The sequence below is a fragment of the Prionailurus viverrinus genome, chromosome B4 (assembly GCF_022837055.1).
Source record: "Prionailurus viverrinus isolate Anna chromosome B4, UM_Priviv_1.0, whole genome shotgun sequence".
Taxonomy (NCBI): domain Eukaryota; kingdom Metazoa; phylum Chordata; class Mammalia; order Carnivora; family Felidae; genus Prionailurus; species Prionailurus viverrinus.
The window spans coordinates 81,131,209-81,266,446 of record NC_062567.1 but is presented as its reverse complement, the minus strand read 5'-3'; the positions used below and the strand labels follow the sequence as shown (position 1 = coordinate 81,266,446).

Sequence of the window (135,238 nt, the reverse complement as noted above, 5' to 3'; positions counted from 1 at the left end):
TTTAATGAAAATATTCAAACACATACAAGAGTACAGGAAATAGTTTAACAAACCCCCATCTACCATCACCCAGCTCTAATCGTTCTCTGCACATGGCCAATGTCGCTTCATCAATGCCCCAGACCCTGCTTCCCTCCACTACATGGGATTAAAGCAAATCCCAATCGCCAGAAATCTGTAATTTCTTCTGTATGTGTTCTAAAAGATAAATACTCTTGGGGTTCAGTCAGTCGAGTGTTCAACTTCAGCTCAGGTTATTCACAGTTTGCGAGGCTCGTGAGTTCGAGCCCCACATAGGGCTCTGTGCAGACAGTTCAGAGCCTGGATCCTACTTCAGATTCTATGTCCCCCCCCCCCCCGCCCCTCCCCTACTCATGCTCTCTCTCTCTCTCTCTCTCTGTCAAAAATAAATAAGCATTGGGGCGCCTGGGTGGCGCAGTCGGTTAAGTGTCCGACTTCAGCCAGGTCACGATCTCGCGGTCCGTGAGTTCGGGCCCCGCGTCAGGCTCTGGGCTGATGGCTCGGAGCCTGGAGCCTGTTTCTGATTCTGTGTCTCCCTCTCTCTCTGCCCCTCCCTTGTTCATGCTCTGTCTCTCTCTGTCCCAAAAATAAATAAACGTTGAAAAAAAATTTTTTAAATAAATAAATAAATAAGCATTAACATTTTTTTAATAAAAAAAGGTAAACAATACTTTTTTAACCATAACCACAATACCATTATCACACCTAAAAAATTAATAATTCCTTAACATTATCAAATATCCAGCCATTTACATAATTTCCTTAATGGTCTCTTATTTTTTCCCAGTTGGTTTGTTTGAATCAGAACCCAAACAGGGTCCACACATTCCATGTGGTTCTCCCTCTTTCTCTCTCTTGTCACTTACTAGTTGAAGATTCTGGATCGTCTTTCCTCTGGAATTTCCCAAATTCTAGATTTTACCAATGGTATCCCCCTGCTATCATCTGACATGTTTGTCTTCCTCCTGCATTTCCTGTGAACTGCCTGGATCTGAAACTTCCCTTCTTTGAACAGAAACAGAGAGAGGACAAGGGAGGGGGAAGGTGGCCATTATTTATACACCATCTACTATATGCCAAGCACTGTGTGAATTTTTTTTTTTTTAAATAGGCTCCACATCCAGCATGGAGCCCAACATGGGGCTTGAACCCACGACCCTGAGATCAAGACCGGAGCTGAGATCAAGAGTTGGATGCTTGGGGCACCTGGGTGGCTCAGTCGGCTAAGCATCCAACTTCAGTTCAGGTCATGCTCTCGTGGTTCATGAGTTTGAGCCCCACGTCGGGCTCTGTGCTGACTGCTCAGAGCCTGGAGCCTGCTTTGGATTCCGTGTCTCTTTCTCTATCTGCCTCTTCCCTACTCACACTCTCTCTCGCGCAAATAAATAAACATTAATTTTTTTAACGTTTACTTATTTTTGAGACAGAGAGAGACAGAGCATGAATGGGGGAGGGTCAGAGAGAGGGAGACACAGAATCCGAAATAGGCTCCAGGCTCTGAGCTGTCAGCACAGAGCCCGACGCGGGGCTCAAACTCACAGACCGTGAGATCATGACCTGAGCCGAAGTCAGACGCTTAACCGACCGAGCCACCCAGGCACCCCTCAAACAAATAAACATTAAAAAAAATTTTTTTAAAGAGTTATATGCTTAACTACACCACGCACGCACCCCTGTGTGGATTCTTTATAAAAATTATCTCATCTAATACTCACCACAACTCTTTGATGTGAGTGCTTATTATCACTGTGTTGTCAGATGAGGAAACCAGGATCAAGGAGGTTAGGCAACCTACCCATGTTCACCAAGCCAGAAAATGGTAGAGCTGGGGCTGGAACATGGTTCTGTCTGACCCCAAAGGACCTTCCCTTTCCACTGCTCCACGGAGGAGAAGGGACTTAACCCATGAGGGGTAATGCCAAGAAGGAAGCCTCGCTATTCTGACTCCAGTGACAACTTCACTATTAATAATAGTGGGGCATAATAATTGCGGGGCACCTGGGAGGCTCAGTCGGTTGAGAGCCCCACTTCGGCTCAGGTCATGATCTCACAGTTCGTGGGTTTGAGCCCCACATAGGGCTCTGTGCTGACAGCTCAGAGCCTAGAGCCTGCTTCCGATTCTGTGTCTCCCTCTCTCTCTGCCCCTCCCCTGCTCATGTTCTCTCTCTCTCTCTCTCTCAAATAAATAAACATTAAAAAAAATGTTTTTTAAAGAATAGACGTTGCAACTTCATATGTGGCAGGTACCTTACATACATCACAAGGACAATAAATGATGCCTCATTATCCCCATGTTACAGATGGGGAAACCAAAGTCCCAAAAGGGTAAGCGGTTTGCCCTGGGGACTACAGTTGGTGCACAGAGCTGGGATGTACCCCCAGGTTCGTGTGATGGCAGAGCCCATGCCTTGCACCACTGCCCTCCGTGACCTCTCCTAGTGGATGGCTCCAATCTTCCTGGTGGCCATGGGGGGATGGAATTGGGTACAGAAATGGGAGTTAGCAGGCTGGCTTCTCTGGCTGAAGTCTGGAAAATGAGCTCTCGCTGTTGGCCCAGAGTGGATCTACTTCTTTCTACCACATTCCCCAACCGAAGACTGCATATACTCAGCTCAGAGCAGTGAGATGGTGGAGGAGGGCCAGCCCACGCCCAGCCCCATCAATCTTGGTGGCATGGACTCCCTCCTAGAGCTTTCTCAAGAGGCCACACTCCCTGCTGCCACGGGGCAAGAATCCAGGAGGACCCCACTCAAAGGGGAGACAGAGGCAACGCTCCCCACATTAGGAAGCCCTTCTTCCTCAGAGCCGCGTGGACAATCGCAGAGAAAAACCAGGACATTTCCCCCCTACCAGGATATTTTGTATGCTTTGCACTTGCTGCTGTGTTTCCTTCATCTAAAAGCTCTAAAATTTCAAATAAAAAGGTACAATGAAAGCAGCAGCAGGATAAATAGCCCCAGTGATCTGAGCCGAAACCCTGGAAGCTTTATTCACATCTTTAGAAAAACTCTGAAGGCTCCTAGTAGCAGCTGCAGTACAAAGCCTCACACTTTAATTCTAAGGCTGCCAGAAATAGGTCTGTCAGGCCTGAAATATCACTGCATTTCATTACTCTTAAATGTGCATTACCATCTCTGCCTCATTACCAGCTGGGGGGGGGGGGGGGGTGTATTCTCCAGACCAGCTCCAGAGAGAACCTGGGGCCTGTGGGGAAGGGGAGAGTGCTGAGGTGGGGCCAGAACATGGGGATGGGAGGGGAGACGGGAAAGCTCACCAGGACGGGGACTAGAGGGAGGCCGACAGAAGTGGGGGATCCTGTTATTAGCATGTCCCCAACAGGCAGGCACTCAGGAGAGTCTGATGTCACCAGCTTGGGCGGTGAAGCCAGGAGGAGACGGGGGAAGAGGCAGGACGGCTGAGGTGGCGGTGAGGACAGTCCAGGAGCAAAGAATGGGGCCTGAAGAAGCCGTGGCTAAAGGGCACGGAGGCCTTCATTGCCTGGCGTCAGGTAGGAACCAGTCAAAGGCAAATTAGGCCGGCAAGACCTGGGGAGTCTAGAATCACAGGCACAAAGCAGCCAGTGAAAAATCCTGGAGGGAGCCGGTGCTGGAGGGTTGGAAGTTTGGAGCCCGGAGCAATCTGCATGTTTATAATAAAACTGACACTCAGGGCAGCGCTGAATAATTCAGTAGGCGCTGTGATCTCCTTACAGTGCGTGTCCCTGGGGTACAAAGGGAAGGGGCTGGCTCGCCCAGGCCGGCTGCCTTCGCCTGGCTCTCTGAAAGGGCGTGACAGATGGGCCAGTGCTGGCCACCACCCAGTCACGCTTTGCACGGTGATTGGTTTTCAAAGGAGGACAGGGTTTGTGAATGGAGCCAGCTTGTTGCTTGCTGCCTTCAAATGGACGCTGCTGGGTCGCGTGGCCAGCTTGGGCCCCCTTGTGAATGGGGCATCGCCAGTGGGTGGTGAACAAGCCAGAGGTGACTCCCCATTCCCTCCCCCTGTCAATGCCGAGGCTGAGGCGAGGGGAAGGAGGAAAAGTGCCCCTGACCCTTCTCTCTGCTGACAGGTTTAACCCTCCGTTAAACCATCCTCCTCTGTGCTAGCCCTGTTACCAGTTAGAATCAAATTTGGCTGCATAAACAAAAAAAAAAAAAAAAAAAAAAAATTAAAACAAGATGGAAGTTTATTCTTCTCTCGCCTAAAGAAATCTGAAGATAATCAGCACAGACCTAGTTTGTGGGTTCCAAAACCATCAGAGACCCAGGCCTCTTTCATCTCGCTACTCTGCCATCCTTAGTCCTTACACGCCACTCCTGGCCCAACACGGCTGCTCACACTCCAGCATCATGTCCACATTCCAGCCATCAGGAAAAAAGATGGGAAGAAGGAGCCCGGGGAACATGCCAGCCATCTTTTGCAATTTCCCTGAAGCTGCCACACCAAAGCTCACGCTTAATAGACCATGACTTAGTTAGATGGTTACACCTAGGTGCAAGAGAGGCTGGGAAATGTATCGTTTGCTTTCTATGGCCATGTGTTTGTCGGCAGACTGTTCTCCACGGTTCTATTCCATTTCTTTATGTCTTAGAAGTGAAACACTGACTGTCCTTTGTTCCCGACTATCATTTCCAGGATAGTGAACACCCATAGAAGGTATATAGTGCCTTCCTCCAGAGCAAAGGACAGGCATGCTGCCCATTCTAAAAGATTTCATATCCCCAAGTTTGCCTTCCTCTCCTGAAATGCAACCCACGTGTGTCCAGGCATCACCTGGCCCTCTTTGCGAGGCCCTGTGGGAGTTGAGGCTGACCCTGTTCTACTGCTATTGCTGTGAACAATAACATGTCCTCATCTCTGACCCAGGAGCCTCAGCTCCTGGGTCATATATATGTGGAGATATACATGTATATATATATATATATATATATATATATATATATATATACACACACACACACACACACACACACACACACACCTGCCAGCAGCTATGACATGGGCCAATTTGTTAGCTTATAAATAGGATAAAATTGCAGATATTCATAATTTTTGACAGTCCCCAGCTAAGAATCAAGGTTTCTGCAGGGATGGTTACTAAAACTCTGCCACAAGTCCTTTCCTAGCTACTTGAACTGTCCACATAGGTGCTTGGTTTTGTTTTGTGTTTTAATTATTTATTTAAGTAATCTCTATACCCATTGTGGGGTTTGAACTCACAACCCCGAGACCAGGAGTCACATGCTGCTCTTTACTGAGCCAGCCAAGCACCCCCACAGTGGTGTTTTCAGATGCCTCTGGCCCTTCCACAACCAGAGGGAGCAGTCTTCAGGTGAACTTCAGTCACTTCCAGAATTCCAGCAGCTCCTGAAATGCCCAAAGACAGGGGAGCCGCTGCACCTGCTAACCTCCTCAGCTCTGAGTGTTCGCTCGGGGCCCCGTGGACCACCTGGTCCCATCTAGTCAGTGCCCAGATTAGGGGAGGGTGCTGAGGCCTCCTCTGGCTTCTGAATCTGGAATGACTCGGTTCCCCGAACCAAACCGCTCCCCTTCTCATTCTCCACCCCATCTTCTCCAGACCCTCTCCTCCCCACTCCCCACTTCTCCACCAATGTCTCCCAGGCCAGTTCCCCCTAGAAATACAACCCTCACTTGCCTGTTCTGCAACTGCCTTCCTGCCCTAAGACCATCCTCTGGGTGAGCAGGCTGGGGCCCAGCCACACCACGTGCGCAATACCCATCCTTGCCCCTTCTCAGGATGCTCATGCGTGTGTAGAGAAAACAACTCTAGCTCACTCCACTTCCCCCTCAGTCTCTCTCCTCTTCATCCTCCAAATCAGAACTCCAAAGTCACCCTATCTCCTCTTACCCGTGACCCCACTCCACTATCCAATCACCAGGCCCTGCCTCTGAGTTTCTCTGGTGTCTGTCCCCTCTGCCCCAACCCCACCGCCCTGTTTCAGACCCCATTACTTCTCGCCCGAAGCCCAGGCTCCCCCATCGGCTGAACACAGTTTAAACTCCTTTCTGTGGAACCTAAGACCTGACCAGTCTACTTATCCGGCACCGTCTCCCTCCCGCCATCTCCTGCACGCCCCCAAGTCCCAGCCACACTGGGCCACCCTCCAGTTCCCCTAAATGCTCTGCTCTCAGATGTGCCTGCACTTTCACACCTGGTTTCCCTTCTGCTGGGAGAGCCCTCCTTCTCTCTTCTCCCTGCCCCCTTCCTGGGCACTTACCACTTCCTATCCATCTTTCAAGACCCAACTCAAGCATGACTTCAGGAGCTGTCCCAGTGTTCCTCCACAGCCCAAACAAGCGGGCTCTGCCCCTTTGTGCTGCCACACAAGTGTGTACCCACATTATCTCTATTAAAGGCTGTCCCCTGATTATTCGTTCACATTACCTGCCTCTTCCTCCACACGGTAAGACCTTGGAGAGCAAGGATCAGAATTGTTCGTCTTTGTGACCCAAACAGGCTCAATAAATCCTTGCCAATTGAATAAGCAGGCTGTCCCTTACTTCACTCATCTCCACTCAATCCCAAGGCGAGCTCAATGGTGCGCTGTGAGCAAGTAACATCGCCCGAAATAGAAGTTGCTTCCCTGAGGATTTCAGGTTGGAGGATGATTCCAGAATGGAGTAAACAGAGAGTGAGGCAGGGGAGACGTGAATGGGGTTTGTCCCTTATGAAGATGAAGGAATGGGTGCCAGGTGATGAGGGGCACAGAGAAGAGTCAGGTCCCAAAGGAAATGCAGACCTGGGTCAGATCACCCGCAATGTCATATCCATCCCATTTCCAGTATAGGCATAGTGGGGGTACCAGGGCAGGGAGGGGAGACCCAGTGTCGGCCTCGGGGTCTGGATTCGTACCAGATGCTACCAGAACCAGTGAGCAGACCCAGGAGCGATCCCTTGATATCACTCTCAGGAGATCCAGGGCTCAAGGTGTTTCCCAGGCCCCCAGGACAGGAAGCTCAGTCTAGTGCCAGGGGCACCGCCTCCTGCGTCACTGCCAATGACGGAGACTTTACACAGTGAGATCTGGATTACATACTAAAAGGCTTCCAGCCCTAAATGCAAGGAGATATCCCAGATTGGTCTCGGAACAGAAAAAAAGACACGAGTGGAAAAACAGGAAATCCAAATAAAGGGTGTTGTTTGGTTAATAGTATTGCACCAATGTTAGTTCTCCATTTTGACAAATGTACCACAGTGACGTGACCTAAGATATTAACTTTGGGGGAAGCTGGGTGAGGAGTATGTGGAGACTCTCTATACTGTGTTTTCAACTTTTCTGTAAGTCTAAAATTATTCCAAATTAACTAGAAGAAAACACACAGAGCCTTTAAAACCTTTAGCTCAAGATTTAAAAGGCAGGAAGAGAAGGAAAGCGTAAGTTTAAAAGTAAGGTAAAAGAGCAAGAGGAATTCTTAGGAATCTGAAGACCTTGACTGTGGTCATTCATCCACTTAACAAATATTTATTGAGCATCTATTATGGGCCAAGCATTGTTTTCAGAGCCAAAGATAACCGCAGTAAACAAATGGCCAAATCCCTGCCCTCCTGGAGTTTATATTTTAGTGGGTTGACAGCTTGATATTATCTAATCCCACTCCACCCTCCTGGCCCCAGCACTCAGCTCCTGAGTGGAGCAAGTGCGGCCAGTTCCCGGGGCCCATGAGGGTGCAGGAAGGTCAGGAGACCTGAGGAGGCTCCAGGGAGGGTGCTCCCCGTTGGCCTGACTCCTTCTTGGCTCCTGACTAGACATGGAACTACATGCCTGGGTTTTCCAGTTCCTGAAATAAGGGAAAGAGTAAGAAATCAACTTTATCCCTCCTGAGATACGTTGAAGTACACTAGGCATGAGAGTGTATTTCAAGTGCCTGTATTAATATGATTGCTGTAAATATTTACATTCCGGCCAAGAACTGGGTTAGGAGCTCTCTTCTGTAGTTACTACAAACCCTCCTCCTTCCGCCGTCAAAGAATCCTCAGAAGGTGGAGCAGAAGAACATCGAAGCAAACTTTGCATGCTCACCCCGCGCGGGCCGCCAGACCGGGCGGGCAGCGGGGACCGCCAGCTCCACGATCAAGGCCAGGGTCGGGCCCACTCCCCCACCGGGCCCTCGGGCAATCCGGCCACGGCCGCGGGGAGCTCGGCGCGGCACCCCGGCCTCGCCCCCCGCCCCGCGGCGGCCTCGGCTCCCAGGGCAGGGAGTCGAGGCTGCGCTGCGCCGCGCTGCACTCGCACCCGACCCGCGCGCTTGGGGTGCCGCCGGAGGAACCGAGGCCCGGGCCGCGCCCCTCCTGGCCCCGGCCCAGACGCCCTCGGAGGGAAAGTTGTTGCTCAACCCTGAGGAATGCGGAGCCACAGCGGCGGCGGGAGGAAGCGGCGGGAGATTACGACGACAGCCGCCGGGGACCGCGCCGGGGCGCCGCGCGGCGAACTTCGCCCGAACATAAACAGCGGCCCAGGCCCGGGAAGCGGCGCCGCCCGAGGCCCCCGCGGACCCGCAGCCTGGAGGTGACAACCACGCGGGGAGGGGGGGGGGAAGACGGCCAAAGCCAGCACCCCCCCCCCCCCCCCCCCGCCGGGCCGTTCGGGAATGCGGGGCAGAGGCAGGGCCCAAGGACCAGGCAAGAACCGCCCACCGAAAACTCCCAAGCGGCAGGGATTTTTGTCTTTTCTGTTCACGATTAATCTCCCACGCCAAAGAGTGCCTTGTGAACATAGTAGGCCCTCAACAAACGTTTCCTAAAAGAGTGGACTAACCCCACCCCCACCCCTGGCCTCAGTTTCCTCCCAGGTACAAGGAAAGGTTTGATCTCCGAGGCCCCTGGCAACTCTGAAACTCTAGGATGCTGAGATTAAATCCCATGTGTACTGCTGTGGTTTTGCTTTTAGTTTTTCAGGGACATTTTTAGTGCTACCCTTTATGATGTGCCAGGAGTGAATTTGACACCAGATGGCTTTTTTTTTTTTTTTTTTTAAATAAGAAAGAAGACAAAGGGAGGGAGAAAAATATTTTCCAACTGGCAGTGCTGACAGCATTTTGGAAGAGAATCCAGGGAGGCAAAGAGGAGCTGTTTCAGCTTGATTTTTTCCTCCTCCGGCACACTCTGCCCCCCTGGCCTCCACCATAAATGGGGTAGATCATACTGGAGCTTTTTATAGACAGGCAAAGGGAACGTCATCACAGGAAACTCCACCCCGACTTGGGAGTTGCTTTGTCCTCCCTGGCTCTCAGGGAGGACTGGCCCCAGAGCCACGGGGTTATGGATTCCAGCTATAGGGAGGCTCTGACTAAAGGCGGACTCTGGTGTTAATTAGAAGAACAGACAGACACCTGGCAAATCAAAAGTTAGCGCTCCCTGCCTGGGGAACGTGAGGGAAAAAATAGCCAAAATGGCAGTGTCTTTCCCGGAATTCCTCTTCTCTTGGATCCCAAAGCCCTGTCTTCGCGTTGCTCAGAATGGCCTCTAGCTCAGTTCTTAATGTTGTGGCAAGAAGGGAAATTCCTAGAATAAGCCAATTTGGCAGCGAGCACAATGGCGTCAAGTCGGGATGCTTCAGTCAGACTGCTGGGGTTCACATCTTGGCTGCATCACTTACTAGTTGTTTGACCAGGACAGGTGACTCTACCTCTCTGTAAAGTGGAATAAAGTCCTCACATTGTAGGGCTGTTGTGTGGATATAATCAGATAATACAAGAAAAATGCTAGTGGTCTGCCTCTTCGACATACCGATATGGTAAGCAGTCAACATTTTCCTTATTTGTTCAGCTACAGGACCCCAAAACTAGGACCTTGTGCCGGGTAAGCCCACTGTGGCAATGTCACCTCTAGGCGAAGGAGTCCTAGTCCAGCTGACTGGCCCTCCCTCCTCCTCCTTCACATCCCCAGGAGACTGGAGGAAGGCATCACAGAATGAGCAGAAGTCATGTGTCGGGCTCTAACTTGATGAATTACTCTTAAAGGGGTCTGGGAGGTTCAGTAAGACACAGGCGACCCTTAGCCCTAGGGGAAGAAGGGACCCGTGGGCCAGGAGAGGGCTACTGGTGCTAGGTTGGGAGGTTGTGACCAATGCAGTGACCAATGCAGTGAGAACGGCTTGTAATGGCCACCCATGGTCTCTAACCCTGTGGGGTGTCCTTGGGTTTTTTTGCGGATAATTGTTTCAGATGCAGTACTCTTGAATCCTTGACCAGCAAGCTCCTTGAGGTCGGGTCTTATCTTTGTATCCACCCTACACAAACTCTGAGCAGAAGCCACACAAAAAGCCAACACTCTGGAGGTGCTTACTGATTTGGTTGAGCTGGTTTTTTATGGACCGAATGTGTGTGTCCCCCCAAGATTCGTATGTTGAGATCCTAACCCCCAAGGTGATGGTATTAGGAAGTTGGGCCTTTGGGAGAAGTGATGAGGCCACGAGGCCTCATGAATGGAATGGAATGCTCTTATAAGAGACCCCAGAGCTCTCTTGTTCCTTCTTCCATGTGAGGACATGGCCAGAAGACAGCCATCTATGAACCAGGAAACAAGACCTCACGACACACTGAAGCTGCCAGCACCTTGATCTTGGACTTCCCAGCCTGCAGAACTGTGAGAAATATATTTCTCACCTAGTCTGTGGCATTCTGTTATAGCAGCCCACATCAAGACATGTTAAAACAGGGGAACAGGTTGGAACTCCAGACTGGATGGGCAAGGGGAGACAGGAAGTAGCTGGGCACTCAGACACCAGAGGGTCATCTGCTGGCCCCAAGTGTCTTTCCTTCAACCCACAGGCTCTCCCTCCAAATACTCCATTCAAACTTTTCCAGCCTCTAGAAAGTCAATGACACTTAGCCTGTCCTGCCAGAGGGAGGTCTCCAGCTACTCTGTCACCCCTGGCCTGCCTGAGCCTCCAAGGCCAGCTTTGTTACCACCTCTTTCCCTTTCTGGAATGAGCACTGGACTCCCAGGCAGGACAGAGCCAACTTCTGCCCTGAGACATTTTGGGGGAATCTCCGTGTTGTTATTCACATGGCTGGCTCATTCTCCCTTTGGGTCTCTCAGAGGGGACTTCCTTGACTACCGTCTATCAGAATTAACCACTCCCCTAAAATGACCTTCCATGATCTTACCCTGTTTATTTTGTTACTTGCACGCTCAATGTCTCCCCAACCCAGCCAGACTGAAAGTTCCAGGGAGGAGGGATCTTGTCTTCTGTCATCATTATATCTTCACCCCCTTCACAGTGCCTGGTATACAGCAAGTGTCTACTTAATGAGTGGTGAGCTCCTCCCCGAGTTTTCCCCTTCTCGCTAGCATTTTCAGTCAATTATTATCTATGAGGTAATTCTTGTGTCTCCAAAAGATGCATCAGCCTCCTTTATTTTGAAATCTTATTAATGCTACCCTTTCAGCCGTCAGCTTATTTTCCCCTCCATCGCCCCACCAACCACCCACAGAAGATACTTGGCATTTATGTGATAGTTTCAACCTCTTGGTTGAAAGCAATAGAAAAACCAACTAAATGTGGCTTAAACAATCAGCAAGTATATCATTTTTTTAAATTTTTAAAAATGTGTATTTATTTTTGAGAGAGAGAGAGAGCAGAGGAGAGGCAGAGAGAGAGGGAGACACAGAACCTGAAGCAGACTCCAGACTCTGAGCTGTCAGCACAGAGCCCGACACGGGGCTCGAACCCACAAACCGTGAGATGGTGACCTGAGCTGAAGTCAGAGGCTTAATGGACTGAGCCACCCAGGCGCCCCAGTATATCATTTTTCAGAGGCAAAGAGGGTTAATTCCGCCTTCAATAAAGTCGAGGCTCCACTCAAACTTCCAGGCAGCTTGTGACTGTGTCAGGATCCCTGGCCTAGTGGGCTTCCCCTGTGTCTCATTGGCTAGAGTAGCATCACATGTCTGGGCCTGAACCAGCTGCTGGCCAAGAGGCAGAAACACCCTGACTGGCTGCTTAGACTTATCAGCATTCCTCTCCTGTGGCCTGGATAGAGGACAGGTACTTTCAGGAATAAAATCAAAGCGTACCAGCACAGGACAAAAGGCAGGGAGTGCCGTCGCATCCATGAGCTGTCTGATAACCTTCCAATCAATTGTTTTCCTGCTTAAGTTAGCCAGCGTTAGTTTCTGCGGCCTGTAACCACAGAATTCTGGGGCAGCTGCAGATCTGGGGTTATGCAGTGAGGAGTGACAGGAGCAGCAAGCACGGCTAGGACAGCACATGTCCATGAGATGGAAGATGGGAAACAGCCCTAAAACCCGAGAAAATGTCTGGTGGGTTTTGAAAGCTAGGTCGTCAGAGCTCAGAGTCAGAGGCTGTATGTTTCAGGCGACCTCACTATGACTGTACCCCGAGGCTCTGTGACCTGGGGAAGGTGCTTCAGTACCTTCAGTAGTTCAGTGAAGCACCCTCCCTTTTAAAGTGAGCACCCTCCCTTTTAAAAAACTTTTTTTTTTTTTAATGTTTATTTATTTTCAAGACAGGGAGAGAGACAGAGTGTAAAGCGGGGGAGAGCCAGGGAGAGAGAGGGAGACACAGAATCCGAAGCAGGCTCCAGACTCTGAGCTGTCAGCACAGAGCCCGACGCGGGGGGTCGAACTCACGAACCACGAGATCATGACCTGAGCCAAAGTCGGACGCTCAACCGACTGAGCCACCCAGGCGCCCTGACCACCCTCCCTTTTTAAAATTCTATCCTTCCTTGGTGTGCAGGGGGCCATGCATCTAGATGACCGGCCTCTCCCACCCATTGCCTTCCCTTCAGAAGACTTGAGCGAGCGCACTGCCCTTTCCCCCACCTCCTCTTTCACTCTCTGCGCAGACATGGCGGACCGACATGCTGCTCTGTGCTTCTGTTCTTGAGCAGCAATCCCCCCTCTGGACATAAGACTCCTTCATCACTCAGACCTGCCCCACCCTCCAATCTGAGAGTCAGACCTTCCTGCTGGGACCTTAAAACTCCTTCCCTTCCTCCTGTCCATTCCCTCCTCCCACCGTCCCCACCACTGAGCCTGCTTTGAAGAACTTGGTCCAGTTCCTGGCACACAACCAACATCTGACTAGTGGTTGTCCATCTCGTCTTATCCTCTTCTGCCTCACTGTGAATAGTCTGCCTCAAAGCCAGCCCCTTTGCTGCCCCTTTATCTGCTTCTAGAATGTCCCCCACCCTTCTCACTCTCTTCTTCTGAGCTGAGGCTTACTCCCCACTGCTCACTACCTCCATCCTTGTTCCATGCTGTTCTCACCACTGATTCTCACTGTCTCACCTCAGCTAGACCTCCCTGGGGCCCAGTCATCCTTGTCATCTCTGGGAGGTTTCCAGTCAAGTTCCTGAAGCAGCTCTCCTAAGCTCCTGAACCTCCCCTCCTCTCCCTGCTCGCCCTTCTCCTACAAATAACCCACACCCTCTTTGTCAGCAGGAGCAAGAGTGTTGGGCACAGACATCACTATTATCTACCTCAAGAAGACACTCAGACTTCTGGTCACAAGATGGCGGAGTAAAGCTCTTTCCATCACCTTTTTCCTTCAAAAATCACCCCCTGGGGCACCTGGGTGGCTCAGTTGATTAAGCATCCGACTTCAGCTCAGGTCATGATCTCACGGTTCATGGGTTCGAGCCCTGTGTCAGGCTCTGTGCTGACAGCTCAGAGCCTGGAGCCTGCTTCAGATTCAGTGTTTCCTTCTCTCTGTGCCCCTCCCCTGCTGGCTCTCTCTCTCTCTCCTCTCTCTCTCTCTCTCTCTCTCTCAAAAATAAATAAACATTTAAAAAAAGTTTTAAGTCTTAAAAAAAAAAATCACCCCCCCCCAAATGACAAGGAGAATAAGAAATAGAAATCCAAACTCCATCTTTAACTAAACTAGGAGACATTTAAAATCCTGGACCACATCATATGAAAACAGTAAGTAGATGGGAAAGTGACAAATGACTAAGAAAGGCAGGCCCAAAACATCCAGAGTCGTATACCTATAAGAAGCAAGCCAACTCTTCCCCCAGAACCCTAGAGAAGCTCGGGAATTGGAAGTTGCAGGTAAACTAGACGACAGGGGTCCAAAACCTGGGGGCCTGTTCCAAGATCTATTTAAAGAGCAATTCGATAGTCAGGAAAGTCAGCTGTACCCAACACAACCAAATGACTTATTGTGTCCCCTTCCCCACTCACGCAGGAAACAGGAAAATGGATCCTGGAGATACTGAACTTTCCTGGGGGAGGAGGTGGAGAAGGAGTGGGAACAAACACTGAGCGAAAGTCAGCATTCTGAATTGTGTTCCTCAGCCTGCTCGCCACATGCCGCTCCCCACTTCCAATGCTACACCCAGCTCTAGGACTCCGGGCAGGTGGTGGGCTTCCAGCTGGAGACTAGACTCAAGGACCTTTCCAGAAAAAACCAAGCTTGCGCCATCGATACTGACCTTTGGGGCTCCCCAGTGAAAGAGTCCAGCCAGCCACCTAACTGCCCTACCGTAAGTCCACACGGAGCACTTCCAGATCCATCCAGTGCCTCCTTCTCAAATACGAAAGGATGGCCGAGGCAGACCAGACATCTGTGGAAAGGCTCCAGTGAGATACAAATCAAAACAGCAGAAAATGGGAAGTCAGAGGAAACTGAGACAATAATAGAGAGAAGAACAAATTAATATTCTCGGAGAGAGGGTACTGCACGTATCGAGAGAACCAAGAACAGGAAACCACGCAAAAAAAGAAAAGAAGAGAAAAACCAGGGAACATGAAAGCACTCTTGAGAATTAAAAGAAAAGAAAAGGGTTCGTGACAACATACTTAGTAAATGGATTGGAATATAGCATGGAGGAAATCTCCCAGAAAATAGAAAAAAGAGATGGCCAATAAGAGAGAAATAATAAGAAAATCAGAGGATCAATCCAAGAGGTCCAGTATCCAAATAGCAGGAGTTACAGACATTCCAAAGAAATAACAAAGAAATTCCCAGAACTAAAAGGCCTACCCTGTTAAAACAGAGGTTCTTAAACTTTAATATGCACAAAAATACCTGGAGGGATCGTTAAAACCCAGATTATATATATCACATATCATATATAAGTATATATTAATATATGATACTGATATAAAATATACAAACTATTCAGCCAATTCAACACATAGAGAAGGAAATCTTGCCATTTGTGACAACAGGGATGCACTCTGAGAGCATTATGCTAAGTAAAATAAGTCAGACAGAGAAAGACACACACTGTATGATCTCACTTAGATGTGGAATCTAAACAACAAACAAAACACCAAGCTCAGAGACACAGAGAACAGACTGGTGGTTGCCAGAGGCAGGGGGTGGAGGTGAACAAAGTGGGGAAAGGGAGTCAAGAGAGACAAACTTCCAGTTGTAAAATAAATAAGTAGCAGGGACACAATGTGCAGCATGGTGACTACAGTTAATAATACTGTATTGTATATTCGAAAGCTGCTAAGAGAGTAGATCTTAAGAGTTCACATCATAAGAGGAAAATGTGTAACTATGTAAGGTGGCAAATGTTAACTAGACGTATTGGGGTGATCATTTCGCAGCATATACAAATATCAGATCATTACGTTGTACGCCTGAAACTAATACAATGTTCTAAGTCGGTCATCTCTCAATAAAACAACAACAGCACAGATTGCTGGGACCTAACCAGAGTTTCTATTCACTAGATGGGGGTTGGGGCTCACAAGGTGCATGGCTAACATGTTCCCTCCCACGTGTGATATTGATGCTGCTGGTCTGGGGACCACACTTTGAAAACCACTGTTCCATTAAAAAGGCCTATCAAGTGCCATGAAACATGACCCATGTCAATACATCACGATGTTTTCGTTTTTGTTTTTAAGTTTGTTTGTTTGTTTATTTGGAGGGAGGCAGAAACAGTGTGAGTGGGGGAGGGGCAGAGAAAGAGAGAGAGAGGAAGAGAGAGAATCCCAAGCAGGCTACTCCTGCCAGCACAGAGCCCGAAGTGGGCCCCGAACCCACGAAACCATGAAATCATGACCTAAGCGGAAACCAAGAGCCGGAGGCTTAACCAACTGAGCCACCCAGGTGCCCCTGTGATGTTTTAATGTATCAGGGATACAAGAGAAAATCTGAGAAGGCAGGGTGGGGGAGGGAGATGAATTCAAAGTCTCAGGAATCAAAATAACCTGAGTCTTCTCAAATGCAACATTTTACTGATTTATTTTTTAATTCTTTTTCAACTGCAACATTTAGAAACTGCAAGACAAAGGAGCCAGGCCTTCAAAATTCTGATGGAAAACGATTTTCAACCTAAAATTCTATACCCAGCCAAAAATATTAATCAAAAGTGAGGGTGAGTAAAACCATTTGACGTATGCAAAAGGCTCTAAAATGTTATACCTCCCAGGCACTCTCTCAAGAAGCTACTGGAGGGGCGCCTGGGTGGCGCAGTCGGTTAAGCGTCCGACTTCAGCCAGGTCACGATCTCGCGGTCCGTGAGTTCATAACCCGCGTCGGGCTCTGGGCTGATGGCTCAGAGCCTGGAGCCTGTTTCCGATTCTGTGTCTCCCTCTCTCTCTGCCCCTCCCCCGTTCATGCTCTGTCTCTCTCTGTCCCAAAAATAAATAAACTTTGAAAAAAAAATTAAAAAAAAAAAAAAAAGAAGCTACTGGAATATCTGGAAGATGTGTTTCATCCAAACAAGGAAGTAAACAGAGAAAGAGAAAGACATTGAGTCCCTGAAAGAGGAAAAGGGCAAAGGGAAGTCCGAGGGTGACAGATGTGCCACAGACCTGGAGAGCAATGCATCCAGAGAGAAGCGGAAGGATGGTGTGCCCCAGGACAAATGTCTCCAAGGAAAAACAAAACAGAACCGGTAAGATTATATGACAGCCTTGGCCATATGCAAAATTGTACTGAGAAGGCGTTTCACAGAACTGTTGAAGGGTGTGGGAAGACAGAGCCAGAGATTCAAAGAAAACCACGCGAAGAAAAAAATGAGGCAATTAACTCCAGGAAAAACAAAAAAGTTGTACAAGAAAGGAAATGTAAACACAGCATACAACAAAAAGTGATATTAGAAGAGGAAATGTAACCAGAATACTTGCCTCAAAAGTAAATAATATCTACAAACTCAATAATGAAATCACTGAACATGGATTTGACCATAAATTATGATATAAACATAAAGGGGGTGGGGTGGGAGCAGGGGAAGAGGAGACTTTAAGAGAATCAAAATCCTCATCTACCAAAACAAGAAGTCAACAAATTAGATAGATGAATCCAGAATGGCAGTGAGTATATTATTTAGAAATAAGGAAGGAAATACCAGAAGAAACAGCTGAAACAGTTGACAGTGGTTGCCCCTAGGCGTAGGATAAAGATTGGGAAAAAGGCCAGGGGACTTCTGTTTTCGTTACAGCCCTTTAGAACTATTTGATTTTTAAAGCTATGTGTACGTAGTATCTTGATAAAAATAAATATTGATTTCAGAAAGCAACTATAAAAGGAGGGCGTCACATCCTCCCGTACAGTATTCCTGCAGCACCCTGTGTGGACTCCAAGGACCATCTTCGCGGGTGGCATTATTTACCAGCTCAGCCCTCCTCCTCTCCCAGATGCAATCTCTCCATCTCCTCCTGTTCTGTCAGCCATCACCCAAGTGGCTGGCTGTATGCCAACCCTACTTAACTGGCAATTTCCAGAATGTGCCTCTGGGACTTTGCATGCGCTGTGCCTTCTACCTGGAAGGCTATTCTTTCCTTCCCTACTCTCAGCCCAACAGATTAAGGATGGTTTATACTTCAGGCCTCCGTTTAGATAACACTTTCTCTTTAGGGAGCCTCCTCCCCCACCTAATCTGGGTGAAGTACTCCTCTTCTACACAACCCTGCTCCTATGATGCTCTCAGCTCCAGAGAATGCCCCTCTCTTGCCTGCCTTTCCCACTGGACTGTAAGCTCTATGGGGACAGGAATCCTGTCTTACTCACAGTAGCCCCAGGACGGATTGCTGATTATGCAAGTCAATGATTTTGCAAATGATTGAATACATGACTCACATTTAGTAAGGGCTCAGTAAATAGTTGAATGAGTGAATGAATGATTCAAAAAATGCAGCCCTCTCCCTCCACCCAAAATATGCCTCCCTTCTGCCATGTCCACTCTACCATCTACTCTCCTTCCTACAAGGTCATACGTCTCCAGCAGGTTGGCTGTGGCCAGTGCCTCACCTTCCAACCCACTCACTCCCCTCTCAACCTCAAAAGGAGCCAAGGTGCCTTGGTGTGACCAGGGTCAGCTCCAGTACAGGGCTTTCTATCTGAGTTGGCACGAGAATGGAGTGGACAGTTTAGGGACTATCTGCCCAGCCCATAAGGAAAGCCATCCCCTCTTAGTTTCCCTGTCCCCAGAACCAAAGGACAGCTCTCAGAGATCTGGAACCCAGGCTAACCAGAGGGAACATGGTGAGCTCTTGACTTCGGCCTGCCTAACAAGGATAGAGAGTGTCCTAAACTCGGCGACTGGCTCGACCCAGCCTTCCTGCCTCTCTGTCCACTTTGCAGGCCAAGAGCTGAGACTCTAGCCCTTTGAGCTGGCTTCCCTTGGCGATTGCCTGCTAGTGTCTTCCAGTAGTAAAGGTATGCGGCCAATGCCTGGGGTGCAGGGAGGGCTGGAGGTAAGAAACCTGAGTGCTCAGTGTGGCCCAGACACACAGTACACGCTGGAGGGTAAAAACCCGCCGTGCATCACTCACCGGGCTCTAGAAGCCAAAGCAAATCTGGCCTACGCTAGGTCCAGGGAGAAGGGAACACAATCTGCAGCACTGGAAAGCCTCTAGGTCGCCGGGTTAGGGGCGTCCTGACGCCCCACCCCCACTGCGCCACGTGACCTCAAAGGGCCGCCCGGGGTTTGGAATGTGGCGACCCTAGCTGTGCCCCCAGAGGGGCCGGCCGAGGGGCGGTGGAGGGAGGGGCGGTGGAGGGAGGGGCGGTCCCCCGGCCGGAACGCGTGGAGGGATGGGGGTGGGGCGCAGGAGGGGCCCCTTCTTTCCTTTCCCCACCGCGCCAGGAGGGCCGGGGGGGGGGGGGGGGGGGGGGAGCCGAGTCGGGGGAGCAGCGAGGGAAGGAGGAGGTTTGGCTTCGTCTAGGGAACCTGTAAATGCGGGCCGAGAAACTCGATCTGCTTCAGTCCCTTCCCTATTTAGGAGGTCTGGAGCCAGGAGATCCGTGGTTGCTGGGGGCGCAGGTCACGTGGCCACCTAGGACTGAGTGATGGGGAAGGATGGGGGGAGGCTGTGCTCGGGAGGAACCTGGATTGAAGGAGGCGGGTGTCCAGGCTTGGCCGGCCCGCCCCCACCCCAAAGAGTACCATTTGTCTTTATTTCACACTCTTGCACACTGACCGTGGGGTGGGGAGGCCTAGGGTCTTCCCTGCGGCAGGTCCGCCCACCCAACGAGCCCTTTTCCACTGCCTGGGCCAGGTGTGTCTGTCAGTCTCACCAAGCCTCCAGTTTCCAAAGCCCGGGGCAAATAGGACTCCGAAGTCCTAGGCTCTTGTGCCTGTGCTGGCGGTTAGGCTCCCGGGCTCCACTCCGGGTCCGGGACTCCCACTTCCTGGGTGGTAGAGAAAGCGCCTAGGAGGCTGGCACCCTGCCTCCCCGCCTTCCTGGCTCAGTGCCCCAGGAGATAAGCAGTGCCCAAGGAGGAAGATGCCTACTGGCACTGGTTTGCCACCTAGCTTACTGTGGGCCAGACTCAGTGAGAGTCATTAGGAGTGTAGAGGGAAAAAAAAAGACAGTACCTGCCCTCAAGGAACTTATACTGGAGGGGATGGGGGTGGGGGTGGGGGGACAATCCAGGATACCAGAATGGAAATATAGGAGCACAGAGAAGCATCTAGGACAGAACTGGGAGGATTTGGGGAAGCAAGGCATCTAGGCAGAGAGAGCTACCCATGCAAAGGTATGGGGCAAAAGGTGTCACAAGGGTTTAGTTCCTCTGGACACAAGCACGAGTGGGTGTGTGGAAGGTGTAGAAGATGGGGTAGGAAAGCCACCAGGAGCCAGATCTTGAAGACCATTTGGAAGTGGCTTGTAGACAGGATGAGATTTGCATCTTCTAGCAGTGCTAGGGTTCAAATTTGGAACCGAGAGAGTTTGATTAGGAGCCTGTTGTCGACCACGCTTGAAGTACCAGCAGGGAATGTAAGGAAGGCCTGGGGGGCCTGGTGGCTCAGTCGGTTAAGTGTCGAGCTTCAGCTCAGGTCGTGATCTTATAGTCGGTGGGCTGAAGCCCCGTGTCGGGCTGTGTGCTGACAGCTCAGAACCTGGAGCCTGCTTTGGATTCTGTGTCTCCCTCTCTCTCTGTCAAAAATAAATAAACGTTAAAAAAAAAAAACTTTTTTGGGGCGCCTGGGTGGCTCAGTCGGTTGAGCATCTGACTTCAGCTCAGGTCATGATCTCGCGGTCCATGGGTTCGAGCCCCACGTCGGGTTCTGTGCGGACAGCTCAGAGCCCGGAACCTGCTTTAGATTCTGTCTCCCTCTCTCTCTGCCCCTCCCCTGCTCATGCTCTGTCTCTGTCTCAAGAATAAATAAAAGCATTAAAAAAATTAAAAAAAAAACTTTTTTAATGTTTATTTATTATTGAGAGACAGAGAGAGGCAGAACATGAGCATGGGAGGGGCAGAGAGAGGGGGAGACGCAGAATCCAAAGCAGGCTCCAGGCTCTGAACTGTCAGTACAGAGCCCAATGCGGGGCTCGAACTCACAAAGTGTGAGATCATGACTTGAGCCGAAGTCGGACACTCAACCAACTGAGCCACCCAGGCACCCTAAAAAAATTTTTTAAACGAATCCTGACAAATACTTGGGAAGGGAAGAGTCACTGGTCCTCAGGACTGATTGGCGGGGACATGAATCGGGAGGAAGAGGCGTGGGTGACGTCAGGTTTCTGGCTCGGGGAACTGGGCAGATGCAGAAGGAACAGTTCTGGAGGAAAGGTGGATGATGGTGAGAGTAATATTAAGCACTTCTAGTGTTTCAGGCACTAACACTTCACATATTATCTCATTTAATTTTCACAATGACCTATGAAGTAGGTACTACTGTTAGCCGCATTTTAATATGAGGAAGGTAGTCAAAAGTTTAAGTAACTAGGTGGTAGGGTTGGGATGTGAGCATCCCTGCACCTTGCAGAATTCATCTTCCCAAATCTGAAGCCCCAGTGAGGGGTCCCAGGTTACTTTGCAGAGAAGCTATGCCCACTACCATTAGCTCCTCCCCAGCCCCCAGTACCTGGTACCCCCACCAACTGTTCAGTCACGGTAACTGGTTCTCCTTCCTTCATCCCAACCCACCCCACGTCCCCCTTGGGACTTTGCCCTGAGCAGCCAGGAAAGGACTAAACAAGCCTTGCGACTGACCAGAGGGCACAGGGCTCTCAAACTCTGGTGCCGAGACCCCACCTTCCTAGTTACAACACAAAACGGAACTGAGACTCTGCGGGAACAGAGAAAACAAGAAAATGGATGTGTTCCGTTTGTAATAAAAATAAACATTTTTTTTCAATGGAACATTTCGGTGACATCAGAAGGTCATGAAAGGTCTTCCTTGGCCTAAGCCTGTGTTTATTTTCTGTGGTGAAGGGGGCAGGGTTCTGAAGCAGCAGGCATCTCCCTGAGAGGAGGCCCCTCCAGCTCTGTTTCCCTTTCCCAAACCTTGGCTCAGGAACACCCAGTCCAGGCCACCAGACAGGGACGGACAGGGACAGCCGCTCCTTGGAGCCCCACCCTCACCACGCCACTGTTCTGGCACTTGCTGGTGGTTGGGGGTGGGGGTGCTTCTGTTTTCACACTGCCTCTCACCAGCCCTCCCGGTGAGGTATAGGGATGGGACAGGTAGGTGAGCTTTCTCTTGGGAGAGGTGTGAGGCCCAGAAAGCCCTGGCTTCAACCCTCAACCTTGAACCTAGTTAAACAACCTACCCAAAGTCACATAGTCAGCAACTGGCCTAGAGGCAAGAGGTTATTGAAGAGGCTGTTTTAGGCAGAAGTGGGAATGTCCACTTACCCCTCACTTCCCCCACCCCCTTAACAGAGAGCTTTCTGGAGTGGAGACCTATACTCTGGGGGCAGATCAATAAGAGTCCCATGGCCTATCCGTGTTTGGGGTTCCAGGCTCCAGTAAAGCTGGCACTGCCTTTTAGTTTCTGGAGGCACAAAGGTTCCCAGCAGGCCTCTAGGAGACCTTCCCTCATCTATCCCTTCCCCCTCCTCTGGCTTCTATTTGCACCCTTGTGCCTCTCTCTAGTCTTGGAAGGGTTTCTGTTTTCTTATATATAAACCTTTCCTTGACCTCATAACAATGGCTACCTGAGCACCATATCCTCTGCATCTATTAGGGACAGTTCAACAGTACACAGAGAAGGCATCTACAACAGACAGAAAATGACAGCAGTGTTGTGCCAACCAAAAGTCACAACCTGGTAGTGGGTCATGAAATCAAATTAGTGGGTCACGGACAGCACCTTAAAAACATGAAATAGAATACAATAGAAAACATCACAGTGCACATACACAGCACGGGTAAATACTGTCCCGTGAAAATTGTTTTAGTTATCTTGCAGTATAAAATGTGCTTCTTGCCATGGGTCTCTGAACCCCTGTCCAAAAGAACACGGGTTAAGACATAGAGTAAAGACTCATACAGCAAACACATAAGGCTGCCTGCTCTGTGGCAGGTACTATGCTAGGTACAAGAGACACACTAATAAATAATACATTATTCATTAGTCTCAATTAATCTCAATCCATCTTCTGGTTGGGAAGCCAATAAGCAAACTGCCAGTTGCAAGACAAAATGTTAAGTGCTCGGAGTATGTAGGAAGCTGTAAAACCCTGATGTGAGAGTGGGTATCTGGGAGGACTTCCCAGAGGAGGTGATATAATTAGAGTTCTTAGCAAGAAAAGACAGTGACTAGGTTCTAGTATTTCCTCCATTCTACACATAGGAAATTATAAAAAAAGAAAAAAGAAAAAAAGAGTTTAGAGTTGCCTCCTCCTACTAAGCTTGTGAAAGACCTTGGGTAAGTCAATTAACCTTTCCAGACCCTGTTTCCTCTTCTACAACATGGGCATAAAACTGCTCTGTCAACCTCAAAGACATGAGAGATTAAAAGAGGCAGTGTCTGTGTAAGTACTTTATAAACTATAAATGAGGGAGGGATTGTCTCTACCGATGAGCAAATTGAAGTCTAGAGAGATGTAGTGTCCTGTCCACCACTACAGAGGTGGGGGTAGCAGGTCCCTCTGAATCCTCAATTCTCCCCTCCTCCCTGCACTCTCCCTCCTCCCATCAACCGAACTAACTTGCAAAGGTGTAGGGGGCAGGGCCCAAAAAGGCCCCATCATAACCTGACTAATGAAGATTTACCTTCGAGAATCCTATTGGTTTAGTGATCTTTTAATAATGATGGGAGATAAATACACAAGAACGCCTCCCTTTCCCCTTCCGTTAACAAATTAAGATCTACCCAAACTCAGTTTTTAAAGTTACATAAGCATCATTCAGATCTTCTGTAACAGCTCTCATTTTGGAAAAACAGCATTTCCATTAAAATAGTGTTATATAAAAAGGTTTTGTCAATGTGTGTGTAGGAACAGAAGAAACAGGCCCACACGAGCACTATTAAGGCACACAGGCTGATACACATCACAACCACACCTGTCCTCATGAAGGAGGGACTGTGGGGGTCAGGTATTTGATGGTACCTGGAGAGTTCAGATATGACCTACTTGTCCTCCACCTCCTAGTGAGACCTGGTGTAAGTTGGGCAATGGGAACTGCAGAGGGAAGTCCATCAGCTGCTCCCAGCTATCAGAGACCAGAGAAGTCCTTACCTTCTGGAAGCCCCTTCCTTGGTCGGTGAGTTCCATTAAATCAGGTACTATTAGGGTTCGAATAGCTCATAAGTCACCCAGTGCAATCTCACCCTACATCACTCCTGCCAGTGTTGAATGGTTCCCTTCCTCCCAAGGCAGCCCACATCACCTGTGGACAGATGTAGCTCACTGGGAAGGATCTAATATGGAGTTAAAACTTGCCCTTCTGGAGCCTCTTGGGAACAAGTGTGTGTGTGTGTGTGTGTGTGTGTGTGTGTGTGTGTGTGTCCCTCACCTACAGCCTTGAAAGTCCAGGAGCCATAGCCAAGGGAGGGTGTCTGAGGCCTAAGAGCAAAGAGGGAGGGCAGCATTGAGGTCACTGAGCAAAAGCTCTTCCCTTAGAGACCTCTATCCATCTAAACTGAGGTTGGGATTACCGGGTTGGGGGGGGTGGGGGGAGGAGAGTAAGCCCTGAATGGGAATGAGTGAGGGGCTTTGAGCAAAGCCCTGAAACTCATGTCTCATTTGAAGTGGGGGGGGGGGGGGCTGAGACCGTCCCGAGATCAGTTCCAGTTCTGATATTCTGGGATCCTGAGTCTGCCTCCCCCTCACCGCCCCCCCCCCAACACATCCCTTTCGGGATTCAATGGTTGTACTCTTTTATGTGAAACTGGGGGTTCACGATTCGAGGGCCAAGCAGGAAGTAAGAAAACTGCCCCGAACCCTCCCATCCTGACCCAACCTGGGTTAGGCTTCGCGGTTTGCCCTGGTTACCCGAGAAGAGACGCACAGACGTGAACACACAAGCACCGAGTAGGGAAACGTGAGCTTTGGAGTGTCCTTTTAAGTAGTTGGGAAGGGGGTGTGGCCGAGGAGACTGGGAGGCCGCAGCGGGGCGAGGGGGGGGAGTGGCCCGGGGGCGTGGCCGCAACGACTGGAATGTTGTTGGGTCCTCGCACCGCATAGTAAGGAGGGGCCACGCCCCTTTTCTCCAAGAGGGCCAATTGGAGCGCCGGAGCGGTTTCAAGTCTCCCCCACCAGCCTGCCCGCCCGCCACCCCACCCCCCTCGGGGATTCGCTTTTTCCGTAACAAAATAGCAAAGCTCCGGATGTTCCGCAGCCCCAGCAGCTCACAGGTGAAGGGTCCGGGGGCCTAGGACGGTGCTCCGGAGCGGCAGGCACTGGCCGGCCGTGGAGAGGCCGGGTCCGGAGCCAGGAGGCGCGCGGGGGTGGGCGCTGCAGCCGCGGGTTGTTTATCCGGAGTACGGAGGGGAGGGGGGAGCCTGGAAACCGCCCCGTGTCCCATTTCCTCCTCTTGTTTTCGCTCCGGATTCTCCATGTTGGACCCAAACTGAGGAGCCCGGAGCTGCTGCCGGGGGATCGGGGCCGGGGGCAACCGGGGAGCCGCTGCCCGGGCCGCCCGCCCTCCGTACAGGCCGCCTCCCTTCCCGGCCCAGGGAGGGAACGAGAGCAGGGATGTGAACAGCTGTGGGAGTCCGAGTCTCGGGAGCCGGAGCCGGAGCGGGCCCCCGCCCAGGCCCCCCAGCCCAGCCCAGCCTGCGCGCCCGCCGGTCCTCCCGCCCAGCCAGCCCGGGCCCGCGGGATTGTTAGATGGAACACGGCTCCATCATCACCCAGGCGCGGAGGGAAGACGCCCTGGTGCTCACCAAGCAAGGTAGGGGCAACAACTTCCCAAAACTTTGCGTCGCCCCCGGGCGGGTGGGGGGCTAGCACAAGCCCCGAACCCGAGTCCCGGCCCCTGACCTCCCGGGGATCAGAGCCTTAGATTCCGACCAGACTCGCTAGTCCATCCGCCCCTGCGTCTCTGTCCGCACTCAGACCCCCATGGGGGCGGTGCGGGGCCCGGGCTCCCGGCGCCCGAGGGGGAGGGGCGTCATCCGCGCAGCTGTCACCCCGTCCTGCACCCCCTCCCCCCGTATAGAGAGACTGAGGAGTAGCGCTCGAAGCGCGAGTCACCAGCGTCCGTCCCCTCCTGAGTTGGGAGGTGGGGTCGTCACTTTCCCGCACGACGGCGCGCAGCCGCCCCAGAACGGCGGGGAGAGGGGTGGGAAGGGGGACGGAGGGGTCCCGAGCTGGAATGGAGCCGGAACTGGAGTCCAGCACTTCCCAGCGGCTCCCTAAGGCCGAGGTCGCGGTGGCCGCGGGCGGTGACGGCGTCCTGCGGGACTTGGGACCAAGTTCACCGCCTGGGGGCGGGGGCGGCCGCGGTGGGGGAGGGGCCGAGCCTGCGGGACCTCTTGGCCCGCCCGCGGCCCTGCGCTGGGCCCGGGACCTCGGCGGCGCCGCGCTCCGGCTGGGCTGCCTCCTGCCGCGTTTGCTGAGCCTACGAGCCCGACCCCGAGGCCCGGCCAGAGCCCCTCCCTGCCCCGGTGCGCTTCCCCGGGGCCGCCGCTGCACACACAGAGCCGCGTTTGTTTAGCCCGGGAGCGGTGTCCCTGGTTACATAATTCGCCGGATGGCATCAGACCCGGCGTGTTTCTGAATCGCGCAGCGAAAAAGTGCGAGTTCTCCGTGGGCAGCAGCTCGCGGCCCCCGCCTTCCTGAGGGTCAGGTGCAGACGCGAGGGGGTCGCGGGCCCTCTCTGGGGTGGTCTTGGCGATCGGAGCGGGGTAAGGCCTCGGCCTCTCCCGAGGGCGGGGAAAGGTCGGGCCCGAGGGTGGAATCTCTTAGTTCGGTGACTGGAAGCCCCGAAACTCTTTTTCCCCTCCCCCACGTTCCTCCTGGAGCCTTGAGGAATGTGTCTAAAATAGTGGACAGAATTTCTGCCAGGAGTAAGGACTAGCGTCGGTTTTTTGGGGTGTTTGTTTTTTTGTGGGGTTTTTTTTTGTTTTTGTTTTTTTCTGGAGAACTTCCCGGACTGAGGCCACCTGGCCCTGAGACTGGGGAAAGCACGCTCTTGGTACCAAATCTGAAGCGTTCCTGCCCTTCCTCCGACCCCCCCAGAACAGGACGTGCAGGGCCAGTACTGCAATTGAACGTATCCAGGCCTAGACCCTGGTGGGTGGCCAGCTGTGGTGCCTCGGTGTCGCCCACATCCCCCCTATTTGGAAACATTAGTCAGCAGGTCACTTATTCCTGGGGTTCACAGTCCCAAGGAGCTCCCCTAACTTGCCTAGGGGCAAGGGCTGCTAGTGTCAGCCTTTCCCTATTTCCTGGAGTGGAAGGGATTGGGGAGGGGGCACTGTGTGCTTCCTGAATTTCTGGCCTTCTTTAAATTAAGCTTGCCCTGGGGAGGGGGAGAGCTTTGCCTGTTCAGATCCCAACCCCAGAAAAACCCCTGCCTCCCTCTGCCCTGCTCTCCTGGCTGCATCACTAACTAGGTTGTGTGACCCCAGGGGCAACTTCACCTCTGCTGGCGGCCCAGCTGTGCTGAGGCCTGAAGAGCGGAGGCTTTCTGGGTTGAGAACTTGACTCCTGCCGGGTCCCAGTCTCATCCCAGGAGGTAGCCATAAGTGAAGAGCTTAGGCGTGGAAGGATTCCATAGGAATCCTTCTGTGTTAATGACACTTGGGAAGAACCACCCTGTGCTTCCCTGCTCTGGTCCTTCTCTTGCAGAGGCTCTAGAGGGTGCCTTCCTGGTGAGGGAATCACACCAGGAGTGAGACAGAGCAGGACTGCTGAAGGGGCATCTTACATATCAGCTGGCCGTTTCAGCCACAAGGGCCTGTGTTGGGGAACAGAATAGATGACAGCAGGAAGCGGAGCAGCTGGCTTCTGTACAGTGTTGGGTTGCTGATGTTGGTTGGATTTTCTTGGAGTTACGTTTTTTGTTTTCCTTTTTGTGTGTGGTTTGTCCTTCAGACTTATCCCTGGAGGAATCTGAATTCCCAAGCCAGCAACCATGGGTCTTTCTCCATGTAATTGGACTGCATTCCAGAGAAGACATACTATTTTCCTGGGCTGCCTGGGCACCCAGCAACCAGCAAGCCAACTTTCTGAGTCTCTCCTTATTTACAAATCCTGCATCCTTTTTTTTTTTTAAGTGGGGGTGGGGAGAAGATGTTTTAATTCTCTCCTTTATGAGTTCCTTGCCCCTTTTCTGCCAGCATCCCATCTCTGTGCCCTCCTGCCTCCTTTGAAAAAAAGGGGAGGGGGTGTGATGCAGTTTATTAATAAGTAAATTTCTAGGAGAAAACTAAATTGCTCTCAGCTTGGGTGGCTTTTTAGTGAGGTTGTTTGCCATTACAGGATTTTAGGTGTGTGTGTGTGTGTGTGTGTGTGTGTGTGTGTGTGTGTGTGTGTGTGTTTCCTTTTTAGCATTCTGTTCTTGGAGCTTTAGGGCTGGCTGGGTGTGTTGATGATTCAAAAGTAATTACAGCAAGGGAAGTAGAAAAAAGTTACTGAAAGCATTGATGATAAAAGGACCAAAATTGGATCATCTTCCCAGCCAGATGGGTGAAATGGCTTCCTGGTACAGCAAGGACAGGGTTGTGTGTAACATCAAAAGTAAAAAGGAAAAGTTAATACCAGTTTGGCCAGAGAACAGCCATTTATTACAGCCCCATACGAGAGTGCAGGCCCCGCTGCTGGGAGGTTGTGCCATGGGGTTTTAGAGTTAGATGGGGGAAAAGCCCAGGAAACAGGACCAAACTTGTCACCTCTCTGCGTAAGAGGAGGGAGTGGAGGCAGCCTCTTCCAGGGCTCAAAGTGACCCACAGTTGGGGGGGGGGGGGCAGGGGGGAATCAGGTCCTTTTTTTGTTTTCCATGAGACCTAATGACCCTTCCTCTCAGGGAGAGTGTGGGGATTGTCTTCTCACATGAGAAACTGCACAGGTTCTGGTAGCTGACCATCCCCCAGAATCAGGACGGTGGCACATTTTTCTATCTCCTGCTTTCTCCCCATAAGGAGGAAATTCTGCCCTATTCTCTCATGAAAAAGCTCAAACGCTTCTCATGTCGGAGGCAGGCCCTTCACTTGAAAAGCTCAGAACAAATGTCGTTGGGGCTTTCTTCCTCAGTTTGCTCTTTGTGGGTCCGGGGTGCATGTGTCCCCATCCACTCTCAGTCTTGGCCTCTTTGAGGCTCCCTGCAAGTCTCCTTTGGAGTTTTTCCTCCATCTTGGAGTGGGATAGGGGCCTGTGTGGTGACTTAAAGATTGTGTTTGTTCCCTCTGGAATAGCCCAGGAGAGTGCTGCTAACTCCGCAACCAAGTTTGTAAATTTTTAACATCCTGAGGCTGGGAGTTTGCCATTCTGCTGCTGCTTTTGACTGGCATAGCTCTCTGTGGAGAAGGACTTCGGAATTGCTGTGAAACACCCTTCAGAGATGGCACAGGTGGTGGTGTTTCTGTCTCCTCCCTTCTCCACTATAGGGGTCTTACCGAAACTGGCAGTGGAGATGCTGTTTCGTCCTCTGTGGGAATGGCCACATCTTTTATGCTCGTGGGCTTTGTCAAGATGGTGCATACTGTAGAAGTCATGTTTCTAGCCAAGGTGGATTGATGCTCCCAGCCCCTCGGTGGAGAATTAAATAATAGCAGTATTTATAAAAAAGGAAAAGGAAAGACAGACAATATGCAAAAGTATACATATCTATATGCAAATGTATATCCCTGCCTCTTCCTCGTCAGCTTTCTTCCTGCTAACTTTTGGGTCATTTAGGAATAGTGTCTTTTATTCCCATCTTGGGAAGTTTGCTTGTTGTGTTGGGTGAAATGGGAAGGGGTGGAGGGCAGGGGCAGCAAGGTGTTCATTGTTACTTCAAAGAATTGTTGGGGCGCCTCGGTGGCTCAGTTGGCTAAGCGTCCAACTTCAGTTCAGGTCATGATCTCACAGTTAGTGGGTTTGAGCCCTGCGTTGGGCTCTGTGCTGACAGCTCAGAGCCTGGAGCCTGCTTCAGACTCTGTGTCTGCCTCTCTGTCTGCCCCTCCCCTGCCCTCACACACTCTCTATGTCAAGAATAAACAAACATTTTTTTTTTTTAATTAAAAAAAAAAAATTGTTTCAGAAGCAGAGTTCCTTGCTTCAGGCCTGGGTGCACATCCCTGCTTTTCTTATTCACAGTGAGACTTAACAAATCACTTTAGTGTTCTGAGTGACTTATCTGTGAAATAGGAATATTGATATTTATACTTCTGTAATGCCTAGTACTTAGGAGATGATTGATAAACATTAATGTCCTTCTTTTTTACACAGCCAGACCACTGCTCATTCCTCCTCCCATTCCCCCAAGGACAGAGTGCAAACAGCACAGGGTCATGTGGGTTTTATTGTTAAAGACAGGTGGCTGGGGGTCAGAGGGGACACTGATGTGGGGGCTTGGGCCTTCTGGAAGAATCAACCTCTGAGGCTTGCAAACAGCCTTGCTGCATAGACCCCTTCTTTGTGCCTGTGTGACTTGGAATGGGGTTTTATCTGCACTAATGCGAGTAGCGTGTGCCTTAGGGCATCTGCCGCTCTGCCTGGCGTCTGGGCATCTGGGGATGGGAGGCCAGGGAGCCATGCCCCTCCTGTGAAGAGTTTCTGAAGTCCAAGCCTTCTGAGCAGTTGCTCAGCCTCTCAGAAATGGATATAATCAACACTTAGGACAACTCTGTGCTGCGTTGTAGGAGGGTTAATGGACGCAGTGAGATTCACATTTCTTTTAGGGAATTCTAGTAACAAGGAGAGAAATAAAAACTGGGATTTCGGAAAGAAATAGATCCTCTTAAGCTGTGTCTTTGCTGCTGTGGTTTGGGGGTACAGATTGAGAAAGCACAAAAAGCAGCCTTAAATTGCTTTTCATTCTATCTCAGGCCAGCCTGCTCGCAAAGCACAGAATTAACTCACTTGTCTTGGGGTCATGGGATTGGGTGTGGCCCTGACATAATTCCCTCCCTCTTCTGAAATGGAGGCATAGTTCCCAACTGGGAACTATAGATGAGCTTATTAACGTGCAACTCTTATGAAGGAACCAGTAGAAATCAAAGTGGAGACATTGACTTAGACTAGAAGCCTCTCTGGACCAGAAACCAACTAGAACAGAGTTTCTTTGTCCAGCAAAGGGCCCAGCCCTTTCAGGTCTGTGTGCCTGCATCAGGTCTGTTATTACAGAATGAGTACTCCAGGGAGCACCCAGCCTCCCTCTAGGCAGTAGGTGTGTATGTCCTGTTTTATTGGTCACCTCTTCTAGGGGTCAGCCCTGAACCTGATCTCTGAGTACATCTCCTGACAGTTGCCTTCCCTTTCCAAGTGCCGCTAGTCCTTCTTTTGCCCCCTAAAATTGAGACTTTGCTCATACTCTGTCTTTACTCTATACCTACTCTCGTTTCTTGAGGAACGAATAGCTTTTGCATCCTGTAGAATTTGCTCTTCCCCACCTGCACCGTTCTCAGGGAACAAGTGTAGCCCCATTCCCAGTGAGAGCCAGGCAGATTCATGGGAAGGCTCAAATGGCACAACACAGGCTGTGGGAGTGCCTTCCCAGTGTGGTGAGTCCCAGCTCCTCTGTTTCCATAGCAGAATGGGGAACAGGGGTCTGCAAAAAGAGATAGCAGGCTTTTTGACTCCGTGATAGAGCAAGTACTCCTAGAGAGGAAAACCAGACCCCGCTGGTACAAGTCCTCTGAGATAGCAGAGACACTGAGCCAGTGAGACATGGTGGGAAGAGGGACCAAGGGGCCGCTGGCTGAATCATCCTCCAGTCCTGGAAGGGTTAGTCAAGGACCACTGGCAACCTTTAGGTATTGTCCCTCAGCCAGGGACACACATCAGGATCTCCTGTGACACTTACTAAAAATATAGACCCCACCTGGGTCCTGCCGAATCAGAGCATGAGCAGGTGGGCCAGGCATGTGTGTGTTCCAAATGCTCCCTATGATTCTGACAAGTGTCCCTGGAGAAGAGCCAGGTAAACACAGCAATGGCCCCAACTGCCTGCTTAGCCCTGAGCAGGAAGAGTCCCCCGGAGGGATCCAGTTTGGCTGTTTGTTAAAGATCCGGTGGCTCGTAAAGGGGAATCCTAAAGTTTTCTGAGTGTGAACGGACAGAGTAATGATCCCAGATGAGATTTATAGAGCACTTACCATGGACCAGACACTGTTCCTGGTTTTTTATATCTAGCATCTCATTTAATCCTCACAATGACTTGGGAGATGAGAGATGGGAATTATCTCTACTTCACAGATGAGGAAAACTCCGCTGAGAGCTGAAGCACCTTGTCCAAGGACACACTGCTAGTGAGTGTCAGCCAGGACCCTGACTCCAGAGTCAAGCCTTAACCATGACCCGCACTGCCTCTCATTTATTTGCATTGTGCATTCCACTTTCTAAAAGCACAAGCTTCAGGTAATCTGAAGCCACCTTGTAAGGGACCCTGTAGTGTCGACCTTTTCCCATTGACCTGTGAGGAAACTGAGCCACAGAGAGGTTGCGCCTCAGGCAAGACCACAAAGCTGGTTGAGAAGCCGAAGTGGGGCGGGGTTTCTTGACTTCTAGCTCAGTGCTTTCTCAGTTGGACACACCTATACCGGTTGGCTGATCCCAGGTGAAGCGGAGGGGTGTGGTAGGAGCAGGTGAGTTTCCCTGGAGGCGGACAGACTCCCTGGCAGTCCTTCCCTGGCAGACTCCTTCCAGTCTTTCTGCAGAGGCCAAGCGACTAGAGGAAGGAAGGAACTGGTTGGTCAACCTCAGTGAGTGAGTGAGTGTGTGTGTGTATGTGAGAGAGAGAGAGACTGATTGGTTTTTGTGGAGTCCCCTGGAAGGCCACTTCCCAGGCTTGGCCCTGTCACTACCTCTGTGTGACCTCTGGGATGAGAAGAAATCTCTGTGGTCTGTGTCAGTGGGAACATTTTGAGATCGAGATTAGGATATGAAAGTGCCTTACTCTGAACGACTAGCAGCTGACACTAGAGCCGGGCCACACCCCAGGCTCCTTATAATTCTCACAGCTTGGTGGAATAGGTAGTTAGTTCCCATCTACAGAAGAAGAGACTGAGGCCCAAGGCCACATACCTTATATGTGGTAGAGCCAGGATGTAAACCCAAGTCCGTGGCCCTTTGGGTAACCACTGTCTTTTTCACCCGTCGGAGGAGAGGTGGTTGAGGGTCCCTCGTTTTATCCTGTGCCTTCACTGCTCTTCGTCTCGCTCATGCATATGTCACGGAAAGCGGGCTTACGGAGCTGGGGGGGAAAGAGGCACCGGGTTCTTCGGGGCCTTCCACCAAATCCAGCATTCCAGGAGTCGGCCAGAGAGCCAAGACCAGGGCTGAAACAGCCACCAAGGTGTTTCTGTCCTGCTAGACAGATTTCTCTTAGCTTCCCAGCCTCCCGCAGGGGCCTGCTCAGCACCTCCACGGGGAGAGAGAGGCTCAAGGTGGGCAAAGGTGGTTTCCAGGCCCCCACGATGACATCTCTGCCCTAGTTGGCGTGCGTGGGGCGAGGCCTCCGGCAGAGGCAGGGGCAGAATCCAGCTCTCTGGGTTCTCCCGGATGGTATCTCTTGTCTGTCTCAGCTGCCACTGTGGGCCATCGCTCGCTTGTCCACTGAGAGCCCTCTGGTGTGCGGCTGGGGGCTGAGCCTTCCGCTGACACCTATGTGAGGAAACGGCTTCTTCGGCCCTAGTCCAGGACCTGCTGCTGCCTCTGGGAAGGAACCCCAGCCCCACCCCAGTGTGGTTTTAAAGTATGTTAGAGCTGCCTAGGTGGGTGTCTTGGCCATGACTTGTATAAAGGTTGCTTGATAGAGTATCTTGATCATGTTTGAGAAGTTACCAGGAATCCTCTGCTCCCAGGACGGTCTTTCTTGAGGGAGGTCCCTAAAATTGAGGCCCTGTGTTGAGATCGTTGACCAGATTGTTGGGGGGGAAGAGGCAGGGGGAAGGGCAGGAGGTGAATAGCTAGTGACCTGTGACCCGCACCCTACAGGTGGCATTAAAGACTCGGGACTGAAAAAAGCTCTTCTTTCTTAGAAGAAACGGAGATACAAGGAGCTGTCCCGCTCAGAGAAGGGGACTAACAGAGACACCACATGAATAAATCAGCCTGGATGCGGGAGAGCAGGGAGGGCACCAGCATAGAACATGCTGGTGTGAGCTAAAGAGCCTGGCTAAAACTACTTTTATTTTTTTTTAATTTTTTTTTTAGCCTTTATTTATTTTTGAGACAGAGAGAGACAGAGCATGAACGGGGGAGGGTCAGAGAGAGGGAGACACAGAATCTGAAACAGGCTCCAGGCTCTGAGCTGTCAGCACAGAGCCCGACGCGGGGCTCGAACCCACAGACCGCGAGATCACGACCTGAGCTGAAGTCAGACACTTAACTGACTGAGCCACCCAGGTGCCCCTAAAACTACTTTTAAAAGTCTGTACCATCACAGTCACAGTTGCTCTTTGGAACTTCGGGAGCTGGTGCTGAGCTGCGTGAAGCCCTGCCTGCCTTGTCACCTGCAGAAAACAGTGTCAGCAATTGACATTGTGAAAACTGGTATACCCTCCCCATTGTTTCCAGTCTTTTCTGTGTGGGGGATGTCTAGGCATCTCTCAGCCTCTTGTTCCCCTGCCGACTCACCTGCTGGTCCAAGGAGCCCTTCCGTCCACCTGGCACTTCAGGGCCTATCCCCAGCCAAGGCCCAGGAGCCCCTTGCTGTGGACCTGGGAGGACTCCTCTCCATGGGGAGCCCCAATCAGACGTGTCTTGGCTGCAGGGCCCAGGCAGCTGGCCAAGAAGGGCCGGAAATGCTCCAAATACTCTCCTTCCTCCAATAGCTAAGGGGAGGGAGGCCCCTCAGAGAGGCCATTTTATAGTGATAGCCAGACTAAATCCTTTGCTTATGGGGGGATGGGAAATGGTGGGGAAGGAAGTCCTTCTGAGGGAACCAAGAAAGCATCCTTCTACGTGAATGGGCTTGTTAAAACCCGATTGCCTGAGAGCTTGCCTTCTGCCGACTCCTAGGCGGATGTGTGAGGAGTTCCTTTGCTGGGACACGAAGCTGTGTTGTTGGCAACGGTGATATCTGAACCTGACCTTCAGGAGAGGGTTATAAATAGTGTTGTCCTGGCAAAGCCAGTCTTCATCTGTGTGTGTGTGTGTGTGTGTGCGCGCGCGCGCGTGCGCGTGTGTGTGCGCGCGCGTGTGTGTGCGCAGGCCTGTACATGCACAAGCTTCTTAAGAGGCAGAGGCAAATAGCGTCCCCATCTGGTGCTTCTTGGGGGCAGCGGTGGTAGACAGACGGAGAGAGGGCACTGTTTATTTCAAGTGGAGCAGCCTCACCTGCTTTCCTGTTATTTGTAGAATATTAGCCAGGGTGTTTGCAAGCTGGGATTTGGAAGAAGGTAGGGGCTGTTTAGACTTCGTGAAACCTGCTCACGATCAGAGTCCTTTGGCACCTCGCTCACAAATCTCCTCTGGAGCTTCAGCCACATGCTGGGAGCGGGAGGGCCCCTGGTCCCCTGTTGTCGGTCTCCTGCAGTGAGGTCACAGTGTTGCTCACTAGTGGTCATCTCCCTTTAGATGATTAAAACGAGCACAGCATTGAGTTGTAGAGTTTGCGCGGCACGTTGCCGTGCGAAGGGCAGGTTTTGTTTCTCCCTTCACTCAGGAGGGAGGTCTTGGTGTCATCCCAGGTAGTGGATGAGGAAACCGAGGGTCAAAGAGGCTGTACGTCAGAGTCAGTAACTGGCAGGGTCTGGCCTCCAGCCCAGGCGATACTCAGAGCGGGGGTCCCTGCCATACCCCACCTTCTTTTCACACCCTGCCTTGGCAGGAAGCCTTGCACCAGTGAACTGGAGGAGTGGCTTGGCTTCCCTGTTCTCAGCCACCTGCTCGCTTTCTTCTTAAGCCAGAGGTCCCCTCATTAGGTCTGTGCTGGTCCTCTCCGACGCTCAGGCCCACACCAGATGTTTGGAGCAGGGAGAGCAGATGCGGGTCGGTGGCCGGGCAGGAGAGGAAGGCTGGGTGTCCACAAAGCGGGTAGCAGGAGGAATGAACGAGGGAGAGCAGCTAGTTATGGGGCTCCATGGCACCCCCTGGAATCCTGCCCTCCCTGTTTGGGAGACCGTGTGCAATGAAATCCCCAGGGACCTGGAAGTCCTCTCATGCCCCATGTTCCCGGCCCCGGAAGGGGGTTTAGGGGCCCCTGGCCGTCAGGGGCATAATACTGAGTGCCGGCTGAAAGGCGCCTCTGAAAGACTCTTTGACACAAGTTTCAGATCCCACTCTGATGAGTGTTCCCCCTTACCCTTAAACCCACTGAACAAAGCAGGTCTCGGGCCAGAGGCCCTGTCTCCAGCCCTTACCCTTCTCCCTCCGCCATTGTCCTCTTGATTTCCCAGAGGTATCTGTCAGAGCAGGTGCAGGACTGGGATGGGGGTGAAGCGAGCCCTGGGGTGGAATCCCAGAGCCTTGCACCTTTCATGGCCTGCCCAAGAGGACAGTGAAGGAGGGGGGTGGGCCCCAAACTAATCCTTTACCATCCTAGCCTAGAGAGGAGTAGAACAAACAAGCGTCCCTGCTGTCATATGAATAAATGTACACGATGCCCCCTATCAGGGGCCCTGTGGGGTAGTGGGTAAGAGCTCTGGCTCTGGGTTAGCAGATCTAGGTTCAATGGCTCTGCTCTCATACTACCTGTGTAACCTGGAGTAGTTGCTTAACCTCTCTGCTTCAGTCTTGCTTCTGTAAAACGGGGCATTAGTGCCTACAAATGGGTTTGTAGTGAGGATTAAATGAAGTAATGGTGTCAAGTGTCCTAAGAGAGGGCTGGCACGTCATCAGTTCGTGGTAAACATGACTAAGGCACGGAACGACGAACAGGATTGCCTCAAACAGGATTGCCTCAGGTGCTCCGCTCCTCCAGTGCCTGCCTCACTGTCCTCACATAGAGAATGCTTTTCTGTTTCTAAGTCTTCCGGGTTGTTGCAAACCTGCGAAGGCTTCCACGGGGCCGGGCTCCGTAGTAGTGACACCCAGGGCCCTGGAGTTCCCGCAGTTGTTCGCTGAGCCAGTCACAGTTACTGAGTACCTGCTGTGCAGAGCTCCAGAGGCTGGTGAATGCTCTCGGCCAAGGCCATTACAGGCCCCATCAAGAGGCAGCCATGTTGAGGGGAGGCTAAAGAGGCCCTGATAGATTCTCGGAGGCAGTGTTGGTAAGTATAAGGAGGACAGACAGCCTGGAGAAGGATTGAGGGAAGTAGGGCCCCAACAGAGGGGCATGCGGGGTATTGACCTTGCTGCTGTGGGCCTGGGATACCCTCCCTAGGCGCCACAGCTCTGTGCTCTGCTCCAGGCGCCTGCCCCCGAGGTCAAGGCATTTGTGGTCCCTGAGGCCCAGGGGCTGCCTGGTCACATTGTGTTTTTGAGAAGACCTTCATCCCCTGCTGAGTCCAGATGAAGCTGAGGAGCCCTGCCCCCCACCCCACCAAGCTCTGCGTCTAAGGCCCAAGCGCCTCTGCCTGTTGGGCCTCCCGCAGTGGGCACCGGCCAGGCCTCTCTGTGGCCCCAGCCAGCTGCCCCTTTCACCCCCCTGCCTCTTAAGATTACTCAGCCTTCACATCGTCTGTCACTAAGATGCTGACTGCGTTCTTGACGGCCTCTCTTCAGGAAAGGCTCGGGCTGTGTGGCCTTTTAAGAAAGGCTCCGTGCCCGGGTTAAGCCTCTGAATGTGGTTCTGCGCGAAGAAACCATAAACCAAAGGAAAAGTGATGGTTCAGCTTTGGTCTTGGAGCTTTGTGTCAGCGTCTGCTGGAGTCCCCGGGCTCGGAATTGAATGTGGGCCATACAGGCAGGTGGAGAAGCCGCCCTTGCCCTCTGATTCCTGCATAGATTATTAAGAGTAGGAAAAAGTCCAAGGAGCCGCGCATCCTGCTCTTTAGTACTGGGCTCTGCTCTGAGGTTTGTCTCTTTGATACAGGGGCCTTGGTGGGGGCGTGGTGAGGGGGCCCCAGTGCAACTTCTTCCTTTTATCACAGAATCCCCAGTCCCTGGAAATCTTGCTTTTTCCACTGGGGCCAAGAGCTCAAGAGTGATCCCCGGGTATGTAGGCAAATTGCCAGGGAGGCCTGATCACTTACTGGAAGGTTTCTAATGATCATACCAGTGTCAGGGGGTCTGGCCTCACCCAGGGAGGGAGAACGAGCTCTGAAGGGCAGAGATGCCAGCCTGCACCTGCAGGAAGCCCCTCTGCTTCTGTTGAGTCGGAGGGAGTAGATTGGCCGGGCAGTGCTGGCTGCCACTTGACTGACTGCTGTTCAGCGGCCATTTCCTCACCCTGGGTCATGAGGAATAGAGTTTGGTTTTCTCTCCTCTGCAGGGTTCCAGGCGGCTGCAACTGAATATTAAATGGCTGTCCCACCGCCTCTCTGCAAGGGCCTCTGTGCTCTGACGACTAACCCCTACCTTGCTTTGGGGTGGGCCCCACCTGCTTGCCTCCCCCTTCCCTTCATAAAGGGAACAGCCAGAGGAGGGTTGTCCTTGGTGCCACATTCTGTTTGCCTTTTTAACCCCCCACAAAGACAAGCGTTTCCAGATTCATTTTGTTTCCTGCACTGTAGTTTGCCCCATGCTTTATGGTGAAGTGGGCTGGGTTTAATCCTCAGCCCCTCCCGCCTAGGTGGAGACCTGTGGCTGGGGACCAGTCTGGCAGCAGTTATGTGGCGCCACCTCCTGGCCACAGGACCCACCGTGTCTTCCTACACTTGCTGCACAGTTGCCAGAACAGTTCCTGTAAAAGCAAGAGGCACTGGAAAGATACCCTGAAGTCCATTTCTGGTTGATCCTGTAATGCCCATAGCTTTTTGTATCAGCTTGGCTTTTCTGGGGCTGCCTTGCTGAGCGTCCTGTTAACATGGCTTTGTATGTCCAAAGCCTGAGTTACAAAGGCTAGACTGACGGGGCAGCTCTGGTCTAGAAGCAAGGCCGTTAGCTTAGAACGCGACACCAGGTGTGTTTCCCAGGGGTCAGCGTGCCTGTGCTTACGGATCAGGCCTCATGCCTTTGAGGGGAGAGCAGCAGGGACAGTGGCTGGGGCAGTGAAGGAGGAGCACAGCTTCTTCCTTGGGCTGCAGCTGTTCTGTTTTCTAGCCTGTTGTTTCCAGTCTGGCCTCAGTCCTGCCGCCACTGACCCAGCTTCTAGGGAGGCTGACCCTGAACAGAACCACAGCTCCACTGACTTGCAGGGGCCTAGGTTTCTCCCTCGTGTAGAACGGCTAGTTCTGCGAACTGGGGTTGGTCGAGGAGGATTTTTGCGCTGGTGAATTTTACTTCTGAGGGTTCCTTCAGTGTGCCACTTCCAGAGTGCAGGACACCTGGACTCGATACCTGGTGCCCCTCCCGACCAGAGAGTGAAGACCGAATCCTCTGCAGCTCATTTCCTAAACCAGAGAGTGGGGATTCCTGCTGCCTTTGCTTTAGAGAACCGTCAGAATAAGCGTGTGTGTTTCAGTGTTGACTGTATTTGGTGATCTGCCCAGCACGTGGCTTGTGCCCTGGTGGGGCTTCCGGACTGGAGGGGATACGGGCACAGGGCCACCTGTGGACAGAGTCACCCGGTAGCTAATGCCTCATCATTCCCTCTGCCCTAGGCCTGGTCTCCAAGTCATCTCCTAAGAAACCTCGTGGACGGAACATCTTCAAGGCCTTTTTCTGCTGTTTTCGCGCCCAGCATGTTGGCCAGTCCAGCTCCTCCACTGAGCTCTCCGCATACAAGGAGGAAGCCAACACCATTGCTAAGGTAGCTAGATCAGGGTGGCGGGACGCCAGCAAGGAGGGGACTGCTAGTGGGGGCCCCTGCAGCCGTGGCATGTGGGCAAAGGTAGTCCTCCCTGAAGTCTCAAAGACCTCTGGCTCAGAGGCCCCTCCTCTGGCTTTCCTAGAGTGGCCCATTTTCTTTCTCCTGGCTTCCATTTGCGATGTGGGCCATGCAGATATCCCTGTGGTTTCTGAGAGCCCCTCTGGTCCAGATCCTCCCATGTTCCAGGAACCATACAAGGCGCTTTGCATATACTGTCTCATGTGGTGCAACTGGCAGCCTGGCAGGGAGGGTCACAGGCTCTTCCCACTTACACACCTGGAAACAGAGATCCAGAGGGTCTGTGTAGCCCCTGAAGAGTTAGTGGTTAATAAATAGTAAGTAGTATCAGAGTGCAAGCCCCCATCTCTCTGGCTGTGACACCTGTGTTTGTTGTTGTTGTTTACTATGCAAAGCTGTCTTCCAAGTTACTTGACTTCTTGAAATTCTGCCACACTCCAGCACTCTCACCTGTCTTGGGAGGACATTGGGAAATTTATGGGTGTCTTTGAGCCTCTCAGTGAACAGAAGGTATGTCTGGCATTTCAAGGGTGGGCACAGCCCTGACCAAAAACCCATCTGCCCCCAATGCCATTGGTTACTTCTTTCCAAAATAACCAAGGTCTAGCTGTCCGATTCCTCTCTCAAAACCAGGCTGAAGACATGCATCAGTGCATTACTCAGTAGGCGGAAGTGCACTTAAATAAAGTGCAACGTGACAGTATTACTTAGCAATTGATTCTTACAAAGTTCACAGTAACACGGAAAAAGTATTGAGTCACAACATTAAGTCTAAAAGCAGAATGTGAAATTACATATTATGGGGGGAAGGGCTGCTAAAACAGACTTGAAGGAAATACACTAAAATGCCAACGTGAATTTTTTCTAAATGCTAGGATTTTAATGTTTCCTCAAGGTATCACGTTTTACAGTCATAACAACATCTCTATTATTAGCAAAAGGCCAGGGAAGCCTTTCTGACCTTTCTGTACTCCACCCCCCCTCACGTTTCAGGACCCACAGTGTGGGCTCACGTTGGCATACTTGATGTATCCTAGGGGCTCGGTGCCCTCCCCGCACTGTGTGTCACCCCCAGAAGAGAGTATAGAAAACACATGTTCTCAAAGAGAAGCCTGGGTTCCAGGACTCACAAAGACGCTGAACCACCACAGTGAGGAGTTCCGATTTTGGTTGTCTGATTCCTGTGTCCCTGCATCAGCCACTGAGTTCCCTGTCCCTCGGTTTGTCCAACTGAGACACTGCCTTCTCCATCCTTCATCAGACCTGATGTTGAAAGGCAGCTCTGGCCTTTCCCCTTTCCTGTGCAGCTCTTAAGAAAAGTCACTTTTGGGGCACCTGACTGACTTAGTGGCAGAGCATGTGACTCGACTTCAGGGTCATGAATTCAAGCCCCACGTTGGGTATAGAGCTTACTTTAAAAAAAAAAAAAAAAAGTGCGCCTGGGTGGCTCAGTGGGTCAAGCGTCTGACTCTTAATTTCGGCTCAGGTCATGATCTCACCGTTGGGAGACTGAGCCCCCGGTAGGACTCTGTGCTGGGCGCAGAGTCTGCTTAAGATTCTCTCTCTGCCCCTCCCCCTACTCGTGCACACGCTTGTTCTCTCAGAATAAATGGAAAGGGAAGGAAAGAAAAGTCATTTTTGTTATGCCCTACGTTCCAGGGGGCTGGGAACTTGGGGAGAATTTTACCCACCAGGCCTGAGGCGGAAGCAGTGGGCTTCAGGTAGGACGGCATTGGCCGGTCGGTACTGACTGTTTCCTTTCCTCCCACAGTCGGATCTGCTCCACTGTCTCCAGTACCAGTTTTATCAGGTATGGGAATCTGACAGGTACATGCCCAAAAGCCCCAGACCCTGTGATCACATTGGGTGACGCCCTTATTCCTCAGTGCCTGGCTGGCCCCACCCTGGGAAGCCATTTGTCCCAGATATTTGCTGAGGGCCCACTCTGCAAAGACATTAGCTTTTGGGGGGGACAGCTGACATCCGTCCCACAGCCGCCCTGGCCTGCATCTCAGTGTCCAGATCATTCCATAGTCCGGTGGGAGGCTGGAGCCGACGAGCCGACTCCATCTTTGTGTACTTCTTGGCCTTCAAACGGCACCTCTTCTGGGTCGAACTCGGGGGTCTTCTGCGTTCTCGATGAGCCTGGTTCTTCCCAGAGTTCTGCTGAAGAGAACACTTGGCCTTTCCTGGTGGCAGACCTCGGCAGCCTGGCTCTGGTTTCAGATCCCGGGGACCTGCCTGCTCCCAGAGGTGACAGAGGAAGATCAAGGAAGGATCTGCGTGGTCATCGACTTGGATGAAACCCTTGTGCATAGCTCCTTTAAGGTAACTCCGTATCTGGAGTCCTCCCTACGCCCATCTCGGGCTGTCTTGCCTGTCTAACTGAAGGTGCTCAGAGGCAGCATAAAGTTGATGAGGCAGGGGAGCTGGCTGGGGGATGGGGGCTCTGCCATTTTGGCCACACTGGCATCACACATATTCGGGGGCCACACGGAAGAATGTTGAATAGGAATCCCTGCTCCACCCAGTCACTGCCAACGGGCTTTGTCTGTCACACAGCCCGGAGAACCACCAGGGCTCTGTACAGGGCAGGCCTATATAAGAGGGTTTGAATCAGCCTCGGACCTCGCCCCCCTCCATTTTGTCAGGATGTTCGTTAACTGAAGAAGATCCTGAAATTCTTTCAGCTCTGGTAAAATTGGGGGTGGTGGCAGTAAGGAAAACCTGGAGGGGATACTGTGCGTGCTTCTTAGTAGGGTGGTGGGAGGAGCTTCCTGGAGTCTCTGAGACCTGTTTCTCCCCGCCCCTCCCAGGGGACAGCACAGTGGTGCTGTGGCAGGGACCGTGTGCTCACGCGTGTGGGGGTGTGGCCGAGGCTTTTTGTCTCCTTCGTACCATGCTGACCTCATTAACTTTTCTGCTTTCCAGCCAATCAACAACGCCGATTTCATAGTGCCTGTCGAGATTGAGGGGACCACTCACCAGGTGAGCTGCCTGCCAGGCCACAGCCAGCCTAGAGGCCTCGGGGCCTCCACCCCTCTGGCGTGCTCCGTCACTGGTCCCTCTCCTGCAGCTTCATCCTCCTTTCTGTATCGGAACCTCTCACACTCCAGGCTTTCTGATCTTAAAAAAAAATCCGCTTCTCATCCATCCCCATCCAGCTGTCATCTTTTTTTGCTTTGAAGCCAAGCTGTTTAAAATTAAAGTATCATTTAATAATAGTAATAGCTGTGATCTACTGAATACCACCTCCTGGCCAATGTGGCCAGTGCTATTAAACGAGGATACTTCCTCTAATCCTGAAGAGGTGGTGTCTCTGCCTGTTAACAGGCAAGGAAGCCAGTACTAGCTGTTTCCTGTTCTCCCCGGGCCCACCCACTCCTCCTGGCTAAGGAATTTCTTCCTCCCCAGCCCTGGCTTCTCCACTTCCCTCTGTGAAGCTTTTCTACTCCCCCTCCCCTTGGGTCCCTACACTGGATTCTCTCCCGGTAAATGTTATTCAAAGAGCACTTAAATCCAAGGAAGCTTAGGCTCTGGCCCTGCATAGCCTGCTCAGTCCAGGATCATGAGGTGTTGATAGCGAAAAAGCATTTACTCCAAATGCTTGCCCAGAAGGTCTGCTTGCGCGTCAGGAAGCACCAGGAACAACACCCGGGTTGCCCTGATACCTGCTCACATGGCCTGGTCAAATAGAAGACTTATGTGTAGAGAAGGAGGGGATTGAGGCTTCCCTGCCAAGTCACCGCTGTCCTCTGTCCCCTAGAGGCTTTCATCCCTAATACCATCTCTGCCCTTGGACTGGTCAGCCTCTGCCCAGCTACCCTTTACAGTCCATTTGCACATGTGGAGATGTACAAAACCCACAGAGACCAGACGAAGGCATATTTGCAAACGGGCAGATACGCACTGTGAACTCCTGATTAACAAGGAGCAGCATGAATCGTGAAAAACAGCTGAGATTAAAATTGGCGCGTGGCTACCTGCAAAAGAGGGGTAAGGGGATGCCAGGCTTGATAAACATCCAGGAAGAGGGAGGGACTTGTTGAAGGTTGAAGAAACGGCAAATGCAGGGGAACCTAGTTGTGGCTGCTTGGAGCTGAGGGTTCCTGTGGCAAAGCCACCAGCGGTGTGGTGAGTCAGTGGCCGGTTCGGGCCACCTCCAAGGAGGGAGAGTCATGGCAGGCACGTGCTCGTTGAGCAGGGAGTGCCGTGGATAACAAGAGCATTGAAGGAATGGTTCTGGTAGCATCGAGGCTAGGGGAAAGAGAGATCCCGGAGGCAGGGAAGCGGTAGATGCAGAGCGATGAGGTACATGTGGCCCATGAGCCTTTCAGGCCGAAACGTGCAAGATGATTAAAGGTGGGCATGAGCGTTCGGGGCGGCTGGCTGGAGCAAGCACAGACAGGTGTGGGGCTTGAGCAAGACGCAGAGCATCTGACCTGGTCACTGACAGAGAGAAGTCCCTTCTCCCTGGTGCATTTCAGAGAAGCTGTGTGAGGGCATGTGGTTTCAGCCTTGGTTTCCACCAAGGCTTGCGTGATGGTGACCTGGACAGAGTGTCCCGCCAGAGCCAAGGACAGGAAGCTCCCACAGAGGCTGTGGCTGGATTCAAGTAATCCAGGATAGGCTGTTTCCGTCTGTGAGGCCTATTCTTGATTACTTGTTTCTGGAGGCAGCTGATGGTTCGCCGCCCGAAACAGAGATGGCTTCTGGGACAGAGGCGCGTGCATTTCTTCCTGAGCTGGGTCAAGGTTGGGCCGCTAAGCCCGCAGAAGCCGGGTGAGGAGGTGATACAGTGCCCTTGTGTGTGTGTGTGGGGGGGGGGGGGGGGTTGCAGAAGGTTTCCAGCCAGGTGGCCCCAGAGGTTGGGGCGGAGGGGCCGGACCAGGAATGGTGTGAACCTGCCTGCCGGTCTTTGTGGACGTGGTGACGCTGACGGATGAGCAGTGCTTCACCCTCACGGGGCTGCCTCCAACAAGCCTCTCTGCTTTTCCTCAGGTGTATGTGCTCAAGAGGCCTTACGTGGATGAGTTCCTGAGACGAATGGGGGAGCTCTTTGAATGTGTTCTCTTCACTGCCAGCCTGGCCAAGGTACCTGAGGGCGGGAGGGAAGTCAGGCGCCAAGAGCGGCTGTGGCAGCCGCAGGGCGGGGGTGTCCCGCAGCCCCTTGCTGGGCCACGGGAAGCCACGGTGGTGGGGGCGGGGGGAGCCAGGACTGCATCTGAGCAAAAGCACCTTCTCTTCTAGTATGCCGACCCAGTGACGGACCTGCTGGACAGGTGCGGGGTGTTCCGGGCCCGCCTGTTCCGGGAGTCCTGTGTGTTCCACCAAGGCTGCTATGTCAAGGACCTCAGCCGCCTGGGAAGGGATCTGAGGAAAACCCTCATTCTGGACAATTCTCCTGCTTCTTACATCTTCCACCCAGAAAACGCAGTGAGTGGTCCGGACACAGCCACACCGCAGGGACTGGGGAGCCCCAGTCCCGGGCAGAGGGGAGAGGGAGTGGGCATCGGAAGCCCGGGCTTCTCCAGAGGAGCATGGCACCCAGGTGTACCCAGCCAGCTTCCTGGGGCTTTGGGGCAAGGGAGGGAGGAACTGGCAGGAGATTTATGCTGCCTCTTCCCTGCCCTAGGTGCCCGTGCAGTCTTGGTTTGATGACATGGCAGACACTGAGTTGCTGAACCTAATCCCAATCTTTGAGGAGTTGAGCGGAGCAGAGGATGTCTACACCAGCCTCGGGCAGCTGCGGGCCCCTTAGCCTTCCCTGCTTCCGAGCAATGGCCATCCCAGTAGGGGACTTTCCTACACTGTGCCTTTATGACCAGCCTGACAGAGCGGAAGCTGGAGCATCTCACCAAACGGGGCCTGGGAATAGAAGTGGTTGGAAAGAGCTTTAGGACAGGATAGATGCCAAGCGGGCACATCCCAGACCGACGGCACCTAGAGCTGCCTGCTCCCTGAGTTGGGCTCCCAGATGTGAGTGTGTGTGTGTCTGTGTCTGTGTGTGTCTGTGTGTATATGTGTGTCTCCCCTTGAACTGCGGCCCCGGGATATAAGTGTTTCATGTTGAGGGAGAAACTGAAAGATGAAGACTCCAGAGTTAGTCTGTCTCCTGTCCGGTCACCCTGGGAGCCGCTGAGCTCGTTAGGGATGAAGACGATTGAAGGCTTTTGCTGCCAAACCCAGCACTTTTCCTCAGTGTTGTAAGGCTCGTGCCAAGGAGAAAGGGAGTCCAAGGCTGCCGTCGGGTGTCCCAGGCACACACCTTTCTGAAACCTTTCTCCAGCCAGCTTTCTGCATACAGAAAGACAACGTTTCTGGCAAGATGAAAGCTTGTTTCCAGAACCGGTAGCCCCAGTGGCCATCACGTCCTGTGGTCCGAGGGCTGCGCTCGCCTCCAGCCAAGTGCCTGGCACGGGCCCTTTCTGTGTCTCCCCAAGGCTCGGGCTCCGGGCCTGCCTTCCTCACCACCCAGCCATAGTCTTGAACCTGTGGGGAAGGAGGTCTTCTCCCTGCCCTGGAAGAGGACAGATAACTGATTTCCGTTCTTCTGACTCTGTTTTAAAATTCTCTTTCTAAACATGGAGTGTTGGGCCTGTTTTGTTTCTGACAGAGCTGCAGCCCTGGGCCTGTGATGAATGTGGGAGGCTCTGGGGGTGCAGGGAGGAGGAAGACCCCCCCCCCCAAGCATGAATGTGTGTGTCCCCTTGGCTTGTAGATCAGCTGAGTATGGGACTGCGTCCCTAAGTCTGTGCTTCAGGGATTCTCTGCTGGTGCTGGTGTGAGGGCTTGTGTTCCAAAGTCCGGGAAGGGCGCTCCCCGCCCAGCCCCTCCTACTTCTTGGGCAGGGCTCTTTCCCGTTGTGTCTTCCCCTGGGCCTGGCCTGTGCCTCTCTCCATCTACTCCTGTCTTCCTCCCTCTTGGCTGTTGCTTTTTTTCCTCCGGGGCCTCAGAGGCACTCCTGCTTTCCCTGGGCTGAGGGGAACGGGCGTTGTCGTCATTTCATTTGCCAGCATAATGCACGTGCCGCTTGCTTCTCGCGTCAGGTGTGAGTGAGCCCTTGACACACCTGCACTTTGCTTCCCCCCCCCCCCCCCCCCCCCCCGGCTTTCAGACTTTCTCAGTAGTGAATGCTTTAAAAGACAAAAAATAGCCACAAAATGGATGTTTCCTGAGGATGGAAAACAAAAGGGGAAGGAAGTACTGCTGGAATTGGGAGCACAAGGGGTTCCCCTCAGGAGCTGAGCCCCACCTCAGCATCACTGCCTTAATCACGGCCTCCCCTCCCTTCTCCTTCTAGGGCAGGAGGGAGTTCCTCTCCGCTCCCCAGTTCTGTTTTCCCTGGAGGCAGGTGTCACAGAGCCTTTGTGAGTTGCTTCAGGTGTGAGGACACCACCCCCACCGCCCCCCCCCCCCCCCCCCACTCAGGACTCCTAGCCCTGTTACCCTTTGCAGTGTCCACACTGGATCCACACTGGGTCCGGCCTGAGGAATTGACGAGTTTTGAGCAAAGCGGGCGGTAGGGCAGCAGCTTGGTGTCCTGAGTGGCACTGGGCTGACGAGGGTCTTTCTCCAGCATTGTGTGCTACCACCTCCCCTCCTCGTCCCGAGGCCAAAGGGCCTGGTCTTTCCCTTTGGTGTCACAGAAGTGGAACAGAGGTCCCCAAAGCTCGTGTGGCCCTTTCCGCCAGTATCCTTCTCCGGGGCCCCCGGGGTCCTGCAAGCAGGGGAAGAGGGCTCCGGTGCTAGCCAGGGAGGGGTACCTCCTGAAGGAAGATGGGAGCTTCTGATTCTAAGGCCCTGGCTCGGCCTCTACCCTAATGCCTTGGGGTGTCTCTCCCAAGCCCCACCCTAAGTGTTAGCCCCTGGGCCACATTTGCCATCTGGGCCCAGCCAAGCTTTTCTGACTAAATAAGCAATAAGAGGCTCTAAGCTGATCCAGTTCTTAGGTCCCTCTCTGCCCTCCTTTGGGTCTCCATGTTTCTCCAGGTGAAGGAAGAGCCTGTGCCTCCCCCTTTCCTACCAGGCCTATCCAAATGCCCCGAGTGTGACTCATGACCAGAGCCCCCAGTTAGCTTGGTGAGGGGTGTCCCTGCTGCTTCTATGTGAAGCCCTGCCCACCTGCAGTTCCTCAACAGAAATCCCATATTCCCACTGTCCCCTTTCTCCTGCCGTCTGCAGAGAAGCAGCTCAGCCAAATAAGCCTAAACAGGGTCCGTCCGTGTGGACCAGAGCCAACCTGAAGTCCTTTGCTGTCTGGCTTCCAGTTCCACAGTGTGTTAGGGGCAAGTGATGATTGCAAAACTCGCTCCTTAGAGGAATCAGGCCAGACTCCATTTTGGAGGAGGGCAGGATTGGGAGGGAGCCAGTTCAGCCCAGGATGTGTTCTGGGGCTTCCCAGCAGCCCTTCCTGTCCGAGACTTCAGGAGGCAGTCGGCCGCTGTGCCTGGTCAGCCCCCGTCCAAGCCATGCCAGGAACCTGCCCAACTGCCAGGGTCAGTTCTTTAAGGTGCCTCTTCAGGGACACACTGTGTCTCTCTGATTGGGCTTCTAAATCAAAAGCCTGATGTTCGTGTCCCTCTCATAGGGGGAGCTTTGGACACAGGACCAGTCTGGAAACGGTCAAGGTAAGAGTTGTCACTCTGCACATTGTAGAGGGGACGCTCTGTAGGCCCAGGGGTCCCTTACTATAAAGAGGTTGAGTACATTTGCCTTCAGTTAACCTGGGACCTTCCGTTTAGTTCCTCCTGCCTCCCAAAGATTTTGACCATTTTGTAAATGTATAAACTCACCTCTATAAACAGTGGCCCAGAAGCATCTTTGTGCTAAAAGCATGGGAAGTGTAGAAAGGCAGTCATTCCCTGGGAAATGGATCCCATTTAAATCTGCTCCCCCTACCCTGTTCCTGAGGCCTCCTTCAGTAGGGCAGCCCCCAGGGAAGGCTGTCCTCCCTCCCATTCCCAGCCAGGCCAATTGTCTGTGGAAGGTAAGCCTATTTCCCCCTTCAGGTCTTCAATCGGTTACCACTCTGTTCCTCAGTCATTTTTTGTAAAATGGAGTTCGTTTTATCTTTCTCTTTTTTAAAATGCCAATAAATATTTGCATTCGAGCAGGGGAGGGAAGGCGGAGGTCTGACCCACTGTCCTGTGCCCGCCGTCGGGGTCGGCCCCAGAGCAGACCCTCTTTGGACCCCTTGAGCTTTGCGTATAGTATCCCAAGTTTGACACATTCCAGGTCATGCCACTTTCCCCCTCAAGATGCCATTTGGAGGGCAGGGCGTCTGCTTCCCACTGTGACTGGGCTACGGGACTCTGACTACCTTGCTTACAGATTCATGGTTTGATAAATTTGTTGTATTCAAAAACTTGAAATGTAGGACGCCATTAAGTGTCTGTTTATATTTTTGGAATATTTGTATTACTTACAATTAATTAATAAAAGCGGGTTTTAAAAAACCCATCCAGGAATGGGAGTTGCTTCTTGACCTTGCTGTTACTCATTTGGGCACTTAGCAGGCACACTCGTCTTGCCTTGCAGCCCCTTCTGTCACGACGAAGCTGGCGCACCCAGGCTGGCCAAGCGGCTGCCTCCGGCTGGGAGACCAGCTGCAGACTCAGCACTGGGCTTCTGCTCAAGGTTACAGAAGTCGGGCTGCATTAGTTCTTTCTTGGCCCCTGTTTGGAACCAACTCCATTGCCATCCAGGTGCTTAATAATCATACACTTGGTGTCCTATCAACTTCTGAGGGCGAACCAGAAGCCCCGAGGGACTGGGAGTCATCACTCTCCCATGTTCCTTACTGATGCTCCCAAAGCGGGATCCCTAGAACTTGGGAGTCCAGCATGGTTCTTGGCACATAATAGGCACTCCAATAATGTTTGGACCCCAAAGGAGACCCTAAGGAGCAAAACAGGATGACCTGATCGCCCCTCTCCTAGACTTCCCTCCCTCTGAGAAATGCCCAGAAGCTTCTCGGGGAGGCATTTGCTAGCCTGGACATCACAGGCACTCGGGGCAGCTCTGGCCCCTGCCTCCTGTCATCAGCATAATGCATCCATATCTACAATATGGCGAATTTCATATCCTCCCACCCTCTTCCCTGCATTATTGATGGGTGATGCACTTTAAAAAAAAAAAATCAATTAGATCAGGGCGTGGAGCTGGAGTTAAAAGAGAAAAGAAGCCTTTAAAAGTCTGCACTTCTTTCTGCTGTTTTGAATAGGAACAGATAAAGCTTCCCCTCTGGTTTGAATAAGTCAAGCCCAGGGCTAGGTTGGCGGTGATTGGCCAGGACTGGGAAAATGAGGTTAAGATGCAAACACAAGCAAATATAAGGCAGTGGTCTGTGCAGCCATTACTAGGCTAAGGCAGCGGAACCTGGCACCTTCTGCTTTGGGTTGGTTCTCCGGAACTGCTGCTACTTTCTCGCCAGAAAACCAGGAAGACCGGCAGGGGAGAAGAAGGCAAGGTAAGGTCTATTTGGTGTGTGGGTGTCCATCAGCAGAGCAATCCTACTGAGCAAGGAAGAAACGAAGGGAAGAGGAGATCGACATTTCTGTGCCTTTGTCTTCTTGGATGAGGCTTTTAAAGGATTAAACCAGGAGTTTGTAACGAGTTGTGCAAACTTCCTGCTGCGAAGTTAAGGCCCTTGTTAGAAACCACTGAACAGATAGAGCACTGTTTTCAAAAGCTGGGAAGTGTGGAGACTACCCCTTTCACACGTCTCTTGGAAAGGCGGCTTGGAAAGGCGGCGTGGGCCAAGGCGGAGGTTAGAACTGCTTCCTCTGCTTGGGCGCCGTTCACAGGGGGATCTGTGAGAGTTAAGGGCCGCTGGCTTTTAGCCTGGGCCTCCAAAACTGCACCCCACCCCAAGGGTTTCTGCAGGGGCCTCAAAAGTCCTGAATTAATAAGGACTTGGAGAAGAGGGAGGGAGAGATTGAGCTTTGGGGGACTTTGATGCCACAGCTGCCATCAACTTTTCTGGGTGTCCCAGGGAGGCAGGAAGTCCCTTCCTTGAGCATGTCCTCTCCTTAAGTGGGGGGACCTTGGCCCAGTGAGCTCCTTCCCTGTTGCTAAGTCCCTGCTGGGAAATGGGACTGCTTTTGGCCTCTCAGACTCACAGCCCTGATGAATGCCGATTCTACCAGGTGGAAGCTTGACTATTTTCAACGAATGAATTCACTGGCCCTTGTCCCCGTCCCCTATTTGGGTCATGGCGTTTGCCTTTAATGAATGAAATCTAGGGTCTGAAGAGAACTTGAACAAATATTTCCTGGCAGTTCTGAGCAGCACCAGGTAGGGTGGGGCAGCACAAGTTATCCAATGAAATCCTCAGACGCCGGCTGCTCCGGGTCTGTGCCCTGCTTTAGTCTCGCTCCAGCAGTACACAAAGGGAGTCTGGGTTTTTTGTTGTTTTTTGTTTTTGTTTCTTTTGCGCTTTTTGCCAAAGTCCACACACTACATAATGGCACGAGCTCTCCAAACCTGGCTTCATCCACCAAGGCTCAAGGATAGAATGGGCAGACATGCTCTTAACAAGCACAGTATGCCTCCAAGTAGCAAAACTCCATACGGCCCTTTCTGGGTGGGTTGTTTTCATGTTTTGTTTTTTGTTTCTGTTTTTATTTTGTTGGTTTTTTTTTTTGTTTGTTTTGGTTTTGGTTTGGTTTATTTGCTTCTGTAAATCCATCAAGCACATCTTTTTTCCTTTGCCTCTTGAGAGCATTCATCAGTTATCCGTATCGGAATGCAAGCTCCTTGAGAGCAAGAACCAGACAACAGGCAGGCATTTTATTTATACAAAGCCCCTACGTGACCATGCATGTGTGTAAGTACTTGATAACCCTGGACACGCCCTGAATACAGATGGTGGGGCACCGGACTTCTCTTCACCACTTCCTCCCTCTCCCCACCCTGCCTCGTGGGCAGCCACTGAACCACTGGCTCCTGTTGGTCTGTGTGACAGGGGGAAGGAGAGCATCAGCCCCCAGGAAGACCTGGCCACCCAGCCTTTCCCTGCTGGCTCCCTGAACTCTGTCCCCCCTCTCCCCGCCCAGGCTCTGCCATTTTACTTTCCCTCTTCTTCGAGGCCCAGGGAACATATTAGTCATCAGACAAAAAGCAAGACAAGCTGTTCAAGTTTTAGGATAGTTTACTTAGAAAAGTCTGGAAAGTAAAAGCCCAATGAGAAAGAGAGTTGACCCTGCAGAGGACCTGGCAAGCAGGACCTCTGGAAAGAGCTGGAAGGAATGAGTGAGAGAAGGCAGCCCAGCTTGGAAATATTCCGACGTAAGCTTTTCTCCCCGTGAGCCACTGAAGGAAGGTGCATTTAGGAAGGGTTACACGACATCGAAGTGACTAAAAAGCACAGGCTTTAGGGTCAGATACGGATTTTGCTCTAGTGTGTGACCCTAGGCAAATTATTTAACCTCTCTGAACCTCAACTTGCCTGCAATGTGAAGATAAAATATACTCCGTTTATAAGAATTAAGTGACATAACGTGAGCCAACACGTTGGCTTGACATATTTATGATCCCTTCAGTAAATGACCGTGACTCTGACCAGAGCTCTTGACAAGGGAAGTGGCAAGGGGGGAGCAGACCTTCTGGGTGGGGACCCCCAGACCAGCCAGGCTTCCCTCAAGAAGTCCGATGAGTCATCTCCCCCTCCCCCGCCCCCCCCCCCCAACCCGTCGCCGTGGAGCCGCAGGGCGCACCACAAGGACGTGGCAGGATGGCTGATGAGAAGCTAGGAAATGACCTAGGAGAAAAGCTGGGTGGGTGCGTGCCCCCCCGTGAGGGGCCTCGTCTCCCCTGCTCACTCTGTGCCGTGGCAGCCTTGCGAAGACCAGCACCATGTCTCTGAGCAGCGCCTTCAGGGCCGTGGGCAACGAGCCTGGGATCATCACCTGGCGGATCGAGGTGAGCTGGGCCGGAGGCACACCTTCCTCCCCGTACCGCGGGGCACGCTCTGGCGGCCCTCTGGCACTCCCGAGCCTCCCGTCTTTGGGAACAGCAAGGGGCGGCTTCGGAGCCACCTTTTCCTATCCTTGACCCCTCCTGGGTGCTCAAAGCAGGTGGCGGCAGGTGGAAGAAACGCTTTTAGCCCTGGAGAGCAGGGCCCCAAGCAAAAACAAGCTTGCCCTTTATCCCGCCATCTGCTCCATGAGTCTGCACTTCCCGTAAATGCCCTGGGGCGATGGGTGGGGCCTGGGCCCACCCGGGAGACCTGCGACTCCTGGCTGCTTCTGTGGGAAAACCAGAACCTGTCTTCCACAGGGCACTTTGGCTCCTGCCAAGTGGTAGGGGAGGTAGGGGGCCTGGTGGTTGCCTCTGGCGGGGCGGGGCGGGGGGGGGGGGGGGGGGGGGGGGGGGCCTCTCCCGCCCCAGCTCCAGCTCCAACAGTCTGTAGCTGGGAACAGCCCTGGCCCCGGGGCAGCTCCACCTGCCAGATGTAAAGACCCCCTCCCCGCGCCCCCACGTCCCTGCTCCGAGCCCAGAGAGGGGCTGCTGCAGAAAACCCAAAGCACTTAAGGCTACCTGTGCGTTTCAATTTAGGTACTAAACATTACCAAAAGTATGGTCTATTTAGCATTTTTACATTTGACACGCACATTTTACATAGAACACACACAAGTATGACTCAGGTTTACCTCACTTGGCGAGAGTGATGGAAATGCACGTGTGAGGCCAGGTGCATGGCTCTCCTGGGGCAAGCCATACGTGCAGGTGGCAGCTCAGGCCCCCACCCCAGGCTGCAATACAGAACACCGGGCATGGAGCCCCTTTGCACCTGCTGGCACTCGCCTCCCCCAGCCCCATGGTATCCCCACGTCCCGTTTGCAGACCTTGGCCAGCACTGGGCGGTCGGGGCTGGAGAACAGTGCTAGAGGCACCTGGAGCGGCTGCCCCGAGGTGGGATTTCACTTGTCAGCTTATATCCAGCTCTTTTGCCTGCAAAGCCTTCAAAGGCTCCTCACAGTGTAGTGAGACGAGACCATGCAGGTGGTGGGGAGGAGGACGGGGTGAAGATGGGGACCCAGATTCAGAGCTGGGACCATGCAGGCAGAGCCGAGCAAAAGCGAGGGGGGCGGCCCCGCTGATCCTGTGGCCGGCCGCTATGCCCCGTAGGATCAGTGGTGACATCTCCCCTACCTCTCCCCTGCCACATGTGCCAAAAGATGGAGAGGAGAGGGAGGCTGGAGGGGTGGGGTAGATTGCAGACTACGCACACCCCTTGTCCTTCCAGAAACTGGAGCTGGCGCTGGTGCCCCTGAGTGCCCATGGCAACTTCTATGAGGGGGACTGCTACGTCATCCTCTCGGTGAGCACCATCTCCTTATTCCCAAGAACTTCTCCCCTGAGAGCCAGTTCCCGGGTTCCGCTGAGATCTGCTGCTGACGCTAATCAGGTCCCTGGTATCCGTCTTGGTCTTTCCTCAGTGTTTTACAGAACAGGCCTCCAGCTTGAGTCTCAAAGGCCGTTCTTAGGGCATGGAGCCCTCAGTCTGAACCTCAGCAGGTAGCCCGCAAGCATCACTTCTCCCTCCCGGGGCTCAGACCCTACATTAAAGTGGTGTGGAGGAAGGCCAGGTAAATACAAGGCCGTGCCTCAAAGTGCTCGTTCTAGTTGAGGAAACAATATCCCACAAGAACGATGCCAACAGAGCCACGCAGATGGACAGACCAGCGCTGTGCCAGCTGCGTAAGGGCAGGGGGGCAGCAAGGTAAGTCTGCCCCCTCCCTTGGAAAGGATCCTCACTGGTCTCCATGTAGTTTGAGAACAGTAAGCTGTCAACTTGCCCCCAAGGTGGGAGGAATGTGGGCTGCTGGAGCTTGGGCCACACAGCAGGTCTGCACAGAGGCCACTGCCGCAAGGGAGAGAGGCCCCGAGCCCCCCTAGGGCGGGACACAAGCCACCCTATGCTGTGTCCCTCCCACACCGGAGGGGCCAGCAGCAGAGCAGGGGCGGGGTGGGTGAGCCGGCCCCCGACCCGATCTCTCTGGACATCCCAGACACGAAGAGTGGGCAGCCTCCTCTCCCAGGACATCCACTTCTGGATCGGGAAGGACTCCTCCCAGGATGAGCAGAGCTGCGCGGCCATCTACACTACACAGCTGGACGACTACCTGGGAGGCAGCCCCGTGCAGCACCGAGAGGTCCAGTACCATGAGTCTGACACCTTCCACGGCTACTTCAAGCAGGGCATCGTGTGAGTAGTTACGCCAGAGCAAGGACATAAGTGGCAGCTTACCCAACAGGAAACCACAAAGGCCAATAAATACGTGAAGGGTCCAAGAAATGCAAATCAAAACAAAGCTATCACTTCCACCTGTCGGAGAAGGCCGGATCAGAGGGCCGGGTGGTGGCAAGCGGTGGCAAGGCCGTGGGGAAATAGGAGCCCTCGTGCCGCCCTGGCGGGGGGACCGCCATAGCGTTCTGGAGAGCAGTCTGCTCCGCGGAGGCAAATCCCACTTCTGGAGGCATGACTCAGAGGACTTCTCATATACCCGGGTCTGCAAGAGCTCGTGAGCCAGAATGTCCACAGCAGTGTCATTAGTGGTGGCAGGAAGCTGTAGGCCAGGTAGAGTGCCCACCCCTGGGAGATTGGAGAGGAGAAATAATCCAGGGCGCCAAGGAGCACTGTGTGGCAGCTGGAGACAATGGGTCAGACACACGCCTAATGTGTGGGCGGGTCTTACATCCATGGTGCTCCTGAACAAAGACACAGACTTGAACTACGTGACAATGCCAGTTTCTGTTTTTAAAAAATATACGCCCACCAAACAACAGGACACACTTATCACGATGAAAAGAAAAAGATAGTTGTTCCACTGTTGGAAGGGATGCCTGTGGGAGGGAGAGGAATGGGTGAGCATAGGCAGATAAAAGGGAATACATAAATACTGAAAACGAGCGAGGGGTCTGTAAAGGACAGTGCTGATAATGTCCCATGAACGGAGGAGTTTAATTAACTCCAAACTTTGCACTTGAGATCAAAAACAACAAGAGGAATTCAAACGAGCTGGAGAAATCTGAGGCTGGTCCAAGGCTCACCTCTTGCAGGCTGGCAGTCCCCACTGACTGGGGACCTGCTGGGCACAGAGCACCACAAGGTGTCACCAGGGAGCCCAAAGACAAACCTTCTGCTCCGGGGTGGCTTTCTGCATGCCCTTCAGGTGCAGGACCCTGGGATGGAGGCCGGGTTGGGACAAACACCAGGGATAGGAGGGCTGATTCCTGGAGAGAGGGTTTGTCTTAAGGCCTGAGTGTCATTGATGCTTCTGCTGCTCCCCGACTTGTGCCTCTTTCTTTGTCACACGCTGATCTTCAGACAGTTGCTAGAACAAAGCAAGTTCATGCCACAGGGTCTTCCGCACTGACGATGAACCCTCTGGAACTCTAGCCCTCTGTCTGGCGGGTTCCTATCCCTCTTAATACATTAGCTTGATTGCCATTCTTTTAGAGAAGACTGCCCTGACCACTCTGTCAAAGAGTCTGTCACTCAGTCTACTTCTGTGGCAGCCATGACCACCACTCATGTTTACCTGCTTATGTCCTGTTGTCACCCCTACAGGCAGAGGCCGCAGCTGTGTAGTTTACAACGGTCCCCCCAGTACCCAGCACGTGGCAGGTGCTCGGTAAATAACTGGCTGTTATTTGGATATTCCCACAGCTACAAGAAGGGGGGTGTGGCCTCCGGGATGAAGCATGTGGAGACCAACACCTATGACGTGAAGCGGCTGCTACACGTGAAGGGGAAAAGAAACATCAGAGCCACCGAGGTAAGTCCTCCCCACCGTCTGTCTGCTCCACCTGGCGCCTAAGAATTCCTCCTGAACAATGTCTGTTTCCCATCTGCAGGTGGAAATGAGCTGGGACAGTTTTAACCAAGGTGATGTCTTCTTGCTGGACCTTGGGAAGGTCATCATCCAATGGAATGGCCCAGAGAGCAACAGTGGAGAGCGCCTGAAGGTGTGGTTCATGGGGCTTGCAGTCTCTCAGTTGCCTTTTCCTTTTTCTTTCTTCCACTGGCTCTTCCCTTGAGATGCAAGACAGACCTCTGCCTTTGAGTAGAATCTATTTCAGAGACAGGCCAAGTGCGTGAGTCTGTGACTCACTCCAGGGTCCTAAGCATCAGAATAACCCCTATGTCTGGGACCCGGGTTGCTCCTCCCAAAGCCAGCAGGTGCAGAAGGGGCCCTGGTGGGGCTAACTGCTTCCTTGGGCTTCTTTGATAGGCTATGCTTCTGGCAAAGGATATTCGGGACAGAGAACGAGGGGGCCGTGCTGAAATAGGTGTGATCGAGGGAGACAAGGAGGCAGCGAGTCCGGAGCTGATGAAGGTCCTTCAGGACACCCTCGGCCAACGCTCCGTTATCAAGCCTGCAGTCCCCGATGAGATCATAGATCAGCAGCAGAAATCAAACATCATGTTGTATCAGTGAGTAACTAAACCTACATGCTGGCTGGAAGCCGGGGTAGGGGGAAGATGTCTCCTGGAAAACCAAGCTACCTGTGCTTGGCTCCTCATTTTGGGTACAGGCGTCTGGCTTTCTTTTAACCCTTTTCATATGCAGCTTCTAGACGGAGCTCAGTGTTCCCCACCCACGGAGGCAGCTACTGTCTATTCTTGTTAGCAACCCTTCCTCGTCTCTTGAGGAAGGTCTTCCTTTACTTGAGTCTATACATGCCCCGGGAGGTGGAGGAGATAATGTTTGGGAGAGAGATGCATAGCAGTCTTCTAGAGAACAGAATCCATTACATTCTTGTCTGCATTTAAGCCACCCCTGTCATAAGAAGTCAAAATTTATCCAGAAACTCCACACTAAAAGCCAGCAAAAATACCAAATTGACTACAAATGCTTTGTAGAAGAGAAGGCACAGGCTAATTTCTCCCCTTTTCCAGTGTCTCAGACTCAGCTGGGCAGCTGGCGGTCACAGAGGTAGCAACAAGACCACTGGTCCAGGACTTACTGAACCATGATGTAAGTAGAGCTTGGGGGGGCTTGGCGTCTGGGGCCAGCCCTGGCTTTAGACATCTTCCTTATGTTCCTCAGTGGCAGTAACCACTTTTATCCCCGACTGCTTCAGGACTGCTACATCTTAGACCAAAGTGGGACCAAGATCTACGTGTGGAAAGGAAGAGGGGCCACAAAGATTGAGAAACAGACAGCCATGTCTAAAGCCCTGGTAGGAGCCACAGGCGTATGGTATTGTCCCCAAAATTCTGGTAGTAACACTTCAGACATGTAGCCATATTCGGAACCGGGGCATAGAACATCACAGTCACGTATGTGAACTTCAGTCTGATAGACAAACTGGGATTCAAATCCAGGTTTGCTATACATCTCCGGTATATTCGGAGGATTCTGAGGGTTCTGAGGATTAAATAACATTTGCAAAGCACTTAGAACAGTACCTGGCCCCTACCCCTGCTCAGAACACGGCTGCTGTTATCGAAGGGGATATCCCATCACGCTTGACAGCCCTGTCCTCAAGAAGCTTAGGATGCCGTGCAGGCCCATGCAGGTGAGCCCAGCAGGATGCACTTACAAAGCAGTAAACGAGCAAACGAATTTGACACGAAATCAGTGGAGTACGTGAGTGCTGCAAGAACATAGTATAGACGATCTTGCAAAAAAAATAAATAAGTAATTAGTCATAATCATGACAGCCCAATCAAGAGATACTGGGACTGTTCCCTCTGTCCTTCCCTTGAGGCAGGTAACTTGGCCACTACACATAAGTGAGTTAGGATTTGATTCTGACTCCCAGCAGGGAGCAATCCTATCAACTGGCTTCAAAGGGGTGAGTGAGCAGCCGAGCAAAGAATCCAGTGTATTCCCTGACTGACCTGCCTTCCGGGGTTGGGGGTGTCTGCAGAGCTTCATCCAGATGAAGGGCTACCCCAGCAGCACCAACGTGGAGACCGTCAACGACGGTGCCGAGTCGGCCATGTTTAAGCAGTTGTTCCAGAAGTGGTCAGTGAAGGACCAGACCACCGGCCTGGGGAAAACATTTGGCATTGGCAAAATCGGTGAGGCTGCTCCTCAGATCGCCTTCTCACGGCTGGGACTCTCTAGAAAGGCAGCCACGAGTGCCGTTCACTCACTCGGCTTCTCCCAACCCCTTCTCTGCAGCTAAAGTTTTCCAGGAGAAATTTGATGTGACCCTGCTGCACGCCAAGCCGGAGGTGGCTGCCCAGGAAAGAATGGTCGATGATGGCAATGGAAAAGTTGAGGTGAGTCAGTGATTCACACCTCAGGGTGGGGGCGGCAGGGGGCACTGGCCCTCCCGGCTGTCCTGCTGGAGAGGAGGGAGCAGGTGATTCCGTGTCTGCTTTGGCACCCCTCTGGCACCTCAGAAGCAGTCTCTAAGAGGTGTCTGAGTCTGCAAAGCTTTCCCACAGTGCCTCAGGGACATGAAAGGCTGACATCCCAGTGTGCTCTCAATAACTCACCTGGCAGATAGATTCAAATCATCCCCGAGCCGTGATGGGGCGCACCTGAGCGGGAATGATCCGGTTCTCCTCGGGATTTGGATCCTGCAAGTGTGATAAGCCCTCATGGCGAGGAAAGAAGAACCAGGGAGGGAAGGTGTACTTTTCAGTGGACGTTAGTGTCTTTACTGCCGCCTTCTCTGCTGAGCACGGCCCAATCCCTTCCGGCAGCTGTCCCTTCGAACAGGAGCCCCATCCCTGGGAAATTGTGTCTCCTTCTGCACCCAGGTCTGGAGAATTGAAAACCTGGAGCTGGTCCCTGTGGAGCATCAGTGGTATGGCTTCTTTTATGGGGGAGACTGCTATCTGGTCCTCTACACGTACGAGGTGAATGGGAAGCCACATTACGTCTTGTACATCTGGCAGGTAGGCCTGAAGCAGGCTCTTAGCTCTGGCTGCTGATGCTTCCTCTGGCCCCTGAGTGGGGGCAAGGGGTGGCGGGGACCCATTTCTCCCCCTCTAACCACCGCAGGGCCGCCACGCCTCAAAGGATGAGCTGGCAGCCTCAGCATACCAGGCCGTGGAGGTGGATCAGGAGTTTGCTGGGGCCCCTGTGCAGGTTCGAGTTACCATGGGGAAGGAGCCACGCCACTTCATGGCCATCTTCAAAGGGAAGCTCGTTATCTTTGAGGTGAGACCCCCTCAGATAAGATTACACCATGAGCAGGAATGCCCAGAACTCGCAGGTCAGCAGGAGGCTACCGAATCGGAGAGGAGGGAGGGAGACCAGGGCTTGGGGCAGACACAGACAAGAAGCGGGTTAATCTCGGGGCGCCTGGGCGGCTCAGCACAGTTCATGAGTTTGAGCCCCACGCTGGGCTCAGCACTGGCAATGAATGCATGGAGCCTACCTGGGATTCCCTCTCTCCCTCTCTCTCTGCCCCTTCCCCGCTCGTGTTCTCTCTCTCTCCCTCTCCCCTCTCTCTCTCTCTCTTTCTCAAAAATAAATAAACATTTTTTACAAAGAAGAAGAAGGGGAAGAGGGTTAATCTCTCCAAGCCATTCAGGTGAATCCCAACTGCCTAGGACTTTAAGTCCAAACCACTGCCCAATTAATGTTCAAGGTCCTTCATGATCTGACCCATATTACCTCTGCAGGTGTATTACCCTCAGCTCCCCAACCTACACACTTCACTCTAGTGAGGTGAGTCTCCTCATGAGACCTCACGTGTGCCACGCGTCCAGCCCCGCCATGTCCAACCCTCCCTCCCCCACTGGATGTGCCCTTTCGAACTCAAGTCCCACTTCCTCCATGAAGCTCTGGCCAAAGCAACACCAGGAATGTGTAATGTCATTTGCTTGATAGATATCACACAAGCCTGTGGTCAAGTCCTAGCCTTGTCATTTATTAACCAGATTGCTAAGCCTCAGTTTTCCCATCTGTACTACAGGATAATCATACCTACTTCACATGGTTATTCTGAGGTTCCGTGAAATAATGTAGGTGAGGTGCTAACCACAGAGCCTAACAGACAATAAAAGTCTCAGAGTGGGAGCTAATATTATTGGCTCCGTGATGCCAGTTCACCTGACCTCTTCCAGTGTGCATGGCAGCTCCCCGTGGGCAAAAGCAGTGTTGAATTCATCCACAGTCTCTACAACGGCGACCCCAGAGCTCCGCTCACATGGGGCTCCAGAGAACCAGATTCTGCTCTTCTCCTCTCTAGGGTGGGACTTCCAGAAAGGGAAACGCTGAGCCCGACCCTCCAGTGAGGCTCTTCCAGATTCAAGGAAATGACAAATCCAACACCAAAGCAGTGGAGGTTCCAGCCTTGGCCTCCTCCCTAAACTCCAATGATGTCTTTCTGCTGCGGGCCCAAGCAGAACACTACCTGTGGTACGGCAAGGTAAGACGTCTGGCCCCGGTGGACACACCGGCCCCCGGGAGCCCTGCCCTGGGCCCTCCCTCCCGTCAGCGAGGCCAGAGGAACTAAACAGTAGGCCGGAGCAGTCCTCAAGAAGATGAGCCTTTCCCTAAAGGATCTTCAAAGAGTGCGAGTGTTTCTTGCAATTAGAAACTCACTGACCACATTGCTCACACCCAGGAGACACTCCATAAGCTTCTACACAGACGGAGGCTGGATAAGCCAATCTTTCCACACCGGTCTGGTGGAATGGAACAGGACAGGCATGAACATTGAGCAAAAGCACTAGAACTGCGATTCTGTCCATTCAGATCGCATCTACGTTAAAAAGCACTAACACTTACAAAAGAGAACGGAGCTGGGAAAGATGCTCAATGCCACACTCACCGGGGAAGGGCAAGTGAAAACCACAGAGATGCTACTGTACAGCTAGGAAAGTGGCTAAAAAAAAAAGCAAAAAAAAAAGCAAAAAAAAAAAGCAGACAATATCAAGTGCAGAGGAGGGCACAGAGCAACAGGAACTCGTGGGCATTGCTGGTGGCAGTGCAAATACAGCCTTTGGGAAACAATTTGACAGTTAATCTTACAAAACACACACATACGATCCGGCAGCCCCACGCCCGGTTTTACCCATGTGAGATAATAAAACTACCTTCACACAAATATGCATAGCACCTTTATTCACTGGCACCCAAAATTGGAAGCAACTCAACTAGCAAATGAAAACAGCGGTATATTCATACTACTATTCATAGTAGAATACTTCTCGGCAACGCAAAGAAAAAAGCTGTTGATACTCACGACAAAGCTGAATCTCAAATGCGCTGTGCTAAGGAAGCCAGCCTCAAAGGCTACACAGTGCGTGATTCCATGTATAACATTCTGGAAAAGGCAACAGTGTAGTGATGGAGAACAGACCGACGGTTGCCGGAGGTTAAAGACGTGGGGAGCATCCGAACCACAGAGGGGTAGTCCAAGGGAATTTTTGGCGGGGCTGAGGCAAATGTTCTAGACCTTCCGTTTTGATGGTGGTAACATGATTCTGTGTGTTTGTCAAGGCTCATAGAAGTGTACACCAAAAAGAGTGAATTTTCTTGAATAAGTAACTTTTCAAATTTAAGTTTTTTTCTCTTAAAAAAGAATCCGAAGTCGGTGCTAAAATTCCAAGTGAAGCCAAAACCAAGAGGGCTCTTGCCGACTTCTGTGTGGGTTTCAGAGTCCAGTCCTGCTCTCTGCCACCACGCTGCTTTCCTCTCCCCCGCCCCTCCTCTCCCAGCACTAGAACAAACCCCTCTCCCCCTCCTGAGGCGATGTAGCTTTGGTAGCTGATCCCAGGACACTCTCAGTGTGGCTTCGCCCCCTACATCAACGCATCTATGTTTGACTAACCCCTGTGCTCTCCTCACCCCCACTCAGGGGTCTAGTGGGGATGAGCGGGCAATGGCCAAGGAGCTGGCCGGCCTTCTCTGCGAGGGCACCGAGGACACTGTGGCCGAGGGCCAGGAGCCGGCTGAGTTCTGGGACCTGCTGGGAGGCAAGACTGCCTACGCCAATGACAAAAGGTAGGGGAACACAGCGCCCCCTCGTCTGGGCTCCCCCTGCCGCCCAGGCTTGGGAACTGCACAAACTCTAGGATGCCTTTCCGTTTTAAAAACCTGATTTCCACGTCGCTCAGTTCCTCTGAATGGACTGTATTGCAGACTACAGCAGGAAATCCTAGACGCGCAGCCCCGTCTCTTTGAGTGTTCCAATAAGACAGGGCGGTTCGTTGTCACTGAGATCACAGACTTCACCCAGGATGACCTGAACCCAGGTGATGTGATGCTCCTGGATACCTGGGACCAGGTAAGACGCAGCCAGAGAACGAGTGGCAGAGATCCCCACAGTTGAGGCTATTTTTTGTGTAGTGCCTCCCCTGTCAAGGATAAACCCAGGGTAGCTCTGGCCCACCCTCGAGTCAACCAAACATTCGTCAAGGGTAACCAAAGGAAGAGCCCACTCTTTGCCAGGGATGGAGAAATCAGAAGGTTGTTTAGAACTGCCGCCTTGGGGATTTTCCCACTTTGCCCTGGGAAAATCAGGCCATCTTATCGTCAGGCGCTCCTTTCTCTTCCGCCAACAGGCTCCACACTCGGAGATATGGGCCTTTTAGGGAATATAGGGCTGTAAAGGGGATATCTTCGGGGCAACCCCTCCCTGACATTCAGCTCAGCACACATACTCAGCCCCTCCTTCATGCCAGTCCCTGGGGTGGGTGTAGTGTCACCAAGGTGAAGGGCCCCTGCTCTCAGAGTCTACAGACCGATGGAGGAGCTGGACATAGAAACATCCTTTTGCTATGATGGGGGTGTGAGGTGCCGCGGGAGCACAAATTAGGGGCACGCAACACCGTTTAGGGGCTCAGAGAAGACTCCCTAGAAGAGCTGGCTCCCAGGCTGAATCTCCAAGGACAAGTAGGCTCAGTAGAGAGGTAGAGGGAGCATCCTGGGCAAAGGAAACAGCACAAGTAAAAGCGAGGCACGGAAGAGTCTAATACACAGGGAACTACCATCGATATCGCATCAAGCCATAGAGTTAAGGAGTTAGAGATGAAGCTAAGAAGTAGATTACCTGCTGTACCCACCAGGCCCAGTTTGAATTTCATCCTGGAAAGCTACTGAAATTTAGGCAGGTGAGTGACATGGTCACTGTGCTTTCAATAGATCATTCTGGAAAGTAGGAGAGGAGGGATGGTGGCGGGGGGGGGACGGGACAACAGAACACTGCACACTGGGAAGCCAGTCAGGAGAGTATTGTAACAGTCAAGTAAGAGCCACCATAAGCTGCACGGGGGCAGTGGGATGGTGACAGATTTGCCAAATGCCGGATACAGGGGCATCTGGGATGACTCCGGGGCACTGCCCGAGGTGACCCGATGGATGCCATTCACCAAGAGTGGAGACACAGACCCAAGTCTAGAAGAAAAGAGCCGCCTTTGGGGGTGTTGTAGCTGAGGTGCTCAGAGACCACGATGAGGGGGGGTCCTGCAAGAAGTTGGGTTCAGGAAGCTGAAGCTTAACGAGATCTAGGAGACACATGTGCCATTAGAATTCTGGGAAAACTTTTCTCTCTGCTGAACAAATCAAGCTGGGAAAGTTCTCTGAGGCTGTGACTTGCTGAGGGGGCAAGATAGGGCAGGGTATATGGTCTGGTACCTTGTCCTTGATAGAAGCACATGAATATTCCACCTCTCCAACAGGTATTCTTGTGGATCGGGGCTGAGGCCAATGCCACAGAGAGGGAGAGAGCCCTCACGATGGCCGCGGAGTACCTGCACACTCACCCCAGTGGCCGAGACGCTGACACACCGATCCTGATCATTAAACAGGGGTTTGAGCCTCCCACCTTCACAGGATGGTTCTTGGCCTGGGACTCGCATATGTGGAGTGTAAGAACAGAGAGCATGGGCGAGATATCCCTACCGCCTGGGAGCTGAGCGCTGGTAGCTCAGGGGGAAAGTGGGATCCCGACTTAAGGGCTCAGTAAATCCAGGACCACATTCCCCCACCCCCTCCCCACTCCCTGCTTTTTACTTTCCTTCTTTTTTCCACCCACCAGGGCAGTAAGTCCAGTTAGGGAAATTCACAGCTTGTCTCCGGAATAAGCAGTGCGTGGAGGTAATAGTTTATAACGTTTATCCACACACGTCACCTTTTTGAGGTTCACAGCCACCCTGACAGCTGGGGCATTTGTAACCTGTTTCCCATGTTATGAATGAGGAGGCTTAGAGGAGAGGGGTTTTGTCTAAAGTCACTATTAACCAATAGGAAGAAGCCAGGATTTCTGACTCCTAGCCGACCTGTCTTCAGTCTCGTACAAAGGATTAGGAAACACCAGCAAAGAGTGCAGATCATGTTTAAGTACCTTCCAGCCTGGCCTTGACCAGAAGGGGGGATTTTCATCTGTGCTTTCCCCCCCGCCCCCCACAATGTCTTCTGATTCCCTGATTCTTTCACCTGTTTGCTCTCCTTGAGGGTACAGCCTAGGCCTGAGGCGTCGCTCCCCGCAGAAACAGCACCGCGTCCTGTTTTGTATCTGTTTCAGGCAGGGAAATCGTATGAACAGTTAAAAGAAGAGCTGGGAGACACTGCTGCTATCACAAGAATCACCGCGGTGAGTTGGGTTTACTCTTGGAGAAGCAAGCAGAGCCCGAGAGAAACCGCAAATGCTACAGACGTCATGTGGGCAAAACCCTATCTCGTCCTTCTTAGTATCGCTCTAGTGGTCCATTTTCATTTAAGATTGTTGGGGTGTTTTTTAAGTTTATTTATTTTGAGAGAGCGCGAGGATGCAAGCGGGAGAGAGGCAGAAAGAGGGAGACACAATTCCAAACAGTTTCTGCACTGTAAGCGCAGAACCCAACGTAGAACTCGAACCCACAAACCCAAGAGATCACAACCTGAGGGGAAATCAAGAGTCAGACGCTTAACTGACTGAACCACCCAGGTGCCCCCAGATTTAGGATTGTTTTAATCAACAGAAAAGCAGGTCTCAAAGCCAAGTCCCTCATTTTACTGCCTTCCAGAATTTAGAAGAGACTTGCTGCTTTAAAAAGAAACAAACAGGGGCGCCTGGGTGGCGCAGTCGGTTAAGCGTCCAACTTCAGCCAGGTCACGATCTCGCGGTCCGTGAGTTCGAGCCCCGCGTCAGGCTCTGGGCTGATGGCTCAGAGCCTGGAGCCTGTTTCTGATTCTGTGTCTCCCTCTCTCTCTGCCCCTCCCCCGTTCATGCTCTGTCTCTCTCTGTCCTAAAAATAAATAAACGTTGAAAAAAAAAAAAACATTAAAAAAAAAGAAACAAACATATTTTTATTCATTTATTTTTTTTAATGCTTGTTTATTTTTGAGAGAGAGCGACACACACAGAATGTGAGCGGGGGAGGGGCAGAGAGAGAGAGAGAGACACAGAATCCAAAGCAGGCTTGAACTCACAAACTGTGGGATCATGACCTGAGCCGAAGCCGGACGCTCAACCGACTGAGCCACCCAGGCGCCCCCTTAATGCTTAGTTGTTTTGAGAGAGAGAAAGAGCACAAGGCGGGGAGGGGCAGAAAGTGAGGGAGACACAGAGTCGGAAGCAGGCTCCAGGCTCTGACCTGTCAGCACAGAGCCCGACAAGGGGTTCAAACTCACAAGTTGTGAGATCACAACCTGATCCAAAGTCAGGACGCTTAACTGACTGAGCCACCCAGGCACCTCCCCTCCACCAAAAAAAAAAAAAAAAGCCGAACATATTTTTAAATATAAATACAAGGAATTACGACCTATGAACTACCTGGTATTATGAACCAAATTTTTTGTCCTCCAAAATACATAGGTTGAACTCCTAACCCCTAAAGTGATGGTACTGGGAGGTGGGGCCTTTAGGAGGTAATTAGGTCATGAGGGCGGGGCCTTCATGAATACGATTAGTGCCCTTAAAGGAAGAGCTATGAGGGCTTGCTCTCTGCTCTCTGCCCTGTGAGGATACAATGGGAAGATGCCACCTGCAAGCCAGGAATCAGCCTCTCGCCTGACCTAGGATTTGCAGGCATCTTGGTCTTGGACTTCCTAGCCTCCACAACGGTGAGAAATAAATGTTTGCTGTTTAAGCTAAACAACAAACAAACGAAAACGACAAAAACAAAAACTAATTTTATTATTCAAGTCTGTTATTCAGGACAGATTACACTGACTGGTGGTATTTTTCATAAACAATAAGCTTTTAACCTACGTGATATGCTTACCGATTTCTGACAGTCAGAAACTCAGGCCATTACCCCCGTTTTAATGGCTACAGGAAGTGGAGCCTCTGGCCAGGAATCCAACATTTCTTTAACATCAGGATGAGTACATGGTACCAGGTGTCCAAACCATCTGCAATTCTATCCTTTGTGCTCTACAAACTCAAGATTCCAAAACTGATGGTGATGTAGTATCTTTAAAATAGATGTAGGAATAGTATGACTTCAGGGCTCCTGGGTGGCTCAGTCAGTTAAGCGTCCTGATGTTGGTTCAGGTCATGATCTCACAACTCATGAGTTCGAGCCCCGCATCGGGCTCTGTGCTGGCAGCTCAGAGACTGAAGCCTGCTTCGGATTCTGTCTCCCTCTCTCTCTGCCCCTCTCCCGCTCGCATCCTGTGTATGTGTATCTCTCTCTCAAAAATAAATAAACTTAAAAAAAAAAAAAAAAAGAATAGTATGACTTCAATTGACAGTCATTTAAAGGCTGGAAATGTAGAGCTTAAATACAAGTGCCAAAAGAAGGTATGTGATCACAGTATTTAAATGAGATGTAGGCACAGCGTTTATGCCAAAATGGCTATACAGGATTTACCCTAGACTTAATCAGTTTTCCCCAGAAGGACCCCAAAATCTGAATATTTCAGCTTCCCAGATGATTCTGACATGCAGTCAGCTTTAGGGACCATTGTTCTAAAAGGTGATCACAAAGGGTGCAATGGTATAAGCCGAAATATTAAATGTTATACATACAGAACTTCAATTGCACAGAACCTGAACAGTCTTTTATCCCGTCTACGTTCTTACCTTGCCCAGGACATGAGGAATGCAACCCTCTCCCTGAATTCTGAGCCAAAATACTACCCTATAGAAGTTCTGTTGAAAAATCAAAATCAGGAGCTGCCCGAGGATGTGAACCCTGCCAAAAAGGAGGTAAGTAGCTAAAGGAGCTGCGTCTAATGTGAGTGGAGCTCTCCATGAGGAAAGCACCTGTCTCAATCTGCGGCCTAGGAGGACAGCTCTGGCACACTGTAGGCCCCTCAACAGACATCTGAGCTACCCAGTAGCTCAAGACAATACCCCAGGCTCCCTTTTTTTTTTTTTTTATCACCTCTCACAGCAACCCATCAGCTAGCCTCTGCCTCCTCCCCTCCATCTCTCTGCTGTCCAGCCATCATGGATGACTGCAATAGTCCCCCAACTGATTTCCACCCTCGTCCCTACGATCAATTCCCCACATAACAGCCAACAGGCTTTTAACACAGGTAATACTGTTCTGCTCGAAACACCTCACGTGGCTCCCCACTGCAATTAGAACAGAATCCAAAATCCCTTCTGTGGCCTCCAAGGCTCTACACAGCCTGGCCCCTGCCCACCTCTCTGATTTCACCTCATCGACCACTGCCTTCTTCACTTCCCACCCCCTCTGGCCTGTGGCTCCCTTTCTGTCTCAAACCTGCTCATCCCAGCCTTCGAGCCTTTACACTTGCTACTGCTCCCACCCAAACTTTCTTCTCTCAGATCCTCACAGAGCCAGCTCCTCCACACTGTTTAGGCCTCAGCTTCAATGCCCACCCCCGGAAAGGCCTTCCCTGACCGCCCCGTCAAATACTGCTTAAGAGCAAGCTCCTTGTCTGTCTCATTCGCCACCACATTCTCCGCTTTTCAGCACCTGTAACAGTTCCTGCCACAAGCAGGCCCTCTTTAAGTTTTGGCTGAGTGAATGAACACGTTGAATTAATTAACTCATTTTCCCCTTGAAGGAGTTGATTTGGGAAGGGCCTCTGGGTTTCCCCCAATGTCTTACCCAACCAACTCTTAAGTATCTGAACTACAACTTTCTTGAAAACAGAGGCCGTACCTTCATTCAGACAGAAAATATTCAGTAAGCATCAATAAATAAACGTTAGGAGAATTTTATGCGCTCAACAAGATCCACTTGATCATGCATTTGGAAATGTCTGGTGAGGGATGCCTGCGTGGCTCAGTCGGTTGAGCGTCCAACTCGATTTCGGCTCAGGTCATGATCTGTGGTTCGTGGGATTGAGACCTACGTCGGGCTCTGTGCTGACAGCGAGGAGCCTGCTTGGGATTCTCTCTCTCCCTCCCTCTCTCTGTTCCTCCCCTGCTCACGCAAACGTGCACACGCTCTCAAAAATAAACATTAAAAAAAAAAAAGAAATGAAAATGTCTGGATAAAAATGGTAGATAAGGGCATGAAGCACGGAAAACCATCACTCAATTCAGTTCTCCATTCAGCCAAAACCTAATGTCTAGAATTCATCATATACAACCCATTCTTGTTCTTCTGGAAAAAAACTGGTGCCAGGTGGGACCATGAGAGCAGCAAATCCAGTCAGCTTCTCCTCGGGCCAAAATGAGACCCCACAACCTAAGAACTCTTCAATGAGTAATTTAAGACTATTACGAACTTTCTGAAAACTTCACTCTCTTTCCCGCTTCAAAGACACTCTCTGGCTCTACCCTCCCCACTTCTGCTGGCATTGATAGGTGCCATGTTTTCCTTCTAACTGGAGACTCTGTTTTCTCTCTTAGAATTACCTCTCTGAACAGGACTTTATTTCTGTGTTTGGCATCACAAGAGGGCAATTTGCTGCTCTGCCTGGCTGGAAGCAGCTCCAAATGAAGAAAGAAAAGGGGCTTTTCTAAGGCAAGAAGCTATATGCCTACTGCAAGACCACAGAAGAGAGCAGAGCGTGCCAATATCAGGAAAAGAATTTACCTGCCAATTTTTGCCTAATAGCCAGCTCCTTAAGTCAGATGCAAATCACAGCATGTTCTCCATTTTTCTCATCCCTGCATTCCTTGTTATATACCTAAAATGTTAAATACTCAGTTTTCAATTTTTGTGGCCTTCCGGCGTCCCAGCAGAAAGCACTAAACCTGCATCACGAATCCACTGAAGTCAAAGTAAGAGAAAAAAAAAAAACGAAGTTTAAAGCGTTTAATAATGGGGCAAGGATGCACATTGGTTTTAAATGTTAAGATCAAGGGGCACCTGGGTGGCTCAGACGGTTAAGTTAAGCGTCAGATTCTTGATTTCAGCTCAGGTCATGATCTCATAGTTTGTGAGCTGGAGCCCAAAGTCGGGCTCTGTGCTGACAGCGTGGAGCCTGCTTAGAATTCTCTCTCTCCCTGTCTACCCCTTCCTCCCTCGCTTGTGGGTGCTCTAATAAGTAAACTTTAAAATAAATAAATTTTAAGATCCATGTTTCCGAAATCAGTTTAACCCACCAATCACCAAAGTTATTTGCATATATACCCCAAGTCAAAATCCAAATGCCCAGATCTGTATGTGCCAGAGATTTTTAACTTTTCAAGTAAAGATATCTGTATGAGAAAATAGTTCTTTTCAGTATTTGGGGTTTGCCTCTTACGGTGATTATTTTGTTATGTTGGGAGAAATGTCTCAGCTCTCGGGTATAAAGAGGCACTGCTGAGTGAGTTCTCGGGATAACTGGACCACTGTACGTTCTGTTTCTGGCACAAGAATGCCAAAATCTGCCTTCCAGCTGTCCAGGAAACCTCCGTCCCCACCCATCTACACTCCCATTATCCAAAAGACAAATAGAGCCATGTGGTACTGATTTTAGTAATGAGGCCAGCCCAGCATGTATACCACTGCAGAGAGCCTTCAAAGCACGCTACAGACATCAACAAAATGAACCACATTTTCCAGACAACTACAAGTTTGAGTCAACAATTCCCCAGGAATCCATGTGGCAGAAGTAATGTAACTGGGGAAGTTCCAGGATAGAAGCACAGTCTAAAGCAGAACAAGAGTCCCAGGTCACAGAAGCAGTAAGATAAACGGAGTCAGACATTTTAGGGATAACGCTGGGGGGAGCAGCAGCATGACTACACCTGCCTGTCCCCGCAGACACTGTCGGTCACCTCAATAAAGCCCACCTGTTGTTTTCTACAACTTCCCACATGTAAGGACAGAAAAGCTAAAGTCAGCATTATGCAAACAAGGAAAAGATTCTACTCTCATTATTATGTAATTTTATTTAATAACTTTACCCTTTGAGTATATCGCTTCATTATAAATGCAAATGAAAAACAAATTCTGGGTTTGAAGACGCTCAGGAAATAACTTCTCTTCATAACGATGTCCTGTCCGGAGCTAAGAATAAGCATTTCCTCCCGGGCCAAGTCTCTGGAACCTATTCAGCTTCTGCTGCCTCTTCACCTTCTCCACATTCAAACCGCACAAAGTCTACTACAGACACCCCTTGAGGCTGCACGTACTGTCCCAATGTGATGGAGGGATCCAGCAAGTATGGCTGAGACAACATCTTGGTTTCCGCCTCTCCCCCAGGCTCATCATCCAAAGAGCCGACAGAGAGAGGGGCCATGCCCACCACATGCTGCCCGAGGCGGCGGCCAAGGTCTTCGAGGTTTGCTCTCCGCTCAGATGTCTCGCAGATGACCAGGGCCCCGTACTTCCCCAGCACCAGGCTGTGGGGCGAGGGGCTGTGCATTGCTCCGTGGACATAAGAGCCAACATAGAACCCAGCTGGCACCTTCACCCATGCAGCTCGTTTAAGGGTCATGTTTTCTCCCAGTTTCCCTATAATAAAGCAAAAGCAGATAACACACTTCCAGGAGATAATGACTGTGGTCGTACCAAAATATGCATAGAGATGGTCAAGTCTGGAAGACAGTCCTCTGCACGCATACTGTGGAAATGCTTGAAGATGGAAAGATACCATCTGCAGTTGAAAGAGGAAAAGGTGTGTAGGCGGGTGGGGGTGGGAGAAATAGAGAACACCTTTATGGAGCACCAACTATGTGCCACCCTGGGATTTAAAAACACAGGCTAGGGTGTCACACAGTTCTGCCTCTTACCGGCTATGTGACCTTAGGCAACCCACTTAAGGACATAACCCCATTTACTAATTTATCAAGCCTTGGTTTCCTCCTCTGTAAGATGGAGAGGACACTGCTTAAGATAACTGGAAAGCAAGGTTCTTAGGAGAAATACACAAAGTAACATATGTAAAAGCACATAACTACAGTATCTAGCACACAGTGACACTCAAATGCGGGCTATTGTTACTACCTTAAACTTAGGCTTAGAGACCTCAAGCTACCGGCCCAAGGTCACAAAGCAGAGCTGGAAGTAAAACTCACATCTCAGTCCAAAGCAAGTAAGAGTTTTCTTCCTCCCCAAATTACCATCCCTTCCAAAAATCACCGCTAACTGACACAGACAACTCTTCGTCATCGTCCACTGTATCAGGAAAAAGTCCACAACTCTAAAAGCCCCAGAAAATCCAAAACCCCAAGTCATCAGATAGTTTCAACTTCCTCCCATCAGAAACAAAAAGGCAACATTTTCAGAGTTGTTTTTAAGAACCAAAAATGGGGCATCCGGATTGTTCAGTTGGTTAAGCATCCAACTCCTGGTTTCAGCTCAGGTCATGGTTTCACAGTTCGTGAGTTTGAGCCCCACGTCAGGCTCTGCGCTGGCAGCATGGAGCCTGCTTGGGATTCTCTTTCTCCCTCTCTCTCTCTTTCTGCCCCTCCCCCACCCCATCTCTCTCAAAATAAAAAAAGAACTTTTAAAAAACTTATTAACAAACAAAAAAAACCAAACAAACATGATTCCAGTTTTCCCTGTCTCTAACAGAAATTCAAATAAGCTAAAAGGTAGGAAGGAGCAGAAGACCCCAAAAGGGATCTGGGTATATATCCCTGCATTAACCATAGTTCTATCTAAGAGTCTTCAAGGGGGGGAGTATCCAGAAATCAATCTTAAAACTACTTAAAACTACTCAAAGCATCTCAGAGCACCTGGGTGGCTCGGTTGGTTAAGTGTCCAACTTCGGCTCAGGTCATGATCTCATGGTTCTGAGTTCGAGCCCCACATCTGTGCTGACAGCTCAGAGCCTGGAGCCTGCTTCAGATTCTGTGTCTCCCTCTCTCTGTCCCAGCCCCGCTCATGCTCTCTCTCAAAAATAAACATTAAAAAAAAAAAAAAAAAAAAAAAACTACTCAAAGCATCCAAACAACAGTTAATTCTCAGAAACTGACATGGCTGAAACACCCAGTTCTTCCAGAATTTCTTAATAAGTCTCATTCACAGCTGTCTGCCTGGTTTCTCATCTATGACTCACTGAATTATACATACTTCAAGATAACCTGATAAAAGCAGAATTGATGCCTTGACTGGAAACGTCGGATGAGTAGTAAATTCCCAGCAAGCTCAACCCCATCCCTACTTCCCTGCTTCCATCAAGGACATGTAGAAAGAAAGCAAAATCCCCACCCGTTCTGGCACAATGACCCAGATGTGGTGCCTGCAGCATTGGGTTCTGAGAGAACGTACCTTCACAAATTCAGGATCAGATTGTTCTAAAAAAGAGATGAAATTCCTACACACGACACCCCAAAATATTCCTGGATCCCTCCATAAAGAAGGTGAGATGACTTCTGATGTACTGTTTCTCCCACAGTGCAGAGAGAGAAGTAGTCAACTGGAAGGTGCCAAAGGCCATCCCTGCCTGAAGACATGCTTATTAGTTTGGTCAGTAAAGTGAGGCCTGCAGTGCCGAAAATGATTGTGATTAGCAGCAAATAGCCAAAAAACTAAAATTTTTGCATACAAAGCTAAATTCTTTTAAAGGAATTTAAAAATTCTGACCACACTGGGACCCCGAGGTAACAAATGGCTGGAGCTTGGTAATGGTCTCGTTCAGCAGAGCGTGAGCTTTTCAGGGAGCCTACAGCTCACTAATATCTACCACACAACACGACCCACTTCCCACATTCATGGTATCTGACCCATGTAGGCACATGAGTTTGTGATTCTTGATCTGGGTGTGGAGAATACCAAAGATACCATGAGCTCCAGTTCTCAACTTCCAGCTCCCACAGTGCTTACAAATACTTACCAATTGCTAAGGCTAGCTGATCCTTGAGAGAGCCTTCGGTCTCAGGCCCAGCGGGAAGTTCAGAGAGCTCGGAGGAATTCAAGAAGCCCTTAGCGCATAAAGAAAATGAATGAATCAGTTCTGTCCTATTTAAATGATCAAGAGTCTAGGCAAAAATAGCATATTTCTCAAAAAATGATTTAAGACAACTACATACAAATGAATGTTTTCAATAAGCCAAAGATGTAACAGTTCCATTTTTATAAATATTTTATTCTATCACCGCACCACCCCCAATTCCATCCCAATCCCATCCTCTGGCCTAACTTTTTAAATTGTAATTTCCTAGATACCAAGAACAGTATTTTCAAACAATCATAAAACGTTAAAGCTCAAAGACTGGTTGACTAAACCATGGCACGGCCACATAGTGGAAAACCATGCTGCTGGGAGAAAGGAAAAAGGAAAGAAAGATCTGCAAAGGCTGCCATGGATTATTTCCAGGATACAGTATTAAGTGAAAAAAGCAATTTAAAAGAGCACGTGTACAGTATACCACCATTTGTATAAGAAAGTAGTATTTATATAAATATGCTGAGTTTTGCAAAAAAAGGTAAAGGAAAACCAAAAACCGATGAAACTGGTTATCTACAGGAGCGGACAAGAATATGGTACAAAGGAGAGAAGTAGGGAGAGATCTGTGTGTGTGCATTACAGTTTTAACTTTCAGAATCTTGTGAATGTTTTACATATTTGAAAACAAAATTAGATTAAAGAGAATCCTGAGGTAAAACCGAAACTGACTAAACAGAAACCTAAGACTACCTATATTTCAAACGAATAACGTAACTTCACAGAAAGGGGAAAAAAAACTAATCCAAGTAACTTTCAGAATAGTCCTTTGACCACATAAGTGTAAAGACAAAAAAAAGAAGATCAAAGAAATCTTGAACTCCTTAATAGGTTTGTTATCTGCAGTGGTCAGGTATAGAAACTCTAAAGCAATTTAGTGTGTATTATACCAATGGGTAAACAAGTAAACATACTGAAGTTGCTAACAGCCAAGTGTACTAACTGTGAGAGAAGAAAGATACAAATATAGAATGGCGGAAGGAAAGGAAGAACCCTGTGATGCAGGATTAGGATACACACGGACACACACAGACACACACACACACACTCTCTCTCTCTCTTTCTCTTCCTGGATCTGTCTGGTGAAAGAACATAGCAGCAATGACATCTCAGTCGAAATAAGCATATGTAATGACCAGATCTTAGTTTCTAAAAACTATTCCCCCATTAAAAAGGACCAGGACTCCTTGGAGAAGTGGCCAATTCCACAGGTGGGGCAAGGAAAGTACGACGTAGGCCCAAAGTATCTTGTTATGCCACAAAGTAAGGAAATATTCAGAAAATAATGAGCACATATTCAAACGGTCAGTACAGCCAGCTTGCACTGGCCAAATCCAGGGATAATTTGAGCATCAAACTAAATAATGGATCATATAATGAATTACGACATATTGTATAAAATAATCCATGCATTGACGCTAGTACTAAGTAAATCACTAAACACAGGGAGAAGTCGTTCTTACAGTAGAATGCCAACTGATAAAACTAATACATGTAAAAGAAGCTGTAAGAGTTAAAAATATAACCATTACGCAACTATCATAGCAATAAATGACCCTGACATGGGGCGCATGGGCGGCTCAGTCAGTTAAATGTCCGACTTCTGCTCAGGTCATGATCTCACGGTTCGTGGGTTTGAGCCCCACGTCGGGCTCTGTGCTGACAGCTTGGAGCCTGGAGCCTGCTTCAGATTCTGTGTCTCCCTCTCTCTCTGCCCCTCCCCCATTCACACTCTCTCTCAAAAAAAGACAAAATAAAAACATTAAAAAAAATTTTTTTTTAATTTTTTTTTTCAACGTTTATTTATTTTTGGGACAGAGAGAGACAGAGCATGAACGGGGGAGGGGCAGGGAGAGAGGGAGACACAGAATCGGAAACAGGCTCCAGGCTCTGAGCCATCAGCCCAGAGCCTGACGCGGGGCTCGAACTCACGGACCGCGAGATCGTGACCTGGCTGAAGTTGGACGCTTAACCGACTGCGCCACCCAGGTGCCCCCAAAAAATTTTTTTAATAAATTAAATAACTGACCCTGACAAGAGTCAGTGGATACTAATACTTTCAGGTAAGTTTTTTGGGGAACTGGACATTTACATAGTCTCGAAGAATCTCCCACACAGATTACTTGTTAATTACAAAGAGGGACAGAATAACTTTACACCCTAACCAAGAAAGGATCAAAATTAACATCAATAATGGGACCAACAGTCATTACATGCTTCCTGATATGATATTCTGAGAAAAATTCAGGATAACTTATTAAATATTCATGCCAAGGGGCACCTGGGTGGCTCAGTCGGTTAAGTGTCCGACTTGGGCTCAGGTTGTGATCTCAGAGTTTGTGAGTTCAAGCCCCGCATCGGGCTCTGTGCTGACAGCTCAGAGCCTGGAGCCTGCTTCGGATTCTGTGTCTCCCTCTCTCTCTGCCCCTTTCCCACTCACGTTCTGTGTCTCTCTCTCTCTCAAAAATAAATCAGCATTTAATATTCATGCTAAAAATCTATACTCTATGAAGAAACATCAGACAAACCCAAACTGAAGATTATTCTGCAGTACTGTCCTAAACCCTTCAAAAATGTCAATGGGGGCACCTGGCTGGCTCAGTCAGAAGAGCATGCTAACTCTTGATCTTGGGGTTGTAAGTTCAAGACCCGCCGTGGATGTGGAGATTATTTAAAAACAGAATCTTTTAAGAAAAAAAGGTCAATGTAGTGAAAGACAAAGAAAGGCTGAGGAACAAAGAAAGGAGACTAAACAGACATACAACTAATTGCAATACACTTAATTCCAACTGTACTGCACTGTCCTGGAACAGAAAAAAAATTGCTAGCTGGCAAAATATGAATGTTATCATATATTATGTAAATAAAAATATTGTATCAATGTTTAAATTCCTAAATGTGATTACTAAACTGTGGTTACATAGACGAATGTTATTTTCAGGAGACAATGTGTTCAAGGGGAAAAGGGTCTTGATGTCTGCAACATACTTGCAAAAAGTTTTAAAATATTGATGGGACTCCTGGCTGGCTCAGTCAGTTAAGCATACAACTCTTGATCTTGGGGTTGTGAGTTCGAGCCCCACATTCACTGTAGAGATTATTTAAAAATAAAATCTTAAAAATAAAATCAAATAAAATAGTCATAATAATAATAAGATGTATATAAAGAGTAATAAAGCAGGGCGCCTGAGTGGCTCAGTTGGTTGAGTGTCTGACTCTTGATTTTGGCTCAGGTCATGATCTCATGATTTGTGATTCTGCTCTGACAGTGTGGAGCCTGCTTGAGATTCTCTCTCTCCTCTCTCTCTGCTCCTCCCTTGTGTGTGCACTCTCTCTCACTCAAATAAATAAGCTTTAAAAAAAAAAAAAAGTGATAAAGCAAATGAGTCAAATGTTAATAAATGGTGAATCTACATAAAAATACAAGTAGCTTATTGTAAAACACTGGCAACTTTTCTGTAAGTCTGAATGTTTTTCAAAACTAAAGTTAAAAATGGGTTGTCTGGGTAGCTCAATCAGTTGAGCATCCCACTTTGGCTCTGGTCATGATCTCATGATGGTTCTTGAGTTTGAGCCCTGCATCAGGTTCTCTGCTGTCAGCTCAGAGCCCACTTCGGATCCTCTGTTCCCCTCTCTCTCTGCACCTTCCTCTGTTCACGCTCTCACTCTCAAAAATAAACATTAAAAAGGGGGGGGGGGGCACCTGGGTTGCTCAGTCAGTTAAGCATCCAACTCTTGGTTTCAGCTCAGGTCATGATCTCATGGTTCGTGAGCTTCAGGTTCTCTCTTTCCCTCTCTCCCTGCCCCTTCCCTGTGCACACTCTCTCTCCCTCTCAAAAATAAATACACTTAAAAAAAAATTAGAACTTGTAGCTCAAGTGGCTCATCTACTCAATACTCAATAATCACCACATGGTTTTCCATATAATGACTATTTAATGCCAGTAACAATTAACAGTTACTATGAGCTCTCAAGAGAAGGATAAATAGGAGGAAAAAGGTGGTACTAAACATAAAAAAACTATTTTGAGCAGTTGGTTTGTTTTTGCCTTAATAGTAAGGATGAACCAAAGGTAGACTGATATAATTCCATCCTGATCCTCTTTGGACAAGAATATGCCTATTCTCCTAAATTGTGCCTTCTCCAATACCTGTATTTAGAAATCCTCTCTAGGCCAATTGTAAGTATAGTTATTTATTTAAACAGTCTTCATTATTTAAGTTACCAGAACCAATTTTGTGTTTTCGGAATACAAAGTTTCCCCTGACTTGACAGACTCTGCCCCACTGGCATTCATTCATTCAACACAGATTTAATGAGCCCGAACCAAATGCTGGGCCCACTCCTCTTTCACCAGACACACAGTAGTGAAAAGACAAATTCTCACATTCTGTTGGGAAAAGCAATATATAAATAAATAAAAACACAGTATGTAAATATGTAACAAAAAATTTTAAATGAAGCAAAATAAGGGAATAGAGCAACAGGAGGAACAATACTCCTCTCCAAAGAGAGAACATTTAAGCAGAGACAGGAAGCAAGGAAGGGACCCATGAGAACGTCTGAAAAAAGAGAACAGCAAAGACCCGAAGAAAGGGGTGTGTGTGCAAACCCAGCATGTTGACAGTCCCCACAACTCACTTTACTGTATGTGGAGAGCTGATCCTTTAGGTTCTGACAATGCAACAGGGTGCCCAGGGCTACTTGCTGGACCAACTGCTGAAATTTTATATTTCTGGAAACAAAATCTGTCTCACAGTTTACCTGTGGGAACAAAGTTATATGGCTGTGTAAGCTGTTTACTGATGGTTTCCCAAAGTGCCTTAAGATTGCAGAGTAAACCAAGGTACTGTAGAACAAGCTGCAGGCTCAACAAGACAGAAATAAATGACCCCAGAATTTAATTTTTTTTCTCTGACTTATTTCACCCAGCATAATACCCTCCAGTTCCATCCAGTTCCATTTCCATCTTGCAAATGGCAAGATTTCATTCTTTTTCATTGTCGAGTAATATTCCATTTTGTGTATGTATGCGCGCGCGCGCGCGCACACACACACACACACACACACACACACACACACAATATCTTCTTTATCCATTCATCAGTCGATGGACATTTAATGACCCCAGAATTTTAAAGCTGCAGTTCCTCTCCTAGCTTGAAGTCAGAAACTGAATGAAGTGGTTCCTGCTCTGCCAGTGAATTAGCAATGACCCACACATTCAAAAGATGGTTCCATGGTGTCCCCAAAGGATTCATTACGAGTTCACTACTTGCCTGTGGCTGTAGGCCTTCATCACCTCATTCTCCAGCCTCCTCCAACACCAAACCACTTTGGCTGTCAGCGTGCTTATCTCCTTTTCTCGCTCTATACTAATCCCCATCTGATTCTTCGCCAATTAAGGCCCCTAAACCTCCTCTAAAACAGCTACTTGGGCCGCCTGGTTGGCTCAGTCAGTTAAGTGTCCAACTTTGGTTCAGGTCATGATCTCATAGCTCCTGAGTATGAGCCCCACATCGGGCTTTCTGTTGTCAGTACACAGCCTGCTTCTGATCCTCTGTCTCCCTCTCTCTCTTCCCCTCCTCCACATGCTCTCTCTCTCAAAAATAAATGAACATTAAAAACAAACAAAAAAAACCCAGCTACTTGCTATCCATCAACTAATTAATATAAATTCCTGGCTTTAAAATCTGTTCCAGGAAACAATCCATGAAAAGGTATAAGGCTACAGGAGACTCACATTCAGAAGCACAGGTTTGCCCCACTATCCAAAAGTAGTGTTCCTATAAAACCTTTCGTAAGGTAAAATGGCACAAGGCAGAAAAATCAATTACCATTCATTTATATGGAAATGGATGCACAAAATAAATGCACATAAAGCACAGATGCTCACAAAGATCAAAGCTGTGGTGGCTGGAAGCTGAGTATAGTTCATGGGGGAAGAAGTTTGGCGGGGCAACTCTCACTGCTACAGTATCCCCTGCCTCTTTAATGGCTCAGTACAAATCCAACACTGAATGCTATTCTCACTTTTTGCCCTTTTTCATAAAAGTGAAAGTACTCTTTAGATTTCCTTTGGTTAACAAAAAACAAAAACAGGTACAAATATAGGTCTTTTGTAAAAGCAGGGTGTGTAACACAAGCTTTTGAAAACTGGGGGATATCTATAATATTCTTGACTGCTGGGCCTTTAATTGTCAACACACCTGTGCATTTCTACACTTATGTGAATTCACAGTAATTGTGGTCTCACCAGTTTATTTTCCTTTTAAGGTTACTTATTTGAGAGAGAGAGAGAAAGAGAGAGAGAGCACACACATGCAGGTGGGGGAGGGGCAGTAAAAGAGAGAGAGAAAATCTCAAGCAGGCTCTGCTCCGTCAGAGTGGAGCCCGACTTGGGGCTTGAACCCACAAGATCATTGAGATCATGACCTGAGCTGAAATCGAGTCAGATGCTTAACCGACTGAGCCACGCAGGTGCCCCACAACAGTTTAATCCCAGCAACCTTTTAGATCTCTTCTTTAAGAATGCAAAGTATCTGGACTTCAAGCTGTATTACAAAGCTGTAATCATCAATACAGTATGGTACCGGCACAAAATCAGACACTCAGATCAATGGAACAGAATAGAGAACCCAGAAATGGACCCATAAACATACGGCAAGCTAATCTTTGACAAAGCAGGAAAGAATATCCAATGAAATAAAGAAAGTCTCTTCAGCAAATGGTGCTGGGAAAACTGGACAGCGACCTGCAGAAAAATGAACCTAGACCACTTTCTTACACCATACACAAAAATAAACTCAAAATGGATGAAAGACCTAAATGTAAAACAGGAAGCCATCAAAACCCTCAAGGAGAAAGCAGGCAAAAATCTCTTTGATCTTGGCCGCAGCATCTTTTTACTCAACACATCTCCAGAGGCAAGGGAAACAAAAGCAAAAATGAACTTCTGGGACATCATCAAAATAAAAGGCTTCTGCACAGTAAAGGAAACAATCAGCAAAACTAAAAGGCAACTGGCAGAATGGAAGAAGATATTTGCAAACAACATATCAGATAAAGGGTTAGTATCCAAAATCTATAAAGAACTTATCAAACTCAACACCTAAAAAACAAATAATCCAGTGAAGAAATAGGCAAAAGACATGAATAGGCACTTCTCCAAAGAAGACATCCAGATGGCCAACCGACACACGAAAAAATGCTCAACATCATCACTCATCATCAGGGAAATGCAAATCAAAACCACACTGAGATACCATCTCATACCTGTCAGAATAGCTAACATTAAAAATTCAGGCAACAACACATGTTGGTTAGGATGCGGAGAAAGAGGATCTCTTTTGCATTGCTGGTGGGAATGCAAGCTAGTACAGCCACTCTGGAAAACAGCATGGAGGTTCCTCAAAAAACTAAAACTAGAACTACTCTACGACCCAGCAATTGCACTACTATTTATCCGAGGGATACAGGTATGCTGTTTCGAAGGGACACATGCACCCCCAAGTTTATAGCAGCACTATCGACAATAACCAAATTATGGAAAGAGCCCAAATGTCCATCGATGGATGAATGGACAAAGAAAATGTGGTGTGTGTGTGTGTGTGTGTATATATATATACACATACATATATATACACACAAGGAAGTATTACTCGGTAATCAAAAAGAACAAAATCTTGCCATCTGCAACTACGTGGATGGAACTAGAGGGTATTATGCTAAGCAAAATTAGCCACTCAGAGGAAGACAAATATCATATGACTTCACTCATATGAGGACTTTAAGACACAGAACAGATGAACACAAGGGAAGGGAAGCAAAAATAATATAAAAACAGGGAGGGGGACAAAACATAAGAGACTCTTATATATGGAGAACAGAGGGTTACTAGAGGGGTCATGGGAGGGCGGATGGGCTATGTGGGCAAGGGGCATTAAGGAATCTACTCCTGAAATCACTGTTGCACTATATGCTAACTAACTTGGATGTAAATTAGAAAAACAAAACAATATAAAATAATAAAAAAAGAATGCAAAGTATCTACCACAAAGCTTCACACCCAAGAGGTAAGTGCTCCTGGTCTCTGGAATTCGGACAACTCACCTCTACTAATACAGTTGTGTTTCCTTCCTGAAGTAGCCCAATCAGACCTTCTTTAGTTTTTCTGCCGTGGAGTTTGGCAGCTCTGCTCCAGCCTTCCTTCTGGGCCTGCTTGTGGAGCCAGCTCTCTGCCTATAAATTGAAAACAGGGCAGATGACGGAGTCACAGAATTTAGAACTGAAAGGGGCTCTACAGTACGTTCAGGTTCCCTGATTCTTTCTGCTTCTCTTCAATCCTATAACAGAAACTAAAGTAGTCTTTCATTTACTGGCAGCCTACCGACTGCCAAATACCAGCACCAGCGCCTGGTGCTCTGGATAAATTTAATCTTCACAACAACCCTATGGAGCAGACAATAGCATTTTTATTATACAGACAAGAACAATGCAACTCTGAAAGACTAAGTAAGGTGTCCAAGATCATGGTTTAAGTCCTGGTGGGTCTGACTCCCAAAGCCCACACAAGCCCTGTCGGCTCCAAGCAGCAGGAAACAGCACAGCAGTCGTGCTTGGAATACGGATTGTTAACCGTGGGATCCTGAGCTCATTGCTTCTAGGACCAAAACACAGTAAAAGGGTGAGGTTGTCATTTTAAGCCAGAATCCTATCTAGAGCTGTGCCGTTACGGGTCACTGGGCAGCAGGTCTGATTTACTGCTCCCTGGAAGCACCTCTCTGAGACACTGAGGTCAGGCCCTACTACCCCGCCCCGCTCCCCTCATCCCCCTCCCCCACACCTGTTTGAGATCCCCGCTACAAGCCTCCAGAGCTTTCTTGCAGTTCACAAAGGAGTAGCCTGTTTTTCGTCGCAGCTTCAGGAGAAGTTCCTTGCTGGAGGCCGAGGAAGCCAACCTGGGCCCAGTGTGAAATGTGTGCCTGGGCTGAGACGACTGAAGCTGAAGGGGCCCCGCCTGCAGGGGTGAGAAGAAAGGTATGAGAAGCAGGAAGCAGCCAGCAGCTCCGGGAGGCCGAAAGCACGTCAGCAGGGACGCCACCTTAGGAGAGACTGGGGCTCGGGGGGCTGGGGAAAGGCAGCCAACCCGGGACTGGACGGCGAAGAAACACTGAGGTCGGAGGAAGGATGGGACGGAGTCGAACGGGGGGACAGAGGAAGGGAAGGGTGCGTTCCAAGCGCACGGGAGATGTGCAAGGAGAGCGGGACGGTGCCGAGGCCAAGACCCCTCACCGGGCAGGTCCCGGCCCGCGCGACCAGGCAGAGGCGCAACGACCGCAGCAGCGACATCTCTCTGGCCCCCGAGCACACTTCCGGCGGCCGGCGCAGCGGTGAGGCCACAGGCCTACGGCGTGGCGGCGGGGCCAAACTTCTCCACCTCAACGCGACAAGCGAGGGCAGCGCCACCTGCTGACCGGGGGTAAGCACGTTCGTCAACTCGGCTTCGCTTTCCGCGACTGCATTTCACAAGGAAATTACCGCGCCCCCCACCCCCACCCCGCCCTCGGTGAAAATAACGCAAACCGTGAGACAAAGTCGTCGCAAAATAACAATCCAAGACATGTGGCAACACTTTATGCTTCTTTATTTCCATTCATCTTTCACAGTCATATATTTAAGACACGACAAATTGCAAGGTAGGCGGGTGGGTTCAGAAATTTGGCCAAGGTGGCCTAGGGAGGAGGTAGGGGTGGAGTGCCTTCAACAAACCCTGTGAATGCTTGTTGAATGAGCAAAATAGTTACTGAACATCTACCATATGCCGCGAGGTGTGCTACGCTTCACGGAATTAGAGAGGAATAAACCCCAGCCCTACCATCCAAGGTAATCTAATGGCAAGAAAATAGGGAACCGGTACCAATGACCACCCAAGACATACCCATAAGAGGAACAGTGACAGGGTCTCTAGAGAGAAAGAAATCACATCCAAACAAGAGGCTCAGTAAAATCTTTTTTCAGGAAAGAGGCTAAGAGTAATAAAGATTTTGACAGGTAGAAATAGCCCTTCCAAGCAGGGAATCATCAAAAAGAATGAAGAAAGCAGGGAATTTGGGTGTGGATTTAGGGAACAGAGTAGACATCTGTAATTTGCCCAGGGGTTGCAGTACACGTAGGAAACCAGTTGAAAATACAATGGAAGGGTGGTTTGGGTCACACAGGATAGACTGAGCACCAAGCCAAGGCGCTTATTCTTGCTGTAGGCAGCAGAAGCCAGTCACAGCTGATTTTGGAAGATCACAAGAGTTTGATAAATGGCTTGAAGGGGAGAGAATGAAGGCCAGGAGGCCGGAGGAGGTGTTATGTGGCCCAAGGAGTATGTAAAGAGAGCCCCAAGCAGAGACACCGCAGCAAGGAGAGAATACAGGTGAAGACAAAACATGCTGGGAAGGAAGGACCGACAGCACTTGGAAACCTAAAGAAAAATCAAAGATGAGAAGAACCTAGTACTTAGTGGTCAGGGCTCTAGCTCGAAAATAGATGAAAGAAGCTAGAGTCCATAGGACAACTTTGCTGCCTATCCCTGGCTTCAGGGCAGGGAGGACTTGACCCAGTTAGGGGCATGGTCCCACCAGACTCTAGAAGCAAGAAGTGGCTGGTCTGAGGCTTCTTCCTTCCTAGCCCCCACCCCCACCCCAGCAAAAGCCAGAGTTCTTTGGATGCAGAAATGATCTTCTTTCCCTTTAAAAGAAATTCCATTAGAATCTGGAATCCATCCTCCTGGAGCAGGACCAGAAAGGTTCAGTGACAATCTCTCTGCAGCCACTGCTCTCACCTCCCATTTGCCTCCCCTGCCCCTAGAAATCCTGGACACCCTCCTATCTTCCTCCTCTGAGAACAAGAGCTGGGGACTTCCTTTGTGCTCTAACCCAGTGCTGTTAGGGCTGAGACTCCTAGCAAGCAGGCACCTTCCTGCGCTTGCCTAAGAGCATCGGGGCGGGGGGGGGGGGGGGGGGGACAAAAAAGGAGGAAAGAGAGAGGCGAGGGAAACCCATACTTTTCTTCCTTGTGTTTATGGCTTTGGAGATATGGCAGTTTCTTTCTTAGGACAAGGGGTTCAGAGGAACAGAAGGGTGATGTCAAGCAGGTCTTGGTTCCCTGTGCCTGGCCCTATAGATGTTGACATTTTCATCCTCATCCCGCTGGGCCAGCTCCAGTTGGAAATGCTGGGGGAGGAGATGCTGAAAGAAGCTCTCTGTCCCGTGCTCCTCTCTCATCTTGGAGGCCAGATAGATGGTGCCATGGGGCCCGCATAGGTGCTGAAGGGTGCCCAGCAGCAGCGGGAAGGTGGGCTCCAGGTACACGATATCGGCCCCCAGCACCAGGTCATAGTCTCCGGGGAAGACATGCTGGTCAATCCCCCAGGACAAGGCGCGGACCTGGGCCCGGCCTCCAGCCGGCACATTGGCCTGGACGTTGCCCCGGATCTGCTCTAGGGCCAGGGGCAGGTCAGTGATGGTAACATCCCCCCCTGAGAGAGAGGAAGGAGGAGAAATGCAAGTCAGAGGGACCAGTCGAGGGGTCTTGGCTCCTGCCCAGAAGATCCAGAGACCTCAGGGCCTAGAGGACAGTGTCTTGACAGCCCAAAGTGAACATTTTGGCTTTTAGTTACCCTCACCTCCATCTCACCCACTGCCGTTCTCATTACATTCTATAACATCAGCGTTCCCTCTGAGCTAATCTTCAACCTCTCTGCCCAACACACAACAATCAGCTGTCAGCAGAAGACTGGGCAGGACCAAGCTGGACATGGGCTGCGCACCCAGCCTCTACTGACCGAAACCAAACTTCATGGGTCGGGAAAACTTCCCAGAAGACATGACTTCAGCAAGCCTTAAAGAACAAGTAGGAGTTAGTTAGTCAGGTGGAGCCTTCCAAGCAGAGAACAGAAAGTACAAAGGCCTGGTGGTGAGAGGCATGCATATTCAAGGAAGGCTGAATCTTAGGGCATGTGGAAGGGAGGAGAAAAGTGTCAAGACAAGAGAATAATGACGACATGCTGAAGAGACTCAGGCTTGATCCCGAGGGTGGTGGGTTTTATAGGTAGAGGCAGAGAGTGAAGATAATCAGATTAGCACTTCAGAAAGCTTCATTCATGCAAGAAATACAGGTATCGAGCACCTACTAAGTTCTGGCAGTATAGAGGTGAGCAAGATAAAACCTCAGCCTTCCTTGGGTTTTATTTCAGAGTTTTTGAGTTTTATTTTACACTAGGTACTGCAAAACTAATCATGATCATGATGACTGTTACAGAACAGGAAGTACTAAGGATTCCTTTCTTCGTTAATATTTGTTAGGTGCCTATATGCCAGGTGCTGAGAATACAGCAGTGAACCAATCAGCCAAGAATCCCTCCGCTCATGGGAATTATGGTCTAGTGACAAAAAGTGGACAATGAACAAAACAAGTAAAAGGAATGACACTGTACATCAAATGGTAATAGGCGCTATGGTGAAGCGTTAAGCAGAGAAGGGGGAGAGCTGCTTATGGGAGGGGGCAGGGAGTGTGATTTTAAATTGAGTGGTTAGGAAAAGCCTCACTACACACATGTTTGGGCAAAGACCTGAAGGAAATGATGGAGCAAACCATGTGGACCTCTCAGGCTAAAATGTACCAAATGAGGGACTGGCAAGGGCAAAGACCTTGCACCAGAAGTGTGTCCACAGGAAGGCCAGTGGCTGGAGCAGAGTAGGTGAGGAAGAAAGCATGGGCCAGATCCTCACCAGGGCCTTGTAAGGAGGCTGTGAGAAATTTGGCATTTACTGAGACAGGAAGCTATTGGAGAATTTTAAGTGGAAGAATGGCATAAACTGATTTCAGCTTTAAAAGGATCACTCTGGGGGTGCCCGGGTGGCTCAGTTGGTTAAGCATCCGACATCAGCTCAGGTCATGATCTCACGGTCCATGAGTTCAAGCCCTGCATCAGGCTCTGAACTGTCAGCACAGATTGAACCTGTTTCAGATTGTGTCTCCCTCTCTCTCTCTCTCTCTCTCTCTGCCCCTCCCCTGCTTGTGCTATCTCTCTCTCAAAAAAGAAATAAGCATTAAAAATAAATATCTTTAAAATTTTTTTTTCAACGTTTATTTATTTTTGGGACAGAGAGAGACAGAGCATGAACGGGGGAGGGGCAGAGAGAGAGGGAGACACAGAATCGGAAACAGGCTCCAGGCTCTGAGCCACCAGCCCAGAGCCCGACACGGGGCTCAAACTCACGGACCGCGAGATCGTGACCTGGTTGAAGTCGGACGCTTAACCGACTGCGCCACCCAGGCGCCCCAAAAATAAATATCTTTTAAAAGGATCACTCTAGCTGCTATGACAAGAAAGGACCACAGAGGGGTAAGGCCAGAACCAGAGACGAGTTAGGAGGCAGCTACAGTGACCCAGGTGAGAGGTGATGGTGGTTTAAACCAGGGCAGTAGCAACATCTAAGAAGTGGTCAGATCCTGAATGATTTTGAAGGTACAGTCAACAGGATTTGCTGACATATTGGATACGAAATACTACAGAGAGAGAGACAGAAGTTGAGGACGGGTCCAAGACGTTTGACCTGACTGGCTAGAAGACCGAATTGCTATGTACTCAGAGAAGGAAGGCTGTAGGAGGAGCAGGACCAGACATGAAGATCATGGGTTCCTTTCTGAACACACTAAGCATGAGATGCCCCCCCCAGACAACCACGTGAAGATATCAGTAGGCAGGAGGTTCCATAAACAAGTCTGGAGATGGAAAGGAGGGAATTATAGAGTCATCAGCATAGAAAGGTTATTTAAACCCATGAGGTGATGGGATTGCTCAGGAGTGAGTGTAGACTGAAAACAGAAGGGGTCAAAGGACTGCTCCTGAGCCCTGGGACACTCAAACTTCCATTTGTCAAGATAAAAAGAAACCAAAGGAGATTGGAAAAGAGTGCCAGTGAGGTAAGCAGAAGGCAGAGGTGTGGTACTCTAGAAACAAAAGGAAGCATCTCAAGGAGGAAGGGCAGTCATATGCTGCAAAGTCAAGTAAGGTGGTTTCATGGCCAACTCTGGTTGGAAATAAAGTTGGAAATGAAACTCACAACCTTGACTCCTGCAACTGGGGATGGAAGTGTGGAACAGATGGAGGGAAGAATAGTAAGACAGGTACTACAGACAATGACAAGTAACTCTTTTGAGGAGTTTTGTTGTAAGCAGAACAGAGAAATGAGGTGGTAACTGAAGGAATATGGACAACCAACAGTTTCCTTCTGAGATAGGAGAAAATATACCAGATAGATAGATAGATAGATAGATAGATAGATAGATAGATATAGATGCGTATGCATGCATAGACACACACACATAGAATGTTCCAGAGACAAGGAAAAACTGATAATGCAGCGGGACTGGGAGTGGGGAGGAGGTTTGCTGGAACAATGTCTTTGAGCAGATGAGAAGGTTCGGAGTCTTGTGAGAAGTGGAGGGCTTGACCTTAACTAGGGGCACAATGTGTTCATCCATGGTAACAGGGGAGAAGGCAACCCTTAAAAAAGATATAGACAGGTGAGGAGATGTTGTGATAAGAACATGTGGACATTTTCTGTGAGAAAATAGAAGCAATCAGAAGAGAGGGGCAAGAAAGTCATCAGCTGAGAGTGAAGACGGGGGAGGAGGCATTGGCAGGTTTGAAGGCGAAAAGGTAAGCAACAGATGTGTAGAGGAGTGGACGAATAAGTGGACAAGGGAAGTGTAATAGACCAGCTGGGTGGCAGGTAAGGACTCACCTGAGGTTAGTAACAATAAATTTAAAATGAAACCAGTCAGCACAGTTGTGTATACGCTAGGAGGGCCCACCTTAGCCTGGAGATGGGGATATCAAAGAGGCCTTCCCTTGGAAGGGATGTTTGAGCTGAGCATTGAAGGATGAGTATGAATTAACCAGGTGATCCAAGCACTGCAGACACAGAGTAGTCTGTGTGAAGGCTCCAAGGATGGGAACATCAAGATAGACTTGAGGCACAGACAGAAGGCCAAGATGTAGCACGAAGAGTACAAGAAGGGAGGGAGGGCACAAAGAGTCCAGAGAGGGAGGCAGGACCTTGGAGGCCATGCTACAGGTGTTGGTTTGATCTTGAAAGAACAAGAAGTCATTGAAAGATGGAGGTGAAAGGTAAGTACAACTGCATTCTTGAAGAGATCACTCTGACTGCTGGGTAGAGTGGGCAGAGGTCTAGGTGGGGGCAAGGATTCAAAGCAGAAAGACAAGTTTGACTAAATGTAGTAATCCAGGCAAGTGACGGTGGAGGCATGGACTGAGGAACCATCAGTGTCGATGGAAAAACATGAGGTTCAAGAGGCTTTTAGGACATAAAATCAGTAGGAGTTGAGTAATGGATATGGGGGTGAGAAAAAAGGGGCATGTATGTCAAAGGTGATGTCTAGGTTTCCCACTGGGGAGATGATGGTTTGATTAACTGGGATGGGGAAGCCTGGGTTCAGGAAGATCACAAGATCTAATTTAGGCATGCTAAACTTCCCAGGGGAAAGCTGGAAGACACTTGTGAAAACCCAGGGAAGTGGCCTGAACTAGAGATGGGAGGAAGAGGAGCAGACAGTAGGGGAAGCAGACCCCCAGGATTGACTGATTGCAGGGATGTGAGCGGGAGAGGGCAAGGGACAAGATGACACCCGGATTTCTTACTTGGCAGCTGAATCAGGGGCAAAGGAGGTGAAGCCAGTCTTCGAGCATATAGAAACAGGTGTTCCCATCCATATTCCACACTTTTCTCCCATTTTAGCATAACTGCACACCTCTCGTCTGCTCATCCGTTGTGGAAAATTGCTCTTAACACTCCCTTGGTTCTTTCTGAGCCTGCTGTGTTCACACTGTTCACCTTTTCATTGGACAGAGCTTTCCCTTGATGAATTCCCAGGGAGTCAAGGGAGACATAGCCAGAGCATGTCCACTGGCTCTGTGCATACATCACCATAATTCCAGTACTGGAACATCTTCCTCTACCTTCCCCACTAGACCATAAGCTCTTCAGGAACAGGAAATGTGTCTTACTCACTGTTGTATCCCAATATCTGGCATGATTCTTGGAACATAGAAGACTCCAAGTACATACTGATTGAGTGAAGAGAAGAATGAATGCCTGCCTCTGGGAAGACCTCCCTGAACGTGACCTAGTTGCATTCCCATGAACGAAGACATTTGCATTGACATCATAAGTGTTTTAAATGAGTGTGTTGGGTGTGAGGTTTTGCCTGTCCATTAGATTATAAATTAAGGAAATGTTCCCTTTGTAGTTTCGGGTTCTTGACAAAAGTGAGGCAAAACTTCCCTTCCCTTTTCCTTTCCCAAGTCTGTGGGAAATTCCTACCCCACTTCCCACAAAACACACCCTAACGCTCAGAAACTCAAGCTTATTTCTCTCAAGCAGTCAAAGCCTTACAAATCTAAAATATATTCATGATAAAATTATAAAGCACTCCTGAGGTTTAATACATGCAGATTGCTCCCCCTACAGAGTCCCCCCCACATATGCATTTTGACAAAAACCGCAAAGGCGGTTTTAAGTGACAGCATTGTCCACGAAAGCGCAAAGAGCAAAAAGGTGGAAACAACTCCTTCCTCTAAAGCCTGCCCGATTTTTATTTCCGGGCCCCAAATCAACTACCCTGGGTGCTTTCTCTGGCGCGCGCGCGCGCGCACACACACACACACACACACACACACACACAGTGTGTTAAAAAGAGACTGATCTGGTTGCAAACCACTCCCTTCTCCCAAGAATCCAGGGAGTGACTATTCCTCCACCACCCAGTCCCCGCCACTCCCTCCTGCCACGAAGTTCACGCACCCTGCAGCGCAGCCAAGATCCCCACGATGCCCGTCCCCGCGCCCAGTTCGATCACTTTCTTGCCTCGGAAATCCACATTTTGACTTTCGAAATAGTTGCACAGGCTCAGAGCCTACGGGGGAAAAAAAGGGAGAGAGAAAAAAAACTGTCGCGGGGACGGCTCCATATGGGAGAGGGGGAGTCGGGGATCTGGACCTCCCCGGGACCCTCGTCCAGAGCCGCCCACTCCTCACCGCGTCCCACACTCGCGCGGCCACTCCAAGGCGGGAGCCGAAGTTCTGTGTGATGCTCAGCACGTGCCCACAGAAAGAGAACCTGCTCTTCTCCGAGTAAGAGTCGGCAAAGAGCCCCACCTCCCGCGGGAACACGGATTCGGACTCTGATTCAGGATCTGCGCGGGGGTCCGCCATCTGGCCGAGAGAGTGCGCGGACACCGTGTCCAGCTCTGGGATCCCGGATCTGAGGCGGGGTAGGGGTGGGGGGCTGCGGGTCCACTCGGCTTCTCCGTGGCACCGAGCCCCGCCTCCCCGAGTCCGCCCTCCCTCCTGCACTTTGACTTCCTGGAGGTGGGATGAGGAGCTGCCCCTCCCGCTCCGGTCCCCAGCAGACACCCGACGGGGCCCACGTCGAACCACGGGGGGCAGGCTCTGGCGGACTGGCCCGAGACCCGGGTACGGGGTGGGGGCGGTGGAGCGAGGATCAATTCTGTAGGAAGCGGGGTCCTGGGACCCCTCTCACTTGCGGGGTGCATAGGTGCCTGCAACTAGGATGGTAACCCAGACCACGCAGAAGCGGGCTAAGCAAAGAGGCAGGGTGCCAAGTCAAGCCTTGCCAGTCCAGCGGGAGATCGGTGCCTCAAAGGCGCCCTCGGTCTCTGACCCCCTCCGGCCCTCCGCGCCGAGGACCACCGACTTCACTCTGGGTCTTTAAAAGGCGGGGTCTGCTCACAACCTGCCTGACTGCGTCATTATCGTGCGACTCGGGCCTTGGTCTCCACGTGGGTTCAGTGGAGTAACCCGGAGCGAGGATCATGGCGGGAGCCGAGACTGGGGACGCGGCAGGAGCCGAGGCCCCGCAGCCCCAGAAGCGCTACTATCGGCAACGTGCTCACTCCAACCCCATGGCAGACCACACGCTGCGGTAGTGAGTGAGGGGGACGGGAGGCAAAGGAGGGAGGAATGCTCGCAGCAGCCGGGAAAGACTATTGTGCTGGAACGGTCAGCGAGGTCTCAGACAAGGGATAATCGGCAGAGTGACGTCAGCTTTAGGGGTGGGACGCGGAGATTTGGCGGGGGCGGAGTTGGAGGGTTGGGAGGGGGCGTGGCTTCTGGCCGTAGTCTCAGTGGTTGTGCCAAGTCTGGGGAGAGAAAGTAACTTGCGGAGACTGGACTGATGCAGGCAGAATAGCGTTTCCATCTTTCGGTTTCGTTGATCGGATTTAATAAAAAGACAAACATATACATGAATCCCGCCCAGCCCTTACTCTGTCCTCTTACCACAAAGCACACAAAAAAGAGTAAGGTCCCGGTGCCTTAGTCAGTCAGTCTCCGGGGGAAGGGGAACTTGTGCCCCAGAAAGGAGAGCTGCCTGACCGGAGTCACATCAACTCCTAGAAGTGGAGATGGACAGGTCAGCAATCATGAGCCTCATGATGGGCCTATGATTCACACTGGGGGTTAAGGGTGGTTTCCATTGTGTCTCCTAGAGACCACAGGGCCCACTTATAACAGAATTTTTGAGAAATGCTCTTCCCATTTACCTCCCACCCTTACATATTCGCCCACACACATGTAGTACCACTTCTGCAATGGCATGACCCACCTTCTCATGTCTCTCCTGTCTTCTCTCCAATAGCCCTGTGAAGCCAGAGGATATGGACTGGTCTGAGCTATACCCAGAGTTCTTCGCTCCACTGACTCAAAATAAGAGCCATGATGACCCAAAGGATAAGAATGAAGAGAGAGCTCCGGCCCAAGTAGAGTTTGCAGACATAGGCTGTGGCTATGGTGGCCTGTTAGGTAACATTCTGGCCTTTTCTCTAGGGCGAGGAGAGGCAATGCCTGGGTTCTGCTACCTCAGCAGGTTTGGTGGGGGCCATAGTTGGCCTTTCCCCTTCGGACCAGACACCAGTGCTGTGACATCAGTGTGGAGAGCCTCTACCTTCCCTGTACTCGGGGTCTGTGGCCTTTGCCCTGGAGAAGGGAGGGTGTTGTCTCAAATGCTTCTTAGAACTTGGGTTGTTGTCCTGTCTGGCCCCACCCCGGCCTCACTCCCTACTTGAGCCACTTCACCTGCAAGGTGCCGGGTCAGTGAGCTGGTCAGCACAAGCGTCAGAGATTAGTCACTGTGGCCAGTGATCCTGAACTGTCTTTCTCAGGGATTCCACCACTCTTCCTCCCCTCCCCCCTTCTTCACCAGAACTCATTCTTTCTGCTCTACTCCCATGTTTTCAGGTTACTCTTGTATTGTCTGTATCGTCCCAGTCGTGCATGCCAGGCCACTTCTCTATTTTTATTTTTAATGTTTATTTATTTATTTTGAGAGAGAGACAGAGAGTGTGAGCAGAGGAGGGAGAGAAAGACACAGAATCCAAAACAGGCTCCAGGCTCTGTGTCTCAGAGCCTGACGCCAGGCTCGAACCCATGAACCCTGAGATCATTACCTGAGCCAAAGTTGGATGCTTAACCGACTGAGCCACCCAGGCACCCCTATTTTTAGTTCCTCCCATAGAGGTAACAGCGTGACAGAGAGAGGAAAAGCATGGTACTTGGTGGCAGAAAACCTTGGTTCAAGTTCCAATTCTGCCTCTTCTTAGCTCTAAGACCTTGGGCATTTCTGACCCTCAGTTTTGTCATCTTCACAATTTACCACAGAGTGTTATGAGGATTAAATGAGACAGTGTGTGAAAACCCTGCACATCTATGAGGTGTATGAAAACCAGTATGAGGTTGACGATTCCATTCTTATTTCTGTGCCCAGTGGAACTATCACCATTGTTCCCAGACACACTGATTCTGGGTCTGGAGATCCGGGTGAAAGTCTCAGACTATGTACAGGACCGGATTCGGGCCCTACGAGCAGCTCCTGGAGGTGGCTTCCAGAACATCGCCTGTCTCCGTAGCAATGCCATGAAACATCTTCCTAACTTCTTCCGCAAGGGCCAGGTGGGGAGGGGCCCCCATGGGTTAGGTTGGTAGGCAGGTGAGGCACGGAGGCCAGGTTTTCAACCCTGTCAATGCATGTCTGTCTCACAGCTGACAAAGATGTTCTTCCTCTTCCCTGACCCACATTTCAAGCGGACGAAGCACAAGTGGCGAATCATCAGTCCCACACTGCTGGCAGAATATGCCTACGTGCTTAGAGTCGGGGTGAGTCGGGAGTAGGAGGGAGGGTGGGGTGAGTGGCCTATTCAGAGACCTTCCACTAAGGATTCAGTGGGGGTGCATGTAGGACTCACACCACCTCTCCCATCAGCTCCCCGCTCAATTGCATGCAGCCCCCTGTCTAGAGTGATTTTGCCTGTGCAGGGACTGGTGTATACCATAACGGATGTGCTGGAGCTACACGACTGGATGTGCACCCATTTTGAAAGGCACCCCCTGTTTGAGCGTGTGCCTCTGGAGGAACTGGTAAGTAGGGGGCCTAAAGGAAATGGCAAAGATGCAGGCCTTTTCCAGAGTGGTTCTGTAGTCTTTGAACCCAGCTCAGTGCCAGGGGGATGAGATAGGAGTCTCAGGGCCAGGGGCAACCTGAAAGATGGGCAAGGATTTATTGGATTCTTCCTTTTCCCAGACTGAAGACCCCATTGTGGGACACCTGGGCACCTCAACCGAAGAGGGAAAGAAAGTCTTACGCAATGGAGGCAAGAATTTCCCAGCCATCTTCCGAAGAATACAGGATCCCACCCTCCAGGCAGTGACTCCTAATCCCCCCTCTCTTGGCCACTGACTGCTTACCTTGCCTTAGCTTGACCCCTGGACCTTCCGAGCTGAGACTGCTAGGACCAAGAGGCGACAGTCTTTCAAAGAAGTTGGGAAACTGCCCAGGGCAGAAACCTGGGATTCACAACTACCCCTGACCTCACCTTGTTGCCCCTCTACCACTAGCAGAAAGCAAAAGAAACTGACTAGGAAGGTCAAAAGACCTTGAACCAGAAGGGATGTTTGGAAGGATGTGGGGTCTTGCTCTCCCTTAGCACTTCCTTCTCCTTCTGGGATCTCTCCTTCTCAGCTGGAGTGATGAATGGAATTCTCCACTGTCCATGTAAACTGCTTGCTAGACTCAGATCGCCTGTCCACTTGTGTTACTTTGCAGTCCTGGGGATAACACGTATACGTGTGTTGCTATTTCTCAGGAAAGACCAGAGCGTGTGTCACGTGCCTTCTCCCATTCCCCCATCCTCTCCATGCCTGAGACTTGACCCAAGGAATCTGCTGCCTTTATTGTTGCTGTCTCAGGAGAGTCAGGGCGGGGGGCACAGAGACCCTCTCCTTTTTCATGTTGACCTTCGGTTCCAGAACTTCAGAGCTAACTGACTGGCACAGATCCCAGTAGAGGCAGGGTGGGGGAGTGAGGAGCAGAGAACTAAACTATGCTGGCTTCTGAGGCTAAAAGTGAAAATCAGCTGCTGACTAGAAATCCCCCCCAAAGAGGACTGAGTCAGCTGGAGGTTCAGAGCAAACACTTAGCCCTTGCTCCATCCAGGAGCCCAGAGAAATCTCTGAAGTTTTCTAACTTGCAAAAGTTCCTTTGTTTCTGCTCGTCAAGCCCCAGACTCCCATGGCTGGAAGGACGGAGTTTGTTGACCTAAAACACCACCCCCTTCCTCCTGAGGAACAAAGATGAAGGCTCCTGGAGCCACTTTAACCCATTAACTCACCCACCCTCTGCCCAGAGTCAGGTATGGGAGGGGGGAGGGAGAGATGTGGTAGTGTGGGAAAGTTTTGCTTATATCCAGAGAAGGTGCAGCCCCAGAAGCCAAGACTATGGAGACAGCTACAGTAGTCCGGAAGGAGCTGGAGGATGGGGAATTCCTGAGGATGGGCCCAAGGGGGCCTGGCTCCCTGGGGAAGTGGGAATACTAGGGGCTGACCCTGTACCTTGGTATCCTAAACCTCACCAAATAGCCTTTCCCAGGAAGAGATCTTCAGGCTGCTGGGTTGGGGCACCAGCCCAGAAGGGGAAACTAAGGCAGGCCTCACTTCCCAAGAGGGTCATTGCAACATGAGACCCAAGAGAGCTGCCAGGCAACTCCAGCCCCGCCTACTGTTCCTGGGTATTAATCCCCAATCCCCAGTTTGACCACTCAGGGGAGGAGATTGGCTGAGGAGCTTGAAGAGGGGGCGTCACCACTATCCCTCCCAAAGCTTAAATAGGGGTTCAAACAAGAAAGCTAGGTGCTTGGGAAAAGTGCTCTCTTTCACGGGCTCCCTGAACCAGGCCATGACCCAGACTCTCAAGCTCGCCTCCAGAATGTTTCATCGCGTCCACCGTGCTCCCAAGCTGAGCGCCTCACTGGGTTCCAGAGGCTCCGACTCCGCGCCCAGGAGCTTGGCGGACATCCCAGGCCCATCCACGCCCGTCTTCCTTGCTGAACTTTTCTGCAAGGGAGGTCTGTCGCGGCTACACGAGCTGCAGGTAGAGGGGGGACGTCGTTCCTGGAAATTAATGCTGGAGAAATTGGCTTTGACAAAGCTAGAAAGGACAGACTAGTGCAGAAAGTAGGAAGAGGTCCAGTGAGAACGGATGCCCATGAACTATAGAGAAATTGGGGCTGCCGGCAGTGGCTCGACCTACTCGGAGTCCATCCCTATACCCAGCAGAGGAGTGCGCTCAAAAAGCGCCTTCTTGCTCTGTAGAAGTTGGGGCCGAGTTAAGTCCAGAACAAGTGCTCGGGAGGCAGAAACGCACAGTACCTTAGCCGCGTTTCCAGCTTAAAGCTACAGGCGCTCCTATTCAGTCGCTGGGGGCTCGTCCCGAGATAGTCCACGTGAGGAACCTCTGGGATCTCTCCGCCTCGGTTTATGCCGGGCGACCTAAGAGAGAACCTGAATGTCCGTCCGCTTTGTGCAAAGTTCCTCCGTCTTGCCCATCACACTCAAACTTCCTAGGGATGTGAAGCGAGGAAAAGAGAAGGAGGAGAGGTTTGAAGCGTGAGGGCTACATACCAGCTGGGAGATCGTGAAGAGACTGAAGCTCCCCCTTGCACAGCCCAGCGAACACCCTTGGAGTTGGTACGGACCGAGCTGGATGCCGGCGGCCCACGTCTCCAGTGTCCGCCTCCCCTTCTCCCAGGTGCAGGGCGTCGCGCGCTTCGGTCCCGTGTGGTTGGCCAGCTTCGGGAAGGTGCGCACTGTGTACGTGGCGGCCCCTACACTCATCGAGCAGCTCTTGCGACAGGAGGGTCCCCGGCCCGAGCGCTGCAGCTTCTCACCCTGGGCAGAGCACCGTCGCCGCCGCCAGCGGGCTTGCGGACTGCTCACCGCGTGAGTCCTCTCTGGCCTCAAAGCCCAAACGTCCTGCTGCGCCCCTCTCCTGTGGCTGGTCTGGAGACAGTCTGTCTCGGGGTGTGGAGGGAGGTCGGCCTTTTCCCTCAACCTTCTGGTAAATGGGGCTTCTCACCCCTGCCATTTTCGCTCAAGCTCAGGTAAAGCCCCGCCCTTGCCCCACCGCCCATCTCTTTGTCTTTTGAAGCCAAAATCCTGGGAATCCGCCGAAGGGGCGAAGGTACCAGGACCCAGGTGGAATGTCAGATTCTGTGACTCAAGTTACCCAGGAACCCAGGCCCCTCCGGGGCAGGAAATGAGTAACGAAGTAGGGGAATGGAAAGCGGGCACAGGCAGGGGCAGGTTTTGGTACCCCAGGGGAGCGGCGGCAGTCTCTTTCTGGCCACCCCGGCCGAACACGCTCCATCTTCGCTGCAGCCAGCTCCGTCCAGCCACCCCCACACAACCCCATCCGCTCTGATGCGCCCCCTCTCTGCACACCCGTAGGGAAGGCGAAGAATGGCAGAGGCTCCGCAGCCTCCTGGCCCCGCTGCTCCTCCGGCCTCAAGCAGCCGCCCGCTACGCCGGAACCCTAGACGACGTGGTCCATGACCTTGTGCGGCGTCTTCGGCGCCAGCGGGGACGCGGCGCTGGGCCGCCCGCTCTGGTTCGGGATGTGGCAGGAGAGTTTTACAAGTTTGGACTAGAAGGTGAGTCCCAAGGCAGGGGCAAGTGTAGGAGGCACCCGCCTGGGTTTCTCAGTGCCCTGACAGCGCCCCCTCGCGCCCAGGGATAGCCGCCGTGCTCCTGGGTTCACGCCTGGGCTGCCTGGAGGCCGAAGTGCCTCCAGACACAGAGACCTTCATCCGCGCGGTGGGATCGGTATTTGTGTCCACGCTGCTGACCATGGCGATGCCTAGCTGGCTTCACCGCCTCGTGCCCGGACCCTGGGGCCGCCTCTGCCGAGACTGGGACCACATGTTTGCATTTGGTAAGGCATGGAAATGAAGTGAGGATAGGGGAACATAAAGCTGTTCGGGGATGGTGAGGCATCCCTGTACCTTCTCCCCACACAGCCCAGCAGCACGTGGAGCGGCGAGAGGCCGAGGTAGCCTTGAGGAGCAAGGGAAAGCCTGAGGAGGACGCGGGATCTGGGGCACACCTGACCTACTTCCTGTTCCGGGAAGAGTTGCCTGCCCCGTCCATCCTGGGCAATGTGACAGAGCTGCTACTGGCCGGAGTGGACACAGTGAGGTTCTCCTCCCTGTTGGGAGCCCAACTTCCAGAGCTTATCCTCTCCAGTTTCAGGGGCCACCCTGCTGCTGCAGGGGATCCACTATGGCCCTTTAGGCCAGCTTGGCTTAACACCTCCTGAGCTCCAGACTACCTCATATTCTGCCCTCTTCACTGGGTCTCCACTCTTAACGCCTCTGATGCTCTCACCTGTCCTCTCAGGTATCCAATACACTCTCCTGGGCTCTATATGAACTCTCTCGGCACCCGGAAGTCCAGATGGCACTCTACTCTGAGATCACAGCTGCCCTGGGCCCTGGCTCCAATGCCCATCCTTCAGCTACTGCTCTATCCCAGCTGCCCCTGCTGAAGGCGGTGGTCAAGGAAGTGCTAAGGTGAGGGAACAGGAGAGGAGGAGCTAGAGAAAATGCTGGGAAGGCCTGGGGAAGCAGATAGTGAGTGGGAGTAGGGAGAGAGAGCAGAGGAAAATGGTGCTCTACTCCTGGCCAAGAATGGGTTTGGATGTTGTGGGCTGAGGGATGAGAGGGAGGCTGCAAGTCCTGGCCTCACCTTGCTGTTTCCCTCTGGTTCTGCAATCCAGACTATACCCTGTGGTACCTGGAAATTCCCGTGTCCCAGACAAAGACATTTGTGTGGGTGACTATATTATCCCCAAAAATGTGAGTAGAGCCTATGGATCCCTTTTGCTAAGCCATCCCCTCACTCTCTTGGGCCCCGTCCTCTTCTCAAACATTCCACATAAGCCCTTCACCCTCCCTTTGGCCTGAATGCCTCTCTCTAGGATAAAATGGGACAGTGGAGAAATCATTCCAAAAGTAGCCCCAGAAAACTTCACCATAACCAACCAGAGCCTGCCTTTGCTCCAATCCATGTATCCTCTTTTCCATGTCCCTCCCTGCATTCATGGGCCCAAACTGACAAGTTTATGTTCCTTTCCCACCAGACGCTGGTCACACTGTGTCATTATGCCACTTCAAGGGATCCTGCCCAGTTCCCAGAGCCAAATTCTTTTCGTCCAGCTCGCTGGCTGGGGGAAGGTCCAGCCCCCCACCCATTCGCATCTCTTCCCTTTGGCTTTGGCAAACGCAGCTGCATGGGGAGACGCCTCGCAGAGCTTGAACTGCAAATGGCTTTGGCTCAGGTGAGTGATCTAGACATGAGAGACTCTAACCCTCTAAAGCCATGAACTCTTCTGACAAGCATAGCAAAATATATGATTTGGTAAACCTAATCCTCCGAAATACTGCAATCCTGTTATAGGTCTAGAAGGTGAGCAAAGGTATTTAGACTATCTTTTTCCCTGCCATAATCCCTTACCCTCATTAACCAAGAAATTCTCTACTGACCACAGGTGCCATTTCAACATCGACCAACCTAACACTAATAATGCCCTTTACCAATCAAACCCACCATTGTAGACCCCTCCCATAGTGATAGCCTTCTTCCTCCCCTTTCCAGATCTTGACCCACTTTGAGGTGCAGCCTGAGCCCGGTGCTGCCCCAGTCAGACCCATGACCCGGACTGTCCTGGTACCGGAGAGGAGCATTAACCTACAGTTTGTGGACAGATAGTCCTGTGGATGGAGGCTGTCATCATCACGCTTTCTCTCATTGCAGGGATCTATCAGGCACAAGACCAAGAGATATGTATTCCCCCTGAAACCTGTCTATCTGACCAGACTGGTTAAAGGGACCATAGCAAACTGTTTGAGGCAGCTCTGACCAAGGTGTGAAGTAGGCATTGGCCTCACCCATCAGGCCCTGAGAAAACCATGATCCTTGTGTCTGCTCAGCCTTTCTTCTGGTCATATCATAGGTATCCTTCAAGGGCCAACTCAAATTTTAACTAATAATGTTGGGTGGCCTGGGGAAGGACTCAACCACTGCCCTTTTGGGGCTTCTACAGTGTTTAGGAGCTGCTGGCTAAGCACTTATCACCACGTGAGCTAAGTGATTGTGCATCTGGTCTGCACCTGGCTCCTTGCATGTGAGCTCTTTGAGAGGAAGAATGAGACCGTATTCAGTCTTTATATCCCCTGCCAAGGCGTATCCCTGATTGGGTGACTCCATACAGGTTCTCATATTGAATCTGGACCATGTGGCAGAAGGGATAAGCAGCTTTTCAGGCTCTGTCTACTCTCTTCCTTCCTCATCTTGCCCCTACCAAGGAGAGTGTGCCCTCACCTGGTTTATGATGTTTTAAAACTCTCCTTGACTCTCTAATCACTATTAGGAGTTGGCTTGTCCCACCATTTAGTTCCCAGACAGAGACGTCTTTGGGCCTGTACCTGCCTACACCTTCCTATCATATGTGGAATTTTTTAATATTCACAGTTTTGAAATAAAAGAATCGAATGTTTCATCCTTGACTTTTGATTTACTTCTCTTCCACTTCTACTTCCTACAAGTCCTAGAGGCAAGGCCCTCAACCAAATCCCCTACTTTGATTTCTCTGGTCCTGGGAGTGACCTCCATAACAATGGGAGGTCTAGACACCTGGGAGAGTGGTTTGCATCACAAACCCAACACGTTTCTGTCTGTACAGGGAATAGCTAAGTCTGGCTCCGTAGAAGAGATTTAGGGGGTGGTGGTGAAAAGTACCTGCAAGGGCTAGGCTATAAAAGTGGGTTGGGGAGCACAGGATTTGCAGAGATGGCCAGAGGCAACTGACTCTGGTGGAAGTGCTTTTGGAACCTGGACTGCCAGGACTGGAGGATGTCTGCCCTCTCTGGAAAAGTTGCTCCAAGCTAATTTCCTTCAGAGAAAGACAGGGATACATGCACAGAAGTGAATTCAGACAGGATGAAACCTGAGTGTGGGGGTGGCCAGAAGCCCTGGGGCACTGAGGCAGAAGGGGGGTGGGCAGAAGGAGCCTCTGTTTCCCTGAATCAGCATTCTCTGGCCCCCCCAGAGGCTGGGCACAGTTCTTCCCTTGTGATGTATACAGATTAACTCATCTTCCGTACAAATAAATCTCTCAGCACACTCCCAGCAGCCCCTCTGTAGCCTAGATTCCCCTCCCCGTGTCAAGACTTGCCCCCCTTCTTCCTGCTCCTCTCCATTCCGATTAGCTGGATAGAGATGGAGATTTCACTTCACACTTCCTCCTCCTCCCCTACCACATTGGCCCCCTGCCCTAGACATGGCTACCTGACCACAGACATTGTCTGCTACTGGGCCTTCTGGGGGTATCCATTTTTGTAAGATCTACAGAGGGGCACAATATACCCAAGGCACTGTGCAGAGACTAAGGTTTGTGTGCCTTTACTGCCCCTCCTCTCAACTCTCTATTGTATTCTCCATCTCCACCCCCACTCCTCTATCACTAAGCTTAACTTGAACCTAAGTGACCTGATTTTTAGCAGATCTGAGCTTTGAGGGAGAATAAAGCCCAGCTTCCTCTCACACCCTGTCCCCTGCCTGGAATCAGTGATGAGAACTCTGTATACCCACATTCCTCATTGGGCAAGTAGGACTGCTCACTTGAGGGCAGCAGTCCCATGACCCCTTTCCTAGACTAGAGTCTCTTTAAGTTGGAAAAAAGGAAGGAGAGAGGACCATACTGGTTGCTGGTCCCAACCCCCATACCAAGCAAGACCTCCAATGGTACTGAAAGGGAGGGAAACATACGGTCTCAACTGACCTAATTTTAGGACCCAGAGTGAAACTGGAGAGAGTGTATTTGTGTGTATATGTTCTTTGGTGTGTCTAAGCTTCCAAGGAGGGCCATCATCATGAACAGCCCAGGTTTGGCACAAGAAACCCCACCTATGTCATACCTACCTGTCATATGTGCCAGGATAGGTACTAGTAGTCACTCTGATTTGCTGTCTTCCTTCTGGTCCCCACCAGCTATTTTGTGAATAGCAAATCAGCAAAGTCTGACCCTTCTGTCTTCCCAGGTGAAGAATGTGGAGGGTTATCTCTCTAGGCAAACAATTTCCCACTGGAAAAATCGGCCTCTGTCCCCTCTCTTTGATCTCTCTCCCTCTCTTTTGTTAGAAGAGATATACTCCAGTACTTCCAGATGACTCAAACCTGCCTTTAGCTTCAGTTCCTCCATTCCCAGGAGAGTCTGGGTGCCAGCACCATGGACAGCAGCCAACCCCCCCCCCCCCCCCCCTCCCTTTTACAGAAGGATGGAGAAGACCATTTCCAAGGCAAGGATGTGACCTTTAGTAGACCTTTAGTAGAGAAGCATTTCCCCAAAAAACATCCCCAGGGAGGAGGCAAAACAGAATCTTCCTGAGGAAAGGACCAATAATAGGAAAGGCGTCTGGATCTGACTTAACAATGTATGAAGTAATTATTTTAATTGCTGATGAATAGTTCACTTAAAAGACACCATCATTCATAAAATACACAGCCCCAAGGCCTCAGGAGAAAGGGAGGAGGCCTCAGGCTGACCCACATTTTAACCAGTCCTTCCCAAACCTTTTCTCTATAAACAACAGCTCTCTATGCTGCTGCCTCCAAGCGCAATACCTTCCAGTTAATACCACTAGCTGGGGCACGGGATCAGACCTGTGACCCTGAACTTCCATAGGAATAGCTTAAGCTGGGGTTGGAGATTCATAACATTGGGACATTCTGTCTGTCTCACTCCAAATGAGTCCAAATTCATTTCATGCCACTTCTCTGGGTGAGCACATTACCTGGGAAGGACCAATAGAACCCACAAGATCCCCAGAAGAAGAAGGACAGCTCCATCCTTCCCCAGTCCCCAATGTTTAGGGGGTTGGGGAGCTCTCATTCTTGCAAATAACCACCATCCTTCACACTTGCGTATCTATTTCCCCTCATATTTCCATATCTATTATGACACTCAACACGTATTTCCAAGGCTCTGTGCAACCCCAGATGAAAAAACACATTTTGGAATTTGTTAACCAGCTACTATTTGAAATAAATGGACCATCAGCTAGTCTAGAACTCTTTTTATGCCATCACTAATTTTCTTTGTGATGGCATTCAACCTGTCCCTCATTTATCCTCATTCCAACCCTATGAGGTAGAGGAAAACCACGGCGGAGAGATTTTTTTTCTGGATCATACAACTTGCAGGTGGCAGGCCCACCCCTTAGGTCCCTCTGAGCACTGCCACCTAGCAGCCAATGTGAATTATTCACCAACAAGTGGGAGTTACAGCTCCAACTCAGAACCCACTGCTGCACTGGGGATTCACAACCTCTGCAGAGAAACCTCCCCACACCTCCCAACCCTCCAGAAAAGCCCCAGATGAGAAAGGAGTCTCCACGTGCATATAAATGATTCTTTATGCCCTCCCCCCATGCAATGGGGGGTGGAGCAGGGGGAGGTCCCTCCCGCCCTCATGCAGGGAACGGGAGGTCAATGTATACTAGTCTTATTGCCAGCTGCCCTGTGGCCATGGGGTGGGGAATGGGGCGTCTACAACCCCTTTCTTCTGGCATTGGTCCCCCTTCACCAAGTCACTATGGTGGAGCTGGGGGGGCTGGAGGCCCTAGGAGCTGAGGTAAGGACGGTTCTCTAGGGAAGAAAAGATGCTCTTCCCACCTGCCCACTGGTTGCCCCAGGATAAGCGTGAGGAACTATCAGTGGGGGCTGGAATGTCATCCAGGTGTCTCTACCCAATGGGCAGTAGAGGCCAGACAATGTCTCCAGCTTGAGGCTGCCCACAGAGATCCTCAGTGGTGGGGGCAGTGCACCCCAAGCACCTTGTCCGGGTGGTACCTCCAGCAGCCATGACAGCTTATCTCTGGCCGATGCACTGATGCAAGATCCCCGCTCCTGGAGTTCAATTTCAGACCGTGGTGACCCTCATGACAACCTCTCGGCCAGAATGGGAACTGGAACGGGCATCTGGCGGCCGCAGCTGTCCAAGGAGGTGCAGGATTGTGTAACCACAGCGCTGAGGCAAGAGCGTCCGCATGCGCTGGGCAGCCGGGGGGCGGCTGGTGGCCCCAGAGGGGGGGCCCGTCCTTGAGGTCCTGGGGCCCGGCTTCCCTGCCGTCCCTCCCCCTGTGTCTCCTCCTATGTCCTTGGTCTTGTCATAATTCAGGACCTTCCACTGCTGGTTCACTGCCTGCCAGCGCTTGAAGATGCGGTAGACAGAGGAGCCTTCGTGCACGATGAGGCCTGAGTGAAAGGGAGAAGAGATCCAGGGTCACCGGCTGCCCAGACCTAGGCCAGGGGTACTTAAGCAAATATAGGCCAGAGTGAGGAGATAGGGTATGCAAAAGACCTGAAGAGGCAGGGAAGGTAGGGGCACCAAGATAGCCCTAAAGGCTCCCAGTGGTAGAAAATTGTGGCTATGGAGCTAAGGGAATGGGCAGGGAAAGTTAAGTGTGTGAGTTGGAGGAAACCACTGAGTAGGTAAGGGGGAGAGGGGTGCCCTCACCTATGCAGACGACATCCATGAAGCCATACATGCCGTAGCAGATCTGAAAGAGCAGATCTTGCCGTTGCCACTTGGCTGAAGGGCTGAGTGAGGACCAGATGAGCCAGGAGATGCTGGCAACGAGGAAGAGAGAGCCCAGAACTATGGCTGCAATCTGGACCTTCTCGATGACCGTCAGGGAGATGGCCTGCCACTGTGTGGGAAAAAGGGCTCCAAAAAGTCACAGAAAGAAAAAGAGGGCCAGGTGGTGAGTGGCCCTGAAGAGGAAGATGCTCCAGAGCCTTCCTGAAACCCTTCAGGCAGGATTAACAATCTGTCTCCTGTGTGTCCTGATCAAACCTCGTATGGGATACTTTTCACACCGTCTGAGACCACTTGTCTGCCTTATGTTAGAAAGACAGGATCAGGCAAGTGCTCTGAACCCAGACCATTTAGGTTTGAATTCCAAATCCTAACTCTATCACTTACTGGCTGAGTAACTTTGGGCAAGTTTTTAAATATCTCTGTGCATCAGTGTTCTCATCTCTAAAATGGGGAAAGTAAGGGGCGCCTGGGTGGCTCAGTCGGTTAAGCATCCAACTTCAGCTCAGGTCATGATCTCACTGTTGGTGAGTTGGAGCCCCACGTCATGCTCTGTACTGACAGCTCAGAGCCTGGAGCCTGCTTCGGATTCTGTGTCTCCCTCTCTCTCTCTCTCTCCCCCTCCCTGCTGGTGCTCTGTCTCTCTTTCTCTCAAAAATGAACAAACGCTAAAACGAACTTTTTTAAATAATAAAAAAATAAAATAAGATGTGGATAATAATGGCAGATAACTAATAGGATTATTATGAAGATTAAATGAGTTGCTACACACCAACAGTGTGACACATAGAACACACTACACGTCTGCTATCATCACCACCTTCGGCATTATCGTCTTTTGCCTTTTCGTTGTCCCAGTGCCTAGGACAGTGCCTGGAATACACATGGTTCCCAATAAATGTGAATAAATGAAGGAAGGACTTACAGACAGACGGGAGATTATGGTAATGGTGGGTAGGGGTGCTTTGAGGAAAAAGTAAGCGGTTAAAATAGGCTCCCTGTAGAGTCCCTAATTCTGCTGCTGAAAGCCCTTGCCCCCTCTGGAAGTTCCTTCCTAGCATCTCACCTGCAGTGGGTTCTTGGTGCTGATTGCCAGGACCTGGTACTTGAAGTAGCAGAGCTCACAGCTCCAGGAGCCCCTCTCACTGATCCAGCGAATGAGGCAGGGCTGGTGTGTGCAGCGCACTGAGCCGTCGCAGCGGCAGGGGCTCAGGAGCTCCCCCTGGAGGAAGAGGGAGGAGGGGCTGGTCAGCTGTCTCCACCCGACCCCACTCCTCTCCAATCCGAGAGGGAAACCTCTCCAGGTCAGTCATTCTCCAACCTTAAAAAAATTCAGGCCTCTCACCCAAAACAGGGCAAGAAGGCTGAGGCCTCCGAGAAAAAAGAAAAAAGTTAGAGCTCAGGGTAAACTTCCCTGCCCAAATAGATGAAGAACGAACCGAAATGGGGCTAGGAGAGGACTGAGTTTTCTCCTTTCCTAAAATTTGGGGAGGGTGCTCTTTATTAAGGCTTCCCAGATGGAAAGCTACCCCTTAGGTTCCAGAGAGGCAGGAGGGTCAGAGCTTCTGATCCATGCCTTCCTCCTCCATCCCTTCGCTGTAAAGTGTTTCACAGATGTGGTACAGACTGGGATGAGTTATCGTCTTCAGTTTCCAAGTATCAAAAGGGGGAGAGTTCCTGGGAGTGGGAATATGTTCCCCCTTAATCAAGGAATCATTTCTCATAACAAAGGTACACCCCCCCCCCCCGCCCCCGCACCATCCCAGGACAACTTTGTCCATAACATTTGAACAAAGAGTACTCTTTGGAATGAGATGGAAAGTTATGGAATGGGAAGAAGAAAAGTGCCCCACGGAGAGAAATATTGAATGAGGCAAGGGCACCGGCTGGGCCCCTCCCTTCAAGGGGGGAATAGAACCACTCTGCCAACGTCCGAGAATAGGCCCCTCGGCCTACAGAGACCCTGGGGTGAGAGAAGTGGGACAGAAAGGCTGTCCCTGTTAGTGGGTGTGAGGGATTTTGAGTCCTCCCATGAGAAAGCCCCACCCTTTCCCGGGAGCCTCTGACCCCCCCTCTACCCCAAACGTGCGCCCGGGGCCTCTCCAGTCAGCCCCCCAACCTCACCCAGTACCCACTCTGGGTCCTGGGTCCCGCCCAGCCTCCTCAGGCCCCGCCCCCTGTTCGTGGTCCGCCCGGGCGCCCCAGGTACGCGCCCCCACCCCTCCCGCCCGGCCGGGTGCCCAGGCCTGACCTGCTCCGGGCCCTGGAAGCAGATTCGGCACTGGGGGGTTCGGAGCCCGCTGTCCAGGCTGCTGCTGAGCGACAGGGCGTCCAGCGCGCCCGGGGGCGGCGGTGGCGGCGCGGGCGGCGGCGGGGGTCCGGCCCGCGGCTCCTTGTCGCCGGCCAGGCCCCGGGCCCGCGGCTCCGACCCGTAGTACTCCTCTTCGTCGCCGTCGCCGTCCCGGGTCGAGCAGCCGGCGAAGGGCGCCCAGCCGCAGCCGCCTCCCCCGCCCCCCCGGGGCTGCGGCTCGGCCCGGGGCCGCCCCCCGCCCGTCAGCACCAGCAGCTTCAGCTCGTTCAGGAACATGCGGAGCCGAGACTTGAGCATCGTCCGGGCGCCGGGGGGGCGGGAGGCGGCGTGCAAGGGGGGCTCTCGGGCGGCGGGGGGAAGGGAGAGGACAAGGCCGGGAAGGGGGCGCGCGCAGGAGAGCCGAGCCGGGCCGGGGTCTTCGGGGCCTGAGAGCGCAGTTCACTGCTGCCACAGCCGGGGTTCCGGGGCTTTCGGGGCCGAGAGGGCTGGCGGCCCGGGGGCGGCGGGGCGGGCAGCCATGGCCAGGGCAGGGGGCGGGGAGGGGGGGCTCAAGGTGCCGCGCCCCGCGGGTCCGGGTCTGGAGCGGGCCGGGCTCCCGGGGTTACGCGCCCCGGGCCTCCTGCGGCGGGGCCGCCCCCCATCGCCGTCCAGCTGGCTCCAGCCCCGCTCGGGTTCCCGGCTCCGGCTCGGCTCGGCCCGTGCGCTCGGCGGTGGCAAATGGCGGCTCCTTCCGGCGGCGGCGGCGGCGGAGACCCCCCCGGAGCGGCGGGCGGGCGGGGCGGGCGGGGCGGGAGCCGGGGAGCCGGTGAGGGATGGAGGGAGGGGCGGGGCGGGGAGCGGGAGAGAAGTGGCCGCGGCTGCGCATCCCCGCCCTGCCCCGCACGAGCAGGTGTCCCCAGAGGCGGGGGCGAGTGTGCGAGCCCGGGGGAGGGTGGAGGGAGGGGAGTGGCCAAGGAAGGGGAGTGTGCACACGGGTAGGAGAATAGGTGTGTTAATGGGGGTCGGGTGCTGGTGAGCGAGTGAGGAAGCAAGGTGAGTGGTCAAAGACGCAGGTGCACCCGGGAGGGAGAAGCTTGTGCAAGATAGGAGTGTGCAAAGAAAGAGCTATGCAAGTGTCTGAGGTGTGAGGAAGGTGAACAAGAGATGGACTCAAGCAATAAACACTTTTACACAAAAGACGGGAGTGTGCATGGTGTGGGGCAGTGGAAAACATATTAGTAAGAGATGCATTTGGATGGTATGAGAAACAGAAGTGTGTAATTGTAACGTGTGAGGAGGTGAGTGAGGAAGAGAGACAAGAGTACTAAAGGGATTAAAGTGTCTTTCCTGGTACTCTCCTGCCCCACAACACTACACTGAAGTGAATACTACAAGCGCAGGCGCGCGCGCGCGCGCGCGCGCACACACACACACACACACACACACACACAGCTCTTTGCTTTTGCTTTTATGGAGGCCTTGACCCTGAGAACCAGTTCTACCCTCTCATCACATCATTTCTGCTTTACACGTACATCTCCCCTCTCCAACGCTGAGGGAAAAGGGATTCCAGGGGAGAGCCCATTGGGTCAAACGCACTGGAAAAAAAATTAATTAGCAAAAGAGTAATTAACAGGAGAAGAGAGGGTATGGAACCAGAGACAGACTGCCAAACTAAGTCTCCTCAATAAAAGTGATTAAGGAGAGTAATGCTTTTATGAAGCATTCAAATGCTTTGCATGGATGAATGCATGAATCAGAAAGGGGGCTGGAACCCAAGGCAACCTAGAGGATGACTTCTATTCTAAACACAGTAAGCTGTGGAAGGTGAAGCTGAAGTGGACCCTGCCGGCGTAGGAAAGAAATTTGACACACTCAGAGACACTTTGTCTGCCAGAAGGTTTATGAACCAACCAGTCCCGGCAAGGTAGCCAATAAAACATTCCCCTCCGAAGCCCCTTACCCAATTCAGACCTTGAGGACTTTCTTTCCTGTGTCCCAGCTGCCCTTGTCAGCAAGGGCCCAGAGCTACAACTACCAGAATGGAAAGAGGGGGAATCTGTACTGACCTGTATTCCATTTTGCCCTGGAGCATAGTTTATATTCATCTCAAGCCTGAACTCTTACATCCTCTGCAGGATGGTTGAGGAGAATAGAAGTTAAGATGGAAAGAGTGGCAAACAGAGTTATAAAATGGTTTCAGATTTTAGACAATTTCTCACAAATGAGACACTGATCCCTTCCCTCCTTATTCCCATTCCCCTGAAGGGTTAGGAGATTAATAAGGAAGTTAGAGCCAGTAAGACAAGGAAAGTCAGAGAAACCTGTCTGTTGTCTACCTAGGTGTCTGCGAATAGAGGCCATTTGGAAAAGTCTGTGTTCTGGGTGGGAGCAAGGTCTAAGAAAACTTGCATTGGGGAAAAGAGAGAAGCAAACAAGGAGTCACAAGGTTTGTAGACAAGCACAAATCATTCTCATGCAATGCAGTGGTCTAAGGTGGTGGTAGTGGTGACTCCTTCACACATGCCCACTGCTGTATCTATCTATATAAAATGTATAAAATGTATACATATGTATACACATATACAAACACATATATATCCTAGCATCTTAGTGCTAGAAAGAACCTTAAAGGTTAAACATTCCTGTCTCTTGCTCATTGATAACTTATCTGCCAGAAAGCACTCCCAATTTTAACACTCCCAAGAAAGGGTAGAAGTTGGGAGGAGAGGAGGGCATTACCTTGCCACTCTTCCTGTTGGATCACTGCATTAATCTGTCTTCCATCAATTATTTAACCCTAGTTTTGCCCTCGGATGGGTATTGTCTACTCTGTTTTATACGACCACATTGTTGGCTACATCTTTACAGACAGCCTCATCATTACTTTAAAGGGCTAGTGACTGAGACACCAAAAAAACCCACACACAAACAAAAACCCTGCATACACACACAGGAAGCAAGCACTCAGTAAAAATTTGTTGAATGAGTGAATGAATGAAACAAAGCCGCAAATGGGAGTATGTTTTACGTTGGCTTCAAAGCAGAAAGGCGACCGCGCCACGTCTCGCCCCCTCCCCGCCAGACCACCATATAGTGAGATGTGCAGTGAGACTGGAGAAGTGCTCAGGCTCGGCCTGCAGCCCTGAGTTGGGATCTGGGTGGCCCAGGTTGCCATGGCACCGCATTGGACTCCACCCTCTCTTGTCTTCCTCTCACCCTCCCCCCCGCCAGGGTCTGGCAGTCAGTCACGTGCCCTGCCGCGTAACCACACCTCTGCTCCTCAGAGCTAAGCGGTCACGTGTGATAGCAACAGATCACGTGGCTGCCATTGCTCCTCCGCCCCTTTCTCCTCCCCGCCCCCTTCCCGGTCAAAGCCTCTCCTGGCTGCTCCTCTGCGCATGAGTGTCTCGTACGTGCCCCGAACGTCCGGCGTTCGCCCCGCCCCTCCAGTTTCCGCGCGCCTCTTTGGCAGCTGGTCACATGGTGAGGGTGGGGGTAAGGGGGCCGCTCTAGCTTGCGGGCTGTGTCTATGGTCGGGCCCGTAGCGTCCAGCTGCACCGGACAGAGCTCGAGTGTATGGCGCCTCAGGATCTGGCTCCGGGGCCCCGATAACGGGCCGCCCCCGCAGCTCCCGGCACGGAGTGAGGTAAGTATAGACCCTTCCCAGGAATGGGGACCATTTTCGTCCTGCACGGCTTCCTACACGAGCAAGTTATGGAAGGATGGCTCGAGGGCGGGAAGTGGGGCAGGGTGTAATTTGTTCCTTTGTGGTCATATGGAGGTGTCATTTTAGGGACTGGATGTCGGATCTTCGACGCAGGGGGTGTGTCGTGTGAGATCAACCTTGTGCGGGGCGCGATGGTCTGTCCCAAAGGACGAGGAATTTTATATTTTAGGGCTTCACGTGGCTGGAGGGGTTGGAGTTAGGGTCATTGTGTTACCTGAGGGACCAGCCTCGTGGAAGATTGGGGAAGGGACGGGATGCTGATGTGGTGTCTTTGTAATGTCTTTTGTGGGAGTCACTTTATTGCTGCAGGCTTACACCATCTGAACTTTGGAAGGGATTTTCAGTGGCAGGAGTCTCTGTGATTGTAGGGTCTCCTCTGATCTGAGAATGGCTACTCCTCGATATGAGCCAGTGGCCGAGATTGGTGTTGGTGCTTATGGAACCGTGTACAAGGCCCGTGATCCCCACAGTGGCCACTTTGTGGCCCTCAAGAGTGTGAGAGTCCCTAACGGAGGAGGTGCTAGCGGGGGCCTTCCCATCAGCACAGTTCGTGAGGTGGCCTTACTGAGGCGGCTGGAGGCTTTTGAACATCCCAATGTTGTCCGGTAAGAAGAGGTGGAGGGTTGGGAGTGGGTAGTAAAGGGGAAAAGGTAACCTAAAGGTGAGGAGTGATGGTCAGAAGGGAAGTAGGGACCCTGAGGAAATAGGGGAGGCCATCGGGTACAAAGGGATTGATCAGTGAGTGACGATTTGTTCTGGCCAGGCTGATGGATGTCTGTGCCACTGCCCGAACTGACCGAGAGACCAAAGTGACCCTGGTGTTTGAGCATGTGGACCAAGACCTAAGGACATATCTGGACAAGGCACCCCCACCAGGCTTGCCAGTGGAGACTATCAAGGTGGGTAGGGTGGGTAGACACTGAGAGGTACACTGAGACCTTTGTGGTAGAACCTGTTGTGATTTCAGGTATGGTGTCTAGTTTCCAGTTCCTGTGTGTTTCCCCCTTCCAAACTAGGATCTGATGCGCCAGTTTCTAAGAGGCCTAGATTTCCTCCATGCCAACTGCATTGTTCATCGAGATCTGAAGCCAGAGAACATTCTGGTGACAAGTGGTGGGACAGTCAAGCTGGCTGACTTTGGCCTGGCCAGAATCTACAGCTATCAGATGGCACTTACACCTGTGGTCAGTAGAAAGGTGGGGGTAGGGGAGTGGCTGACCATAGCAATTGAGAAGTCATGTGTTTTGTGACTTTAATTAACCAGTTGTGGTTCATGGTAACCCATACAATCCTCATCCGCTTTTCTTATTCCCATTAGGTTGTTACACTCTGGTACCGTGCTCCGGAAGTTCTTCTGCAGTCTACGTACGCAACACCTGTGGACATGTGGAGCGTTGGCTGTATCTTCGCAGAGATGTTTCGTCGCAAGTATGAGACCCGAGTATCCTGAACTATCTTGAGTTTCCCAAATCTCTTAGTCATAAACTGCATCCACTCCCTGCCCATTGTTTCACTTAAGTACTCTTGACCATTTTGTCCCTAACCAGGAACTCTCAAATGGCCTGGAATTAGGAACTTCATAGCCCCATATTCTCTATACCCTCTGTTTTGAGCCACTAGCAATAATTATTTCACTATCAGATCTTTGAAAATGACTGCTCCCTGTGTCCTTTCTCACCTTAGGCCTCTCTTCTGTGGAAACTCTGAAGCTGACCAGTTAGGCAAAATCTTTGAGTAAGTGACCAGCATGGGGGAAAAGAATTTTCCATTCTGAATCTTTCTGCTAAACCCTGGATGGCAACTGGCTCTGCCCCTGGAAATGGGGGCTGGAGAAGGACCCTCTTGACCAGAGTTCTCCTGCTCCCCATAGCCTGATCGGGCTGCCCCCAGAGGATGACTGGCCCCGAGATGTGTCTCTGCCCCGAGGAGCCTTTTCCCCCAGAGGACCCCGTCCAGTGCAGTCAGTGGTACCTGAGTTGGAGGAGTCTGGAGCACAGCTGCTGCTGGTACTGGGCTTGCACATGGGCACGGGCACAAGGGGAGGTTGGGAAGGAAAACAGAGCAGTATAAAAGGGACTTAAACTGTCATGGCAACTAAGACTTGGTTGGAGGATGGGCTAGTTTTTAATGTTGCCGTGAATAGGCCATCCAAAAGAGGGATGTAGAACATACGCCATCCTAGGTATTATTGGGGGTGAGCAAAAGTCTTTTTGTTTTATTTCATTTTATTTTTTTTTTTGTCTTCACGGTTTTTTGATTTTTGCCTCCACTTCTCAGGAGATGCTGACTTTTAACCCACACAAGCGAATCTCTGCCTTCCGAGCCCTGCAGCACTCTTATCTACAAAAGGCAGAAGGTAACCCAGAGTGAGCAGTGGAGTGGCTGCAACAGGACCAAGAGAAGAAAAGCCGTCGTCTCCCTTCCTTTGAACACTTGAGTGGAGAGCCCCCCAACTGAGAAGGCGACCTCAGCTTCATCTCTGAGGCTGTGGAAACTCCTCCCAGCTCTCCAGAGAGTATTTTGCTGCCTTAATGACATTCCCCTCCCATCCCATCCCTCCTTTTGAAGCTTATCCTTCCCCTGCCCCTCCTCCCCCCCCCCCCCGATTTCCATACACCAAGGGGTATCTTCCTTGTTTTCCCCCTTCCTATCTTGATATTGGGATCTTTTTTTATACAGGAAAAACAAAACAAAACAAAGAAATACGGTCTTTTTTTTTTTTAAATATTTCATCTTCTGATGGGCTTTACCATTTGGGGATTTGGAAAAACCATTTGGAAGATGGAACTTCACTATAGAATCTTGAAAGATTCTCCCCAGGTCAGTCACAGAGCCTGTGTAGGCAGTGGAGCCCAACCGGCAAGAGAGAAAAAAAGGCACTTAAGTTGCTTCTTTGAATGTGGAGTTTAAATGGCTTTTATTTTTATATTCACTGAATTCCCCACACTGGGTCCTACTTATTGTAAGAAAGAGTTCTTGATGGTTTTTCCTGGCTGTCCCTGATTTACCCTTGGAGCCAGCCATGCCAAGATGTGTTGAGGTGGTCCAGCATGTGGAAGGGAAAAGAGGGGAAACAGAGCCAGGAAGGACTCCAATCCCCATCCCATTTCATGCACTCCTAGGAGCTTCCCATATCCACTTAGAGAGAGAGGAAGTTGCTCTTTATTCTTTATAATCTTGCTCCCCCTAAACATGTCAAGGCACACAGCCTGGCTGTTCAGTCATCTTTGGGGGATGTGACAAAGGGCCTTTCCTTTTTCTCAAAAAGGGCTATAGGCCCTAGGTTTTCCCTAAGGGCGGAAAAGCTTAGGGAGAACAGAGAACAGGAGAGAAGTCAGAAGGATCCAGAGTCTCATAGAAAGGCACTGGGGTTAGCTCGAGGATCCTTCTGATTCCGAAATCGCATTGCTAGCCAAACACCAAGGATCTGTAAAAAGCAAAGGGAAAGAGATTATCACCAATTCTGAATCTCTGGAGCTAAGACCTACAGGTATAGAGAAAGACTTACAGACACATAAGAGAGAAATGGAGAATGTTACCTCTGTAAAGCTAAAGAAGAGTCCAACACCCCCCAGGATTTTCAGGGCTTCGTCTGAATGCTTAAGAAACTTTTCTCCACACATCTGGCATGTGGAGCTCCGGCTCTTGCAGATCTGAGGGTAAAACGTGTGTGTGTGTGTATAGGACGCACAGTTGCTAGGCTGCCCTATCCCAACACTAATGGTGAAGGGCCCCAGAAATTTTTACTAGTTTCTGATTATTCTCCTACAGACTGAAATCTCACTTGACTAATTCTCTACCCTTTGTATCCATCCCTTCCCCCCCAGCACACAGCAAGAGAGCTGCTAGAGAGAGACAATCCCATTCAAACTCTTAAATCTGCCAATTTGGGCATTGTCCTTAACCAGCTTTCCTACCAACACCGCCCCTCCCCCCAGCACAACTCACTGCAGTGCAGAAAGCATAGTCCTGTTGATACAGGGTTGTGAGGTTGAACAAGCCACAACAATCAAAACTTCTTTCCAGTTCATCCCGGGTCTTGTTGCTCATGACCCACCAAGATGCATTGATGACATCCGTCTGGAGAATATAGGCAGAGGGAAATTATTGGATGCTCCTACATCCTGACCTCAAATACCTCAATTTCCCTATTCCAGCAAAGGGAGTCAACATTCCTCAGAAATAAGGGTTTATTATACAGAAAATGATAAAAATCCACCTCAGGTTTTGGAAAATACTGGAAAATTAGCCAGATTTCCCAGAGGAAGCAAATGGCTCAAGAGTCTGGAAGTGGGCCTACTAAGAGGTCCAGACTTAGGGTTGGGGAGTAAGGGAGAGGGGGAGAGGAGAGGGAGGAAAAAAGCAAGTACTTGAAAGGGCATCCACTTACCTGTTTGCTTCGGTTAATAGCAAGACATGAGCAAGAGATCCCAAACTGGAAGATGAAGACCAAACCGAGGATAATCATGTACTGAGAGGAAGAGTTACAGGAAAAAAAAAAAAAAAGGCCTAGATTCCTTTATGTTGCACCTACAATAACCATCTGATCGCACCTGTTCGCAGAACTTCTATAACCACGTTAGTTGAAAACAATAAAATCAGCTCTGGTTTCATAAAGTATGGTATAAGGCAGGGCAAGGAGACACGTCCCCAAGATCATTCAAGTCTACCCTTTCCAACATTCCTCCTAGCGGATTCAGCCCTTCCCCAAAGCCCGGGTGCTCCCATCACTTAAGGTCAGGATACAAAGAATAGCAGTACTTGGTGGTGGTTGACAGCACCCACCAGTCCAGCCACCGCGATGAGAAGAAGGAAGACTCCCACAGCAATGACTCCTCCGATGATGTGGATGCTGGACACCAGACCCAGGCCCTTACCCCAAGCAGCCACTCCAATGAGCAACAAGCCTACCAGCTACAGGAAACAGAGCACGTTACATCTCAAAAGAATTCTAGCGTGCAGCACAGCCAAAAGCCTTAAAGGGAGTCTTGGACAAAGAAGAACTGGGCTTGCGTGAACGAAGGAGAGGAGGTGTATGCTCCCACTGGAGATCAGAATGACTGGGACAGGGGTGGGGGCAGCAGGCAGAGAGTCTATGCATATAAAAAGGAACCTGTAGTGTCATCTATTACTTCTATTTTGAGAGAAACAAATTCACAGGAGGGAGGGATTGGCCTTTATACCCACAGCCTTCAGTTCATTCCCCCCACCACCAGACAAACCCTCAGATCACCGGAAGTCTCCCCTCTTCCCACGGAAGTCCCCTGGAATTCCCTCTTCGCCGGAAGTTCCCGGGAATTTTCCCGGAACCCCCAGTACACCCCTCTTCCCACCGGAAGTCCCCTAGAGATTCTTCCCACTCCTCTTTCCGCCCTGAAGCTTCTCCCCCCACCCCCCACCCCCCCAAAACCTCACCATGTAGACCACGTTCAGCGCGCACAGCGCATTCTTGGAGCAGGCAAAGCCACCGCAAACCATCTCCCCAGCTTTGGGGACCCAAGTGGTCCCAAGGACTTGGGGGGAGGGTCTTGGGGACCGTCTTCTTGGACCCCGACAGCTTCTGTCTCTTTAAATCGAGTCCAGCCAAACCCAATTTTCTGCGCCTGCACCGTCCCACCCCTCCCTCTGGATTGGAGAAACTCGGGGCTAATCCAGGACGTCGATGGCCTGAATGCCAATCAGTCTGCATTGCGTCACTAATCCGCCTGCCGGCCCCTCCTTTAGGTTCTTTATTGGCTGAAACTTAAAACTGGGGGTAGGGCTTCCATAGATTCTCATAGGGACCCGAGCCTAAACTTCAAAACCCCGGATTGAAAGCGGAGCTTTCTGTGGTCGCAGCTGGAAGAGGGCTAATGCGAGGAAGGAGGCCCAGGAGAAACCCAGTGGAAGAGCGAGTAGGTGCGGCTTGGAGGGCAGGGCCCAAGGGCTCCTCCCCTCGAGGGAGCGCCCTTCCCCGCCCCTTTCCCCTTGTCCTGCAGTGATCTCATGATGACGCCATTGTTGGTTGTTATTGCATCACAGTCGAGAACACCCAGAGGAGCAAAACATCGAGCTATTTAGCCCGGCCACAGAAGCCCTGGGTTCGGCACAGCAACATCCAGCAAATCGTCACGCGTTTGCAGGTGTGTCCACTAGTACACATATCCTCTTCCATATCCCCTCGTAGCTGGGTGTGAATATGCTATAAATGCAGTGTGCAAAACAGCCGCCTCGGGCCAGAACATTTCTGTAGTGACAAAGCCACAAGGGCAGACATGAGTGTACTCGGTGTCTTCAGAACACATGCCTGATCCATGGCTTGCAAAAAAAAAAAAAAAAAAAAAAAGCCAAAGGGAGGGGTCTGGAATATGAATAAATATGAGAGGAAGGAGGAGTCTCCACATTTTTACTCTGAAGGTGGGCATAGAGGTTGATCAATATGCTTATTATTGAATAAATGCTTTTCACGGAGATGAGAAAAGGCATAATTCTTCTTTTCCAAGAGAAACAGTGGTAATGGGAACACAAACGAAAAACCTCCCTTCAACCCCACGGGATGATTTCAGTTTGTATGTACTTAGATTCTAGGACTGCATGAGCAGTAAATCTTAACTGCTACAGTCAGATTGCACGGGTTCCAACTTTGCCACTTACTGGCTGTGTAACCTTTGGCCCATTACTTAAGCTCTCTCTGCATGTTTCCTCATCTGTAAATGGGGATAAATAACAATACACCTGTCTCTTGGGTTGTTAGGAGAATTGAATGAGTTAATATATGCAGAATGCTTATGACATTACCTGGCATATAGTAAACACTCAATGTTCGCTATTATAATCAGGCTGTTTTATAAGTTCCAGTAGGTAACCCCAACTCTGATTCCCTTGTCTCTAACTATACAATAAAGAATCCATAGTTATAATCTGCTATCCTTCACAAATTAAGTCAAGAAGGTATGCAGGCCAAGAGACATTTGGCAGGGCCAGAAAGGTTTGAGTCCTGAAGCAAAGCGATTAGATCAAACTAGCCACTGTTTTCTCCCAATATGTCCCCTGCGTCTTCATTCTGTTTTTCAGTTCCTCATCCACCCTCTTCTCTTTCAGGTCCTACATCAAGGGCAAGACAGTGGTATTAGGGATAAGGGAAACTGACTAGCAAGCATCTTGGTTGGGGGGTATAGTGAAAAGAGTATTGGAGTTATAATCAGAAGACCTAGACCCATGGGGCGCCTGGCTGGCTCAGTCAGTGGAACGTGCGGTGCTTGATCTCAGGGCCGTGAGTTCGAGCCCCATGTTGGTGTAGAGATTACTTAAAAATAAAAACTTGAAAAAAGAAGGAGACCTAGACCCACAGATTTGTTTCACCTCACACTGGCCTCTCAGAGCTTCGATTTCCTTTCCTGCACCCCTGGGGCCTGTCATGAAGACAACATATTTGAAAGTGCGTCGTAAACTATTAAGTGTTATAGATAATTATTATGAAAGTAATTGAGCAGAGAGCCTGGTGGTTTTGTCTGGTTAGAATTACTGTTCTCCTCCATAACCTGTTCTCCCCATAACTACCTGGCCTTTTAAAAGCTGCTTATCGTGGGGTGGCTGACTAAGGAAGGGTTATGGAGCAAACTGTAGGTATGCAAGCTCTTTGGATGCGTGGCATGGGCGGTGGGTACAATCCTAAGCTGGAATGCAGGGCTGTAAGAGTGAGACCGAGTGTGTATGCGTTCCTGTCAGAGTTTGAGACTGAACACAAATCTGTTGGTCACCAAGAGTTTGGGATTGCACCCGGGGCCTGGCTTGCCACATTCTCCTAGCACCAACACCCATCTTAATTAGCTACCTCCCACAGGAGGCCCTAGGATCCTTGTTAAGGTCTCTCCATCCACCTGGCTGGGGGAATCATAGCAGGGGCTGGCTGGCAAAGTTGATGAGCCAACGCTAGAGGGGGTGGGAGGTGCAGGAGGTAGTGCTGTCCTGGGCTGTGGGTTTGAAACTCACCAGTCAGGAAGTGAGGCCGACAGACGGAAGGGCGGGCAGGAGCGGTGAGCTCTGAGGCACAGCAGAAGGGGCCTTCTGGGGTTTGGGGACTGCAGGGCCATGGGCTTCAGGACCAGAAGTTGCTGTTAGCCTGGCAAGACAGGTCTGGGCAACATGCATGCCCAGAGGCAGTTGGCTGTTGCTGCAGTGAGAGCAGAAGTCAGACGACACGAGGTGGCCAAGCAGTCTCTAAGCCGCCTCAGGAAGCTGGCAGAGAGGGTGGGCGACCCTGAACTTCGAAACAGCATCCAGGCCTCACTGGACAGTGTGCGAGGTAAGAGAAGGGTTAGCTCCAAACTTGGGTGTCTCGGGGACCAGCAGGGGGATAGAGGGCTTGCTGTGTCACACGTCACTTCCCAATCAGCCACTTCCTAGTCCTCTAGATGGAGCTGGGACTCGGGGGAAGAATACATTTGGACACGATGGAAAAAGATATGGGAGGTGTCATTCTCCCTCTTTCCCCAATTCTGATCCTTCTCCCAGGGGATCAAAATACAAGTCACTGCTGAGCTGACCTTCTTGGCAATGGAGAAGTGGGTGAGCATGGGGAAGAGAGGCTGTGACAGACCCATGGTAGACTTGGACCCTGCCTGGGGAGTCCAGGGCAGGAAGCAGTATGGGGCAGGAGGTTCTGGGACTGGATAATGTGTCCATTCCCAGGACCCACAAAGGATCGGTGACCTCTTGTTCTCCAGCTGTAGAGAGAAACACACACACATTGAAAATACACCACGCAGAGAATCTCAGGCCCCCAGGCACACACTGCCACTCCTACTACATGCTTTGCACAGCTAAAGTGCAAAGAAGTCCCCAGGACTCTTTTCGGTCCCCTCTCTTCCCTATGCCCCTGTTCCTGTCCTCCCCACCACCCCCAGCACACACACCTTCCGCTCTACCTCCTTAGTGCCATTAGAACAAGTGATGACAACACAGGGAGGAAGTGCTGCCATGGCAACACCATCCGCCACATCCTCCTGCCCACCCCAACCTTCAATCCTGTGGTGGGGCCCCAGCAGGAACAGCTACTCCATATCCACAAGGCCCCACCACTAGGGAACTGGTGGAACTGAAAGTGGTCTCCAGCCTGTTGTCATCCCATTTACCTCTGAGGTGGCAAAGAACGACAAAAGCCAGCTATGTTGTCCGTGAAAGGTGTCTGGGAAGAGCACGTCCTTCATCATATCCTGGTGTCTCCCAGCTGCTCCATTCTTAGCTGCCTACTTGGGGTGGAGGTGGGGGGTCGAGAGGCCATTCTTTCCATCAGGGATACCTCCTGCCGGACTTCTCTGACTGCAGAGGCCACCAGACCATAACTTGGAGAAGGAACATTTGATTCGGGTTCCTCAGGGGACAGTCTGATCCCCTTCCCGTTGCCTTTCTGAGGCTAGTGCCCCTCTCATCTCCTGTCCCCCCCACCCTTTGCTGAGAACAACCACTGGCAGGTGCCTTACCTACAGCCTCAGTGGTGGAAAGACCACATGGAGGGAGTGGCCCCATGGGGCCTCCCAGGGGAGGAACTCCAAGCCCCATCCCAGTAGAAAAGAAAGAGGGGGAGGAAAAAGGTTTAGTCCAGGTAGAGAAGCTCCACTTAGCTCTGGAGAAGGAGGGAGTGAGGAGGGGTGGAGGCTGAAATCTCCCAGAAGACTCCGCTCTTCATTAGCGAGTTGTTCAACTCCTCTAAGAGTCAGGATTCTGTTCCCACTGAACATAAAGGAAAACTGAGGCCACCAAAGGAAGGAAGGAAAAATTAACGCAGAATCAACAAAACTCCCTCACCCTCTCTTTCAGAAAATTCAGAAAAGGCTACTGAAGAGTCTCCTGTCCTGGGAATGGTGTCATCCCAGGGTGGGGTGGAGAGAGGGGGTGCTGACCTCAGGACTGGACCCAAGAGGGATTGGGTACAGGTCTCAGGGAGAACAAAGGGCATCCAGCATCCTGGTACCGCCCCCCCCCCCTCACCCCCTACCAGGCCAAGCACGCTGTCGGCTCCTGCCTCCTAGAGCCGCCCACGCCAGCACTTATTATAGTCTCAGCTGCGTCAGGAGGGTGGGACGCCAAATTAGGGGAACACTGAGACTCCCCGAGTGGGGGGGGGGTAAGGGGGGTGAAGGGGAGTGGGTTGGGGGGGTGTCTCCAAGCCTGTGGGGAGGCCTCCCACCACTCAGGCCCATCCCTGCCAAGTCTCACTCAGCCTCTGTTCCCCATGGGCCTAACGCCTTCAGCCTTCTCCCCAGGGTAGAGGACAGTGAGTCGAACTCCAGGGTCCCTGGAAGGGTGGTAGACACAAAGCCGACAGACGTTTTCCATTCTATCTCCTCTTTAACCTTCTAAAAGAGCTCCACCTTGAAAACCTCAGGAGACTGAATGGGAACCCAAAAGATGCCGCCTCCCACCTCAACTGAAGGGGTCCTTGTATTCAGGGGTGCTAAAAACCTCACATGTGGGTAATCAGGTTTGAGGATGGTGCCTTCCTTAACCCCAGTCCCCTGGCAGATCCCCCCCACCCGCCATACACACCGATTCTCCTCTCTGCTTATCCCCGCTGATTCTGAGGCACTCTTGGAGCTACGGTTGCTATGGAGACTGGATGCATTTTGGTATGGGGGGTGTCAATCTGTAGACGTATTCCTTCTCCTTCCACCTCAACTGGAGCCTTTGACTCACTTTTTGGCCTGGGGTCCTGGAGCCCTTAGATCCCTTCCCTCCTAAGACACCCCCCTCCTTCCTACCCTGCTAAATTCCATGTTTGTCCCCATCCCCAGGGAACACTTTACAAGTTCACTTTGGGACAGTTGGGACACTTTGGGCTCATGGCCCGACCAATGCATCGCCGTGCGGGGGGGGGGGGGGGGGGGGCGAGGCGGCTGGGTGATGGGGAAAGGAACAGCGTGCAATTACCTGGGGGAGACTAGGGGTACTGGGAAAGGGATTTCAGGCCTCCCCATTTCCCTACTTCAACTTCCCCCAAATTGGCAGTGACCCCCTAAATTCGCTCCGTTTCCCCCTCGGACCATCCACCCACGAACTGATTTTTTTACCCTGGTCCCTAAATGACACACCCAACAGTCGCGCTCCCTAACCGTGGTGTGCTAGGGGAGGGGGCTAGATTGTTGGAGTAGGTGAGTCCAAGTTCTAGGAAATCCAGCCCAGGATTTGGGAGGGAAATCCAGTCCTGGATTTTGTACCGCCTTCTCAGACAGCGGAGCTGGTGGAGAGAAGGTTGGGGGGGAGATAGGGTGGGGGGGGGGGGGCGGGGGGCCGCCTCCTCCTCAATGTGAGGGGAGCGCCCGGACACAGCGCGCATCCGGACCGAGCCGAGCCCCGGCGAGCCCCCCGGACCCTTCGCCGGGATCTCACGCCCCTTCCTTCCCAGACCCCAGACCCGTGGGTTCCCACCCCCTAAGGCTTCCCTCTTTCCTCCCCCGCCGGCGCCTGTATCTCCATCCCCAGCATCCTCCCCGCGCCCCTGCGAATCCCCCGCACGACCAGCCCATTAGCTTCCCACCTTCCTACAGACCCCCCTCCCCGACCCCCATCCCCGGCCCCTGTCCCCTGAGTCCCCATTCCCCGCCCCTGCCTCCCCCGCAGCGGCTCTTCTTCTTCCCCAGCCTCGGGTCCCCCTTTTCTGCCCCCTTTTCCTCCCTCTCCCCTATTTGCCCCCACTACTGTCCTCCCCGCCCTCCTCCGCCCATCTCGGCGCCCCCACCCAGGCCGGGGTGCAAGGTCCGGCGCGCCTCCCTGGAGCAGCACCAAGGTCCCGGGGCTCCAACGGGGTGGGGGCGCAGGGCGGGGAGCATGGGGAGGGGGCGCCCCGTGTGATGGGAGGGGGGCGCAAGCGGAGGCGGCGGAGGCGGCGGCGACAGCGGAGCCGGGCTGGGGGCTCAGCGGGGTCCGGGGGCTGGGGGCAGCGAGCAGGGCGGCCCCATGGCCGGGCCCCCCTGAGGCAGTCCGGGGGAGTCCCCTCCCCTCCCCAGCTCGGGGGTCTCGGGGCCCCATGAGCCGGGGCGCGGGCGCTCTTCAGCGCCGGACAACGACCTACCTCATCTCGCTGACCCTGGTCAAGCTCGAGTCGGTGCCTCCGCCGCCGCCTTCTCCGTCTGCGGCCGCAGCCGGCGCCCCCGGGACCAGAGGTGCCGAGACCGGGGATCCTGGCAGCCCCCGAGGCGCGGAGGAGCCGGGCAAGAAGCGGCACGAGCGTCTCTTCCACCGGCAGGATGCGCTGTGGATCAGCACGAGCAGCGCGGGCGCCGGGGGCGCCGAGCCCCCCGCCCTGTCCCCGGCTCCGGCCAGTCCGGCCCGCCCCGTCTCCCCCGCTCCCGGCCGCCGCCTCTCCCTTTGGGCCGCCCCTCCGGGGCCCCCGCTCTCCGGGGGGCTGAGCCCTGACCCCAAGCCCGGGGGCGCCCCCACCTCCCGGCGCCCCTTGCTCAGCAGCCCGAGCTGGGGGGGGCCGGAACCTGAAGGCCGGGCTGGCGGCGGCGTCCCAGGCTCGTCCTCCCCGCACCCGGGCACCGGCAGTCGGAGGCTCAAGGTGGCGCCTCCTCCGCCGGCTCCCAAGCCTTGCAAGACCGTGACCACGAGTGGCGCCAAAGCCGGCGGGGGCAAGGGCGCGGGTAGCCGCCTGTCATGGCCCGAAAGCGAAGGCAAGCCCAGGGTCAAGGGGTCAAAGAGCAGCGCGGGGACTGGAGCTTCTGCCGCCGCCGCTACCACCGCCGCCGCGGCCACCGCCGCCGCCGGGGGAGGGGGAGCGGCAGCCACGACCTCTGGTGGGGTCGGGGCTGGGTCCGGAGCCCGAGGGAAGCTGTCCCCTCGGAAAGGCAAGAGTAAGACCTTGGACAACAGTGACTTGCACCCGGGACCGCCTGCTGGTTCTCCTCCTCCTCTAACCCTCCCAGCAACCCCGGCTCCAGCCGCTGCTGTCACCGCCGCCTCCGCGCAGCCCACTGGGCCTGCACCTCCAATCACTCTAGAGCCTCCAGCTCCAGGGCTGAAACGGGGCCGGGAGGGGGGCCGAGCATCCACTCGAGATCGCAAGATGCTCAAGTTTATCAGCGGCATCTTCACCAAGAGCACAGGGGGGCCTCCTGGCTCCGGGCCCCCTCCCGGACCCCCGGGCCTGTCTTCTGGCAGCGGGTCCAGGGAGCTGCTGGGCGCAGAGCTCCGCGCCTCCCCTAGTGAGTAGGACCAGGGCCTGAGAACAGGGAGGGAGGGGAGGGCATGTGGAATGCTCAGCTTGGGGTGGAGGAGAGGTGTGCAGGATTGACCTAAGGAAGCTTCTCTCTTGGGTGGGGGGTTGAACCAAATTCACTCCACTTCCAAAGACTAAGGGGTCCTGAAAGGAGGTGGGTAGCTACCTTGTGCGACCTGAGAGATGCCTTGATTTCAGAGGGACTCAGAAAGCCTCAGAGTTTTTTGGGAAAATAATGCCCTTGGTCGGAGTGACTGTAGGAAATCGCTCGCAGAGAAGGCTCAGACCCCACTTCCAGTCTCAGCTGGACTCTGGGAGCGTGGGAACAGAGCTTTGCCTTGCCCGGAGGGATATTGAAGGGGAAGGGAATAAAGCAGCCTCAGTTTCTCTTGAGCGCTTGGGGCAGGTGTCAGGAGAGTGACCTTGCAGGCAGCTGCTCGCCAGGGATAGGTCTTCCCTGGGCTGAGACCAGGCTAGTGAGGCAGCAGGGAGGGACTCTAGTTTCTTTCCGTGCAGTGAAGGTGGATTGGGCAGTAAGGGAGTGCGGGAGTGCGGGAGTGCGTGGGGGCTGGAACGTGATGAATACTTGAACATGAAGTGAGAGGGGGCGGATGGGAGGCCTCACTTCCCACAGCCCACCCTGTCCCCAGAGCGGCGTTGAAACCCCCAGGGGGCTGCCCTGGAGTGACTCAGGGGGACGGAACTGCTGCAAAGGCAATTTTTACCCCCCAGAGACGTGGGAGGGGGTACCGAGAAGGTACTGGGTTTTTTTGGGGGGGAAGGGTGTCTTTATTTATTTGTTTTTATTTTTATTTTTTTGTGGAAGAAACAGGCTAAGGACTCTTGGTGCGGCTCACACTCCCCGGAGGGGAGGCGGGTTCGGGAGCGGGGGCGGCCCCCGAGGTTTGGCTCTGGAGCGGGTGGGAGCAGATGGCTCCGGATCCCAGAGTTCCCGCCGCAGCTGCGGCGCCCCGGGAACGTCCGGCCAGTGTCAGGCGCGGGGGCTGGACCGGCGGGCGGAAGGAGCATCGTACCCCCGCCCCCAGGCCTGTGGCTTCTCCCGGCCAGGAAACTGAGCCCTTCCCCACACTTCTTTCAGAGAGTGCTTGTGGGGAAGGTGTGGGAGAGGGAAGCATAGACAAATCCAAGCTCCACTGCTCGGGCTGTAGGAAGCGGTCTGGGCCACCATGCTGTTGACCTTGAAAAGGGGGAGGGATATCCCTCAGTTTCTCTCTTGTGAAGTGGAGATTGAGGAAGACCCACTCCCTTCCATGTCCCAGCGTCTCCTCCCAGGATCTGCCCGGGAATCCAAGTCAGGCCGGCAGGGAGGAGACCCTCTTCCGTGCTTCCACAGGGAAAAACCCACCACTGTCAGAACCCTGGTCCCCCATCTGGGGCAGGGACTTACGTTTGGGGATGTGCTTTAAGGGAGATGCCAACTGAAGTATTTTTGTCTAGCTGGCTCCGTTGCTAAGCAACCACTGAGCGGCAGCAACAGCTGTGGGGAGAGCAGCGGCTAGGATGGGAGGACTGGGGACCACTCTCAAACCTAGCCTTTCTACATAGTTCTCTGGCCCAGCCAGAGTCCTGGGGGTTAAGGGAAGCTGAAAAAGGAGGAGGGGTGGCTGAGGGGTGGGGATGCTCCTGGGCCTGCAACATCCTCTCTTATGGCTCCTTTCCTATTACAGAAGCTGTGGTCAATAGCCAGGAATGGACTTTGAGCCGCTCTATTCCTGAACTGCGCCTGGTAGGTAACCGAGTCCCTTAGTCTGTCTGAGGGCCGACATCCCACCCACCTCACTCAAGTCTCTCCCCTTCACCTCTTCCCTTCCCTGTCTCTGTGGGAATGGGGAATAGTTTTCCAGTTCTCCTGAGATCCTGCCTTCGTAGCACTTTCCTGGGGCTTGATCTATCCTTACAACTTTTTCTTCTCTAGTCTCTTTTTTCTTGTTTGTCCACGGTCCTCCTCCAGGCTTCTCCTCATTTCTGGCATCTCCCCTTTAGCTTTTCATGTTCTGTTGCACAGAATTGGGTAAAACTTTCCAACCAGTGTCTAGGGCTGTGACGTGACCACCTCCCCCCCCCGCCCCTCCCCCCCACCCCACATACACAGTACTGGGTTGCTGACAATCTTCAGCCTGTGGTCCACTTTGAGCTTGGGATCCTTTCTTACCATGCTCATCTGATCTTCCCGAACGTTCTCACCTGACCCACCATCATCTGGTCCCTGCTGGCTCCTGCTTGGATGATTTAACACTGCCAGTCTTTGAGTTCTCTGGAGCGTTCAGGCCCAAGCATTTGGCCTCCTTTTAATTCTCACCATCTCTACTCCACAATCTTGTTCTCAGGGCGTGCTGGGCGACGCCAGGAGCGGGAAGTCATCGCTCATCCACCGATTCTTGACTGGCTCATACCAGGTGCTGGAGAAGACAGAAAGTGAGTTCTCAGGAGCCATAGGAAGCTAAGGCTTTGGGTCAGGAATCCAGGATCAATGACTAGGCAGCTTTGGAGACCTCTGGAGGAAAGGATGCAGCCATAATAGCTAAAGTACAAGAAGCATGGGGAAGCTTCGTGACCTGTGACCCCTGACCTACTACCACTTCCAACCTTCCTGGACAGGTGAACAACACAAGAAAGAGATGTTGGTGGATGGACAGACTCATCTGGTGTTGATCCGAGAGGAAGCCGGGGCACCTGATGCCAAGGTGAGAGCTAAGGTGTTAGGGTAGGCAGGCTGGCTGGGGTCGGCAGGGGCTGAGAGAGAAAGCTCTAGTTCCCCAGACCTCCCTGGGCATCATGTCCAGAGGAGTGGACTTGTCTGACCCTCCCTTTGCTCCCTCACGCCCCGCAAGTTCTCAGGCTGGGCAGATGCTGTCATTTTGGTCTTCAGCCTGGAGGATGAAAACAGCTTCCAGGCCGTGAGCCGTCTCCATGGGCAGCTGAGCTCCCTTCGGGGGGAAGGACGAGGAGGCCTGGCACTGGCACTGGTGGGGACACAAGGTAAGGAGGGTCTGGGGAAGCACGGCTTTCAGGGGAGTCCTTGAGACGGCTGCTGAGGTGTTGCCCAACATAGGTGAGAGCATGGTGAGGTGTGGAAGTGGCCCTGGGACTGCAGTAACCCCCTGGAAGGAGGCTGGTCTCCAAATAAGGGAGCCACTAAACCAAAAAACCAAAGCAAACAAATAAAAACAAAAACAAAAACAAAAACATCCCCGGGTCTGAGCAGAGAAAAGAGGACTCTTCAGGAAGGAAGGGACAGCTATCACAGCAATCTCCATTCCTCTGAGGTGTCACTCACCTTGTGTTCTCACACTGTCATTTCCTGTCACCACCCTGGGAAACAGAAAATCTCAGGCTCCGGTGTGGACAGGAGCCTTCCATCTTTCCCTTGGTTCAGCTGGGTCAGGCGGACACCTTTCAGAGGAACGTATCTAACAAAGAGAAAGCATTAATGAAATGATGGCGAAAATAAAGGGGGCAGAGAATTTTTATAGAATTGTAAAATTCTCACAGAAGTGATTCAGAGGCGCTCAGATGCCACCAGGGCCCCGTACCCACCGGTATTGAGCTGGCAGGACTTTCTGTCTGGAGGCCTATGCTGCAGGGGCCCGTTTCCACCTGCCGCTTGCCTCCTGGTTCCTTGCTGCCGAGGGAACAGTCCACCTGTTGCCCGTGGACATTCAGCCTTTTCCTAGTTCACACACCAGATGACCTCCCACTCAGATCAGGGCTCACTGGGTTTGCAGGGCAGGGTGATGGTCACTTGTGAGTCTCAGCCACTTCAGACCTTGTCAGGAAACTCTGCTTACCTCTCGAGTATTCTTTGAAGACACGTGCACAGAGCTCACCCAGCCTACTCATACCGCAGCTGGGCTTGTGAGCCGGGCCCTGCATTCGAAGAGGAGGGAATATTCTCTCATAACCTGTCCTTAGTGGGCCCAGCCTGGGACTGGAGCCAAAGGGAGAAGAAAGTAGGAAAAGTGACGGGAAGGCCCCCTCATCCGATCCTGCCCCTTTCCTGTCCCCTCAGACAGGATTAGTGCTTCCTCCCCTCGAGTGGTGGGCGATGCCCGGGCCAGGGCTCTGTGCGCGGACATGAAACGCTGCAGCTACTACGAGACGTGCGCCACCTACGGGCTCAATGTGGACCGGGTCTTCCAGGAGGGTGAGCACGGTGACTCCTCCGACACGTGGGAAGCCAGGAGCTGAGGGCCTGGGGTATTCTTTGGGCATGGAGGCCGCTCCCAGTGAGTGACGGGAAATTAGCCTGCATGGGAGGGAGGAGGGATCAGAGAGGTCAGAGAAGGTGTGCTTAATACCCACATGGTCTTTCTGGGCTGAATGAGCTGCTCAGGCTACAGGTGGCATGAAGGCCATGGTAAAGTTGGCACCGGTGTTATCTCCTGGGGAGTTCTCAAAACTGGGCAACAGAGGCGGGGGTCTTGGGTATCTGCCCTGTTCGTGCATCCTTCCTTTCCCCCTTCCTTCAGTGGCCCAGAAGGTGGTGACCTTACGAAAACAGCAACAGCTTCTGGCTGCCTGTAAGTCCCTGCCCAGCTCCCCAAGCCACTCAGCTGCTTCCACTCCTGTAGCTGGACAGGTGAGTTGGGGTTTCAGGGTCCACAGCTGGTAGGATGCAGAGGAGGGGCTGGTGATCCAAGAACAGGTACAGAGGACCTAAGGAGGTGGGGGAGGGGGACAAATGGATATGGCAGTGACACCATTTTTTAAAAAGGGCACTGGGCTGGAAATCAACCAGGTTTGAAATGCTGTAATATCCTCGAGCACCCATACCTCCCAAGGTTTCAGGAAGATCATATGGCATGATACTTGCAAAACCTAAGGCACTATGACAGTGAGGAGTTTTATTATTAATAATAATACAAGTCAACAGTGATGAGATCAAGGAGTGTCTCAAATCCCTCATCACTAGATGTAACTCTAGCTTGGTGGGGCGGGAGCATCTCAACTGTTCTGCTGACTCCTTCATCGATCCCCAGGCTAGCAATGGGGGCCACACTAGCGACTACTCTTCCTCCCTCCCATCCTCACCCAATGTTGGTCACCGGGAGCTCCGAGCTGAGGCAGCTGCAGTGGCCGGATTGAGCACTCCAGGGTCCCTGCACCGGGCAGCCAAGCGCAGGACCAGCCTTTTTGCGGTATTGGACACGATGACTCCCCCATCCTCCTGTTCCCTGTTCCCTGCCCATCTTCCCTGGTCCCTAGACTCCTCTGTTGGGCCCATTTTCATCGTCTTCCCCATCCTTCCATCAGTGGATCCCTCTATCCGTTCTCTAACTGATGCCAATAACCATTCCAGAATCGTCGGGGCAGTGACTCTGAGAAGCGCAGTTTGGACAGTCGGGGAGAGACAACAGGGAGTGGGCGAGCCATCCCCATCAAACAGGTGGGTGGTCCAGGGGCTGGGGGCAGGTTGGGGCAGGTAGCTGGTCTTGACTGGCTTTCCTCCCACATGTCTCTTTCCGTACTCCAGAGCTTCCTACTGAAGCGAAGTGGCAACTCCTTGAACAAAGAATGGAAGAAGAAATACGTGACCCTGTCCAGTAACGGCTTCCTACTCTACCACCCCAGCATTAATGTGAGTGACAAAGATTGGCTGGACCACACTGGCTAGCCTTGGACACCCTTCCGCCTCTACCGGTCTGTGCTCTCACACACGTAAATGTCATTTCTGGGCAAGCCCTGGTCCTGTTCTCTTAAGTTCAGCAGCCATGTGTGAGGCATCCACCGTGCACCCATGCTAGAGATGGGAAAGTAAAGACATCTCCCCAGGGACTTGCAGTTTAGTGGGAGAGCATGGAGGAAGGACCTCCACTGGGTCTGCCATCCAGGGAATACTTTCTGGAGGAGATAGTCGCAGGCCAGATCTGTTGGGCCCATCCCCTAGAAGCTCGTCCCAACACAGGCAGCCCCCAACACAGTGTCCCCTCTCTAGGACCTCTCCAACCCATACTCTTGGCCACTTTCCAGCAGTACCAAGGACCTCAGCCTTCCCGTACTCTCAACCCCTGTCCCCCTCCAGGATTACATCCACAGTACCCATGGCAAGGAGATGGACTTGCTACGAACGACAGTCAAAGTCCCTGGTAAAAGGCCCCCAAGAGCCATCTCTGCTTTTGGCCCCTCAGCCAGCATCAACGGGTTGGTCAAGGACATGAGCACTGTGCAGATGGGTGAAGGTCCTGGTGAGTGGTTCTCATGACAAAGAAGCAGGAGAGGGGCCAGAGCTGGGGGAGAAGGAGGAGGAAAGTGGGGGCTGGGACTGGGTAAGTGGGAGGGTAGGTGATAAAGAGGGACTACATAAGGAGTGGGGCCCAAAGACAGAGGGGCTCGCTGAAGCTTTATCTTGTTCCCCTTCCTACAGAAGCCACCACTCCCACCCCAAGCCCCAGCCCCAGCCCCAGTTCCTTGCAGCCACCACCAGACCAGACATCCAAGCACCTGCTGAAGCCAGACCGGAATTTGGCCCGAGCCCTCAGCACTGGTCAGTGAGGACCCACCTTCCATCCACTGTCTTCCAGATCTGAATGGGATGTGGGTGGGAAATGAACTTGGGGTAGAAGCTGGGAGGCTGGAATCAGTGCATGAGTGGATACACTGAGCATCTGCTGGGTGCCAGGCACCAGCTCAGTCATACTATGATTATCATAGTGGTTAAACACAAGTGGGTTCTAGAGCTAAATTGCCTGAACTTAAATCCTGGCTTGCCACTGGGGCAAGTTGCTTGACCTCTCCATGCCTCAGTTTCCTCATCTGTAAAATGGAGATAATAGATTCTATCTCAGAAGTTGCTTTGAGGCTTAAACAAACTGAGAACGTTGTCCAGCACATAACCAGCCATCAGTATTTGAAATGTTTGGAGGTATAATATATGTACGTATATATGTGACAAGTAAATGGTAACAAATCATCCTCACAACAACCTTGTCAGGTCAAGATTGTTATCCCCATTCTAGGGATGAAGAAACTGAGGCTCAGAAGATTAAGTGACTTGCTCAAGGTCTCAAGGCCAGTCAGTGGCAGAGCCAGGATCTGAGTGCAGGTCTGACTCTAAACCACTCATCTGCCCACCTCCCCAGGAATGATCAAGGGGGACCTCCTGGAGAGGAGGGGGACCAAAGCTAGTTCAGGGGAGGAGACAGGCTATGGAGAAATCAGGAAATCTGTGGAGGGGGCAACTGAGGTAGCTGTGTCCCCCTCCCTAAGACTGTACCCCATCTGGAGACCTGAGCCCCCTGAGTCGGGAACCCCCTCCTTCTCCCATGGTGAAGAAGCAGAGGAGGAAAAAGTTGACAACACCGTCCAAGACCGAAGGCTCAGCTGGGCAGGCTGAAGGTGAGGCCCTGGTGGGCAGTTCCACTCCCACCCTGGACCCTCACCCCCAACTCCAGATCCCTGGCCTAGCTCCTTCAGGAGGAGGAAAAGTGCCTGAGCTGAGTGCTTGACTATCATAACCACTTTTCACATAACTTACTAAGAAATGGATGAAGACCACTCAGCTCCTGTCCCTCCTCCCATTCGCCAGATGATGTTCCCAGCCCTGCCACTCCCCATCCCAATGTCCCCCATTAGTCTGTAGCTCCTGTCACCTCTCTTAATGACCCTCTGGTTTCTGTTCCTGCCCTCAACTCCACTTGCCATCCCAGTCCCTACACCCAGAACCCCCTATGGTCCCAGTGACTCATCACCTGACTTCAGTGTCCCCCAGTGACTCCTCAGCTCCTGGACTCTGCTCCCACCCAGCCCCTGTTCCCCATAACTTCTCATGGTCACCAAACTCTGCCAACAGCCCTTGACCACAGTGATCCATATTCCTGCCCCCGGTGACCTCCCCAGACCCCTGAGACTCCTCTGGAACCCCAGGACCTCCTTGTCCCAGGCCCATGACTCAGCTTCTGCCCCCTCTCCCTGTGTTCACTCAGATCCCTTCCCTTCCCAGAGACCTGGCTCCTCATTGGTCATGATAACTGGTCCCCACGCCCTGCTCTCTGCTGGGTGCTCAGACCCAGGTTCCAGATCTGCCTACTCTCATGGCTCTTGGCTTCTGCTCTACTCTGCTCCGGGGCCACTGACTTTAGTTCTGCTTTCTCTCCCCATCTGTCTGTCCTGCTTTGTCTCTGGCACTCTGTCACTATTTCTCTCCATCTCTCCATCTGCCTCTCTTTTTCTCCTTTCTTGGTCTCTTTCTCTGTTCTGCTCTCCATTCTATCTCTATCTCCTTCGCTTCGGGAAACCAGCCAAGCGCAAAATGTGGAAACTAAAATCCTTTGGTAGTTTAAGAAATATTTATAAAGCAGGTAACAAGCGGGGAGCTGGGAGGGGCGCTCAGCTGGGGTGCAGATGGGTGGGGGTGCCCTTGCCTTCCCCTGCATGTGCTCGGGCTTCCTGCTCTCCCCCACCTTCTGCTTCCCCAACCCCTCTGCCCCACTCCCAGGGGCTTGGGATGGACATCAGGGAGGAAGGGTTTGGGGAAGGCAACCCCTGTTTGAACCCTGTCCCTCATGACCCTCATCCCATCCCCCCACCCAGAGGAAAACTTCGAATTCCTGATCGTGTCCAGCACTGGTCAGACGTGGCACTTTGAGGCAGCCAGTTTTGAGGAGCGGGATGCCTGGGTCCAGGCCATCGAAAGTCAGATCCTAGCCAGTCTGCAATGCTGTGAGAGCAGCAAGGTCAAGGTAATGGTCGGGGTGAGGGTTGCGGGAGAGCAGAGATGAGTGTCTCAAGAGTCTGGAGAAGGGCTCAGAGGGAGAGTCAATACAAACCCCAACCCTTTCTGCAGCTACGCACAGACAGCCAAAGTGAAGCGGTGGCCATCCAGGCGATCCGGAACGCCAAGGGCAACTCTACCTGCGTGGACTGCGGGGCCCCCAGTGAGCGCAAGGGGGCAGCGGAGGAGGGGTCTGGGAGGGAATGTGATTCGCTGGAGTTGGCGAATGCTGCCTGTCCGGCCAGAAGCCAACCTCTGCCCTCCCTCCCCAGACCCCACGTGGGCCAGTTTGAACCTGGGCGCACTCATCTGCATCGAGTGTTCTGGCATTCACCGGAACCTGGGCACACACCTGTCCCGAGTTCGTTCTCTGGACTTGGACGATTGGCCTCGGGAGCTGACCCTGGTGCTGACGGCCATTGGCAATGACATGGCCAACCGCGTGTGGGAGAGCGACACGCGGGGCCGCACCAAACCCACGCGGGACTCTTCGCGGTACGTGTGAGGGAAGGGGGTCGCTTAGGGTGTGCGGATCCCGAGAGGTTTCGCCGAGGAAAGGGCAGAGGTCCTGGGTGACGGTCCCTAGAGCCCTTCCCGTTCATCCTTGGTCTTGCAGAGAGGAGCGGGAGTCATGGATTCGCGCCAAGTACGAGCAGCTGCTATTCCTGGCGCCGCTGGGCACTCCAGAGGAGCCTCTGGGCCGCCAGCTGTGGGCCGCGGTGCAGGCCCAGGACGTGGCCACCGTTCTCCTGCTTCTGGCCCATGCGCGACACGGGCCCCTCGACACCAGCGTAGAGGACCCGCAGCTCCGCTCCCCTCTTCACCTGGCAGCCGAGCTCGCCCACGTGGTCATCACGCAACTGCTGTTGTGGGTACGTGGGGGTGCTGGGGTGGGGAAAGGGGTCTTTGAGAGCTCCACCTAGGAAACAGCCAGGAGCGGGGGATCCTGGAAGCGGGCCTGGAAATTGTGGGGAGAATGTCTGCGAGTGTAGGCCCTACGGGGACGCTTGGTGACGCGGCCGTTTCTGTCCTCTAGTACGGCGCCGACGTGGCCGCCCGCGATGCACAGGGCCACACGGCGCTGTTCTACGCCCGCCAGGCTGGAAGCCAGCTGTGCGCCGACATCCTTCTCCAGCACGGCTGCCCGGGTGAGGGCGGCAGCACAGCCACCACCCCCAGCGCAGCCACCACCCCCAGCATCACCGCCACGCCCAGCCCCCGCCGCAGGAGCAGCGCCGCCAGCATGGGCCGTGCCGACGCCCCCGTCGCGCTGGTATAGTTGCCCAGCGGGAGAGACACCCCCACTCCCACGCGGGCCGGGCACGACCACACCGGGTGGACCGCTGGACAGATGCACCCACTCACCTCTCTAAACCGCACCCCGCCCCACGGGAGCACTTCTTTCCCCCACGAGGGCACAGCCCCCACGCCTCCCAGAAGACACAAACTCACCTCCCTCTCCCCAAAAAGGCATGGAGACCCCAGCTCAACACGCCCCCTTTCCACCGTTTCCACACTTGGATTGCGCTGGGTCTACCCACTGGGTGTCTGCGGAAGCAGACGCCCTGTCGCGGTACCTGCTGCAGGGAGCTTGGCTATGCCCGCTCGCGCCCCCTAGGGGTGGAGGGGGGAAGACCCAGTCCTGCTTGTGCTCGACAATCCCAAGGCTGGAGCACAAACCCAGGCTGGCTCCTGGGGCGACGCCACGCCAGGGGGAGGGGTTAGTACGCGGGAGGGCTAGCCCCGGGACTTGGGGCCAATACCCGGGCCCCCACCTCTTCCATGCTAATCTCACTGCCCAGTGAAGGGGGAAGGGCAGCGAGGGGCAGGACCCCTGCTGCCCAAGGGGGTAGGGGGGTCCCCAACCCTTTCCGTGAAAGGGACCATGAGGAGTGGAAATCAGGACGTCCCCCCACACCCACCCATGGATGGAAGCTAAAGGGCCGGGGGAGCCAAGAGCTTGGGTCCCTCCTCACTACTATCTTGGGAGGGAGAAGAGAAGGAGCAGAGCGGGCTAAGGGGACTGGGGAGGGACCTTGTAATTTATTGCTTTGTTCCCCAACAAGGGGGCAGGGGCGGGCAGGGGCTCGGGGAGGGCGTTTCCGGGTAGGGGAAGCCAAGGGTGGGCAGAGGGTGGGGTGGGGTGGGGGTGCTCTCGGGTTGTGAGTGTCTGTGACCGTGACTGCGTACCTGTGACTGTGCAGCGCCCGTGGTGATCTGGGGTAGGGGGCACCCCTACAGTGGGACCCCTCCCCCACTATTCTTCCTGTCCAGTCCCTCCCTTCCACTGGAGCAGCTCCAGACCCGTCCCTCAACCCCATGATCCCTCCCAGCCAGGGCTAAGAGGATGTGAGGTGGCTGGGAGGGTTACCAGGCCTCCTTCCCCATCCCCAGAAAGGGGGTGGTGGGGTGGATTTACCTGGCCCAGCCCTGCC

The 135,238-nt window shown here is 51.8% G+C and overlaps 10 protein-coding genes and 1 long non-coding RNA gene across 23 annotated transcripts; 6 read left to right on the top strand and 5 right to left on the bottom strand.

Annotated features, from left to right (window-relative positions):
• Positions 1–25,137: 25,137 nt before the first annotated feature.
• Positions 25,138–49,084, top strand: CTDSP2 (CTD small phosphatase 2). Its single transcript, XM_047866872.1, has 8 exons — positions 25,138–25,547; positions 39,388–39,536; positions 41,386–41,424; positions 41,841–41,942; positions 42,546–42,602; positions 44,616–44,708; positions 44,865–45,050; positions 45,250–49,084. Exons 1-8 carry the CDS (start codon positions 25,484–25,486, stop codon positions 45,373–45,375), a joined length of 816 nt encoding a protein of 271 aa, XP_047722828.1. The 5' UTR covers positions 25,138–25,483; the 3' UTR covers positions 45,376–49,084.
• Positions 49,085–49,219: 135 nt separating this feature from the next.
• On the top strand, positions 49,220–69,984 carry AVIL (advillin). Of its 3 annotated transcripts, XM_047865981.1 has the most exons (21): positions 49,220–49,321; positions 49,969–50,085; positions 52,454–52,538; positions 53,866–53,940; positions 54,632–54,828; positions 56,293–56,401; positions 56,481–56,591; positions 56,858–57,060; positions 57,526–57,604; positions 57,711–57,809; positions 58,503–58,656; positions 58,760–58,860; positions 59,347–59,484; positions 59,591–59,749; positions 60,786–60,965; positions 62,400–62,545; positions 62,684–62,828; positions 64,222–64,410; positions 65,067–65,135; positions 67,560–67,676; positions 69,300–69,984. In XM_047865981.1, exons 3-21 carry the CDS (start codon positions 52,473–52,475, stop codon positions 69,411–69,413), a joined length of 2,451 nt encoding a protein of 816 aa, XP_047721937.1. In that variant the 5' UTR covers positions 49,220–49,321; positions 49,969–50,085; positions 52,454–52,472; the 3' UTR covers positions 69,414–69,984. The 3 variants fall into 3 exon arrangements, with proteins under 3 accessions (XP_047721937.1, XP_047721935.1, XP_047721938.1); XM_047865979.1 differs by lacking the exon at positions 49,220–49,321 and having other exon boundaries at positions 49,763–50,085; XM_047865982.1 differs by lacking the exons at positions 49,220–49,321; positions 49,969–50,085 and adding an exon at positions 50,129–51,905.
• Positions 69,985–70,752: 768 nt separating this feature from the next.
• Positions 70,753–83,204, bottom strand: TSFM (Ts translation elongation factor, mitochondrial). 3 transcript variants are annotated; one of them, XM_047865984.1, is made up of 6 exons: positions 83,070–83,204; positions 82,621–82,794; positions 81,888–82,016; positions 78,417–78,539; positions 73,664–73,751; positions 70,753–71,337 (listed from the first exon to the last, which is right to left on the bottom strand). In XM_047865984.1, the coding sequence occupies exons 1-6, from the start codon at positions 83,124–83,126 to the stop codon at positions 70,931–70,933; spliced, it is 978 nt and encodes a 325-aa protein (XP_047721940.1). In that variant the 5' UTR covers positions 83,127–83,204; the 3' UTR covers positions 70,753–70,930. The 3 variants fall into 3 exon arrangements, with proteins under 3 accessions (XP_047721940.1, XP_047721941.1, XP_047721942.1); XM_047865986.1 differs by lacking the exon at positions 70,753–71,337 and adding an exon at positions 72,688–73,273 and having other exon boundaries at positions 83,070–83,161; XM_047865985.1 differs by lacking the exon at positions 78,417–78,539.
• Positions 83,205–83,404: 200 nt separating this feature from the next.
• EEF1AKMT3 (EEF1A lysine methyltransferase 3) lies at positions 83,405–91,214 on the bottom strand. Of its 2 annotated transcripts, none has more exons than XM_047865991.1 (3): positions 91,012–91,214; positions 90,659–90,770; positions 83,405–85,305 (listed from the first exon to the last, which is right to left on the bottom strand). In XM_047865991.1, the coding sequence occupies exons 1-3, from the start codon at positions 91,066–91,068 to the stop codon at positions 84,914–84,916; spliced, it is 561 nt and encodes a 186-aa protein (XP_047721947.1). In that variant the 5' UTR covers positions 91,069–91,214; the 3' UTR covers positions 83,405–84,913. The 2 variants fall into 2 exon arrangements, with proteins under 2 accessions (XP_047721947.1, XP_047721946.1); XM_047865990.1 differs by having other exon boundaries at positions 90,892–91,207.
• A 125-nt stretch (positions 91,215–91,339) lies between these two features.
• On the top strand, positions 91,340–94,944 carry METTL1 (methyltransferase 1, tRNA methylguanosine). 2 transcript variants are annotated; one of them, XM_047865988.1, is made up of 6 exons: positions 91,340–91,798; positions 92,513–92,676; positions 93,638–93,822; positions 93,913–94,026; positions 94,186–94,287; positions 94,451–94,944. In XM_047865988.1, the coding sequence occupies exons 1-6, from the start codon at positions 91,689–91,691 to the stop codon at positions 94,604–94,606; spliced, it is 831 nt and encodes a 276-aa protein (XP_047721944.1). In that variant the 5' UTR covers positions 91,340–91,688; the 3' UTR covers positions 94,607–94,944. The 2 variants fall into 2 exon arrangements, with proteins under 2 accessions (XP_047721944.1, XP_047721943.1); XM_047865987.1 differs by having other exon boundaries at positions 91,357–91,801.
• A 140-nt stretch (positions 94,945–95,084) lies between these two features.
• On the top strand, positions 95,085–100,684 carry LOC125169980 (25-hydroxyvitamin D-1 alpha hydroxylase, mitochondrial). The gene is made up of 9 exons (XM_047865983.1): positions 95,085–96,295; positions 96,953–97,143; positions 97,651–97,853; positions 97,934–98,134; positions 98,220–98,392; positions 98,599–98,771; positions 98,978–99,056; positions 99,341–99,538; positions 99,856–100,684. Exons 1-9 carry the CDS (start codon positions 96,101–96,103, stop codon positions 99,967–99,969), a joined length of 1,527 nt encoding a protein of 508 aa, XP_047721939.1. The 5' UTR covers positions 95,085–96,100; the 3' UTR covers positions 99,970–100,684.
• A 2,971-nt stretch (positions 100,685–103,655) lies between these two features.
• MARCHF9 (membrane associated ring-CH-type finger 9) lies at positions 103,656–108,052 on the bottom strand. Its single transcript, XM_047868553.1, has 4 exons — positions 107,109–108,052; positions 105,924–106,079; positions 104,777–104,969; positions 103,656–104,514 (listed from the first exon to the last, which is right to left on the bottom strand). Exons 1-4 carry the CDS (start codon positions 107,463–107,465, stop codon positions 104,180–104,182), a joined length of 1,041 nt encoding a protein of 346 aa, XP_047724509.1. The 5' UTR covers positions 107,466–108,052; the 3' UTR covers positions 103,656–104,179.
• A 2,537-nt stretch (positions 108,053–110,589) lies between these two features.
• On the top strand, positions 110,590–113,580 carry CDK4 (cyclin dependent kinase 4). 2 transcript variants are annotated; one of them, XM_047866492.1, is made up of 8 exons: positions 110,590–110,796; positions 111,246–111,482; positions 111,641–111,776; positions 111,894–112,073; positions 112,196–112,305; positions 112,561–112,611; positions 112,748–112,883; positions 113,155–113,580. In XM_047866492.1, the coding sequence occupies exons 2-8, from the start codon at positions 111,265–111,267 to the stop codon at positions 113,245–113,247; spliced, it is 924 nt and encodes a 307-aa protein (XP_047722448.1). In that variant the 5' UTR covers positions 110,590–110,796; positions 111,246–111,264; the 3' UTR covers positions 113,248–113,580. The 2 variants fall into 2 exon arrangements, with proteins under 2 accessions (XP_047722448.1, XP_047722449.1); XM_047866493.1 differs by having other exon boundaries at positions 110,595–110,796; positions 111,894–112,061.
• Positions 113,581–113,777: 197 nt separating this feature from the next.
• TSPAN31 (tetraspanin 31) lies at positions 113,778–116,732 on the bottom strand. Of its 5 annotated transcripts, none has more exons than XM_047866494.1 (6): positions 116,293–116,732; positions 115,624–115,791; positions 115,268–115,348; positions 114,826–114,957; positions 114,417–114,530; positions 113,778–114,304 (listed from the first exon to the last, which is right to left on the bottom strand). In XM_047866494.1, exons 1-6 carry the CDS (start codon positions 116,353–116,355, stop codon positions 114,230–114,232), a joined length of 633 nt encoding a protein of 210 aa, XP_047722450.1. In that variant the 5' UTR covers positions 116,356–116,732; the 3' UTR covers positions 113,778–114,229. The 5 variants fall into 5 exon arrangements, with proteins under 5 accessions (XP_047722450.1, XP_047722451.1, XP_047722453.1 ...); XM_047866495.1 differs by having other exon boundaries at positions 115,663–115,791; XM_047866497.1 differs by having other exon boundaries at positions 115,268–115,312; positions 115,663–115,791.
• Positions 116,733–117,141: 409 nt separating this feature from the next.
• On the bottom strand, positions 117,142–122,309 carry LOC125170176 (uncharacterized). The gene is made up of 3 exons (XR_007153928.1): positions 119,991–122,309; positions 118,849–119,582; positions 117,142–117,960 (listed from the first exon to the last, which is right to left on the bottom strand). It is a non-coding gene; the product is annotated as an uncharacterized LOC125170176 (long non-coding RNA).
• AGAP2 (ArfGAP with GTPase domain, ankyrin repeat and PH domain 2) lies at positions 119,002–134,871 on the top strand. Of its 2 annotated transcripts, none has more exons than XM_047866491.1 (18): positions 119,002–119,161; positions 125,761–125,819; positions 126,421–126,508; positions 126,692–126,777; positions 126,925–127,072; positions 128,103–128,237; positions 128,563–128,672; positions 129,073–129,231; positions 129,393–129,479; positions 129,567–129,671; positions 130,116–130,278; positions 130,458–130,577; positions 131,300–131,428; positions 132,623–132,771; positions 132,876–132,966; positions 133,076–133,298; positions 133,420–133,675; positions 133,840–134,871. In XM_047866491.1, exons 1-18 carry the CDS (start codon positions 119,002–119,004, stop codon positions 134,080–134,082), a joined length of 2,511 nt encoding a protein of 836 aa, XP_047722447.1. In that variant the 3' UTR covers positions 134,083–134,871. The 2 variants fall into 2 exon arrangements, with proteins under 2 accessions (XP_047722447.1, XP_047722446.1); XM_047866490.1 differs by lacking the exon at positions 119,002–119,161 and adding an exon at positions 122,769–124,058.
• The last annotated feature ends 367 nt before the right edge of the window (positions 134,872–135,238 follow it).

Excerpts from the sequence above, each read along its gene's own strand:
- CTDSP2 (XM_047866872.1), top strand. The coding sequence starts at position 25,484 with ATGGAACACGGCTCCATCATCACCCAGGCGCGGAGGGAAGACGCCCTG. Across the intron at positions 41,943-42,545 it reads TTGTGCATAGCTCCTTTAAG|CCAATCAACAACGCCGATTT; the intron begins GTAACTCCGTAT and ends TCTGCTTTCCAG. Across the intron at positions 45,051-45,249 it reads TCTTCCACCCAGAAAACGCA|GTGCCCGTGCAGTCTTGGTT; the intron begins GTGAGTGGTCCG and ends TCCCTGCCCTAG.
- AVIL (XM_047865981.1), top strand. The coding sequence starts at position 52,473 with ATGTCTCTGAGCAGCGCCTTCAGGGCCGTGGGCAACGAGCCTGGGATC. Across the intron at positions 57,810-58,502 it reads CAGCCATGTCTAAAGCCCTG|AGCTTCATCCAGATGAAGGG; the intron begins GTAGGAGCCACA and ends GGGTGTCTGCAG. Across the intron at positions 59,750-60,785 it reads GGAAGCTCGTTATCTTTGAG|GGTGGGACTTCCAGAAAGGG; the intron begins GTGAGACCCCCT and ends TCTCCTCTCTAG.
- TSFM (XM_047865984.1), bottom strand. The coding sequence starts at position 83,126 with ATGTCGCTGCTGCGGTCGTTGCGCCTCTGCCTGGTCGCGCGGGCCGGG. Across the intron at positions 82,017-82,620 it reads GTAGCGGGGATCTCAAACAG|GCAGAGAGCTGGCTCCACAA; the intron begins GTGTGGGGGAGG and ends TTCAATTTATAG. Across the intron at positions 78,540-81,887 it reads ACACAACTGTATTAGTAGAG|GTAAACTGTGAGACAGATTT; the intron begins GTGAGTTGTCCG and ends TTGTTCCCACAG.
- EEF1AKMT3 (XM_047865990.1), bottom strand. The coding sequence starts at position 91,068 with ATGGCGGACCCCCGCGCAGATCCTGAATCAGAGTCCGAATCCGTGTTC. Across the intron at positions 90,771-90,891 it reads CCGCGCGAGTGTGGGACGCG|GCTCTGAGCCTGTGCAACTA; the intron begins GTGAGGAGTGGG and ends TTTCCCCCGTAG. Across the intron at positions 85,306-90,658 it reads GATCTTGGCTGCGCTGCAGG|GGGGGGATGTTACCATCACT; the intron begins GTGCGTGAACTT and ends CCTCTCTCTCAG.
- METTL1 (XM_047865987.1), top strand. The coding sequence starts at position 91,689 with ATGGCGGGAGCCGAGACTGGGGACGCGGCAGGAGCCGAGGCCCCGCAG. Across the intron at positions 94,027-94,185 it reads CCTACGTGCTTAGAGTCGGG|GGACTGGTGTATACCATAAC; the intron begins GTGAGTCGGGAG and ends TTGCCTGTGCAG. Across the intron at positions 94,288-94,450 it reads GTGTGCCTCTGGAGGAACTG|ACTGAAGACCCCATTGTGGG; the intron begins GTAAGTAGGGGG and ends TCCTTTTCCCAG.
- LOC125169980 (XM_047865983.1), top strand. The coding sequence starts at position 96,101 with ATGACCCAGACTCTCAAGCTCGCCTCCAGAATGTTTCATCGCGTCCAC. Across the intron at positions 97,144-97,650 it reads GCTTGCGGACTGCTCACCGC|GGAAGGCGAAGAATGGCAGA; the intron begins GTGAGTCCTCTC and ends GCACACCCGTAG. Across the intron at positions 98,772-98,977 it reads GTGGTCAAGGAAGTGCTAAG|ACTATACCCTGTGGTACCTG; the intron begins GTGAGGGAACAG and ends TCTGCAATCCAG.
- MARCHF9 (XM_047868553.1), bottom strand. The coding sequence starts at position 107,465 with ATGCTCAAGTCTCGGCTCCGCATGTTCCTGAACGAGCTGAAGCTGCTG. Across the intron at positions 106,080-107,108 it reads GCTTCCAGGGCCCGGAGCAG|GGGGAGCTCCTGAGCCCCTG; the intron begins GTCAGGCCTGGG and ends CTCTTCCTCCAG. Across the intron at positions 104,515-104,776 it reads CATGGATGTCGTCTGCATAG|GCCTCATCGTGCACGAAGGC; the intron begins GTGAGGGCACCC and ends CCTTTCACTCAG.
- CDK4 (XM_047866492.1), top strand. The coding sequence starts at position 111,265 with ATGGCTACTCCTCGATATGAGCCAGTGGCCGAGATTGGTGTTGGTGCT. Across the intron at positions 112,612-112,747 it reads CAGTTAGGCAAAATCTTTGA|CCTGATCGGGCTGCCCCCAG; the intron begins GTAAGTGACCAG and ends TGCTCCCCATAG. Across the intron at positions 112,884-113,154 it reads CTGGAGCACAGCTGCTGCTG|GAGATGCTGACTTTTAACCC; the intron begins GTACTGGGCTTG and ends TCCACTTCTCAG.
- TSPAN31 (XM_047866494.1), bottom strand. The coding sequence starts at position 116,355 with ATGGTTTGCGGTGGCTTTGCCTGCTCCAAGAATGCGCTGTGCGCGCTG. Across the intron at positions 114,531-114,825 it reads ACTATGCTTTCTGCACTGCA|ATCTGCAAGAGCCGGAGCTC; the intron begins GTGAGTTGTGCT and ends TTTTACCCTCAG. Across the intron at positions 114,305-114,416 it reads TCTTCTTTAGCTTTACAGAG|ATCCTTGGTGTTTGGCTAGC; the intron begins GTAACATTCTCC and ends TGCTTTTTACAG.
- AGAP2 (XM_047866490.1), top strand. The coding sequence starts at position 122,882 with ATGAGCCGGGGCGCGGGCGCTCTTCAGCGCCGGACAACGACCTACCTC. Across the intron at positions 129,480-129,566 it reads GAGCCATCCCCATCAAACAG|AGCTTCCTACTGAAGCGAAG; the intron begins GTGGGTGGTCCA and ends TCCGTACTCCAG. Across the intron at positions 133,676-133,839 it reads TCACGCAACTGCTGTTGTGG|TACGGCGCCGACGTGGCCGC; the intron begins GTACGTGGGGGT and ends TCTGTCCTCTAG.